Source organism: Schistocerca cancellata, chromosome 1, assembly GCF_023864275.1.
Source record: "Schistocerca cancellata isolate TAMUIC-IGC-003103 chromosome 1, iqSchCanc2.1, whole genome shotgun sequence".
In the NCBI taxonomy this organism is placed as follows: Eukaryota; Metazoa; Arthropoda; class Insecta; order Orthoptera; family Acrididae; genus Schistocerca; species Schistocerca cancellata.
The window spans coordinates 592,566,723-592,688,618 of record NC_064626.1 but is presented as its reverse complement, the minus strand read 5'-3'; the positions used below and the strand labels follow the sequence as shown (position 1 = coordinate 592,688,618).

At 41.0% G+C, this 121,896-nt stretch overlaps 1 protein-coding gene across 3 annotated transcripts; it reads right to left on the bottom strand.

Moving 5' to 3' along the window:
* Window positions 1–4,487: 4,487 nt before the first annotated feature.
* Window positions 4,488–72,782, bottom strand: LOC126181994 (protein-L-isoaspartate O-methyltransferase domain-containing protein 1-like). Of its 3 annotated transcripts, none has more exons than XM_049924816.1 (6): window positions 72,427–72,782; window positions 71,934–72,287; window positions 71,726–71,860; window positions 32,136–32,239; window positions 12,815–12,968; window positions 4,488–6,757 (listed from the first exon to the last, which is right to left on the bottom strand). In XM_049924816.1, the coding sequence occupies exons 2-6, from the start codon at window positions 72,238–72,240 to the stop codon at window positions 6,219–6,221; spliced, it is 1,239 nt and encodes a 412-aa protein (XP_049780773.1). In that variant the 5' UTR covers window positions 72,241–72,287; window positions 72,427–72,782; the 3' UTR covers window positions 4,488–6,218. The 3 variants fall into 3 exon arrangements, with proteins under 3 accessions (XP_049780773.1, XP_049780774.1, XP_049780772.1); XM_049924817.1 differs by having other exon boundaries at window positions 72,460–72,782; XM_049924815.1 differs by having other exon boundaries at window positions 71,934–72,782.
* Window positions 72,783–121,896: the final 49,114 nt, after the last annotated feature.

Sequence of the window (121,896 nt, the reverse complement as noted above, 5' to 3'; positions counted from 1 at the left end):
GTCTCATTTCCTAATCTAATTCCCTCAGCATCATCCGACTTAATTTGACTACATTCCATTATCCTCGTTTTGCTTTTGTTGATGTTCATCTTATATTCTCCTTTCAAGACACTGTCCATTCCGTTCAACTGCTCTTCCAAGTCCTTTGCTGTCTCTGACAGAATTACAATGTCATCGGCGAATCTCAAAGTTTTTACTTCTTCTCCATGAATTTTAATACCTACTCCGAATTTTTCTTTTGTTTCCTTTACTGCTTGCTCAATATACAGATTGAATAACATCGGGGAGAGGCTACAACCCTGTCTCACTCCTTTCCCAACCACTGCTTCCCTTTCATGCCCCTCGACTCTTATAACTGCCATCTGGCTTCTGTACAAATTGTAAATAGCCTTTCGCTCCCTGTATTTTACCCCTGCCACCTTCAGAATTTGAAAGAGAGTATTCCAGTCAACATTGTCAAAAGCTTTCTCTAAGTCTACAAATGCTAGAAACGTAGGTTTGCCTTTTCTTAATCTTTCTTCCAAGATAAGTCGTAAGGTCAGTATTGCCTCACGTGTTCCAACATTTCTACGGAATCCAAACTGATCTTCCCCGAGGTCGGCTTCTACCAGTTTTTCCATTCGTCTGTAAAGAATTCGCGTTAGTATTTTGCAGCTGTGACTTATTAAACTGATAGTTCGGTAACTTTCACATCTGTCAACACCTGCTTTCTTTGGGATTGGAATTATTATATTCTTCTTAAAGTCTGAGGGTATTTCGCCTGTCTCATACATCGTGCTCACCAGATGGTAGAGTTTTGTCATGACTGGCTCTCCTGAGGCCATCAGTAGTTCTAATGGAATGTTGTCTACTCCCGGGGCCTTGTTTTGACTCAGGTCTTTCAGTGCTCTGTCAAACTCTTCACGCAGTATCTTATCTCCCATTTCATCTTCATCTACATCCTCTTCCATTTCCATAAGATTGTCCTCAAGTACATCGCCCTTGTATAAACCCTCTATATACTCCTTCCACCTTTCTGCTTTCCCTTCTTTGCTTAGAACTGGGTTGCCCTCTGAGCTCTTGATATTCATACAAGTGGTTCTCTTTTCTCCAAAGGTCTCTTTAATTTTCCTGTAGGCAGTATCTATCTTACCCCTAGTGAGACAAGCCTCTACATCCTTACATTTGTCCTCTAGCCATCCCTGCTTAGCCATTTTGCACTTACTGTCGATTTCATTTTTGAGACGTTTATATTCCTTTTTGCCTGCTTCATTTACTGCATTTTTATATTTTCTCCTTTCATCAATTAAATTCAATATTTCTTCTGTTACCCAAGGATTTCTATTAGCCCGCGTCTTTTTACCTACTTGATCCTCTGCTGCCTTCACTACTTCATCCCTCAGAGCTACCCATTCTGCTTCTACTGTATTTCTTTCCCCCATTCCTGTCAATTGTTCCCTAATGCTCTCCCTGAAACTCTCTACAACCTCTGGTTCTTTCAGTTTATCCAGGTCCCATCTCCTTAAATTCCCACCTTTTTGCAGTTTCTTTAGTTTCAATCTGCAGTTCATAACCAATAGATTGTGGTCAGAATCTACATCTGCCCCAGGAAATGTCTTACAATTTAAAACCTGGTTCCTAAATCTCTGTCTTACCATTATATAATCTATCTGAAACCTGTCAGTATCTCCAGGCTTCTTCCATGTATACAGCCTCCTTTCATGATTCTTGAACCAAGTGTTAGCTATGATTAAGTTATGCTCTGTGCAAAATTCTACAAGGCGGCTTCCTCTTTCATTCCTTCCCCCCAATCCATATTCACCTACTATGTTTCCTTCTCTCCCTTTTCCTACTGACGAATTCCAATCACCCATCACTATTAAATTTTCGTCTCCCTTCACTACCTGAATAATTTCTTTTATCTTGTCATACATTTCATCTATTTCTTCATCATCTGCAGAGCTAGTTGGCATATAAACTTGTACTACTGTAGTAGGCATGGGCTTTGTGTCTATCTTGGCCACAATAATGCGTTCACTATGCTGTTTGTAGTAGCTAACCCGCACTCCTATTTTTTTATTCATTATTAAACCTACTCCTGCATTACCCCTATTTGATTTTGTATTTATAACCCTGTAATCACCTGACCAAAAGTCTTGTTCCTCCTGCCACCGAACTTCACTAATTCCCACTATATCTAATTTTAACCTATCCATCTCCCTTTTTAAATTTTCTAACCTACCTGCCCGATTAAGTGATCTGACATTCCACGCTCCGATCCGTAGAACGCCAGTTTTCTTTCTCCTGATAACAACGTCCTCCTGAGTAGTCCCCGCCCGGAGATCCGAATGGGGGACTATTTTACCTCCGGAATATTTTACCCAAGAGGACGCCATCATCATTTAATCATACAGTAGAGCTGCATGTCCTCGGGAAAAATTACGGCTGTAGTTTCCCCTTGCTTTCAGCCGTTCGCAGTACCAGCACAGCAAGGCCGTTTTGGTTAATGTTACAAGGCCAGATCAGTCAATCATCCAGACTGTTGCCCCTGCAACTACTGAAAAGGCTGCTGCCCCTCTTCAGGAACCACATGTTTGTCTGGCCTCTCAACAGATACCCCTCCGTTGTGGTTGCACCTACGGTACGGCCATCTGTATCGCTGAGGCACGCAAGCCTCCCCACCAACGGCAAGGTCCATGGTTCATGGGGGGTAAAACCTGTCTTATCCACAGAAAATACCCTTACACACAAAAAATCATGCTGCCAAAACACAATGTAGAGTGACAAAATTTTGGTAATAAATTTGTCTAGGTAACATATTTCTTATTAACACTGCAAGATTACATGTTAATGTAAGCACGAGATGAGCCACTGCAAATGTGAAATGCTGGTACATTAATAACTGGTGTACCTGCCAGTTGAACACAAACATACATGCACTGTGTTGTGCATGTGCCGGATGTCAGTCTGTGGGATGGAGTTCCATGGCAGTTGCACTTGTTCGGTCAACACAGGGATGTTGAAGGCTGTTTGTGAATGACACTGGAGTTGTCATCTGATAATGTCCCACTTGTGCTCGATTGGAGACAGATATGGTGCTCAAGGATGCCAAGGCAACATGTTGGCACATTGTGTTGTGTTACAACAGCTGTATCTGGGTGACTGTTATCCTATAGGAAAAAACACCCTGGACTGCTGCTCATGAATGGCAGCACAACAGGTAAAATCATGATCGACGTAAAAATTTACAGTCAGGGTGCATGGGATTACCACGAGAGTGCTCCTGCTGTCACACGAAATCGCACCCTACACCATAACTGCGGGTGTAGGGCCAGTGCCTAGCAGGCAGACAGGTTGGTTGCAGGCTCTCGACTGGCCTTCTCCTAAAACACACACACACACACACACACACACACACACCACACACACACACACACACCCTTCACTGGCACCGAGGCACGACCAGCTTTCATCAGAAAACAAAGCAGATCTCCACCCTGCCCTCCTCAGCTTCACACCATTTAAGTCGGAATGGCGATAATTTGGGGTCAGGGGAATACATGCTACAGCGCATCTGGCTTGGAGCTGTCCTTGAAGGAACTGATTTGTTACAGTTTGTTGTGTCACTGTGGTACCAACTGCTGCTCAAATTTCTGCTGCAGATGCAGTATGATACACCAGAGCCATATGCCAAACACTATGGTCTTCCTTCTCAGTAGTGCCATTGGCTGTCCAGAGCCTGGTTGTCTTGCGACCGAACATTCTCTTGACCATTACGGCCAGCAGTTATGTACAGTGGGTACATTCCACTCGAGTCTTTCTGCAATATCACAGAAGGAACAGCTTCTGCTAGCCCTATTACATGACCTCATTCAAACTCGGTGATGTGTGGACAATGGGGTTTTTGTTACATTTAAAGGCATTCTTGACTAACATCAAGCCACCACATCCAATCTCAAAGATAACTAATGCTCATGAACATTACAGTGTGTATTTAAAGCAAATCTGATTTGCAACCTCATATGAGACTGGCACAAAACTTGAATAGAAATTATCTTCCAGATGTAGAAATGCCTCAATCAATTTTTGCTTATGTTGCACAACTGCTTCTTTGTGTTGCAATTTTTTTCCATTATGTATGTATACGTTTATGGCAGAAGAAAAAAAAAAATGCTGGCATATGTCATGTAACCCATTTCTGACAAATGTGTGCCATAATCTTCATGTAATTACAGTGAAACACACATTTGATGTCTAAAATATTTATTAACATTGCTACAAATACAAGTTCATAAGCAAAATATAAAATATATCCAAACAAAACTGATATTTTACACTAAAATACACAATTCGTATTTCATAGACCACAATTTATCATTTAGATTTTTAACAAGGTTGATGACATGTTAGACATACATATAAGGAATTTTTACAACTTAGGAACTTTCAAAACCTAGCACTCTTCAATGGGTGGAGGTTAATCCATTGAATCATAATAAGCAATTAAGTACAACATAATTAAAATTTTATTAATAGGGCGTACAGAAACATCTTTTATAACAAAATTGGTTTTTCTGTGTGAGAAATCAGTAACTCTGGACCAAGGTTATATATCTGTCTGGCATATAGGCTTGTACATATGTGGCAAAATCGGAGCAAGTCTGTAACAAAACTAAAAATAGTTATTTCATGAAAATATGTTACACTGGAACACACACAATGTTTTTGCAAGATACTTAATTACACATTATGTACCTCCTATATTTCAGAACTACCAAGAACAACAGAGTCTATTTTGGTTTTATACAGGGAAATTTAATCAAGTGATTTATGGGACTTACACAATACCAACAGTCTTCAATTAATGCAGCTGGTAGTGGCTTACATCACAATCTAAAAAAGTAATTGATTTGTTCCAATAAGAAAGCATTACAACAGAAAGGACAAAATGTGAAGTATTTACATCAACAAGCAAGTAATAATCAGGAATACACCAAATTTATTTTTAAGTTACACCACAAGTAAATCCTGTACAACACTTGTAAGCCTGAAAGTAATAATGTGCAACATTTACAAACCAGCAGTTCCCATGTAAAATAATACAAAATGATTGAGAATGATCAGAATATGAAGGCAGCCAGAGAAAAGTGATCAAGTACTAAAATCACACACACAACATGTAATACAATGACTGCACAAAAGATTTTTTTCTACTATTATAACTGTCATGAAATGGTCCTTGTTCCTTTTCAAAGCCCCCCTTGTCACTCTCAGAATGTGTGTTAAAGTTAATTCTTCTGGTCTGTATCTTTTATTTCCAGTATTGTCAGTTACACATATAATTCGACTTTTATTCCTCCCTTTCTCAGAATAGTTTTCTGTAACTCTTTTCCTACATCTATACAGAGATTTACAACAACAAGTAACAATTTCTGAAGAACCTACAGATAAAATAAATATGGACACTTTTCAGCAGACCTATGTTTTTCCGGGAAGTATATCACATAGAAATGAAAGTTTAGCTGGCCAGTCAAGTGTAAATAGGAGCACATGAAACTGGAAGCTAGAAGAAACAAACTTATCAAATGAATTGATAACTATAGACTTAGCTATAAATAAGCTGCTATTAATGACCACTGTACTATCTCATTTAGAAATGGCTACTACTGAAGGTAACTTCACAAGAAATGGGGAAAAACACATTAAACAAACACCAGAGTATTGAGAACTCTAGAATATCTTAATTTTCCATCTATAAAATAACAGCTAGTATGATACAGTCAAATTCCATGGCAGAATCTGATTAGAGGACTGGAATTCCACTCATGTGTTATTAGAGTAAGCTGTAAGCATCTTTTGGAGCAAATTCATACAGTGCTTGGCAGGATATGTAACGAGAGTCACTGCTTCCTACCCAGGTATGCTATATAAAATCTGTCGATGAGATCAAGGCTATGACATACTCCTCGTGTAATCATAATAATGAAAATTTTACTGGTATTTTGTTTCAATCTCACAGAAAGTAAAATTTCAGGCACCATGTTATTGGCCACTACGTTTATTTTGGCATATACCTTTAATTTATACACAAAACAACTGAAAGCCTCAGAAATTAATGAAAAGCAAAGGAAACCAAAATAATTTATAAATCGATCTTATTTCAGTGTAGAAGGGCATGTAAACAACAATCTCCACATAATAAAAGAAATTCACCAATGTAAAAGAGGACTTTCATTCTATTAGAAATCCCTGTTCAGGTTCAGAAAACTCTTTAGAGTAGGAGGGAGTGGCAACTGAAGGATCTTGGCACGCATACCTGCAGCATAAGCTGCACCAGGTGGAGTTCGTACTGTAGCTGGAGTACGGCGACGTGGGGGCGGTGGTGAGTCATCTCCATCTGCATCAGACAGGTCAGAACCAGATGCCATTTCTTCCCCTGAAGGTGAATCACCTGAAATTTCAATGTCAGCGTCCTCCTCATCTCCGAGGCCCGAGTCAGATTTGCGGCGTTTTCCACCTCGTCCCCCACTCCTGAAACCAGATGGTGGAGCAGGCAGACGCACAACACCTGCCACAGGTCGCAGTTCCTCTACTGATCCATCAAGCAATGGAAGCATTAACTGCCCAAATGTATGCCTGCGTAAACCAGAGGCTCTCGATCGAGGACGGCGTGGAGCTGGTGGTGGTGGAGGTGGTAATTCTGCTTCCACCAGTCGGCGTAGCTCCCGTCGTAATACTACTCGGCATGCTTCCTGCAAGCTTGGTGGTGCTGTATCAGCTGTGCAAAACACAACACAACTGTAAGTATGCCACTAATTAGATTTTAAAATGTCTTGCTATATCTAATGATAAACAGAAATATTTTAGAACTCATAAGTATATTTCTGCATATGAGAGCTGACTAATTCTGAACAGAAATATAAGCTTTGGGGAGATATTTCATATATTTATGAATACTACAACAGCAGTCGCCATCAGAAGCACACGTAAGCTTTACTATCTTACAGTGTGCTTCCCTACGAAAGACAAATTGACATGGCTTCGTCCCAGTGCAAGGTAAAACCAAAGGCAACAGGTGGCATTTGATTATGCATATTAGAAAATGTAAGAACAAGCAAATGGTTCACAGTAAGCAAGAAGGAATCAAAATAATGGATCACATTTTTGGCCAATTTCAAATGTACTTAAAAACTACATAAAGCTCTCGTGTTCTTCATAAATGTTGAAATATTCTACAGTTATGGTTGAAATTATGAAAATGATTAAAATTTTGTTCTTGTGTCAACTTGTCTAAGACTTTCCTATTGTCAAATTATAGCTAGACTGGCGCACAATTCATTACCTGATGAGATTTTGGATATGTGTGTGTGTGTGTGTGTGTGTGTGTGTGTGTGTGTGTGTGTAGGGGGGGGGGGGGGGGGGGAAGAGAGAGAGAGATAGAAGGGCAGGGCTTGTAATATCAATACCTCTGCTAAAATAATCCAAGACTATTTTATAGGTCACAGACTTCGTTAATACAACTCTCAATTCATTTCTTTCTTACCAACCTTCACTAAATCAGATCCAACCACAGACAATGTAAGACTTAAAATCTGGTCTTCATTCTGAATGTTGCAGTTAAAAAATAGTTGGATTAGCTTGGAGTAGCCAAAAATATGAACTACAGAAAATACAGCTAATTAATCATGTACAAAAACTAATTTGTACCATAATAATTTGGTATTGGACACTTCATGAAACCTCTACCACATTCATCTGATTGCTAACACAGAGAGCTCATCAAGTTGGTAAATTAATCCCTACCGCCTTGTAAGAAGATATTAATATGTTGACACAATTATGTTAACAGAATCTTCCGTCGGTTCTTGGTAGAACATTATAATAAATGAAAAGCACCAGTTTGCTTTTGTTCAACAATATTACTTATATTGGGTTAACCTGTTTTTGGCTTACAAGGCCATCTTCAGACATTTACTGAGTATTATCACAATGTTTGCAAACAACATTGGAAGAGAAGTAACACATCTACATAACAGTTTATATTAATATACAAAACTAATAAAATAAAATAAAATTAGTACTAGACAAGGCTACATCAGGAGGCATGAAACACAGAGTGATACACAAACCAATTAAAAGAAGAGACAATTATCAACGTAACTACAGAATACATAAGGAACTAAAGCAATAACAATAAGAGAAAAAGAAAGAAATAAATGCAGGAAAATGGAGGCGTTTGAGGGAACCTACAGTAAATGCAATCTTTGAGAGTGTGGTGGTACCGCATTTCAACATTAACATTATAATCAAGACAGTGGCTACGTAACAGTTTGCATTAAATAAATGAACAAAGTAAAACATGAACAATATTTGATGAGACAGCTACAAGGGGTGTTAAACATGGATAGTAATACAAGTACCAGTTAAAAGAAAGCCTTAACTACTGAAACTACAGTCTATATGGAATACAAAGACAACTTCAACAAAACAAAAGAACTTAATGAATACAGGATAATGGGAATATGTAGGAAGACACAGTGTGGGAAGTAATGAACAACAGAGATGATTATATGGAGTTTGACCACATCTTGCACAGGAAACAAAAACAGAAAATTATACCCCTCCTCTATGCCCCACCTGCTTCCCCATCCACTGTCTGCAAGAAATGGTGTACACTACCAGACAATGGTTCCTCTTAATGATGTGGTGTCAGAGTTGGAAAGCATTTACGCAATGGATATGGTAGATCTAGATAAACATTGTCTCACATGAACTTACTAAATGGGATAACAAATTCTATGGGCAAATTAGTGACATGGGTACAGGGATTCTATGAAAGCTAACCTAAGCCATTATATTGCCACTACTGACAACTTGAAATATAATCCTTTGGAAACCTAATATGAGGATAAATATGCAAATATGCTATGTAAATTTCTGTCACAATGAAAATAATTAAGGAGAGTGGGAGGGAGGGTTGTCGAGGGGTTACTGATGGCTTGGACGGAGGCAGCAAGTGTACAAGATAGGAATGCGGGAGGGAGGGAGGGAGGGAGGGAGGGAGAGAGAGAGAGAGAGAGAGAGAGAGAGAGAGAGAGAGGGGGGGGTGGGTGGGGGGGGCAGCAGATGCATGGGATAGGAATGTGACATGTGCTTCAGAAATGGCGAGTTTGTGCAGCGTATAATGATAATGATGAGTGGGAGTATATTTGGAGATAATGACAGAGCAGAGGAAGCAGCGACAATGATGAAAGAGGGTAAGAGTGCAAGGGGTTAGCAAAGGTAGATGACAGAAGGATTACGGGAACAAAGGCTATGTTGCAAGGATAACACCCATCTATTCTCAGGACAAATGTATGCCATACAACTGCAGAATGTATAATGGATCCTATGATCACTTTGTTTCTCTGAAGCTGTGCACTGGGGGAATAATCCAGATAGCACGGATTGTAAAGAAGCCATCAAAATCGTGCATGTTGTGCTCAGCAGTGTCGTCTGCCACTGGCAGTCAACTCTGCTCTTTGCCATATCTTGGCAGTGGCCATTCATTTAGGTGGACAGTTGGTTGGGGAGTCATGGCCAGGTAAAATGCTGTGCAGTAATTGCAGCAGGGCTGCTATATGAAATGGCTGTTTTCACAGGTGGCTCTCATGGAATAGGATAAGCCTGTGATGGCACCAAAGTAGGATGTGTCTGGTGGTGAATCAGTTAAAAGTCTTGTACCTGGATCTTCCACAGACATTTTAACGAAGTGCCACCAGTTTGGGAGAGGATGAGACATAGGCATGCACCAAGATATTGTGTGGGTTGGGTGGGTGGTGGAATACCTAGCGAGGAGGGGTGATAAAGATGTGGGTAAGATGTTCTTCATTTCCAGGTATGATAACAGATAGTTGAAGTCTTAGTGAGGATTTGGGTCAGTTGTTGTCTGGGATGATTAAAGTGATGAGTGTGTTCTGCTTTGCAGTCAGTTCTTGGGGATGGTAGGGTGTGTGAGGCTGTGGCATGGCAAATCCATTTGTGAACTTTGTTTTTGGGATAGTGTCTGTATGATGGCCTTGATGAGATCTACAGTATACTGAGGAATGGAATTCATTTCACTGAAGATGCACCGTCTAAGAGTGGCCAGACTGTATGAAAGTGATTTTCTAGTGTGGAAGAGAGAACTGCTGTCAAAATGCATGTGCTATTGATTGTTGGTGGGCTTGATATAGTCATAAGTATGAAGAAGCCATTAGAGAGATGCTCATCAACAGACAGAATGAACATGACAATGTGCAGAAAATTTGAGAGAAGCGGTGGAAGAACCAGGATAGGGTACTACGACCCAGAATCGAGATCATGAAGACATCAACGAACCTGAACTGAACAAGGATTTTGTCATTTTGAAAACCTAGGAAGATATCCTCCAGAAGGCCCATAAATAGATTAGCATAGGAGGGTGTTGTGTGGGTGCTCATTGGACTTTCTGAGGATTTGTTTACAGGTCTTCACCTCAAAGGAGAAGTCATTATGTGTAAGGATGTAATTAACTGAATGTCTAAAGAATGACTGAGTGTGTTGGGAATCAAAGAAGGTTGGGTGAGGTGACACTTGACAGCAATAAGGTCACGGACATGGTGGATATTGATGTACAGAGAAGTGGCATCAAAAGTGATGAGTAAGAATCCAGATGGTAAATGGGTGAGAATCTTTGAAGGAGAGATTAGAGGATACATCATTCACTAAAGAGGAAAACTACTCTGAGAACAGAGATGACTTGCAGCAATAGAGAGGCTTGGATTCCAGACAATATTCATCCTAAGCCCACTTCCCACCTCCTAAAACACACACGTACGAGGTGCGACAAATTAATGAGACTGATGTGAAAAAAAATGTTGCTTACCATTTTAGTCAAGTTTAGTGTTGTCTCCTTCAAAGTAGTCCCCTTCTGATTGCACTCACTTTTTCCAGCGCTTCTGCCATTGATGATAACATTTTTGGAACTCATCTTCTGTAATATCCTCCAAGACCCTCGTCACTGCTTTTTTGGACATCTTGTGTTGTTTGAAAACGGTGTCCCGTGACTGCCGTTTCGACTCTTGGAAATATAAAAAAGTTGCACGGAGCGATATCTGGCGCATAAGGTGGCTATGGTAGCACTGAAATTTGTTTTGAGGTTAAAAATTGTTGTACTGACAGCGCAGTATGGGACGGCGCATTATCGTGAAGCAGAATCCAATTATCAGCAATGTTGGTATAGACATGAAGAACTTTTTACAAAGTCTTTCTAAAATTTCTTTGTAGTAATATTGGTTAACTGTTTGTCCAGGAGGCACCCACTCTTTACGAATAATTCCCTTGGAATCAAAGAAGTACACAAGCATGCATGTCACTTTTGACTTTGACATGCGAGCTTTTTTTGGTGTGGGTGATCCCTTTGAGCACCATTGCGAACTTTGGCGTTTTGTCTCTGGATCGGACTGAAAAAACCAACTTTCATCACCAGTGATAAGATGGCTCAACAATTCTGGATTGATTTCTGTTTACTCTAACAGATTGGCTGCCACATTTTTCTGTGTTTCTCGCTGTTGTTGTGTGAGATTTTTGGGGTCCATTTTTGTACAAATATTTCTCATAGCAAGATCTGCAGTTATTATGAGACGAACCGTTTCTCGATTGATGTTCTGTAGTTCTGCAATCATTTTCATGGATAATCGTCGATAAGATCATATGAGTTCACGCACCCTGGCCAAGTTGACATCCGTCCGTGGTGTTGATGGTCGTCCACTGCAGTCTTCATCTTCAACATTCGTTCTGCCTTCACTAAACATTTTATGCCAATGAAGAACTTTAGCTCTTGACATAACCTCCTCTCCAAAAGCCTTCCGAAACTTACCGTAAGTTGTTGTTGCGTTTTCACCCAATTTAACATAAAAAGAAACGGCATACCGTTGTGCAATACTATGCGGTTCCATTTCCGTGACGAGAGACACAAACACATGTTAACTTATTACAGCACAACTCACAACTGAGCAGTTGCATCAATGTGCAGCTTGGACTAGAAGCGGCTTACAGACCAAGGTCAAAGATATTGTGCCTACGCAAGCCTGAAGGGTTACCACATCTTGCAAAGAAAATCAGTCTCACTACTTTATTGTCGCACCTCGTATGTGCAGAGACAAAGGCATGAGGCATTAAGAGACACAAATAGCTGGGAAAGAGCTAGATAAAGGTTAGAGAAAGTCAAGCACATACTATATCCAATAAAAATGAGTCTAGTAAAGCACAAGATAAACTTTCAGTCTGAGGACAGCAGTACTGTACTTAAATATTAATTCATAGAGTTTTAGTAATTTTCTGCACTGTCATCCAGCAAGAAAAATGTTATTAATTTTTAAAAATGTAATCCATATGAATGATAACAAGTAGTCATAGACACAGCTTCACAGAAACAAAGTGATCATAGAATCTATTATACATTATGTAGCTAAATGACAATACATTCATCCTCAGAGTAAAACTGATATGCAGGATACCATTAAGTGGAAGAATGATGGAACCTTATGGGTTCAAGAGTTCCTTTAATGATGAGTAGGGAGTGGGGACACATGGCTGCAGGGAAAAAGAAACCAGCAGTGTACTTAATTGAAGAAATTATCAAAGATAATTGCAGGGACATTACACTACACCTTCACATCTTTTACAGAAAGGAATATAAAATAAACTGGAGGTATACACAGATACACCATTTTCTAATCATAAAGAAAACAGCATTAGAAATGCTTAAACAATTACATAGCTATATTGCCTAATTACTGCAAGAATATGTCTCCCTCTACAAAATTCTACTTACGTAGAGTTACTTGGTGGTTGAACCCTTTTTGATCAGGTACCAAAAGTGATGCAAATGACACAGGAAGTACTGATTTCACATCCCAAGTTGTGTCTGAAGTGCGAGAAATCTGGAGAAGCTGCTCATTCAATGGCATGACTAGTATGCCTCCGACCTGCAAACATCACAAAAAAATTGTTTGGCCAACATATTCCTTATAACTACAATACAGGCAACACTGAGAAAGCAAATACAATTTTGATTATAATAATAATATAATAATAGGTGTAAGTTGGACGACTTCAGGTTGGTACGAATTACTACTGCCCATTCTAAACTTAGGAAACAACCAGCAAATATCCAGTTCTTTAAGGATTCAAACCCCCATGTATAAAACAACTTCAAATGTCTGATTACAAATGATTTGTGCATTATATTTGCTTTAAGCATGTAAGTGAGAAAAAGCTTAACAAAGGTTTGAAATTATGTTTAAAGTTCATAACAAGTCACTAAGTGTTCTCATTATGAAGCACTGGATGAATATAAACTGGATAATTTGTGTGAAATGTCAAACAAAAATTAGTTTAGCTTAATGTTTATGATGTCATATCTCCTCAATTAAGAATAGTACAATGATATAATTTTGCACGTAAATTCTCTGATACATGTAGAGGGTGTCAATTATTGAACTACATGAAACAAAATCATCATAACCTCTAAATAGTTTCCTTTAAGACATTCAAACTGCACTGTTGACTGCGGGCCATGATAGGAACTAGTATGTGCATGCACATGTGCCTTGCTTTTGTCAGTCATTTTTCATTTGGATGGGTTTGTCAATAGTCCGAATTGGCACATTTGGGGGACTGATAATCTGCATTTCATGATTGATTAGCCTCTTCACCCTCAACAGGTGACTATGTGGTGTGCAGTGGCAAGTCATGAAATAATCAGTGCAATATTCCATGATGGCACAGTGACTAACAAACGGTACATGAAGGTTTTGGTAGACGATTTCATCCCTCTTATCAAAGTGACCCTGATTTCGACGAGATGTGGTTCATGCAAGATGGTGCTCAACCCCATTGAATCAGGCAAGTGTTTGATGTCCTGGAGGAGCACTGTGAGGACCACATTCTGGCTCTGAGGTACCCAGAGGCCTCTGGCATGGGCCTTTCTTGGCCACCATACTCTCTGGAGCTGAACATGTGCAATTCATTGTTGTGGGTTTATATTAAAGACAAGGTGTACAGCAATAACCCCAAAACCATTGCTGAGCTGAAAACAGCCATTCAGGAAGTTATCAACAGCATCGATGTTGCAACACTACAGTGGGTCATGCAGAATTTCGCTATTTGTTTGCACCCCATCATTGCCAATGATGGAAGGCGCATCGAACATGTCATAATCTAAATCCGAATATCTGTAGTGACATTTACATGTTGAATAAATTGTGTGCACACTGTAGTTTGTAACTAATTTACATTTTTTCTGTATAGCTCAATAATTGTCACCCTGTAGATACTGTCTGCACAGTACGTCGCCAACAGAGTTAGTAGTAAACAAGTAATAAATGTAGATGTCATGAGTGACGAAGTTTTACTGCAGGTCATTTCAAATGAATGCTAATTTTTCACCCATCTAAATGTTTATGACTTCACGTCTCCTGAGTTACGTGCCATACAATGATATAATTCTGCAGGTACATTCAGTGGTATATGTGAATACTGCCTGCAAACTGTGTTGTGAATAATAGAGTTAGTAGTAAAGAAGTAAAGCTAAAAATTTATAGCATTGGCCCCAGGACTGACCATGACCACCTTGTTATGAGTCAAGTGGAAGGACTGAACCAGAAACATCAAAGATTCTGTGACAAGCTATGCTGTGACTTCCTAGATTTGTGCCAAAGACACAAAGGAGTACCCCCCTGAGGCAAGAGTATTAAAATCTCAGTAGTTATCTACCGAAGCATTCACAACAAAGTGCCACAGTTTGAGAGTTTGAAATGCTGCTAAAAAGTAGTGGAGCCCACATAAAACTAGGTAGGTACATAAATCTGGTTAAATTCCGAAGTTGACAGCAGTGACAGTTTTAGGGAAAATTTAAGCATTTATTGAAAGTATAGGCTAATGAGAAATGAAAGTGGTATATTTGTCATAGTAAAAAAGAAACTCATCTCCATCAAGATAGAAGTTGAAGCTACTTGTGAGATTGTTTGGGCAAGACTCAGTATGAGGGGGTGGGGATAAAATTGTAATTGGATCCTTCTATGGATCATAAAACTCAACTCCTGATATAACTGAAAACTTTAGAAAACACCTCAGTTTGTTTGTACGCAAGTTCTCCAATTATACAGTGATCATTAGTGGAGACTTCAATCACCCACCATTCACTTGCAAAAACTGCAGAATTGTTAGAGATGTGTGTAACAAGACATTCTGCAAAATATTACTAATTGCTCTCTCTGAAAACTACTTAGAACAGATAGTTCAGAATCCCACTCGTTACGGAATTATATCAGATCTAATGGCAACAAACAGACCTGACCTCTTAGAGGATGTCCACACTGAAATAGGTATCAATGACCATGAGGCAGTTTAGCAACAATAATTATCAAAGTACAAAGGGCCACTAAAAATGCCAAAATAATTATACGTAAATTAGAGAAAATAAGCAGTCGTGTCATATCTCAATGAGGAAACAAACTTTTAGAACAGAACAGAGGCATGTATGGGAATTATGCCTCAAGTTGGAAAAAAAAAAGAAGTATCCAGCAGAACAGTTCATGATTGGGGGGGGGGGGGGGGGGGCACCATGGTATACAGTCACTGTAAAGAAACTTCTCAAGAAACCGAGATTACTGCATAATAGGCATAAAACAAAAAACAGGTACTGACTGAAAAGTGTTTTGCTATCATGAGAGAAAAGCCTTCAATGACTATTGTAACAAAATACTGTCAAATGATCTTTCAAAAAATATAATGAAGTACTGGTTATGTGTAAAGGTTGTTAGTGGCACCATCAAAGATAGTGTCCAGTCACACTCACGGATGAAATAGGAACTGAAATTGACATTGGCTAAGCAAAAGCATAAATGCTTAACTTCATTTTCAAATGTTCTTTTACAAAGGAAAATTCAGAAAACTGTTCTAATTTAATTCTCGTTCTACTGAAATGATGGCTGAAATAAGTATTAGAATGAGTGGCATTGAGAAACAGCTGAAATCATTAAAAATGCACAAAACTCCAGGGTCTGATGGAATCCCCGTCAGATTTTATAATGAATTTGCAGCAGAGTTGGACCCTCTTTTACTATAATCTGTCGCTGATCCCTCAAACAAAAAACCATGCCCAGTAATTGAAAGAAAGTACAGGTCACACTCATCTACAAGAAGGATAACAGAAGTGATTCCCAAAACTACAGCCCAGCATCCATGACATTGATTTGTTGTTGAATCTTAGAACATATTCTGAGCTCGAACATAATGAGGTATCTCGAATAGAATGACCTTGTCCTATGACCTTCTCCAAGCCTTAAAACATGGATTCCGAAAACTCAGCTCGGACTTTTCACACATACCATATTGAAAGCTTTGGATCAAGCCAGTCAAGTAGATGCAGAACCACATCTACCATTATTATCAAAACTACAACTATATGGGGTATCAAGCAAAACTTGTGGCTGGATTGAGGGTTTTCTGGTAGGGAGGACACAGCAAGTTATCTTGGATAGAGAATCACTGACATGTGTAGAGGTAAACTTGAGTTTGCCCCAGAGAAGTATGTTGAGATTCTTGCTGTTCATGTTGTATATTGACAACCTTGCGGACAATATTAATAGTAACCTCTGACTTTTTGCAGATGATGCAGTTATCTATAATGAAGATCTGTCTGAAACAAGCTGCATGAACATTCAGCCAGATTTTTTTTAAAAAAAGTAGAATGTAGTATCCTTTGATGGTAGTATCAGTGAGACACAGCTGAAATCTGTCAACTCATACAAATACCTGGGTGTAACACTTTGTACCAATATGAAATAGAATGATCATATAGGCTCTGCCATAGGCAAATCAGGTGGTGGACTTCAATTTCTTGACAGAATAATGGTGAAATGTAATCGGTCTACAATTGAGACTGCTTACAAATCACTTATGTGCCACTCCTTGAATACTGCTCAAGGTTGTGGGACCCACATCAGCTAGGACATACAGGGGATATTGAATGGGAGTGTGTCAGAGATGCTGAAAAAACTGAACTGGCACAGTCTTGAAACAGACTTAAATATTCTGACAAGGGAATGGTCAGACTTGTCATGCCGAAACATGTATTGCTTTTTTTAGCACTGTTATTTAACTGTGCAAAAGGTCCGTATGCAAAATTGTAGCTGCTGACATGAACTAGAAGTCACCTAAAAAAAAAAATCACGAACACGGCTGTGTTTCCTGCTTGGCGCTTGCAGTGACGGCTGGCCACCCCTGGAAATGGCGAGTCGCGAGCGTTGTGCGCATGGTCGGGAAGTGTGGCCGTCTTATCGCGGCGTTCACTAAAGAGGAATATCGCTGCAAAGGGAAACGAATATTCGTTTCTGTGGCATGCACGTCCTTTTAATTTCTGGTACGTATTTCGAAACATACCGTCCTGAAACTGGTTAGAGATGTGAAAGATGTTCTGTACATGTTCATCTATACTTCGCAAGCCACTTTACGGTGAACATTCAATCTCCCCTCACAGGTGATGGCGAACCCTGTAAATGTTTTGCTGCTTTCCATGGAGATATACCACAGACGCCAAATGAAGCAATCATCAGAAAACACGCGTGAAGACTATGTGTTGTGCGAAATGGTTGTTAAACTTCTAGACGAGCACGTAAATGGCTCAGACATGTGGCTAGAAACAACTGAAACACTCGATATTGCAGACTATGAATCTACAGACGGCGAAGCCACCGACGAAAGTTGCACTCATGAAGAATCTTCGAGTGATAGTGCCACGTACCATCAACAATTATCTCCGGAAGCAACACCAGCAACTACAATTACCTTATCAGACAAAAAAAAAGCGTTGACGTATTGGTTGAACGAAAGTGGTAAGAAACCCCTATGTGTCAGTACTGTTCAAAATAAGTATCGCTTTGTCCGTTCTGAACTTGAATTGTATAGATGGAAAAAGGAAGTCGCTGGACGACGTAAGAGTCGACTGGAAATTGCGACGGAGATAAATGCGCGACTTTTTGAGCTATTTACCGATGCCAGACAACAGTCATTTAGTGTCAGCGATACAACTTCTCGTGACTGGGCGTTAGAGATCGCCAACGCGATAGGAGCTAAAGAATTTACAGCTTCTCAAAGTTGGATTAGTCGCTTCAAAAGATCACATAAAATAATGGCAAGAAAAATAACAAAATTTGTATCGAGAAACAGGTCGGAAAATGAAGTGACACAAATCGAAATGATAGAAGCTTTTCTTACGAATGCAAAAAATAAGATCGCTATTTTTAGTGAATCGTACATTTACAATACCGATCTGTCAGGTTCTAAAAAAGAAATGTGTGCGAAAAGAACACTGTCATTCAAAGGGGAAAAACATATTGAGACGATTGCGCAGTCCACGACTGCACTCACCCATTCATACACTATAATGCCCATAATTAGTCTGGATGGTTCATTGCTTCCTAAACTATATGTGTGTCTTCAAGAACAAACTGGACGTTTTGGACCATGTGTCAAAAGAACAATGTTCTACGCAAACACTCTTGTGGTAGACGCATCGAAGTCTGGAAAAATGGGAAATGAAAACGTTACACTTTTCATGCGTCATGCTTTTCTTCCGATCTGCGGGAACAAATCTCTTCTCGTTCTAGATTGGTGGTCAGGTCATAAAAGGTCTGATTCATTAAAAGCTGTATTTCGAGCCCACCCTGACAAAGAAGTAGAGATACTTCAGATTCCACCCGCCACGACGAACGTAATTCAACCTTTAGACAGAGAATTTTTCTGTCAGTGGAAGGCATTTTACAGAAAACTAACAGAGAAAATTATTGTGTGCAGATCACTGCAATTTTCTGTCTATCACAGTGACAATATTCTCAAGCTGCAATCAGTAGTACATTATCAATTTTCCTCCCCACGATTTCAGAATTTGATTAAATATGCGTGGCACTCCTCGAAATATACTGATACTAGGCCTGATTCATTCCTAACACCAGCCCAGTTTTGTCTTCGGACATCTAACAACGTCTGTGATTCGCAGGGCTGTCATATGTCGTCTTTGCTTGTATGTTCTTGGTGCACAAAAAAACCTATGTTTTGAACATTGTATCAATATTTCGCATTTTTGCGGTAATTACAAGAAATAAAATTTGGACGTGTTCTAAGCCGTATATTCATTTGTGTCTATTTCATAGCTATTTGGAAAAAATGTTGTAAATAACATATTAGCCATATTTGTCAACGAATGTTTAATTATCATACGATCGCTTTCACTGGGGGAATCAGCTCTCTCACTGCTGTGGCAAGAGAGCGGCGATTAGCTAACACCACCTTGTCCCTAGATGGCGTTGGTATAACGTAGCGAGCGAGGTCAGGGTCGTACAAGAGGCAGTTATAAGCGCGGAAACCATGCGACAATAATATCTTACTTCATAAAATTTTTTACATACTTCCAGGTCATGTCAGCAGCTAAAATTCTGCATACAGACTTCTTGCAATGTTAACTCACAGTGGTAAAAAAAGCAACACAGGTTTCGACATGACAAGTCTGACCATTCCCTTGTGAGAAAGACTACTTACAAGGTTTCGGGAACCAGCTTTGAAAGATGACTCTTGAAATATACTACAATTCCCTACATATCATTCCCATAGGGATCATGATGACAAAATCAGAATTACTTACAGCACGCATGGAGGCATTATAGCAGTCATTCTTCTCCTGCTCCATACGTGACTGGGATAGGAAAAAATCCTAGTAACTGGTACAATGGGACATACACACTGCCATACACCTCACAGTGGTTTGCAATGTTTACATGGAGATATAATAAATTAAAATGTCATGTTGATGCTGCAGTTTTAATTGAATGAATGGCGGATGTAGTAAGCAATAAACTTTTTTCCTTTCATCATTTTGTGGTGGTGTCAATGAGAAAAAATTTTGAAATTACATATGAAGTTCACTGGAAGTCACTAAGTCTTCTCATTCTCAAATACTGGATGAATATAGTCAAGGCATTTGCAGGCTACCAGTTTTTTATTTCAAGACAAAGACACAGTTTATAACTGCAATACTTGTCTTATTGTGTTAAACTTTTAACATAAGATTGTGCCAAATTTTTAAATTTGGTCAATAACTGCACGAAATACTGGAAACAAAATTTTTGTTGCCCCTAGAAGCCATTAAATAGGCAACTGCAAATGGGTCTGGGTACAGTGCCATGAGTTCTGGGATAGCCATTTAGTAATACAGATGCAGTATGCTGTAGCTATACCGTATTTACTCGAATCTAAGCCGCACTCGAATCTAAGCCGCACCTGAAAAATAAGACTCGAAATCAAGGAAAAAAATTTTTCCCGAATCTAAGCCGCACCTGAAATTTGAGACTCGAAATTCAAGGGGGGAGAAAAGCTTTAGGCCGCATCTCCAAATCGAAGCAAAGTTGGTCCATTGTAATATGAGACACAATTTAGGTCGAATGAATGACGATACAGCTACAGTAGTTTGGTTCGAGTCGTAAACTTAGCAGTTAAGCTTTACTAGGCAGCCATTGCTATGCGTCAGGCGCTCCGTATTTATACGGGTAACCTTCCTTTTTGACATGCTTCATCTGGTTTGAATAGATTACTTATTTTTCTTTGATCTGATACGCGCCGTTCTCCTTGTTATAGGTGTTTACGTCACTCTAAGCTGAAAATGCATTACTGTACTGTGTCATGCATTGTTTGTCACATTCTGATAATGAGCGTTTACGGCCTGCCGCCGCTCACGGCATGGCTTGCTTTTGTGTGCGCTACCGCCTTTTTAAGAGACTGCTATTTGTTGTTACTTACACTGCTGCTTTCTTAGATAATGATCAACAAGAACCAAATAATATACTGCGTATGATAGAAGATGTTCTGAACGAGAATTAAGCAAAAATTTTTCTCCGTTTGAAAATCTTAGCAGGCGCCTCTTTATTACATTAGTTCTGCACAGAAATTAGTCATCTTAGATTTAAAAATCAAGTCAATTGCCGTGCTTCATTTCTGACTGTGTCACTATTAGGCATAAGAATAATACGAATATAAACGTGACATGATATGTATATTCTTCCACATTTGCTCTTGTCTCACTCTAGTTTCGTAGTTTATTAGGCAGACAGGATTTAAATGAGATAGCAACAAACACGAAACAATACATGGCAAAATGTTTAAATTCATATTGTTCTTATGGTCAAGAGAATACTGCATGTGATTCACAATTCATAAAAGCTTCCTTTAGCAACAATCTCTTCTAACAGTTAGGAAAAAATTCAGAACGTAGAGTTGGCCATATTGACAAACATCCCAAACAGTCTTGCCAGTCGGATTTTCATAGTACATTGAAATGCTGCTACAGTCGAAGCTGAACAATACGGAATTTGTATTTACTTCGTTGGATAATATATGAAAACGCAGTGGTCGAAACTCGGGGCGGAGAAAAAAGCTCGTCTTCCACTTTTTTAAAAATTTACTTACTGACGCAGAGGTTTTGGCGCCAGTATTTATCTTTGTGCCTGCAAAGCATGCCTGTGTAGCGCTACATATATTCGACGGCAGAAGTTAGTTGTGGCGCGGCACCTACCAACATTTTTCAGAACTTCCACTTGCTTTGCACTCGAATCTAAGCCGCAGGCGGTTTTTTGGATTACAAAAACCGGAAAAAAGTGCGGCTTAGATTCGAGTAAATACGGAATATAATTGTTGTGTGCTGCATGCCCTCTGAGGAGAGGGTAAAGACTTGTTTCTCCCACACCTCTCCCCTTCCATAGTATCAAATGTACTAAGAGGTGATTGGGAGGCTTACATTTCCAGCATCCCCAAAAGGTGCCAAGTTATTTTGTGCATTTGGTAGGTGCATCCTATCCCCTCATCATCTATTCACTGTGATAACAATGGGAAATAAAAACCCAATCATTGCTAATGGCAAAATGTAACAAGATTTAGTATTAATTTTGGTGCACACAACAGTATCATATCATCCTATTTATGTCAAAAAATGGATGTGCATTTCACTAGTTTTGAAACACATATGGTAATTGTTCACAGCACAATAGATATCAACAATGGGAGTTCAAGGAATTGTTTTACAGCTGACTTATTGTTAGGAAACTACAAATACTAAGTTATGAGATTCATAAAGCTATTTGCTCACTTTGTGGGGTTTCGAAGATTCTTTATTATTGCATGAAGAAGAGTTACTGGATTTTCACATAGGCACTAAAAATTAACAACACATACTAGCTGCTAATTTCAATTTTATTGCTTCAAAAATAACTTTTACAGTGTGAAAAATTAAGGGATACAACAAACAAATGATTTAGTCAATAATCAAACTCTCACCAAAAAATTTGCGCAACCCTTTGATTTGCATAAGAGTACTATTTACAGTTTCATTTAGGCAATGAATTACTCACAGTTTCATCACTCAACGAATTGCATAACGTTCATGGAATTCCCTCGGAAGCATCTGTTTCTCACAACTCTCAAAAAACCTTTAAATTTTGGAGTTGTAATATGAAGGTGGGAGCAAACATGTACCAAAGGTCGAGACTACAGTGGATTGAACAAACACAGTGCACTGAATTTTGTGGACATCTTTCTTGTCACATTTAAAGTTGTGAAAACCGCCACACACAACAATGGTGATAATGAAAGGATGAATATTCTTCATGAAACCTCAGACGATTTGTGTTCATATTTCAGGGTGGTATTCTAGCACATACTTTTCCCCTTTCTCCTGCAATGGATGAAGTTTTATTCCATTTCTGTGCTACTTCAAATAATGTATGATAAGTAGACTACAAGTTTGGATGGTTTTTGCACAGCAGAATACACATAGAAACAAAGTTAGAGATCTTTTACTGATCCACACATTTCATCAATTGCCACTGGCCATGTTTTACTGTCTGTAAGTCGTCCCACTTGTAACAAATGCTGTAACTGCTGTCTTGATTTAGATGTGGTCAAATTATACACTGTCATTTGCTCAGGTGGATCAACAGGTCCTTTGGAGTGTTCAACACAGCTAATAGATTGGAATTTACTGGCAAAACGCTTAAATTGTGATTTGCTTGCATTTTTCCTTCACTGTGCTTCTTTGAAGCCAGGTCTCTTCTTTGTAAATGCCTATCACTTCATATTATTTCAACAGCTTCTCCTTCTCCTCTTATAAAATTGAATGCAAAACATTTATGACATATTTTTTCAACCTAAAAATTCCTATATAAAGGATGTATCAAAAAGAATCACCGATTTAAAAAAAAAAATCATAACTATTACGTTATTTGAGATATGTGCATGAACACCACACTGTTGGAAAGAGCAAACGCTCGAGTTTTACATGGTTCCCGCTAAGTAGCAGCAGTGTGCGGCCACTTCAGTTCTACTAAAAAATGGTGTCGGGACAACAGGAAGCGTTTTGTGTTCTACGTTTTGCACAGTGTGGATCAGTAAACTGTTCAGCATGGCTTTCATACTAGGTATGGTGTGGCTCCTCCTACAGCACACAGCATTAGACGATGGCATGAACAATTTCAAGAAACATGTTGTTTGTGTCAAAGCAAATTGCTGGGCCATCCAGATTGACACAGATGCTGAACGCATCTGCTATAGTTTCACATGGAGACAGCAGAAATCCATTCACCGTGTAGCTCAACATGTCCCTGATATCCACCTGGTACGTGTTGTGTTGATGTTTACATACAAAATTCAGCTTTACTGCAAGCTATTCACGAAAACAACATCATTTGGTGTTACGTAATTTTGTTCTTGGCAAGATGGGGGATGACAGTTTTCTTCCACGCTTTGTGTTTAAGTGATTAGGCAACATTCCATTTAAATAGAAACAACATTCCATTTAAATAGAAAGCTGAAATGTCAGTGCGAGAAAAGGGGTACAGGACAACCACGTGAAACTGTTAAATATTGGAGAGACTCTCCAAAATTTAATCTGTTTTGTGCAGTTTCACAGGAAAATGTGTATGGCCCATTTTTCTTTTCCAAGAACATTGTTACAGGAAGCACATATCTCGATATGCTTAAGAACTTTCTTACCCCGAAGTTGGAGCTTCATTTACTGACAGGATGGTTGCACCGCCACACTGGCATCTGAAAGTGCGGGAATTTTTAAATCAAAGAATTACTGAGAGATGGATCGGTCGCACTGGACCAAATGATTCAGCCGTACATTACTGGCCTCCGAGGTCACTGGACCTGACTATATGTAATTATTTCTTGTGGGGGTTTATAAAAGGCTCTGTTTATGTGCCTCCATTACCAACAATATTGAATGAACTGAGACATCACATAACACAGCTGTGGAAGCTGTAACTCAAGACATGCTTGCTGCAGAGTGGGAACAATCTGAATACCACATTGAACTGTGCTGTGCATCTCAAGGGGGGCATACTGAACACCTATGAAAAACTTTTGGAGTTTCACATCCATCAAAAAACAAAATTCATTGTATATGTTCATTAGTTTCAGAAATACAGAAGTGTCAAGTCAGATGACACTTTTTTGATACACACTGTACTGTACTCTTAGAATATTTGCCTGTAATTTGGAAGCAAAGCTGCCTTGCAATCTACCTCTTATGATTTTACTACATAGTTGTCATACATTACTGATATGCGCAAGCTTGAATCACGATACCTTTCAGATGACTCCTGTCTAACAGCAGTGTGATTCAACAAAGAAATGATTCATTTGCAGCCTTGTACGATCATTTTAACTCTCTGACAGTGTGTTATGTAGCCAGTGTCTGCCAGATCTGTGTTGTTCAATATAACTATCACAGCATTTTTAAAGAGTCCTTTCCATCATCTCTCATAAAAATAAATAAATAAGAAAAAAACCAGCCAATATTTCTCTTCGCTTCTTCCATTGTGAGGGAAGAGAAGTGAAATCACTTACGCTATGTACAGCAGTTCTCCTTATTCAACCTTTCACCCCCTTTTGGATATGATTTGCAATAAATTAGAGTTGTCCATCTGAAGATCACAGTTTTTGTACAGATTTTATACCTTGATTCAATGGTCTGCACAAACTAAGATAACATTTGTGTGGATCTTTGTCCCAACATACAACAATGTATGGTTCTTGTTTCAGCCTCTTTTCATTCCTCAAATTGTTGCTCTTCTCCATTGTTGCACATCAAAATATCAACACCAGAATGGATAGCAAGTAATGAAATTTTACATATTTTGCATATCAGTATAGTATGAAGAATAAACAAATTTGTAGATGATCTGCAGCATTCAGGGGGCAAAATTTAGTACACAGTTGCCACCCCCGGTGAAACAGCTCTAATCCAGGTAGGCAGAGAGGTGAATTGAGTTTGCCTGGTATGTACAGGTACATTATCCCACACTGTTTGGAAGTGACCAGATGTTTTCAACAGATCAGACATCTGGACAATGTGCTGACCATGGCACTATCTTGCTAAAAGATAATGTCACAGAGGCCTCAAAGGTAGGACACTGCCACCACACATAAAGGCTGCTATCAAAAATTACCAGAGGTGATCATCCCGTATCATCATGGCCATATGATAAATAAAAATGTGATATGGCAATGTTCATTATCCTTAAAGCTGCCACACAAAGATATGTCCGTAAACAAAACTGAGATTTGCCTGAGGATATGAGACAGAGCCACTTCTCTACCCACTGCTGTTGATGGGCACATCAGTGTCCATGGGCCTCTCTCTGCTGCCATAACAAGGAAAATCCAAACTACATTTGCCTGTGGTACTCCAGGTGTTGTTACACTGTCCATTTGGATACTTTTCTTGCTGCAACCAAGCCCACTTCCTTACTGAAGGTGCTTGATGTGCAACATTGAATGGCTGAGCAAACAATAATTCTGTTCTCTTGGGCATTGGTCTTGCAGGATCATCAAGCTTTTGCATAGTGCTGAGTATGGTCCTAATGAACCCATCCATTCCATATCTGCATGAAATTTAGTGGATCCCAAACATTGTGGGTAGCAATACTGTGAAACAATGCAAACCCAATAGGCAATGATCTCCCTGCTGTTGAATCAGAACACATGTTGGTAGGCTTTTCTCCTCCTTACACGAAGCATAACATGACATTCTCACAAAGAAACAACATTCAAATGTTATTTCTAAACAAAAAACTCACGACATAATGTATCATCCATACATTCTCTCTCTTATGCCTGACACATTTGTATAAAATTTGTCCACAGTCAGTAAACTTTACAAATTATGGATGTAGAGATTCAAATAATACAGATTACTTGAAAGAATTATTTAAACCACCATTATTTATCAATTCATCTGGTTAGGTTCTCATTCTTCAAATAAAAGTATGGGAAACAGACGTTCCAGGTCTGACACAGTAAATTAATTATGAATGACAGTATTAAAGGAGAGAGCAAGAATATTTAGGTAGCAAGGTATCTTACCAAATGTCTTAGTCTCAAGCAGAATTCTATGTAAGTCATTGAAAACTACTCATTACAAAACTACTCATTACAAAACTACTCATTACAAAACTACTCATTACAAAACTACTCATTACAAAACTACTCATTACAATAAATGCCGATATTTATCACTTAGCACCAAACACTAAAGCTTTATTTTCACATTCTACCATAGACATAGAACATTTTTTTAAATAAATATTTCTACGACTGAAAATAACTGAAAAGCATACAAAATCCATAAAAATACATTCTATATTACTTTCTGTTTATGAAGTATGCATGTGTAATGTAACTGTTTACACACATTTATATTAGTTTAAATTCACATACATTTCATCCAGAATGTCTGTCAATCTGTATCACATACACAATATTTATTCCAAATATTCCAAACATAACAGATTTGATGATGTACATGACAGTAGTGCAGCACTTATAAGATTCAATAAGGTTGGCTATGATATATAAATAAACAAACAAACTCATATTTGTGACAGAAGAGGAGTGTCTACTCCCCAGCTGTCTTTAGAGGAGCAATTGGATTGAAGCTGACATGTACGCATTTGAAACGTGAGTGATACCTAACTTCAGAATTTTTAGAATCCCATCCTTATAAGAAATATGCTAAGTGCCAAATGGAAAAGATAAGCATATAGGTGTTGTAGCTCAAACTATGAACCAGGTGAGACAGAGTATATAGAAAAGATTCAGACTTTAATGGGTAACATTCATATTCCAGAACAAGTAATAGACTGATAGCCAGAAAGTCAAAGACGAGCATTAAGCCTAAAGGAACTATAAAGCAGAAATGGAAATTAAATTCAGAAAAAGAAGAAGTGGCAAACATGAGAAAGATAACTAAAATTATAAAAGGAAAGGAGTTTAACTTTGCAGAGGAACACAAGTAAATGATAATTGAGAATGGAAACAGAAAAGGTGAGGAAGGAGGGAAGTCTAAAGAAAGGAACACAAACAAAAGTTAAAGGACTCCCATAAATTAATGCTACACAGATGGTGAGAGTCAAGCATGTGCTTGGGACACCCATTTCTGATGTTCGGAAGTGCTAGTGCAGTGAGGGACGATCTATGAGAACCAAACAGCAAAAGAGAGCGTTGTCATTCAATCTGACTGACAACTTAGCAATGCTTAAGACAATAAATATATATTGTTTGATCTGTTCATCTTGATATATATATATATATATGGGAAACATTCCACATGGGAAAAATATATCTAAAAACAAAGATGATGTGAATTACCAAACGAAAGCGGTAGCAGGTCGATAGACACACAAACAAACACAAACATACACACAAAATTCAAGCTTTCACAACCAACGGTTGCTTCATCAGGAAAGAGGGAAGGAGAGGGAAAGACGAAAGGATGTGGGTTTTAAGGGAGAGGGTAAGGAGTCATTCCAATCCCGGGAGCGGAAAGACTTACCTTACGGGGAAAAAAAGGACAGGTATACACTCGCGCACACACACCCATATCCAACCGCACATACACAGATACAAGCAGACATTTGTAAAGGCAAAGAGTTTCGGCAGAGATGTCAGTCGAGGCGGAAGTACAGAGGCAAAGATGTTGTTGAAAGACAGGTGAGGTATGAGCGGCGGCAACTTGAAATTAGCGGAGGTTGAGGCCTGGCGGATAACGAGAAGAGAGGATATACTGAAGGGCAAGTTCCCATCTGCAGAGTTCTGACAAGTTGGTGTTAGTAGGCAGTATCCAGATAACCCGGATGGTGTAACACTGTGCGAAGATGTGCTGGCCGTGCACCAAGGCATGTTTAGCCACAGGGTGATCCTCATTACCAACAAACACTGTCAGCCTGTGTCCATTCATGCGAATGGACAGTTTGTTGCTGGTCATTCCCACATAGAAAGCTTCACAGTGTAGGCAGGTCAGTTGGTAAATCGCGTGGGTGCTTTCACACGTTGCTCTGCCTTTGATCGTGTACGCCTTCCGGGTTACAGGACTGGAGTAGGTGGTGGTGGGAGGGTGCATGGGACAGGTTTTACACCGGGGGCAGTTATAGGGTAGGAGCCAGAGGGTAGGGAAGGTGGTTTGGGGATTTCATAGGGATGAACTAAGAGGTTACGAAGGTTAGGTGGATGGCGGAAAGACACTCTTGGTGGAGTAGGGAGGATTTCATGAAGGATGGATCTCATTTCAGGGCAGGATTTGAGGAAGTCATATCCCTGCTGGAGAGCCACATTCAGAGTCTGATCAAGTCCCGGAAAGTATCCTGTCACAAGTGGGGCACTTTTGTTGTTCTTCTGTGGGAGGTTCTGGGTTTGAGGGGATGAGGAAGTGGCTCTGGTTATTTGCTTCTGTACCAGGTCGGGAGGGTAGTTGCGGGATGCGAAAGCTGTTTTCAGGTTGTTGGTGTAATGGTTCAGGGATTCCGGACTGGAACAGATTCGTTTGCCACGAAGACCTAGGCTGTAGGGAAGGGACCATTTGATGTGGAATGGGTGGCAGCTGTCATAATGGAGGTACTGTTGCTTGTTGGTGGGTTTGATGTGGACGGACGTGTGAAGCTGGCCATTGGACAGATGGAGGTCAACGTCAAGGAAAGTGGCATGGGATTTGGAGTAGGACCAGGTGAATCTGATGGAACCAAAGGAGTTGAGGAAATTCTGGAGTTCTTCTTCACTGTGAGTCCAGATCATGAAGATGTCATTAATAAATCTGTACCAAACTTTGGGTTGGCAGGCCTGGGTAACCAAGAAGGCTTCCTCTAAGCGACCCATGAATAGGTTGGCGTACGAGGGGGCCATCCTGGTACCCATGGCTGTTCCCTTTAATTGTTGGTATGTCTGGCCTTCAAAAGTGAAGAAATTGTGGGTCAGGATGAAGCTGGCTAAGGTAAGGAGGAAAGAGGTTTTAGGTAGGGTGGCAGGTGATCGGCATGAAGGGAAGTGCTCCATCACAGCGAGGCCCTGGACGTGCGGAATATTTGTGTATAAGGAAGTGGCATCAATGGTTACAAGGATGGTTTCCAGGGATAACAGATTGGGTAAGGATTCCAGGCGTTCGAGAAAGTGGTTGTCTTTGATGAAGGATGGGAGACTGCATGTAATGGGTTGAAGGTGTTGATCTACGTAGGCAGAGATGCGTACTGTGGGGGCTTGGTAACCAGCTACAATGGGGCGGCCGGGATGATTGGGTTTGTGAATTTTAGGAAGAAGGTAAGGGTGTGGGGTGTCGGTGGGGTCAGGAGGTTGATGGAATCTGGTGAAAGGTTTTGCAGGGGGCCTAAGGTTCTGAGGATTCCTTGAAGCTCCGCCTGGACATCAGGAACGGGATTACCTTGGCAAACTTTGTATGTGGTGTTGTCTGAAAGCTGATGCAGTCCCTCAGCCACATACTCCCGACGATCAAGTACCACGGTCGTGGAACCCTTGTCCGCCGGAAGAATGACGATGGATCGGTCAGCCTTCAGATAACGGATAGCCTGGGCTTCAGCAGTGGTGATGTTGGGAGTAGGATTAAGGTTTTTTAAGAAGTATTGAGAGGCAAGGCTGGAAGTCAGAAATTCCTGGAAGGTTTGGAGAGGATGATTTTGAGGAAGAGGAGGTGGGTCCCGCTGTGATGGAGAACGGAACTGTTCCAGGCAGGGTTCAATTTGGATAGTGTCTTGGGGATTTGGATCATTAGGAGTAGGATTAGGATAATTTCTCTTCATGGCAAAGTGATATTTCCAGCAGAGAGTACGGGTGTAGGACAGTAAATCTTTGACAAGGGCTGTTTGGTTGAATCTGGGACTGGGGCTGAAGGTGAGGCCTTTGGATAGGACAGAGGTTTCGGATTGGGAGAGAGGTTTGGAGGAAAGGTTAACTACTGAATTAGGGTGTTGTGGTTCCAGATTGTGTTGATTGGAATTTTGAGGTTTTGGAGGGAGTGGAGCTGGAAGTGTGAGATTGAGTAGATGGGAGAGACTGGGTTTGTGTGCAATGAGAGGAGGTTGAGGTTTGCTGGAAAGGTTGTGAAGGGTGAGTGAGTTGCCTTTCTGGAGGTGGGAAACTAGGAGATTGGATAGTTTTTGAGGTGGAGGATGGCATGCTGTTCTAATTTGCGGTTGGCCTGTAGGATGATGCTCTGAACAGCCGGTGTGGATGTGGGAGAGGAAAGATTGAGGACTTTACACGATCAAAGGCAGAGCAACGTGTGAAAGCACCCACATGATTTACCAACTGCCTACACTGTGAAGCTTTCTATGTGGGAATGACCAGCAACGAACTGTCCATTCGCATGAATGGACACAGGCAGACAGTGTTTGTTGGTAATGAGGATCACCCTGTGGCTAAACATGCCTTGGTGCACGGCCAGCACATCTTCGCACAGTGTTACACCGTCTGGGTTATCTGGATACTTCCCACAAACACCAACTTGTCAGAACTCCGCAGATGGGAACTTGCCCTTCAGTATATCCTCTCTTCTCGTTATCCGCCAGGCCTCAACCTCCGCTAATTTCAAGTTGCCGCCGCTCATACCTCACCTGTCTTTCAACAACATCTTTGCCTCTGTACTTCCGCCTCGACTGACATCTCTGCCGAAACTCTTTGCCTTTACAAATGTCTGCTTGTGTCTGTGTATGTGCGGTTGGATACGGGTGTGTGTGCGCGCGAGTGTATACTCGTCCTTTTTTCCCCCTAGGGTAAGTCTTTCCGCTCCCGGGATTGGAATGACTCCTTACCCTCTCCCTTAAAACCCACATCCTTTCGTCTTTCCCTCTCCTTCCCTCTTTCCTGATGAAGCAACCGTTGGTTGCGAAAGCTTGAATTTTGTGTGTATATCAACCTGCCAGCACTTTCGTTTGGTAAGTCACATCTTCTTTGTTTTTAGATATATTTTTTCCATGTGGAATGTTTCCCTCTCAGATCAGACAATCATGTACCTCATAGTGAGCCATAATCCCTTGGTAATTTATGTTTTGCCGGCAATGAAGTTGGAGTACGTAGCACCTACGTAGGTAACTTTTGATGAAAGGGCCACTTACATGAGTATAAGGTACATGGTAAGGTGACATGATTTGAAAGTGAGTTTATGTGGTCTTTCTCCTAATTCAATGCTATTTTTCTTTGAGGTGGATTTCTCTGTTTTATAGTAACATCCATCTGCTTTCAACAAACTACTCAAAAGTTAGATGAGTTTTCACTTATACTATTACAATGATTTTCCATTTTGAGCATTCTGTGCCTCACAATTTTAAACTTAATGAAAGCTTACCTGGTCAGATAAAAATACACTAGCAATATTGTGAATACCTTTACATCTCTGAATGAGTCATAGGAGAGAGCCTGCAAGCGAATCTCCTCAATCAGCTCAGGTAGGTTGATGTAGTTCAGTAGAAGTGTTCTTGCACAGTGCCACTATGGATTGCAGTACTGCTCCATCTGACCTCCATAATATGCTTTACATCTTATCTTGTTGCTCTTACCCATGTACAGAGAGCTGCACGAGGTAATATAAACCTAATAGTGTATAATCACTTTCGTTATCCAAAACAGCTATAGTCTTCCTTAGCAGTCATGTATCAAGGGTGAGTCTCTTCTTAATTATTTTAGTGTGTTACATCATTAGTACCATAAGTTTCTGAAGTTGCTGTAAACTTTAACTTCTGAAACTATGAAAGACAAATTACCTTAATGAGGTTTTTCATGTAATTCTCATGGTTTTCTGGACATCCTGCTCCACAGTAAACCCTGTCATACTGCCGCACATCTGAACCCAGATTCAGACAGTTTCCTGAAAAGAAAGCAATGGAAACTATGATGATGATAACCAAAACTGATATTAGTGGTAATATCAAAATGAAGTATAAAGTTACACTGAGATATGCACACATATAAGTGGCAGCAGTATTGCATACACTAGGTATAAAAGGGCAGTGTATTGACAAAGCTGTCATTTGCACTCAGGTGATTAATGTGAAAAGATTTTTTACGTGATTATGGCTACACAATGGGAATTAACAGATTTTGAATGTAGAATGGTAGTTGGAGCTAGATGCTTAGGACATTCCACTTCAGAAATCATTAGGGAATTCAATATTTCGAGATCCACAGGGTCAAGAGTGTTCCGAAAATACCAAATTCCAGGCACTACTTCTCACCACAGACAATGCAGTGGCCAATGGCCTTCATTTAACAACCCAGAGTAGCGGTGTTTGCATAGGGTTGTCAGTGCTAACAGACAAGCAAAACTGTGTGAAATAACTGCAGAAATCAATGTGGGATGAATGACAAACATATCCATTAGGACAGAGCAGCAAAATTTAGCATTAATGGGCTATGGCAGCAGACGACTGAGGCGAGTGCCTTTACTAACAGTACGACAACACCAGCAGTGCCTCTCCTGGGCTCAACACCATATCAGTTGGAAACTAGACAACTGGAAAACTGCGGCCTGGTCAGATATTCATGATCTCAGTTGGTGAGAGCTGATGGTAAGGTTCGAGTGTTGTGCAGACCCTATAACATCATGGACCCAGGTTGTCAACAATGCACTGTGCAAGCTTGTGGTGGCCCCATAATGGTGTGGGCTGCGTTTATATGGAATGGACTGGGTCCTCTGGTCCAACTGACCAATCATTGACTAAAAATGGTTATATTCAGCTACTTGGGGACCATTTGCAGCCATTCATGGATGTCATGTTCCCAAACAAATATGGAATTTTTATGGATGACAATGAGCCTTGTCATTGGGCAAAAATTGTTCACTACTGGTTTGAAGAATACCCTGGACAATTTGTGTGAATGATTTGGCCCCTGATTGCCCACCACGAATCTCATCTAACATTTATGAGAGACAATCGAAGGTCAGTTTGTGCACAAAATCCTCCACTGGCAACACTTTTACAAGTATGGGCAGCTATAGAGGCAGTGGGGGTCAAAATTTCTGCAAGGGACTTCCAACTACTTGTTGAGTCCATGCCAAATCATATTGCTGCACTACGCTGGGCAAAAGGAGGTCAGACAAGATATTACAAGATAAAAATGGTTCAAATGGCTCTGAGGTCATCAGTCCCCTAGAACGTAGAACTACTTAAACCTAACTAACCCAAGGACATCACACACATCCATGCCCGAGGCAGGATTCGAAGCTGCGACCGTAGCAGCAGCGCGGTTCCGGCCTGAAGCGCTTAGAACCGCTCGGCCACTCCGGCCGGCTATTATGAGATATCCCACAACTTTTGTCACCTCAATGTATTGTAGTTACAAGATAGTGGGTAGTTCTTGGGCAGGTTCAGTAAATACGTATACCGTATTTACTCGATTCTAAGCCGCACTTTTTTCCGGTTTTTGTAATCCAAAAATCCGCCTGCGGCTTAGAATAGAGTGCAAAGTAAGCGGAAGTTCTCAAAAATGTTGGTAGGTGCCGCCACAACTAACTTCTGCCATCGAATATATGTAGCGCCACACAGGCTTGCTTTGCAGACACAAAGATAAATACTGGTGCCAAAACCTCTGTGTCAGTAAATAAATTTAAAAAGAGATGGAAGACGAGCTTTTTGCTCCACCCTGAGTTTCGACCACTGCATTTTCATACATTATCCAACGAAGTAAATACAAATTCCCTATTGTTCATCTTCGAATGTAGCAGCATTTCAATGTACTACGAAAATCCGACTGGCAAGACTGTTTGGGATTTTTGTCAATATGGCCAACTCTACATTCTGAATTTTTTCCTACCTGTGAGAAGAGATGGTTGCTAATAGGAACTTTTATGAATTGTGAATCACATGCAGTATTCTCTTCACCACAAGAAAAATACGAATAGAAACATTTTGCCATGTATTCTTTCGTGTTTGCTGCTATCTCAAAGATTTTGAAACGGAGAAAAATTTTCGCTAAACTCTCGTTCAGAACATCTTCTATCATACGCAGTCTACTATTTGGTTCTTGTTGATCATTATCAAAGAAAGCAGCAGTGTAAGTAACAACAAATAGCAGTCTCTTGCCATTGTTTCGCTAATGAGACAATTCCTCCCTTTTTTTTTTTTTCATTGTAAGCGGCGGTAGCGTGCACAAAAGCAAGCCATGCCGCGAGCGGCGACAGGCCGTAAACACTCATTATCAGAATGCGGCAAACAATGCATGACACAGTACAGTAATGCATTTTCAGCTTAGAGTGACATAAACACCTATAACAAAGAGAACGGCACTTATGAGATCAAAGAAAAATAAGCAATCAATTCAAACCAGACGAAGCACGTGAGAAAGGAAGGGTAGCTGTATAAATACGGACAGAGCGCCTGACGCATAGCAATGGCTACCTGGTAAAGCTTAACTGCTAAGCTTACGACTCAAACCAAAGTACTGTAGCTGTATCGTCATTCATTCGACCTAAATTGTGTCTCATATTACAATGAACCAACTTTGTTTCGATTTGGAAGTGCGGCCTAAAACTTTTCCCTCCCCATGAATTTCGAGTCTCAAATTTCAGGTGCGGCTTAGACTCGGGAAAATTTTTTTTCCTTGGTTTCGAGTCTCATTTTTCAGGTGCGGCTTAGATTCGAGTAAATATGGTAACTGTATAGATAAACATCAAAATGAAAGAATGACTGCAAAATAGGGAAATGCTTCCATTACGTCAGATGGTTGTATAATGACACACAAAGCCACTTTAAGAAAAACAGAACATTATTTCAATCTTAACTTAATGAGAAAAAAAATGTGCCAGTTCAGAAGCCATTTCCAATTATACGTATTGGAAAATACATTCCGTTTCAAAAAGGGTAGTGGAGTAACAATTGAGGGACTATAGTAGAAATCTAGTGTATAAAGCAAGCAAAAGATTAGTTGATACACAGAGTGTGGAAAAAGGAGGATTAAAAAAGGCTGCTTTATGTTTAATGTCATGTTGATGAGGTGATCATTAGAGACTGAGCGCAAACTCAGTGTGGAGAAGGTTGGGAAAAAAACAGTGCGTTATTTTCACGGGAACCACCCTAGCATATGCTTCATGTGGTTCACAGAAACCACAGAAAACTTAAACCTGTATTGCCAGACCAGGAAATGAATCCCAGACCACAAGAATACGAGTCCAGTATCATAATCAACTCACTTTGTTGGAGTGTTAGACACATGGCGAGATGAATCGGGTTTGTGTAATAAGATGAAAAGGAAAGAGAGGGAAAAAATGGCAGAGAAAACGAATTGTCTACATAGCACAAGAGGTCTTTTACATAACTTTTTCTTTTCTAATTTCACTTGTTATCTTTCTCTCTTACTATATCCTCTTTTCCAAACTTCTGTAACATCTTGTCAAGAGCTATCACTATGAGAAAATAGACAGTTGAAAAAGTTTTGCTGCTACAATAAAAATTACTACCTACATATTTCTTTTGCCTATTCTTTCTAGTTAACTAACTTGAGATTGTAATGAAGGTAGACCGCCTTTACTGACACACAAGCTAGTGAGATACCACAGTGGTAAGACACAGGACTCATATTTGAGAGAATGGTGGATCAAATGACCATCCAGCAATGGAGATTTACATGTACTCTGATTTCCCAAAACTGCTTAAGGCATATTCCAGGATGGTGCTTTTGGAAGTGCACAGTTTAGTTCCTTCTCATCCTTGCCCAATTTGAGCTTTTATTCCATCTCTGATCATCTTGTCACTGACAAGACGTTAAACCCTATTCTTCCCACCTTCCTTTTACTGACACATAACATTGCTCAACTGTGAGATTATTGGATTTTCAGATAATCAATTAATTAAGAAGCACTTTACCATGAAAAAAAAGTATTTCAATATGACAGTGTTTTCTTTATCTCTCAACAGTTAGAAGAGCATTCAGAAAAACACACAGTTGAAAGTAACTTTAAGGGTGATACATACAAAGAACTGCTATAGTGTAACGCAGAAGATAACTGAAAGAAATATGCAACGATATGAACAGAGATTACCATTTTATTCAAAGGCAATAATTACACTGCAGTCACCGCAGTTCATGATGGTGGCCCCATATACACAAAAGGCAAAACATGGTTCATAATATGGTGTGTGATCACCACAGATGGCAATACATGTTCTGAAGTGTACTCCCATACCAATAACAAGGTTGGTAAAGAGTTCTTGGGGTTTTTTTCTACCAGAGCAGTTGACAACTACTGGAATATGTCACTCAATGCACCCCACATGTGCTTCATGGGATTTAAGTTGAGGGAATAGGTAGGCCAGTCCATTCACATAATATTCTCTCATTCCAAGAGCTCCACCACCTGTGCTCTGTGCAGTTCAATGCCATTAAGATAAAGCCAGGGATGAATGTACTCATGAAAAGACACGCATGGGGAAGGAGTACAGGGTCACAAAAATGTTGGCTGGCGAGGGTACTGTGTTCCAAGATTAGTAAGTCTTTAACCCCAAGCAACATTATGCCTCCTCACACCAAAACATCTGGACCACCAAAGCGATCATGTTCGACAATTTCCTGGGTGCATTGTGTGTTCCGACCTGTCACCATGTGATGGTCCATCTAGCACTGTCGCCCATGAGATCAAACACAACCCTATTAAGCACCATCTCCCACTGTTCATATTTTCCAGTAGTCCATCATTAATCATGGGAACTTCAGAGTAATTATTGTCTTTGAATAAAAGTGTCATTTCTGTATATTTCATTGCATATTTCTTTCAGTTACTCTCTGCATTATACTGTAGCAGTTCTTTCTATGTATGTTCCGAGTAGCATCAAGTTATATTACTTGGCAAAAAAACATCATGCGGAAGTTACTTTCCTCCTCCTTTACTCTGTTGCTCTGCAGCAGTGTAAACAAGACTACTGGAGTTCATACTACACTAATTCACTTTATGTCTAGATTACTTACAAAAGGGGGTTCAAAATACAATGCAGTCTTAACAAAAATAACAATTTTCTTGGAAGCAAAATATACTGTTACACATGAAAGGAAAGGACCAATCTGCATATTACACATGTGCCGGTACAACCTGCACCTTGTGCGAATTCTCCACACTGGTGCTGACAATAGCTGCACCCATGGCCCATCAGTGCACAACTTGCCATCACTCCTGGATAACACACATGTGGTCTGTGTGATGGAGCCCATCTCTCTATGGCAACCACGTTACCTCCAACTGTTTACGAGCTTTAACCTCAGCAGAAAGTGTCTCCTGGACTATTGTCGAGCTCTACTGCTCCTCACTGATAGGGATGCACTGACATCGCCCTTTTAAGAAGTTTCCAGTGCTACATCAGTGCAGATTCACGTCCAAATGACTTTTTTTGAATTCAGTTTTAAGCATATATAAGGTTTATTTATTCTAGCTACCTTGGGCACATTAATTGGCATCCCGCTGCTGGGTTCCTTGCCACCACCAGCTCCTTTGCAGCCACCCTTGTCACTGCACTGGTGTTTGATCAGACACCTGCAGAGTTGCTCTGTCGTCTGCTGCTTCTAACAACATTGGTTTCAAATGCATCTCTGGCCACCGCTGCCACTTTGCACCCTGCTGCAGCTAGCCTTGTCACCACAGGCTCCTTTGCAGCCACCCTTGTTGCTACAGTGGTGTTGAATAGGGTGCCTGTGGAGATGCTTCCTTCTACACTGACCCCAAAGCAAATGGCGCATCCCCCTCCCCTATCCCCTTGCTGCCATACTCCCCACTGTCACTAGATATGTCGATGCCACCATTGTGTTTTCTGCATCATTTCATTCTTCTGCTCCTACATTGCTGCCTCCTGCCATATTTCCCTTGGTTGAGACAACCATCTCATTACCTCTCCTCCTCCTCCTCCTCCTCCTCCTCCTCCTCCTCCGGCACGTGGTGGGGTGCTTATGGAAATTTCAACGCAAACCTGGGCAGCACCTGGTCTCATCAAGTGTCAGTGCCTTCCGGCAGCTGGCTTGCCTTCCTTCATGATAAACATTCTCAGGTCCCTGGCATGGCAGCCTTTTCCTGTCAGCAGCACCAATGCCACATCGGATGCCTTGCTGGCCTGTCAGCATTGTCGCATCTCAGACTACTGTCACTGATCAAGTGTTGCCCTGTCATGGGCCACCAATGCCTGTCAAGGCCACTGCTGGGTCAATTGTCCCAGACTAGCTTCATCCCAGCAGCAGCTGCTCTGCCTTTGAGCTGCCTCTTTTTAATGGGGAAGGCATATTGTGTCTCCTGGGATCCACTGCTTTCAGGCTGCTGGCAATACCACCGCAGGAGATGAAAGATAAACAACTCGACCACAACATATGCATACTGCATTTCTTGTCAGCCACATCACCTGCAGCCACCATGGAACCATGTGGCAACATCTCTGCTGCTAGAGACACGAGAGTCACTGCTATTTGTGCTGCCATTGTGGGCACCTATTCTTTTTCTACAGATCACATTTTTCCCTTCCTTCAAGCCACATCCCAGTCTTCACACTGCGTCTTGTCAAAGTCTTCCAGCATTGGCTGATGCTGGCCACACCTACAGCCTGTCAGCATGCGACTCACCATTGCTCTCAGATTATGATGACTGTCAGCAACCATGCTATGCAGAAGAGAGAATTTACACATCAATATCAATGCAAATTAAATAAAAAAACCAACATAAAAGCCTGGAAATCATATTTATTCTTATTTCGCAGCTGATGGCTTCACAACTGAATAATTCTGGAAAAAATTTTCTATCAGTCACCTCCTGGGCTTTGTACCCAAGAAAAGATAATGTGTCTTAAATCTGAGTGAAAATATGAAAAAAGCAAATACATTTTGGAATTTGCTTATAACATAGGGATGAGTGAGGTTCACATTACCAAAAAGATTTCTGATAGTTTTGTACATCATGTGGTACCAATGCATGAGACATAAAGCCAACAAAAATTTTCTTGACAGAAAGTTTTTATGTCAAAGATGCAGGTCAATAATTTCAACCAAGTTGATGAAATAATGAAAGATGTTGAGCAACACTGGTAAATTAGCAGCTGCAAAATCTACCACGAAATAAACATCAACTACATAAAATTTTTACACCATTTAGATTAGGCTGTAAAATAACAGCTCTTTTCCACACAAGTTGATGCTGGATTTAAATTCTATCTGTGAAAAATAGAAACTGCTTATTACAGACGAAAAAAATTGTGCACCTACAACAAGGTAGCACTGTAAAAGGAAAAAAGTAAGGACCGGTGCAAGGAAAGTGCTGCTGTTTTATGTCGAGACTGCACAGAGGTCTGAGAATAATTCTTCTACTATATTGAATTCTAACTTAATTGTCGACAGCTGGAAAGATTACACTGATCAATTCAAAGAAATCAACCATAACTGATCATTAACAGTGCATCATGCAGTCTTCTATCGTATAAAGCCACATCTGTATATTTCTGGTGACTCTACAAAAATTGAGAGAACTTTCTTGTAAGTCACTGCTTCCACCTTACAAACTAGAACTGTAGCATCCAGTTATCTTTTGCTTCCATCTCCATAGAACTCTTTTAATGGTGTAAAGCTGAATTCAAAAGAAAGCTATGAAAATCACTTTTGAAGTTTTTCTTCCATCAATTGTACAAGTTTTATAGTGACTCAATTACACGTTTGCATCAATAACTGCAAAATGTAGTGTAACACAATGGTTCATATTTGTTTTGATAAATTTCCTTTAAAATATAAATTCTTTCACTTTTGCATTAAAATATGGAAAAATACTTTCTTTTCAATCCTTTACACAGAAACACAGGCTTCTGTACTCATTTTCAAAAAAAGAATAGAGATCAATTATATTGTCAAGTCACAGTTTAAAAAGATAAATTGTGAAATTGATGCAAACATCATGGTGGCTTCCACCGAGGTAAGATATTATGCTGAATCGAATGATAAGTACAAAATATGAATTGAGAATAAATCAAAGAAAGATGAAAGTAACGAGAAGCAGCAGAAATGAGAACATCAAGAAAATTATCATCTGGATTGATGGTCACAAAGTAGGTGAACTTAAAGAATTCTGCTACCTAGGCAGCAAAATAACCAGTGATAGCAGAAGCAGACTAGCACTGGCAAAAAGAGGATTCCTGAATATGACAAGTCTACTAATATCAAACATAGGCCTTCACTTGAGAAAAAATTTCTGAGAATATACATTTGGAGCACAGCACTGTATGGTGGTGAAACATGGACTGTGAGAAAACTGAAACAGAAAAGAATTGTAGCATTTGAGACGTGGCGCTGCAGATGAATGTTAAAAATTAGGTGAGCTGATAAGGTAACAAATGAGGGGGTTCTGCAGAGAACTGGAAAGGAGTACATGGAAAAGACTGAAAAGTAGAAGGGATAGGATGATAGTAAATCTGTTAAGACATCAGGGAATAACTTCCATCTTACTAGAGGGAGCTGTAGAATGTAAAAAGTGTGGAGGAAGCCAGAGATCGGAATACATCCAGCACATAACTGAGGATGTAGGTTGCAAGTGCTACTCTGAAATTAAGAGGTTGGCACAGAATTCATGGTGGGCTGCATCAAACTGGTCAAAGACTGATTTGGGCAGGGGGAGGGGGGGGGGGGGGGGGGCAGTGACTACTCAGGAAGGGCTATCACACAGAAATTGTAGCAGCAGTGCATTATAAGAGAGGCAACCGGTTGTGGTATGGAATAGGAGGCTGGGGCGGAAAGAGGGAGGGGTGGTAGATGGTAAAGTGCTCAGGGAGCATGCAGGGCAAGGTGGACAGTAGGGGCAGCTAAGTGCAGTTGGGAGGTTAGACAGAGGGCGGGGTAGCGGAAAAGAAGAGAAGTAAAGGACTGGGTGCATTGGTGGAATAGAGGGCTGTAAAGTGCCACAATGGGAACAGGGAAGGGGCTAGATGTGTAAGGATAATGACTAACAAAGGTTGAGGTCAGGAGGGTTGTGGGAACGTAGGATGTATTGCAGGGAGAGTTCCCACCTGTGCAATTCAGAAAAGCTGGTGTTGATGGGAAGGATCCAGATGACGCAGGCTGTGAAGCAGTTATTGAAATGGAGGATGATGTGTTGGGCGGCATGATCAGCCACGGAGATCTGTTTTTGTACAAGGTTGGGAGGGTAATTACAATCAGTAAAGGCCTCAGAGAGGCCCTCTGTATATTTCAAGAGAGACTCAGCAACAGGGTAGTCCAGTTGTTTCTTGGCCCAAATTTGTCTGTGGCCATTCATGCTGACAGATAGCTTGTTGTTGTCATGACCACATAGAATGCAGCACAGTGGTTGTAGCTTAGCTTGTAGATCACGTGATTTATTTCACAGGTAGCCCTGCCTTTGATAGGCACAAGATGTTTGTGATCAGACTGGAGCAGGTGATGGGACGATGTATGGGACATGTCTTGCATCTAGGTCTATTACAGGAATTTGAGCCATGAGGCAAGGGGTTGGGAGCAGGGGTTGTGCAGGGATGGATGAGGATATTGTGCAGGTTCTGTGGGCGGCAGAATACCACTGTGGGAGGGGTGGAAAGGGTTTCTCATTTCAGGGCACGACAAGAGTTAGTCGAAACCCTGTCGGAGAATGCAATTCAGTTGCTCCAGTTCTGGGTGGTACAGAGTCACGAGAGGCATGCTCCTCTGTGGTCGTATGGTGGGACTTTGGGAGGTGTTGGGTGACTGGAAAGAAAAGGCATGGGAGATCTGTTTTTGTACAAGGTTGGGAGGTTAATTACAGTCAGTAAAGGCCTCAGAGAGGCCCTCTGTATATTTCAAGAGAGACTCAGTTCCACCCAGGACTGGAGCAACTGAACTACATTCTCTGCCAGGGTTTCAATTACCTCTTGTTGTGCCCTGAAATGAGAAATTTCCTACTCACTATCATTCCCACCCCTCTCACAGTGGTATTCCGCCACCCACCGAACCCACACAATATCCTCATCCATCCCTACAAAACCGCTGCTCCCAACCCCTTGCCTCATATCCCTGTAATAGACATAGATACAAGACCTGTTCCATACATCCTCCCACCACCACCACCACCACCACCACCACCACCACCACCACCACCACCACCTACTCTCATCCAGTCACAAATGTCACCTATCACATCAAAGGCAGGGTTACCTGTGAAACCAGTCAAGCGATTTACAAGCTAAGCTGCAACCAATGTGCTAAATTCTAAGTGCACATGACAAACAAGCTGTCTCATCATGAATGGCCACCGACAAACTCTTGCCAAGAAACAACTGGACCACCCTATTGCTGAGCATGCCACCAACACGACATCCTTCTTTTTCAATGACTGCTTCACAGCCTGCACCATCTGGATCCTTCCCACCAACACGAGCTTTTCTAACTTGTGCAGGTGAGACCTTTCCCTACAATATATCATATGATTCCATACCCCTCCTTGCCTCACCTTTTGTTAGTCATTGTCCTTTCCCATCTAGCCCCTTCACAGTCCCCATTGCGGCACCTCACCAATGTACCCAGTCTCTCCCTGCCCCCCACTTTACCGTTCCCCATCCCTAACTTGCTATCCATCCCTTTCTCTGCCCCAGCCTCCTCCCCCTCACCACCAACGGTTGCCTCTCCCATAATGTGCTGCTGCTCGCAGTCGGGCTCCAGGTGCCAGAGACTGTGGTCATGTGTCTGTGTGAGTTGCAGTTGCATGCGTCTGCACACTTTTTTTTTTTTGACAAAGGTCTTGACGGCCGAAAGCTAACATTCTGACAATCTTTTTGTTGTGCCTTTCTGTGACTCATCATCTCCTCTGTAAGTGCATCCACAAAAGTGTTGACTAACTACAGTGCAGTGCAGTTGGTGAAAAAGGCACTGCAACCTGAAGAAGAAACACTTCTATGCATTTCTTTGTAATAAATCTCTTGTGCTGCATGACAAACATTAAAAAATGTAATACCCAAGTTTGCTTTTGAAATCATGTCGCTGTGGATGGTCCCACATTAGTCTGCGACCAAAAATATAAATGTGTTGTCATTGTTAACAGTGAAGCACACTGACTGCATTGGATCTACTGGCTCCAGTTCTGACTGGTTGTTTTAAAATGTATATTTTTGTATAAAAACATATGATACCTCTGGTAGTTTAGTCTTATGTATCAGACCAAAATAATGATAGCTTTGCAGGATGCACAAGGTAAGTTTCGAGGGACTGGCTGTGAACTGCAGGCTGCCAGCCACTGAAACATAACATGCCACAGACAATACTGTGTCCTGCTCCCGTGTAGATAAAGGGCATCTACAACCTTTGTTGCCAATACAAGAGAAGTTCCAACCAATACCCTTTGCAGCTGCTTGATAGCAGAAGAAAGGTGGCTTCTGGGGGTATTGGTGGCAATCTAGAAGAATTACTCTGCTGTGCTCTGGGCAATGCTTGCTTTATTCGCATGAATAAGCATCCCTTGTTATAAATTTAATGGGGCATATCTCAATGCTCTTGGAGATCCTTGTGATGTACGCCACTGTAATCAATGATTTTTGTGGAATGAATTACAACCAGATTTCTTCCTGTTCACATTAATCTCCTGATGACATTCTACTTTACCACTCAAAAGTCTACAAGGCTCTCAGTAGCCGGTATGCACTTCAACCTTCATGCAGAAGCACTCCTGTCTCTGATTGCAGAGTGCTACTTGCCGCTACATGGAGCTGTCCGTAACACTTTGGCATGAAGGTACCAGTGACTCAGTAAACCACATTGGCAATATGATCCAGTCATTCTTGGATACATGACTGCTGTCTCCACTTGCTGCAGCCGAGTGAGCCGTTATGTATGTGAGGTGTGCTCGCTTCTGTGAATGTGTGTATGTTTTTTTTTCTTTTTATGACGAAGGCTTTGGCTGAAAGCTCAGCGTGTAGCAGTCTTTTTGTTGTGCCTGTCTGCAACTCAATGCATTATCTTTACGGTGAGTAGCCATCAATACTTTTCATAATATTGTTGATTCCAAACTGAACTTTCCATTGTTTGAAATTGGTCATGACTATAGGGTCCAAGAGCGAAAATAATGATTATGTATTGCCAATATCTACATTCCCTGTCACTGTTAGAAAGAGGTCACGGCATTTAGTGACCAACTTTCCAATTTGGTAACTTGACACAGTTGTCATCTGGGAAATAAATCTATTCTGTGTTACTGCTTTTATCTGTTTCTTCGCTATGCTTATAGTTGACTAGTTTCAGTTAGTTCTTTGTGCAATACTTATTATGTTCAGTGCAATTATTTTTGGAGTATTGTAGGAAAAGGAGTTTCATTTTTGATTAGAGCCAGTCTTTAGAAATGGAGTTCTATCTTCCTGGCAGAAGATTCTAAATTTAATCGATTATACAGCCTTTAATAATGTTTCTATTAAATTTTAGTGACTGTCTTAATCGATGACACAATAGATACTGCTGTACAAATGTAATTAAAAAGGGAGTTAAAAATTCGTATCTCTCATATCTGCTTGGTTAATCTCTTGCCATACGTCTACCTGCAAATTATACCTAAATATTCTGGCTAAATGGTCCTGTTGTGTCTTATGTTCTTTTAATATTTAAAACCAAGTTAATAATTACATGGCTAGGCAAACCATTTATAAATACTTTCTACATCCAAATCACTGTATGCTGTTGGATATGAAAACTTATCATTAACAAACCATGTTTTTAATCTTTATAAGGTTGTGATTGTAACTGTTCATGGACAACATTGTTAGTATTCCATATGCACTGTTTAACAGATTATCAGTATCAAACTCCCTAAAATTATTCCCTATTTAATTCTAGAGAATCTTATGAATATTCTGTGTGATAAAATTTAAATTATGTACTGTTGGTACAAAATACGTTGTCAGCACTGCTGGCCTGCTTCTTTTTTTAATTTCCATTACTGTGGAACAGTGTAAAAGTAGGTGTTCAACACAGACTTTCTGAATTAAGACTTTGGGCGTCAATCTCGTTTTTCCATACACACATAACCACTTCCTCCCTTCTTTTACTAATTCTTCAATAATATGTTAGCTACCACCATGCTGTTGTTTGGTCTTCAGTCTTGAGACTGCCACTCTATCCTGTGCAAGCTTCTTCATCTCCCAGTACTTACTGCAACCTACATCCTTATGAATCTGCTTAGTGTATTCATCTCTTGGTCTCCCTCTACGATTTTTAGCCTCCACAATGTCCTACAATGCTAAATTTGTCATCCCTTGATGCCTCAGAACATGTCCTACCAACCGGTCCCTTCTTCTTGTCAAGTTGTGTCACAAACTCCTCTTCTCCCCAATTCTATTCAATACCTCCTCATTAGTTATGTGATCAACCCATCTAATCTTCAGCATTCTTCTGTAGCACCACATTTCGAAAGCTTCTATTCTCTTCTTGTCCAAACTATTTATCGTCCATGTTTCACTTCCATACATGGCTACACTCCATACAAATACTTTCAGAAACGGCTTCCTGACACTTAAATCTATACTCGATGTTAACAAATTTCACTTCTTCAGAAATGCTTTTCTTGCCATTGCCAGTCTACATTTTATATCCTCTCTACTTCGACCATCATCAGTTATTTTGCTCCCCAAACAGCAAAACTCTTACTACTTTAAGTGTCTCATTTCCTAATCTAATTCCCTCAGCATCCCCCGACTTAATTCACTACATTCCATTATCCTCGTTGTGCTTTTGTTGATGTTCGTCTTATATCCTCCTTTCAAGACACTGTCCATTCCATTCAACTGCTCTTCCAAGTCCTTTGCTGTCTATGACAGAATTACAATGTCATAGCCGAACCTCAAAGTTTTTATTTCTTCTCCATGGATTTTAATACTTACTCCGAATTTTTCTTTTGTTTCCTTTGCTGCTTGCTCAATATACAGATTGAATAACATCGGGGAGAGGCTACAACCCTGTCTCACTCCCTTCCCAACCGCTGCTTCCCTTTCATGTCCCTCGACTCTTTATAACTGCCATCTGGTTTCTGTACAAATTGTAAATAGCCTTTCGCTCCCTGTATTTTACCCTGCCACCTTCAGAATTTGAAAGAGAGATTCCAATCAACATTGCCAAAAGCTTTATGTAAGTCTACAAATACTAGAAACATAGGTTTGCCTTTCCTTAATCTTTCTTCCAAGATAAGTCGTAGGGTCAGTATTGCCTCACGTGTTCCAGTATTTCTACGGAATCCAAACTGATCTTTCCCAAGGTTGACTTCTACTAGTTCTTCCATTCATCTGTAAGGAATTCGCGTTGGTATTTTACAGCTGTGGCTTATTAAACTGATTGTTTGGTAATTTTCACATCTGTCAGCACCTGCTTTCTTTGGGATTGGAATTATATTCTTCTTGAAGTCTGAGGGTATTTCGCCTGTCTCATACATCTTGCTCTCCAGATGGTAGAGTTTTGTCAGGACTGGCTCTCCCAAGGCTGTCAGTAGTTCAAATGGAATGTTGTCTACTCCCAGGGCCTTGTTTCAACTCAGGTCTTCAGTGCTCTGTCAAACTCTTCTCCCATTTCGTCTTCATCTACATTCTCTTCCATTACCAGAATATTGTCCTCAAGTACATCGCACTTGTATAGACCCTCTATATACTCCTTCCACCTTTCTGCTTTCCCTTCTTTGCTTAGAACTGGGTTTCCATCTGAGCTCTTGATATTCATACAAGTGGTTCTCTTTTCTCCAAAGGTCTCTTTTTAATTTTCCTGTAGGCAGTATCTGTCTTACCCCTAGTGAGATAAGCCTCTACATCCTTACATTTGTCCTCTAGCTATCCCTGCTTAGCCATTTTGCACTTCCTGTCAATCTCATTTTTGAGACGTTTGTATTCCTTTTTGCCTGCTTCATTTACTGCATTTTTATATTTTCTCCTTTCATCAATTAAATTCAATATTTGTTCTGTTACCCAAGGATTTCTACTAGCCCTCATCTTTTTACCTACTTGATCCTCTGCCGCCATCACTACTTCATCCCTCAAAGCTACCCATTCTTCTTCTACTGTATTTCTTTCTCCATATTTGTGACAATTGTTCCCTTATGCTCTCCCTGAAACTCTGTACAACCTCTGGTTTAATCAGTTTGTCCAGATCCCATCTCCTTAAATTCCCACCTTTTTGCAGTTTCTTCAGTTTTAATCTACAGCTCATAACCAATAGATTGTGCTCAGAGTCCACATCTGCCCCTGGAAATGTCTTACAATTTAATACCTGGTTCCTAAATCTCTGTCTTACCATTATATAATCTATCTGATACCTTTCAGTACCTCCAGGGTTCTTCTATGTATACAACCTTCTTTCATGATTCTTGAACCAAGTGTTAGCTATGATTAAGTTATGCTCTGTGCAAAATTCTACCAGATGGCTTCCTCTTTCATTTCTTCTCCCCAATCCATATTCACCTACTATGTTTCCATCTCTCCCTTTTCCTACTCTCGAATTCCAGTCACCCATTACTATTAAATTTTCATCTCCCTTCACTACCTGAATAATTTCTTTTATCTCATCATACATTTCATCAATTTCTTCATCATCTGCAGAGCTAGTTGGCATATAAACTTGTAATATTGTAGTATGTGTGGGCTTCGTGTCTATCTTGGCCACAATAATGTGTTCACTATGCTGTTTGTAGTAGCCTACCCGCACTCCTACCACCATAGAGTTCTCATTTAACTTTCACAATTATCAATGTGATGGTATGATACATTTAGAAGACGTGCTGAAATTATATTTATTCTTCCACTCATCTGTATTTATATTATATTTTCATACTTCTTATTAGACACACCCGTGTGCTCATGAATGAGTCTTCTGTCTCTGTGTAAAAAGGTACTGGAATGATTGATCCACAGCTTGTTTCACACCAGTATATCAAAGAGCAACAATCTTTACAGTAATGTGACTATAATTTCCAGTCATATGTAAGCTGAAACACTTGGCTGCATAATCACAGATGTGATCTGAACCATTGTCTGGCACCCCATTAATAATATGACCACCCCTCTCAAGGTTTATCCATTGGAGAATTGAAATCGGGTAACGTGGGAGAGCCCTACATTTTGCTTAAAAGTGTTTGTTACCTGATGTTAATAATATAGGAATTCTGCACCACTCTCTTCTTGTATACTATACCTAATTATCACACCATCTTGGTCATCTTTATACTTTCCTGCAGTCCTAACTAAATGCCCTATGTTGACTATTAAATTTCAAAAGTACTGAAGTTAGCTGAGATGTCTGGATTTTGAGAGTCTCTTATGCCTGTTGAAGAACCTGACATTTTTAAACCAGACATCTGGTCTATTACCCATAATGTTGTTTTTTGCTAAATAGAAAGCCCAACTGTTACAATTTCCCAAGAAACAGCCAAACATTCTTGACATTTTGGCTATGTCTGCTCCTCTTCTACAATTATATAATGAAAATGAAATGATCGTATGGCATTATCGCCCAAGACACCCTATCTGTGATAGTTCAGCTTACTTGTGCAAGCCTTTCTCTATGTCACTTTGGCAATGAGATGAAAAGATTAGGACAACACAAACCCCTAGCCCAGAGCAAGTAAAATCTCTGACCCAGCCAGGAATCAAACCCACAACTCCATGCTCTAGAGGCAATAATGATGACACTTCTGAGCGATTTCATCTCAAGTCATACAGGTCAAGAGTGAATGTGTCACATCACTATTTCAGAGTTTGCTGAAAAAATATATCTTGAAATTCCACATGATACCTCTCAAAAACTACAATATTTTGATTTTATTATGATTTGCTATAATGCTGCAGACCTCTCTAAACGAGAGTAGTTATGAAAATGCCATAACAAAAGGGGAAATTGAAAAATTGTAATAAAGAAACCAAAAGTGATAGACATCTGAATTTATTCTCAATAAATAGTTTGCTCCCAATACTATAAAACGTAGCTAATACATACACACTGAGCTTTTTTTCATTTTTTTGGAAAAATAAACATGAAAATTGGTAACTTTTTGTGAATTTCAAAATTATGTTTTGAAAATATGAATAATCACAGGATGTTAACTGTCTTGAAAAAATGATAAATGGAAGGACTGCTAATAGTCAGCTATGACACTAACGCATGAAATTCTTAAACTGTCAAAATATTTGTACATATACATGAAAGAATCTGAAATTTTTTGGTTATTTAGAAATTATTTTCTCCAAAACCCTCATCCTACATGTTATAAAATTTCATGATACGTTAGCTGGTCACCGCACTTAGGGAATGTACAATCAGAGTAGGCAATACTTGTCTGTTCAAAATATGCGACAATTTTTAAGATAGATGTAACTCTCCTCTCAAGGTCAAAAAATCATGGACACTTAACTATTTAAACTGATCACTGATTTTAAGTAAATGTTGTGCAAAAATGGTATTTCTGTATCGAAATAATTAATTTACAACATTATAAGTGAGTGGGAAAACAATTCATAATTTTGTTCAAAAGCATTTTATAACAAAAATTAGATATAGAATATTTATACCCATTTTTCTTTTTGTGATATTGTTCACCAAATTATTATTGTCTTCTGTCATGATTTTACTACTTCATGACTTTTCATTAATTACAATTGCCTACAATGTAACAATCAACACTGCACTGTTGAAAAGAGTTAATTTGTTTTTTTTGTTTTGTTTTTTTCCACTGAACTTTTATAGCCGAGCTGAATTTGTACACGGACCACGATGATCTAACAAAAGCAGTACTTGGGAAATGGAAACTGCACACTGATCTTTTGATGATTGCCTTCTAAAAGCATTAGCAGGGCCATGAGGGGTCATAAAGGAGATGGTTATATTTTGCAGCTCGAGACACTTATTATCTGTCCCACCCACCACTGATTGTGATACACACAAGAAATGAAGTGGCTCACTACAAAATCTTCTTATGTATACTGTAGTCTCTGCATTTCACAGACAGTAACAAGCTGCACTTAATGGAGAACCGTTCTTGCAATGAATGTGCCACTTCGGGATGCAACCCGGTAGCGACTTGATTGAATTCCTACCACAGGCTTCATAGCAGAAAACTCTTCTCTCTTTTTTAAATGGAATTCCCCTAATGTATTTTCATTCAGAATTAAGAGTGTCACGTTTGTGACTAATGTTGATACGGTGTGTACAAACCCGGTAGCATTTCTTACAGCATCAACACCTTATGTTGGAGATTACAGAGACCTCCTACCCCATCACATGCACTTTTTCCATGTTCTGTTGTGGGGAAAACACACACACACACACACACACACACACACACACACACACACACACACACACACACACACACACACACACACAGTCAAATGGGGTGATTTCGGACAGTTTTGTGGTTATTTTAATTGTAACTTTCGTATATATTGTTAGATTAAATTGATTATTATGGAAATGGTAGGGTATATGTATAACGAATAAAATATCCCAGAACCAGAAAGTGTATGTGTACGTAAATTTATCTGAGGCAGTTAAATAAAGTGTCCAAAGTCCATGGATTGGGGTGATTTCGGACACATGTGTTTTTTAAATCTCTGTCCGAAGTTACAGTATATAGAGGGCGAATTCGGACAGTTACTGCCTTTTTTTATGAATTCTATGTGCTTTTTATTTGATTTTGGTGACATTTTACACATTTTAAGGTAGCCCTTTGTTACAAATAAATGATATGGAATGATGTAATGAATTTGATATATTACAGATAAGGTCCGTACGAGCTTGTTTACTATTTTTGCTTAAGCGAACAGAAAGATCTTCTGACTGTCATTTGAGGAATAAATGCACCCATTCTTCCCATGGCAAATTATTACGAAATTTCTTCTCGTTTCGGCTAGATTTATCAAGGTAGCCTTTAACTAAATATCTAATATCCAGTTTAGTGAAGGGAAATCCCCAATGTGCAGCCCTCAAGATACCTTGCTTCAACATTTATTCTTCTTCTTTATTTAGCACTGGCTGTCCTCCCATTTTTTTTTTTTTTTTTTTTTTTTTGATGTGCTTTCTGCGCTTTATTTTGTAGGGATGATTTAGGTATACCATACATATCACACGTTTTCTGTACGATAATTTACCACTCTGAATATCACAAACAGCTCTATCTAAAAGTCCTGTGTTACACCCTACTGTAGCACCTCTCCTGCTCTTATAAGTTCTTGGCATTGTCCGAAATCATCCCACACAGTACACAGTTTCACAAAAACCATTGTTATTTTATAACCTTACACAAGAAACTCGACAAACTTTTACATAAATTGTCTCAATGCTGTTAGCTACTGAGCACATCGACAATTACGGTTACAATAACTTCCTGCTCGGCGCAACAATAGAAAGTTTCCACTTTATGATAATGCATGGATTTTTAACATTGATTTTTTTTTTTTTTTTTTGGTTGGGTTTAAGGGCGCTCAACTGCTGAGGTCATTAGCGCCCAGTCGCTGTTGTTTGAGCACATGGAATCTGGTAAAACTCAAGGGGATGGAGGGGACACCAGAAGGACCCGACAAAGATGCAGACAAAATAAGTAAAAAGATTAAATGTCCTTGGACAAGCCAGTTAAAGTTATAAAACGCAGAATACGAGCAGCTGCTCGAGCGTCATCAGCTAAAACATCCGGTAAAGTAGATGGCAGGGACAGGACAACACGAAATTGACTAAAACGGGGACACGACAATAAAACATGGCGCACTGTTAATGCCTGACCACAAGGGCACTGCGGGGCTGGGTCACCGGAGAGCAGGTAGCGGTGGCTAAACCGGCAATGCCCAATCCGCAACCTGGTCAGAAGGACCTCCTCGCGCCGAGATGGTCGGGAGGATGTTGTCCAAGCAGTTGGTAGCGGTTTTACTGCCCGGAGCTTGTTTCCTTGGAGGGATGACCAAGCATCCCACCACAACGACACAAGCCTCTTACAGACATCCCCACGAACGTCGGATGACGGGACACAATGGGAGGCTGGCCGAGGCAGGAGGACTGCAGCCTTGGCTGCAGCATCCGCAGCCTCATTCCCAGGCACTCCCACATGTCCGGGAACCCACAGAAAGCTGACAGAACCACCGTTATCAGCGAAAGAATGGAGGGACTGCTGTATCCGTTGAATCAAGGGATGGACCGGATAGGGAGCTCCAAGGCTCTGAAGAGCACTGAGTGAGTCAGAGCAGAGTACATATGATGAAAGGTGGTGGCGGCGGGCATACTGAACAGCCTGATGGAGAGCAAAAAGCTCGGCCGTAAAGCTGGAACATTGGTCGAGGAGCCGGTATTTAAATGTGGCGGCCCCGACGACAAAGGCACAGCCGACACCATCGTCAGTTTTGGAGCCATCGGTGTAAATAAAGGTATGACCGGCAAGTCGAGCACGAAGTTCGGCAAACCGTGAGCAATACATTGCAGCCGGAGTACCATCCTTCAGGAGTGAGCTGAGGTCGAGATAAATATGAACCGGAGCCTGGAGCCAAGGTGGTGTCGGGCTCTCACCCTCTCTGAAGGTGGTAGGGAGGGCAAAATCCAATTGTCGAAGCAGGCGACGGAAGCGGACTCCGGGGGGCAGCAGGGCAGACACATACAACCCGTACTGACGGTCGAGAGAATCGGCGAAGAAGGACTTGTAAGAGGGGTGGTCGGGCATAGACGACAGCCGGCAGGCATACCGACACAGCAGTACGTCGCGCCGGTAGGTCAACGGTAACTCGGCAGCTTCAGCATAAAGACTCTCGACAGGACTAGTGTAGAAGGCTCCGGTCGCAAGACGTAACCCCCGATGGTGGATGGAGTTGAGCCGGCGTAAGAGGGACGGCCGAGCGGACGAGTAGACGAAGCTCCCATAATCCAGCTTCGATCGGACTATGGACCCATACAAGCGAAGCAGGACAGTGCGATCCGCTCCCCAAGATGAACCGCTAAGAACTCTGAGGACATTAAGGGAACGTGTACAACGGGCCGCCAAATAAGAGACGTGTGGAGACCAACACAGTTTCCTGTCCAACGTGAGCCCTAGAAACTTAGTGGTGTCCACGAATGGGAGAACAACGGGACCGAGATGTAAGGATGGCGGAAGGAACGCTTTATATCGCCAAAAGTTGATACAAACCGTCTTTTCTTCAGAGAACCGGAAGCCATTTGCCACGCTCCATGAGTAGAGGCTGTCTAGACAACGCTGAAGGCAGCGCTCCAGGAGGCATGTTCTCTGGGCACTGCAGTAGATCGCGAAGTCATCGACAAAGAGAGAGCCTGAGACATTAGGTGGAATGCAATCCATAATTGGATTGATCGCGATGGCAAAAAGGGCTACGCTCAAGACGGAGCCCTGAGGCACTCCGTTCTCCTGGAGGAAGACGTCGGACAATACGGAGCCCACACATACCCTAAACTTTCGATCCGTTAAAAAGGAATCAATAAAAAGGGGCAGGCGACCGCGTAGGCCCCACCTGTGCATAGTGCGGAGGATACCTCCTCTCCAACAGGTGTCATAAGCCTTCTCCAAGTCTAAGAACACGGCTACCGTTTGGCGCCTTCGCAAAAAGTTGTTCATGATGAATGTCGACAAGGTCACGAGGTGGTCAACAGCGGAGCGGCGGCGACGAAAGCCGCATTGGACATTAGTAAGTAGCCGTCGAGATTCAAGAATCCAGACTAACCGAGCATTAACCATGCGCTCCATCACCTTACAGACACAGCTTGTAAGAGAAATGGGGCGGTAACTAGAAGGAAGGTGTCTATCCTTCCCGGGTTTGGGTATAGGAACAACAACGGCGTCACGCCAACGCATGGGGACTTGACCTTCGGTCCAGACGCGATTGTAGGTACGGAGAAGGAAGCTTTTGCCCGCTGGAGAAAGGTGTGCCAGCATCTGAACGTGAATGGCATCCGGCCCCGGAGCAGAGGACCGGGACAGTGCAAGCGCACGTTCAAGTTCCCGCATAGTAAAGGGGGCATTATAGGTTTCCAGATTCAGCGAGTGGAAGGAAGGTCGCCGAGCCTCTTCTGCCTCTTTCCTGGGAAGGAAGGCAGGATGGTAATGGGCGGAGCTTGAAACCTCCTCGAAAAAGCGGCCAAAGGCGTTGGCGACAGCCACCGGATCAACAAGGACCGCATTACCTGAGGTCAGGCCAGGTACCGAGGAGTGGGCCTTAATACCCGACAGCCGGCGCAGGCTACCCCAAACAACGGAAGATGGAGTAAAACTGTTAAAGGAGCCGGTGAAAGAGGCCCAACAAGCTTTTTTGCTGTCTTTGATGACTCTACGGCATTGCGCTCGGAGTCGTTTGTATTCAATACAATTCGCCAACGTAGGATGGCGGCGAAAGGTGCGTAAAGCACGTCGTCGAGCACGGATAGCGTCCCTACAAGCCTCGTTCCACCAGGGGACGGAAACGCGACGTGAAGAAGTAGTACGAGGAATGGAACGTTCGGCAGCATGGATGATAACAGCCGTGAGGTATTCGACCTGACTGTCACAACTGGGAAAATCGTGGTCCGGAAAGGTCGCCAGGGATGAGTAAAGTCCCCAGTCAGCTTTCAGTATGTTCCAGCTCGAAGGACGTGGGGATGGGGTGTGGTGCAGGAGACGAACGACACAGGGGAAGTGGTCGCTCGAATAGGTGTCGGAAAGGACATACCACTCGAACCGACGGGCAAGAGTGGTAGAACATATCGAGAGGTCCAAGTGGGAGAAGGTATGAGTGGAGTCCGAGAGGAAAGTCGGGGTGCCGGTATTGAGGCAGACAAGATTGAGATGGTTGAAGACATCTGCCAAGAGTGAGCCTCTCGGACAGGATGCAGGAGAGCCCCAAAGGGGATGATGGGCATTGAAGTCGCCAAACAATAAAAACGGCGGGGGAAGCTGAACGATCAGGTGCATCATGTCTGCCCGACTAACGGCAGACGACGGTGGAGTGTAGATGGTACAAACTGAAAAAGTAAAAGCAGAAAGAGTAATGCGGACAGCTATTGCTTGGAGTGGGGTGGTCAATGGGATGGGATGGTAATAGACGTCGTCCCGAATGAGCAACATGACCCCACCATGAGCTGGGACACCGTCCACAGGGGTAAGGTCATACCGCTCCGAGGTATAGTGGGTAAAGGCAATACGGTCAGTCGGGCGCAACTTGGTTTCCTGGAGTCCAAGGACGAGCGGACAGTGCAGGCGGAGGAGCAGTTGTAATTCCTCCCGATGAGATCGAATACCTCTTATGTTCCAATGAAACAACGCCATCGCTAGTCAAAAAGTTGGGGGAACGAGACGGGGGAAGAGCTGGTCACCTCGACGGCCGCGGAGGGCCAGGTTGCGAGGGAACAACGCTACAACCGACGGGAGGCGGATCTGGTTCCATCGACTGGTCGCCAGCTGCGGCCGCTGTCCCTGGTTGTGTAGGAGGGGCAGCATCATTTGCTGACGAAAGGCCAGCTGAGCGCCTGGCAGCAGAGCGTCCCGGCGAAACTGAGGACGGCCGGGAGCGGCGACTCACGGATGGAGCGTCAGTCGAAACGCGCCGGGGTGGAGAGGGGGATAGAGACTTCTTCTTGGAGGCCTTCTTGGAAGGCCGAGGAGGCACAGGGATGGTGGGCTGGACCCGAAGAAGGTCCTCACGCGCGGGGTCCGTTTTGGAACGCCGGACCTCGGAATCCGGTGTCCGGAACGTGTCCCCGATGGACGCCTGAGAAGAGGATCGCTTCTCAGGTGGCGTGTGGGGAGAAGGAGGAGGAAGGATGGCCCCTGGGGCAGAGGGGGTGGGGGCCACGGGGGAGGAGGATTTGGAAGGGAGGGATTTGGGAGGCGGAGGCAGAGCCCCCTGATGGGCGGAGGAGGCGGAGGGGGGACAGGAGAGGGGTGAGGATACCGCGGAAGGAGTGGACACAACTGAGGCAAATGAAGTGGTCAATGGCATGGGATGGAGGCGGTCGTACTTCTTCCTGGCCTCAGAATAAGACAGCCGATCCAAAGTTTTGATTTCTTGTATCTTCTTCTCCTTCTGATATGCGGGGCAGTCTGAGGATCTAGGCGAGTGGACGCCAGGACAATTAACGCACCGAGGTGGTGGGGTGCATGTATGTTCCTCACGAAGAGGACGGCCACAATCGCCACAGAGGGGCTCAGCCTCACACCGTGACGACATGTGCCCAAAGCGCAAACACCTAAAACAGCGCATAGGAGGCGGAACGTAGGGTCGCACGTCACACCGGTAGCACATTACCTTTACCTTCTCCGGGAGAACGTCCCCCTCGAAGGCGAGGATAAAGGCCCCAGTGTCGATGCGACGGTCTTTGGGGCCGCGCTGGACTCGCCGGACGAAATGCACGCCTCGGCGCTCCAGGTTGGCCCTGAGCTCCTCATCAGATTGTAGCAGGAGGTCACGATGAAAAATAACCCCCTGCGTCCTATTGAGTGCCAGATGTGGGACAATGGAGACTGGGATGTCCCCTAGGCGGTCGCACACCTGGAGCGCCGCCGACTGTGTGGCGGACGTGGTCTTGATAAGTACGGACCCTGAACGCATCTTGCTGAGAGCCTCGATTTCCCCGAAGATGTCCTCAATGTGCTGAACAAAGAATATGGGCTTGGAGGTGGCGAATGTCCCCCCATCGGTTCGAGAACAGACCAAATAGTGGGGGAAGTACTTCGCTCCAAGCCGGCGGCCCTGTCCCTCCTCCCATGGAGTGGCCAAGGGGGAAGGGGCAGGAGAACCAGAACCAGAAACGGTACTTTTTCTTTTGAAAGACTCGGCCGCAGAGCGACCCGATACGTGGTGACGTTTCATCTGCGAAACGTCCGCCCCGATACCACCCACTCCGACCAGGGGCTCTCCCCACGGGCGCCACCCAGCCGCAGCAAGGGCCACCTGGCAGGATGACCATTGCCGGGAGTCCTGATGCCCCAAGGAGACGGGCATCTACTCCTTGGCCGACGTGGGGAGGGTGCAGCTCAGGTATCGGCAGTACGATCCCTGTGTTGTCAGGGGGCTACAACCTAGAGGGTACATGACGACCCCACCACAACGGGCTGGCTACCGTGCTGGATTTCTGGTGCCATGGAAAGTCCATCATGATCGCTGGTGCAGATGGAGACGCACTATGGGCGTAACTGGGACAACCCAAAAGGCGTTTAGGCCCAATTTGAGTAATAGTGGGTATGGTTACAACGCCGGTGCAATGCTGAGTGCCAAGGTCTGAGTGCACTTAGGACCAGTGGTACACCACGTAAGGTGTCCTTCCCCAAAAGGCTCGTACTTCTGTAGAAATTTAGAAAAATGGAGGTCAAACCCCAAGGGGGACCATCACATGGAAGGCCGAAACAGTTGAAACTCCTTTTAGTCGCCTCGTACGACAGGCAGGAATACCTCGGGCCTATTCTTACCCCGGACCCGCAGGGGGGTTTTAACATTGAGACTGTGTGTCAATTACTCACCTAGGGAAACAATTGATGCAAAATAAAAGTTGTGGAAAGCGATAAATGCAATCTTGCATTTAAAATAACTGGCGCACGGACGTTAAAATAAGTAACTCTTTGTTTCTATGTAGTGGCAAAGAGCAAATAAGCCATACTGCCCAAATTCGCCCCGGTGTCCAAAATCAACCCCCCCCCCTTCCTTTCTTTCTTTCTTTCCTTTTTTTTTTGCGGCTTCATTCCTGTACTAAAGTGTTGACCAACCTCAAAGCTGAAAGTGATTTTCAAAATAAGATGCTCCACCATCCGTTACGTACACACGATAGGAAATGCGTGCCCTCTAGATGCTATGACATAATTATCATGCCAATAGCATAGCATGCACATGCACTGTCGTGAATGGGATCATCACTGACAATAGCAAAACAATGTGATGTTCCAAGGAAGTGAGCAACCCCTTTGAATATCGATACCTGTGATGTGTGCCAGTGGTAACTTTGAATTTCGTTCTGCAAAGGGACAGAACAGTTCTCCGCACAGTCGAAATGAACTAATGTGTCTGTATTCTGAGATAAGGCTGATTTTACTTCTGCTATGACCTGCCTCTGAATCCTCTGGATATGATGGTGAGCTATTACTTTCATGATCCAATGTTTAACCTCTGTAACAAACTTTTCTCACTTTACTGTCTTCTTCAACTATCCTCCCTTCCACAATGCATCAATTTTTATAAATTAGGATTCTCCTTTTTCATTATGAGATTGCTTCTTTTATTGGCCTTTTCATATATCATTTTACCTTTTTCACCATTTTCACTAACAGATATATCAACAATCTGGTTAGTACTTTGCCAGCTGCAATTTTTGTTAATATTACAGAGCAATAGTAAGCTTATAATCCTGCAATGGATGCCCACAGTAAGAATCTGGGCACATCGAAATACCTTTCTCATATTTTTACGAGCTTTCGAAACCAAATGATGTGAGAGAGTTGGTATGTATTTATGTATTTGCTGCTTAGAATAGCTACCTGCTATCAGTGTCAGTAACTGTATCTTCTCAGACTAGGTGGCTACTAAGACAGCAGTATTTAGGTTTTGAAACTACACATCACATTTTGGGCATATATCACTATCTTCAGGTTCTGCACCAAGTGCATCTATATTATACACTTAACAAAATTTTGAAGATGCTGCATGCGTAAAACTTATTTCAATTTCTTCCACTTTTCTTTTCACATACTGTTTTTTTTTTTTTTTTTTTTTTTTTTTCTTGTGCTTCTTACTTTTCCTGTACATTTACGGGGGATATAGTAGGCCACAGCAGAAACGATAACATTCGATGCATCAATAACTTCACACCCAGGAATATAAACATCTTTACTGTCTTCTTCAGTTTCACATTCAGGTGATGATCCTTCTTGTGGGTTGTCACTAAATTTCTTCTTGCAGTGAGTGTAGCAACTCCTGCACAATGGATGTGATGGTAATACCGTTACTTATGGACCAAGATATTTCTGTAATACCTCTGCCAGATTTCGAACAACTGTGAAGTGTTTTTCACTTTTCTTAAAGACCGCCTTCTTGTATCTTTTTTCGCCTCACATTTCCACTACTGCATTTCCTCACTGAAATTGTATCTAACAAAAAGTTAAACTGAACTCAAAACTCGATGCAGAATGGTAGTCATTCGTTTGTTACAAACAGAAGAGAAGAACACTGGAAACAGTGTTGCCAAAATGCATATTTTACACTAGAAATCCAGTGATGTGAAATATGCAGAATATTGAAAAAATTTTAACACTTGACACAGAAAAATATTGCCCACTGCGTTTACACTGACTACTAACACAATAACCAAACAATATTTAGTATTCACCAAGCGGCAGCAGAACACACATAAAAGACAGTTGAAAATGACAAGCTTACAGAGCCAGTGGCTCCTTCTTCAGGCAGAAGTGTTGGAGGGGAAGGAAGAGGGGTGAAGGAAAAGGGGTAGATTTCAGGAAAGTCGCCCAGAACTGTGTTTCAGGGCAGACTTACCATACAGGGTGAGAAAGAAAGACTGATTATCGGGGACTGCATCGGATGAGATTTGAAAACCTGAGGACTTAAAGGTGAAGACAGAGTAATATTCAGACAGAGATTACTGCTTAAACATCATGCACGAGTTAAGAGTGTCATGCATGAGTTAATAAGAGTGAAAAGCTAAGTGCATTGTACGTAACAGAGGTGGGAGAGGGGGAGTGAAAAATAGACTGGTAAGACAATGAAAGATGTAAAAAACTAAAATGGAGTGAATCAAAGAGTAGTTGCAGTGAAGAAATGCTGAGACGGAAGAAATTGACGTAAATTAAGGCCTGGTGGGTAAGTAAGGTAGTTACTTTCGTGTTCCACAGATTGTTTTGCACAATAAATTGTCATGACATGGAACGAGTAATTTTACATATTAATTTGTACATCTATATGTACTCTAAACATCACCATATAATTATCCCCCCCCCCCCCCCCCACAAAAAAATAATAATGAAAACAAGAGATATTGATTGAGTTAGCAGTTCCTACCCACCACTTTTACACATTACAAACATAGAAATTATTCTACAGAATAAGAGTTGTCAAGGAGGAAATTTTTCAATTTATTTTCAAATTTTACCTTGCTATCTGTCAGACATTTTATATCACTGGGTAAGAGGTCAAAAATTTTTTTTTGCAGCACTGTGTGACCCTTTCTGTGCTAAAGGCAACCTTGATTTTGAGTAATGCATGCCATTTTTTCTTCTAGTACTGTAATTATGTACCTCATTAATCCTTTTGAACTGTAGTGGATTATTTATAACAAACCTTCATGAGAGAATAAATATACTGTGAAGCAGTAGTCAGAATGCTCAACTCCTTAAACAGATGTCTACAAGATGACAGTGTGTGAGCACCACATATTATTCTTACAGCATGTTTTTGGGCAATGAAGACCTTCTGTCTTAAAGATGAGCTACCCCAGAACATTATTCCACATGACATTATTGAATAATGAAAATAACCAGAATTTGTCAACTTATTGATTTCTCGACAAGAAGGGAATATAAGCTTTCGAAATGTGGTGCTACAGAAGAATGCTGAAGATTAGATGGGTAGATCACATAACTAATGGGGATGTATTGAATAGAATTGGGGAGAAGGAGTTTGTGACACAACTTGACTAGAAGAAGGGATCAGTTGGTAGGACATGTTCTGAGGCATCGAGGGATCACCAATTTAGTATTGGAGGGCAGCATGGAGGGTAAAAATCATAGAGGAAGACCAAGAGACGAATACACTAAGCAGATTCAGAAGGATGTAGGTTGCAGTAGGCACTGGGAGATGAAGAAGCTTGCACAGGATAGAGTAGCATGGAGAGCTGCATCAAACCAGCCTCAGGACTGAAGACAACAACAACATTGATTTCTCTCTCCCCAAAATTTGCTATGATTCTAGATGGAAATAGGGCTGAACGAAGTTGTTTTAGGAGTTCCGAAATGCATTTTTTCCAATTTAAATTCTCATCAATATGGACACCTAAGAATTTTGAAGTTTCCACCCTATGTATTATTTCATCATCACGTGTTACACTTATACTGGTGCAGTAACCCTTGGGGTGCAGAACTGAATATGATGTGTCTTTGTGAAATTCAAGATGAGACCATTCGCAGAAAACCATTTTTGAGAACTTCGTTCACCATTTCTGTACGTATGCTGGGAGTGATTACAATACTGGTGTCATCTGCAAAAAGAACTAATTCTGCTTGTTGTACATTAGACAGTAGATCATTTACATACGAGGGTTGGAATTTTAATAGTGGTAACTATTTATTTATAGCTCGTACAAAATAGATACCTGTTTCAAAGTTTTACTGACCTTCAAAGTAGTCACCACCATTGTTTATAACCCGTTGCCAGCAATGTGGAAGCCGTAGGCTACTCTTAGCAGTGCCAGTTGTGTTGACAGTTTGAACGGCGCAGTATTGCCTGATGAATTTGTGGCAGTTCTGCAGCAAATGCCATGAAGTGTTTCTTTCAGTTTAGAAATCGAGTTGAACTCACGAGGGCTCAAGTCAGAAGAGTGCAGTAGGTAGTACAGCAGACCCATCAGTCAAACAAATCAGTAACAGCTTGCACAGTACATGCTTGAGCACTGTCCTGCAAAATGATGATTAGGTCCTGCAGAAAGTGTCATCACTTCTGTCTCTAAGATGGTTGTAGGTTGAGTTCCAAAAATGAACAGCATAGAGACAGAAGTGATGACACTTTCTGCAGGACTTGACCATCATTTTGCAGGACAATGCTCAGGCAAGTACAGTGCAAGCTGTTACTGATTTGTTTGAGTGATGGGGCTGCTAAGTGCTATACTACCTAATGCACTCCCCTAACTTAAGCCATCGTGAGTTCAACTCTATTTGTAAACTGAAGGAAACACTTCACTGCTCTCACTTCAGAACTGCTACAAATTCGTCGGGCAATAGACCACGCTGCACGAACTGTCAACACAACTGGCACTGCTAAGAGTATCGTACTACTTCCACATTGCTCGCGATGGGTTATACACAATGCTGGTGACTACTTTGAAGGCCACTAAAACTTTGCAACACACATCTATTTTGTACAAGCTGTAAATAAATAGTCGCCACTATTAAAGTTCCAACCCTCGTATATGAGAAACAGTAGTGAACTCACGATTGAGCACTGGGGAATTACACACGCGATTTCTCCCCAGTCAGAATTATGTCCCTGTATTCTGTTGGTTGAATTACTACCAAGTACAACTTTCTGCATGCTTTTGGTTAGATATGATATGATCCATTGGTTGTTAATCCCATTAACTTTGATTTATCTAGGAGTATACTATGATTTGCACAATCAAATACCTTGGATAGGTCACAGAAAATACCTACTGGTGCTATTATTTATTTAATGCTCGTAACATCTGGTGTGTGAACATGTAGATGGCATTCTCAGTCGAGCAACTCTTCTGAAACCCAAACTGTGATTTGCTGAGGATGATATTGTTGCCAAGGTGAGATGCTATTCTATAATACATCGCCTTCTCAAAAATTTTGGAAAATGATGTCGGTAGTGAAATAGGTCGGTAGTTACTGACATCTCTCGAATCACCTTTCTTAAAGAGGGGTTTAACAATGGCATATTTTAGTCTCTCTGGAAAAATGTCTCGAGTATTACGTATTTTGGACAATACTGGGCTTATTATATGGGAACAAATCTTTAGTACTCTATTGGAGACACCATAAGAACCGGAAGAGCGTTTATTCTTGAGAGAATGTATCATCCTCTTAATGTCAGAAGTAGAAGTTGGTGGTACATTCATATGATGTAATTTTATGAGAGTAACTTCAACATATTGCTGTTATCTTTCTCTTGAACTGTTGATCCCTATGCTTTCTACTATGTTTAAGAAATGATTATTAAATACATTTGCTACCTGTGACTTGTTATTTATAACCCTCCCATTCAATTCAATAGTAATGTTATGCTCTTCTGTGGTTGGCTGTCCTGTCTCTTTCTTCACTATATTCTATAATGCTGTAACTCTGCTGTCAGACGTACTGGGTTTTGACAGTATGTGCATATTTCTTGATTTTTTAATAACTGTTCTTAGTAAGTTTGAAGAGTTTTTGTAACGCACAACTACTACAGGGTCTCTACTTATTCTTGCCAAAAGATACATTTCCCTGTTCATTTCACAAAATACTTCAATCCCCTTAGTAATCCATGGTTTTTTTACATGGCTGTTTGATGTCCCTTCTGATTAGGTTGTGAGGAAAAACTAATTTCAAATACTGATATGAATTTACCATGGAATAGATTAAATTTTATACAGGCATTTGGTTCTTTAAAAATTCCATCACAGGTTGTTTCTTGTAAACTTAAAAAAGACTTACCCTGTAGTCTGTAATGATTGTAACCTACTTCCACCGAGGTGTGTCCATGCTGCAAGGCACTATGTCATTTAGCTTGACTAACTGTGCATCATGTTCAGAGAGAGCATTTGTTACTGGGTAAACAGTTATTTTCTTGCTTTTTGCCTCATCAAAGAAAACATTGTCAATTAGGGGACCTACACTCTTTATCCACCTGTGTTGGAAAGTTAACTACTGAGAGCAAAACCGCAGGATCCAAATAAGGTTTCCAGATCATTTTTCCTATCAGAATCCTGTAGAAAATCTACATTGAAGTCACCACAGACTATTAACTGCTTGCTGATGTCTGACAGATAGCACAGTAAGGAATCTATGTTCCTCATAAGTAATTGAAAATTTCCCAGTGTGGATCTATATACTGTTACAATTAAAAGGGAACTGTTTTTGAGCATTAATTCACAAGCAAACACTTTACGTTTTTCTTTTACTGTTTTGGGGCACAAAACTGCTATGGTGGTGCCCATTCTGTGGCTTAGGAAGGGTAAAAAACCGAATTTAAATCAGCAGCAATGGGAGCGAAACGCAAGAAGGAAGGAAACAAAAAACAGAAGGAAATCTTAGAAATCTGCTATTGAAGAGGGGTTGTTTCCACCGGAAAAAAAACTACAAATGACCGATATCACCTCACTGACACTGATAAACTCAAGGACGCAATCGGCTGAGTGGGTGTCATCTGCTAAAAGGGAAGATATATCAGGCAACAGCTGTAAAAGAGCGAGTAGTGGATTAAAATAGGGGCACTGAAATAAAAGGTGTCTCACCGTACACAGATGAGAGCAGTGGGGACAAAACGAGGGAAGATTGCCACATAAAAGATGTCGATGGATAAAAAGACAGTGCCCTATCCGGAGTCTAGTTAAAATTACCTCCTCCCGACAACGAGGCAGGAAGGAAGAGGTCCAAGCACAGGGAAGAGGTTTTACGTTCCGTAATTTATTATCCAAGTGCAGATCAATGTGTGTGCCATAAAAGGGCAACACGATGACAAAACGCTCTGAAGATCGCAAAGGGAACCATGCGAACAGCGGGCCAAGAAAGAGAGACTGCAGCCTTTGCCACTATATCGGCTGCCTCGTTTCCGTAGATACCAACATGCCCTGGGATCCAGAGGAATATCACTAAGACACCCTCCAACTGGAGCATGTGGAGGCAGTTTTGAATCCCGTGGACCAGAGGGTGGTAGGGATAAAGAGCTTGAAGGTTGAGAAAAGAGCTGAGGGAATCTGAGCATATAATATACTGTAGCCGCTTATGGCGACGGATGTATTGGACAGCCTGGAGAACAGCGCAAAGCTCTCCAGTAAAAAACTGAACACTGGTCAGGAAGCCGAAATCTAATAGGGGTGTCACCAACAATATAGGCACTCCCAGCACCAAATGTGGTCTTTCAGTCGTCAGTGTAAATAAATGTGGCATTCTCCATTTGTGTGCATAAAGCAGCAAATGCCCGACGATAAACTATAGGGGCGGTGCTATCCTTGGGAAGCTAGCAAAGGTCACAGAGAAGGCAGGTCTGGGCGTGAATCCAAGGTGGCGCCATACCCCCATTTGTCAAGAAAGTTTTAGGGAATTGGAAGGGAAGGGAATGTAGCAGTTGACAGAAGCGGACTCCTGGTGGCACTAGAGAGGAAGGGCAGCCTTCAGACCCTAAATCCAAGGAGACATCGAAAGAAAGGGCACGGGGTCAGATGAGCAGGCATGGAAGACAAGCTGGCTAGTGTAACGAATCAGAAGGACAGCTCACTAATTGGGCAGCGTAGGTCCAGCAGTCTCAGCGTAAATGCTCTCAACAGGGCTGGTTAAAAAGCTCCAAATGCTAAAAGCAATCCATGATGGTGGACAGATTCAAGATGTTGAGGAATAGACGGCTGTTCAGGGGAGTAAACTATGCTTCCACAGTCCAATTGCGAGCACACTAGGGCGGTCCGCTCCCCAGGGAGGTACCACTCTGAACACGGAGAGTGTTGAGGGATCGCAGGACAGCGAGACGAAAGATATGAAATGTGGGAAGACCAGTACAGTTTTCTGTCAAACAGAAGTCCCAAGAATTTGGCGATGTTTGCGAACGGAAGGATGATAGGACCGAGACGTAAGAATGGCAGATAAAACTCCACACGATGTCAAAAATTTACACAGACGTGTCTTACTGAGAGAAAATCTAAAGTCAGTTTCGGTGCTCCATGAATGGAGGCGATCGAGACATCCTTGAAGATGTCGTTCAAGAAGGCTGGTCCGTTGAGAGCTATAATCATCAACAAAGAGTGAACTCGAGACGTCGGGAAGGAGAAAATAGATAATTTGATTTATGGCAATGGCAAACAGTGCAACACTTAGCACGGAGCCCTGGAGCACCCCGTTTTCTTGGGAGAAAGTACAGGAGAGTTTAGTGTTCATCCGCACCTTAAATGTGTGTTCCATCATAAATTCACGAATGAAAAGGGGTAGCTGGCCTTGAAAGCCCCCAAAAGAATAATGTGTGGGGGATACCTGTCTTCCAACAGGTTTTGTATGCCCTCTCCAGATCAAAAAAATGTAGCTACCGTCTCGCGTTTCCTGAGAAAATTTTTCACGATATAAGTGGAGAGAGCAACAAGAATTTGGCGATGTTTGCGAACAGAAGGATGATAGGGCCGAGACGATGGAACGATGCTTTCAGAAACTGCATTGGGCAGGTGTTAAAAAGTTTCAGGACCCCAGCCACCTGTCTACATGGCAATTTACCATACACTCCAAAACCTTAAATATACTACTTGTGAGAGAGATGGGGCGATAGCCAGAGGGGAGATGTTTGTCCTTTCCACGTTTTGGAACAGGAATGACAACAGCTTCCCACCATCTTCTGGGAAAGGTACTGTCTGACCAATTCGATTATAAAGGAGGAGGAGGAGGTAACACAGACTATGGTATGATAAATGCAGCAACATTTGGACAAGGACGCTGTTAGGTCCTGGGGTGGAAGAGCGAGAGGAAGAGTGTGTATGTTGGAGTTCCTACACAGAAAAAACGTAGCTTTCACGACTCTGAGAGGAGAAAGCAAGAGGTCACAATTCCACTGGTGTTTCTTCGGGAGAAAGGCTGGCGGGTAATTTGAAGAGCTCGAAATCTCAGCAAAGTATTGACCCAATGAGATACAAATCGTGACTGGGACTGCTAAGGTAACTTGTGCGACAGTTAGCCCAGAGATCAGGGAGACACTAGACATGCCGGATAACCGTTGAATTCGACTCCAAACTACGGATTAAAGGAGCTGGTAAAGAAGTCCCAGCTGGCCTTCTTGCTACCATGGATGATGTGACGGCATCATGGACTTAACTGCTTATAGCGGATACAGTTAGCCAATGTATGATGGTGGCGAGAAACACGAAGAGCACATCCCTGCTCGCGTATTGTGTCATGGCACGCCTCATTCCACCAAAGAACTGGGGGCCCTGGAGCAAAGGGGAGGTATGAGGTATTGAACATTCTGCGGCTGTAAGAATAACTTCCATAACATGAGTAACCTGATCGTTTATGCTAGGAAATTGATGGTCATCAAATGTTGCTAGAGAGGAGATTTGTGTCCAATCACTTGGGAAAACTTGCAGCATCTTTGGTGCATAGATGGCATTTGTAGCTGTAATCTAAGGACACATGGAAAATGTGTCACTCAAGTGTGTATTAGCAAGAGCAAACCATTCAAAGTGCCGAGCTAGCTGAACAGCACCGACCGAAAGGTCCAAATGAGAGAAGGTTGACATGGAGGCAGAGAAAAATGTAGGTTCCCCAGTGTTGAGCCAAACAAGTTCCACTTGTGCAAGAGATCACTCAATAGGGAGCCTCTCGGACAAGGACGTGGAGATCCCCAAAGCGGGTGGTGGGTGTTGAAAACCCAACCAGCAAGTAGGGGAGGGGGGGGGGGGGGGAGCTAACCAAGGAGATCAGCTCTTGCCATTGGTGTGGACCATGGAATATATACACTACAAAGAGAGAAGCTGTATCCAGAAAGGGATAGACATACAGCGACAGTTTGGAAGGAACTGTTTAAGGGGATTGGGTAATAATGGATAGTATCATCAAGAAGAATCATAAGTCCCATGTGCTGGAGCGCCATCAACAGAGGGGAGATCAAACTGGACTGATTGGATGTGGGGATGTAGCTTTGTTTCCTGAAGACAGAAGATGATCAGTGAGTATGAATATACAAGGATCAACAATTTATCCCAAATGGAGCAAATTCCAATGCATAATTGACATAGGGTGGACAGGATAGGGAAAAATCTCACCATGGTTGCCGTCAAATCAACAACCACTGAGGGCTGGGGCCGACAGCGTGGAACAGCATTCAGCCGAAGGCAGAAGATCCTGATCCTTAGGGTGTTCGGGGGTAGCTCCTGCCACCAGTCATTGGCTGGTTGATTGGCCGCCATCGGTGCATCTCGGCGACACGGAAGATGGCCGAGGGCGGCTACTGCTGGGTTGCGCTGTAGAAGACACACGCCATAGCGGAGAAGGAGAGGTACTTTGTGCCTTTTGCACCTTCCTGTTTGTGCTTTACTGTCATTCCGTAAACCACAGTCAGCCGAAACTGATTTTTTATAATCAACAACAAAAACCATTAAGGAGCAAAAGTATTGGAAAATGAGTAAGAATTAAGAACCTTAGTTCATTAGAAGAACAGTGGGGAATTATAAGTGGAGGGAGGGAAAAAAACAGGTCTCCTTGGCAATGTCTGTTTTATCTAAAGCATCTTTATCTGACTAACATTTTTTATTCCTACAGTGAAGCACATCTTTGTAACATTTAGGAGACATGAACATCACATGGAAAAAGTCCTAGATCAAGGCAGACATCGCCGGAAAAGTGAAGACCAACAGTGGAGGTCCAACTGAACAACTCTGTGCCGAGACACAAATGCTGTTGTGTGTGGCATCATACAAGCACAAACACGAAGAGACACAAACACTCACAATATTTTTTGTGTCAGTATTACTTTTTTCATATGTTGTTTGCATTGGCAGATTGATCCATAGCATAGCCAGAGATTTAGGTTAGGTTGAAAGATGACAGTTTTCTTGTAAGATAGCGAAGTGGAACCACAGGCTTCAGTTAATTGATCTTCAAAGTGTTCTTTGTATGAACAAAATCATGGGGCTTACCCGAGACTGGGATAACACCAAGCTGCTTTGACCAATAACGTCATCCCATGCCGAAAACTCCTATTTTGTATATATCCAACATGGCGAGCAATACAGTGATCGCAACACCCACAAAAATACAGATACCATGTAAACCAATTCACTTACTAAACTCAATGAAATTAGCAGGACAACTCATGAAAGAGGTGTTTTGGACAAACTAAAAATTCAATAATAAAAATGACTGTGTTAAAAATACAAAACTTTGAAAACACAAAACTCTCAAAACTGCCAAAAAATAAAATCTGACAAATCATATAAAACACACCTAAAGATAATTGTACCCCATCTCCAGTTAGCCTATACAGCTCAACCTAAGACCAGGATCCACAGCTTGTGGTCTAGTGCTAGTGTTGCTGCCTCTGGAGCACAGGGTCCCAGTTCAATTCACGGCCAGGTTGGAGATCTTCTATGCCCAGGGACCAGGTGTTCGTGTCATCATCATCATCATCATCATCATCCGTGACAGTGGCTAGATTGGACTGGGTACAAAAATGGGGCTGTGTAAAAACTGCGACTTTTTATGGGCACTGATGACCACGCAGTTGAGTGCACCACAAACCAAACATCATCATTTCCAAGGCCATGATATCACATCAGTAACACCCCCCCCCCCCCCCCAAACTACAAGAGCTGGAATCACTATCTCCAGTTCACCTACATAGCCCAATCCTAGACTAGTACGGTATACCAATAAATCCCTCCTCACTACTGGTACCACAATCTTGAGTTAACCTACAATAAATGTGCACTTATGGTGTATGTGGCTTTCCTGTTGCATGTTGCAATTGGTAACTTCATGCATGGTAAATGATGGGAATTGAACTTGAGATAGAATGAGTCAGATAGGACAAGACAATACAATACAATACGTGAGAAAATAGTTTTTGATAAATGTTGTTAAGTGGATCAATGTTTTTTAACTAAATCATGGGACAAAGCATTGCTATCAATGCTTATTAATAACAGAATTTACTAAAAAAACACACACACACACACACAGGCACCTAAGAGCAAAGTTTGCATTTCATTAAATATTCTCTCTAACATGAGAACATTCCATACACTATAATCTATTTTGCCACCTTGTAATTTTGTGCAGTCCACATTATGATGACTGTAGCACACTAAATGACACAACATACCTCACAAACACACCACATAATCAAACCACAAGAGCACACTGCCTATACTACATTTCACTTCCATTCTAAAACAAACACACCGCAGTCCAATGATGTCACACAACACAGCACAGCACCCACGCAATGTTTAGCTTAATTTGTTCCAACCATCCCCCCTCCCCCCCCCCCCCCTCCTTGACCAGTGAAGGAATCCCACCCATCTGTTTCGATGCCTAATGTCATCAAAATGACATACACAAATCAGTCTCCAAAAACCTTACATGCATAAAATACACGCAGTAAAATTTTACTGCTATCGTCATTACAACACCTTTGCCAAATTCACTTATAACCAAAATGCCCTCTTTCAAACTAATCTAAGCAGACTCATCTACCACCACAACCTACATTCCAAAAAATAAAGTAGAAGCAAAATAAATATTATCAGGGTTATTTTCTAGCTTTCTTTGTGCAGGTGTGATTTCTGTACTATGAATGGTATTTAAACTTCTTAAGTACCACTTTTTAGCAGCTGATTACTGTGTTTTCAACAATAAAAACTAAAATTTCTTCTGTCTAAATAATCTTCAATTTTCAGTGGTACATTTCATTACATTTTCAAATTAAGATGGTCTAACCATTTGCACAATAAGAGTAACATAAGTATGTGTGGGGTGGTGGAAGGACTTATTCACACCCCTAACTTCTACGAACTGCAGAATGAGTCTTTGATTTTGCACCAGAGCTTAAGTAATAAAGCAGTTGCCACAGAAATTATTTCTCTGACAGGATACACAATTGGGCATATAATTTATACTTATCCACTTATCAGTAAGTGACACTGCTATGCTACATTCTGTGAAGATCTAACAATTCATTATGGGACCCACTCACATTGTGACTATGCCATTCTTCACTAAATCCAACAAGATGATAAGCAGGAGAGCTAGTTCCAGATCTGACAATGGATAGTTCCATCACAGAACAATTTTCTGACAGATACAACGTAAATAGTTGAAGCATCGAACTGGAACCCATTTCTGGCTCTCGTTGCGCTACCATGTGAGAGGTCACAGGTAAAATTCACTTGTGAATTATGAATTAACACAGTCTTTGAATCCATAAAACAACTTCCATCCACTGATGGAATTACAGGTACATACAATTCTTGTAACACAACCACACCAATCAATCCTGTTTAATAGAGATTTGAATTTAATTAGTCTTGGCAGCTGCATGATATAGTATAACTTGCAATCACAAGTGCCAAGTTTTCAAATATTTTTTCTCCAATATTTTATAGTGTCATATGTCTTGAGGAAGCAATGTTTGACTTTGTCCTGTCCAAGTACTTTTCAAGTTGCATGTAATTTAATTTTGTTGTTACACATGTAATATGCCTGGTACAAGTACAATATGATACTACGAAATCTAGGAATTCAACAATTCTATTATTGAGGATAATTTTGGAGATATACTTTCCTCCAGTGATAAGATTTGTGCAAATGTTTCTTCTCCAAACATATGGTGATACAGTGACTTTATTTGCGATTTGTAAAAGGCTGTCTCAACAAAAAAGTATACAGACAACGGGATGATATATGATATTTTGCACGACAGAGTGTTGCTCACTATACATCTCAACCCTACAGATAAAAGCCAAACTGTTTTAGGCTACGGCTTACCATTCACGAACTTTGGTTCACAAAATTCGTATTCATCAAGTGCAGGAGAAATTCTTTTAAATTCTTCCAATTTCACACAGGCATACGCCATTACATCCTCATGAATTTCTATTCCATGATTTACACCATACGGCCCTGAAAATATAAATCGTAACTTAAAATATTTAAACTTACTGTGGCAACTGAAGCAAGTTATGGTAGTTCATACCTAAAATCAAGCCTGCCATTGTGCTTAAATAGCCAGTTCCCGAACCAAGATTAAGGAAACTCAAACCGGGGGCAAGACGCAAACTTTCCATCACTTCGCTGTATATGCAGGGAGCAGACAAATGTAGATTTCCTTTTTTCCAAGCAACGTCTTTGTATGCTGTGTCCTGAAAATCTGGTGTGAAGTAATGTGCACGATCAACGGCTCGAAAAACTCGTTCGACAACTGAACTTTTGATGTAGTCAGCTTCTAGCAAGTTATCTATTAAATCATCATTGTCTTCTCCAGCACTTACAGCACCTCCCATGGTGAGCTGTCGTACACAATCAGTGTATCTCCCTCACTATCAATGGACTGTAAAATAAACACTCTCTTTAAAAGCTATGTTCCATTCTTCATTACGTCGTATCTGTACGTATTATTCTTTGTTACTCCATGTCGTATGATTCGCTACGATATAATCGAAATCTGACAACAAATCCTATTTACTCACTAAATGTTTTTGTACTGTTGACGTGAAACCTACACAGTGTTAACTGCCAATGTACTGAATCTTCATAACAGCTGAATATATGTAGTATGTACAAGCTGAGGGGATGAGTTCAAGGTCGATCAGCTGGTTGAGTTTAAAAAACGTCAAAGACCAAGATCTTCAACGCGTCATTTAAAAATACTATTTTTCCTAGGCAATGTTCTTTCTAATAAACATAAACGCACTTAAATTCCTGCGATAGATCCCGGAATAGAATAAACTATTTCAATCCAAAAGTAAACAGATACACAACAACACAAAACCTTCAGACGCCAGTCTTGACAATTATCCCACCGCCTTTGAGAGTTCTTAGGCGCTAACTGCGCGGAGTGGGAAAAATATAAACAAAAAAAAATTGTGCGCTCATTCACACACACGGAAACAGCTCCAGTAAATTAAATAATTATTCATATTGTGGTTTTATTTCCAATTTCTGCTTAAACACAATACTGAAATACCACGAACATAAAAAAGTTAAAAAAATAATGGTGAGTATCGATCATACAAATCGTATATACTCTCGTGGCTAAATGTTAATATGATATGTAAAGTTGTCTTCTTAACCCCATCAGGGTCAAGCCTGTTGTCAAATTCGTTCCTTTCTAGTTCGATCCACGAGTTTGTCAAATAAGTTCGTAGGCGTAAGTGAACCAACGAGACTTATCTTGTCAATTCAACCTCACTTTTGAATAAGGCGTTGTTCGTGTGGTGAAGTATTTTGACTCTAGTGAGAATATCTACCAATGAAGACAAAGCGATTTTTTTTGCATTGTATAGTACTGTGTATAAAGAAGAAAAAGAAGACAGCGCTGGTCAAGAGAACAATTGCAATTTAGAGAATAACATAACCGTGAAAATCTGCTAAAAGAAATATCACACTAAGAGCCTGATGATTACACAATTTTTTTTTTCCAAATGGAGAGTTCAACTTTTAATTACTGTGTTACTTCAGATCCACATTGAAAAAGAAGAAGCAAGTACATGAAAATTCACTTTCTTCTATCTGATCCTCTACAGTACATTAAAATACTGTACCACCACATGACAATATATACATGGTTCATGGAAGCATAGAAGAGCTTCGATATTATTGTATTGGGCTCCCGGTTGTATGTTGTGCGTGGAAAATATATGGAGTATGTAGGAGGGAAAGACTAATCGACTTTTCACGGAAAGTCTTCAAAGGTGGAGAAGCTACGTATTTGCAAAAGTCAGATTTGTGGTTTCAATGTTGGACACATGCAGCTGTCACTTATTGAAAAAGACATCCCAGATAGCACAGTAAGCCGGTTTCAAACTTGTTTCCAGCTGTAAAGTTCAAGTATATAAGCTTGATCAAAGCTGGAATATTCAGGCCTGTTAGCTAGGTTCAAGCTTGAAACAAACATCAAAGTTGGCAGAGTTCAAGCTATATTTCAAGCTTGACTTATCAAGCTTGGCTCCAGCTGTATCTACACACGTGGAATACAGCCTGGTATTTACAGCTTGTTTTAAGCTATATAAATATTAATCTGAATTTATTGAACCTAATTAATTACGTTACGTAATATTTAACATTTGTAACATTAACGTACCGATCTGTTTTCTAGTATAAAACAAACTTGTCAACAAACCACAACCATTAACGCGCGTCACAAAGGTAAAATGGCCGTAAACGTAACTTTACGTTACGTAATATTTAACATTTGTAACATTAACGTACCGAACTGTTTTCTAATATAAAACAAACTTGTCAACAAACCACAACCATTAACGCGCGTCACAAAGGTAAAATGGCCGTAAACATAGCAAGGCTCAGAAAAGTAAATAAAATAAGATAAAACAGAACTGGAGACAGCCACACTCAAACCAAACTCCGCGCCGTCATGACGTCACACAAGACAACACCCTTACGTCACGGCTTATAAACGCTTATGGCGCTTCCCGTGGACGTCTATGGAAGCTATGCTGCGCGCGCATCTGCTGTACAGCCTTCCAGGGAAATTACAGTTTATTTCAAGCTTGGGAAAATTATTTTAATTCAAGCTAAATTTGTACAGCTTGATGTAAACTGTGTAACAGGTTGATTTTTCAGTCTTGAATTTTCAACTGAACCTAAACTCAATACCCACCGTGAAACAAGCTGTGTAACAGGTTGATTTTTCAATCTTGAATTTTCAACTGAACCTAAACTCAATATCCACCTTGAAATAAGCTTGAGTGCTAGCTGGGATAGTATTGTTGGACATCATAGATGTCGATGTTCATGTAATATCAGTTTATAGATCTCCTTTGGCCAGCTTTTGCTCCTTATACAGAAAAAGTGATAAAAAGAAACCATCAAGGGGCATAATTTGTGTGATTTTAATATAAATTTTCTTGCAGAAGGCAAAGGTCTGTGGCTAATGTTTTTTAAAAAATGTTATGAACTGTTACAACTTTAATATGAAGGAAACATCCCCATCTGGGGTAAAACCAACCAAAACTTCAGTGTTCTTGACCAAGTACTTAATATCTTGCATTGTTCTTTCAGGTCTGTAAAATTGGGATTTCCTGACGATAATACACTGATTATACAGGCAGTCTTTTTTAAAAGTAAACATCAACAAAAAAAATGAGAATACAAAGCAGAAGTTTTTGTCAAAGCTATATCCTTAACTTTTTGTCCCACATGCAGAGAAAAAACAGTATATAAAACATCTGACACTTTTTCAAACATTTTCTGTTACTATTTAACCACCATTTCCCTTTAAAAACAAAAAATATAAATAACAAGAGGGCATCATCCAATGGGATCACACCACGTATATCTCAGCAAAGTGGAAAATAGGGAGAGAGAGATTTTCTCGATCAGCAAGACAAACCTTGGCAAAAGTGAAATATTTAAGAACTTCACTGCATACAAAAGAATATTTAAAAATGTGGCTAATACTGCAAGAAAAACCTACAAAATAACATCCTTCTGAAATATTTATGTAATAAAAGCAAATGCGTGTGGCAAACAATTAATGAAAAATCAGGTAGGAATAAGAACAGTTTTAGTGACATTAAACTTCAAAAGTAAATGCAAATTGATTGCTCACCAAGAGGAGGTAGCTCAGGAATTTAAAAAATAAAAGATAGTTGCCCCCTAAATCAGTCCTAAATATGGGATCTTCAACAATACCAATGTTTTTATCACCAACATTGGGCACAGAGATATAAAAGATAATTAGTAGTAAAATAAACAAAAATATATCAGCAGGGAAGACATGATCCCCTGCTTCCTTCCCTATTGATGCAGCAAACGTATTAATAAGCCGCTGTCTCATGTAATAAATACTTTATTTTCATATACAATATTCCCAAGAAACCTTAAAATAGCAAAAGTCATATTCATATATAAAAAGGATCTAAAGAAGATCCTTGCAAGTACCATTCAGTTACAGCACTGTCTATATTTAGAAAATAATTGAATATGCAACGGCTACCAGACTAAACTATTTTTTGCGAGAAAATAGGACTATTTCTTCTACTCACTATGGCTTCTGAGAAAATGAAACCATTGCTGATACAATACACGAATTTCTTGTTACCACTCTACATCTTGTTGAAAAGAAATACCCAACTAAAGGTGTCTTTCTTGACCTCACAGAGGCTTTTGACATGGTAAATCACAACATACTTTTGCATAAGTTGGATTCTTATGGGATAGGAGGAACCGCCCATGGTTGGCTCAGCAATTATTCCAAAGACCAAGGAAAAAACCTTCATATAAATAAAGTCAGCCAATCAGGAATTCAAAATGGGGTGCACTCACCCACACAAGTCATAAGACATGGTGTACCACAGGCCTCGGTTTTAGGTCCCTTGTTATTTCTACTTTATATAAATGACCTCCCGTCCACCCTATCCATTAGTGAGACATTTCTGTTTGCTGACAATAAGAGTGTCCTTATCTCTAATACAGATGAGTGGTAGTTAATAAAAATACAGCCAACTAGACTCATTGCTTACACCAAAAAGATTGCCCCTCAATACAAAAAAGGCATATTGCCTAACCATCCTTACTATTCAGAACAGCAAAGAGAAACCTGTAAATCACTATTTAGAAAATTAAGCATACTCCTTGTCCCTAGTCAATACACAGTATCTCTGAACTGCTCTGTTTTATTAAACAAAACGTCAATAATCTGCACAGGAATCTGGACAGTCATGGACTATGACACAAGGCAAATAAAAAATGTTAAGACCAGTTCCTCTGCTGAACTGTATAGTAATAGTGTTAAATGCATGGGAATCAGACTGTATAGGCATCTCCTAAAGAAGAGTAGTAAATATTCAAAAACCAACAAAATTTAAAAAAAGAACTGAAAGATTACTCCAACAAAATATTGCTTTTACAGAATACAAGATTGTCTCGAATGACATCTATCATAGCAATATATATTTTGATTATCTTTCAAAACTAAACTGTCTTATTAGAAACGACCTATTGTCTATTAATGAACTTTTGCTGTTTGATTATAACTAGCATTATTGTCTGAAATTATTCTTATATTATTATGAATACTTATGTAATATAACTTAACTGTGATATACGCTGTAACAAACAACGTTGTGTATACATATGTGTTCATACCATCTGTTCAACATGTTCTACATCATGTTTACACTTCTCTACATATGATGATTGAGTAAATCAAAAAAAGAAACATGTACCATCTTGTCAAATAAGTTAACAATCAAAGTTTCTCTCTAACACATCTAATACAGTCTATGTTTGCCAAGCACACAAAACAGCGCAATGCACAGTCAGCATCTGACAAACTTACTGAATTCTGACAGGTTCTTTAACAGTGTTTAGGCTTGTTTATCAAATTCACCCTCATCTAACCATGGATGTGTCAAACAAGCTTGCAAAGTTTCTTCAGTTCATCCCTACATTTCAAGCAGACACTTTATGTGTATGCTTTATTTTGACATTAGTGGTTATGGCCAGATGTGCGAATAAAGTATTTCTAACATTTACTCTGGAATTGTGTTTAAAGAAGAAGAAGGAGAAGGAGAAGAAGAAAACAAAAAGCTGTTCCTGGGAATGGTTTCAAATGAGAGAGAAATGTACCTGCACACATGACAAACTGTTAAAGGAAATGTTATACTCTGAATCTGATGATTACGTCAACTTTCTGTGGCTGGACAGTGAAACTTTCAATATGTTTATAGTCACCATTGAAAAAGAAGACACAAGTACATGAAAATTTATTCTTTTCTATTTGCTCATCTAATGATGAGGCTTTCCATTCATACGGGATTAGCCTGAACAGTCCTAGTTTTTTAGTTCTGTCTGAGTACTACCCAGCATAGCAAAAATGTCTGGGGTTTGAAAATTTCATTACTGTCGAGATTGTTTTGCAATTGGTCATCTGATGACCAGGCTTACCAGACATCTGGGATTTACCTGAATAGTCCTACTTTTTTTTAGTTCTGTCTGAGCAATATCCAGCATTCAAAAAAGTGTGAGTTTTGAAAACTTTATGACTGTCGAGGATTTATTAGGTTTAGGCCTGTTATGTTCGACACTGCGGTTTTAAACATTGTCTTACTACCATGTCTCTCTCAGCTGACTTATGAGCAAACACTGGTATCGATGGCGAGGCATGGCTACCAGTTCCATCACAAAATTTCTTTATTTTACCTTGATTCTTGAATCAGATGCTTTTCGTGTATGCTGTATTTTGAGAATACTGGTTACAGATGCAGATAAAGCTGTTCTGACATTGAGTCCGGCACTGTGTGTGAAGAAGAAGAAGCAAACAAGATGGTGGTTCAGGGAGCGGTTTAAAATGAGAGAGAAATGTACACACAAAAAACCTGTGAAAGAAATGTTACACTCACAACATGGTGACTACATCAACTTTCTGAGTAAAGACAGTGAAACTCGTTTGTAATTACGGTACTTCGCCCTCACACCGAAAGAGGAAGATGGAAGTATATGAAAACTTGTTCTCTTCTACTTGGTACTCTAACGAAAGTTCATTAAAATACCACAATGGGAAACATGTAGCCCACATTGTTCGTAAAAGAAGCGGATGACTTAGATACTTATTATTCCATTGCACATGTACAGGGTCATTGGTATTTTGCCGTGCTAGGTGACACCACTCCAAAAAACTAGCATCGGTCTCCTCGATACCCCACCACCCTCCACCATCTCCAACAGTATCCAATGGCACAACACTTCAAATATCATGTTATACTTTTAATAATTAAACTAAAGCGAGGGACTGGGAGAGGTGTGGTATCAAGTCATAACATAACAGCAAGACAGAGCACGTGCTCTGCTCCAGCGCTAGACAGACATTAATAAAAATCATGTTTGCTTCCGTTTCGTACTCAGTAGTGGCTGCTTTAGTTTTGAAGTTTATATAGACAATGTGTTTACTTTCGGCGAAGTAAGTAAAGACTTATCAAGTAAGCATCACTATGCTTTTGAAAACAATTCGGTCTTGTGCTGTTTCTCATTGGTCAGTCCTTTCGCTGTTTGGTTTGAAATTAATTTTGTCCATCCTTTGCCGTTTCTAAAATTTGCCGCCCTTGGCGGTCGCCGAGTCTTGCACAAATGGTAGAAACGATCATGCTAGTATATTATGGGTGCAATATTGATTTTGTTCTTAACCTCTTCCCACTTACTGGCAATTATGACTAGGAGAGACGCTACCATTTTTATAACTGCCAGTGCTGTTTTTTTTATCCTTGATTGTAGTTTCAATAGTTGTGGAAACTCACGATACAGTGAGACAAATTGTAATAAAACTATTTTTCACTAAACATTTGCGACGAATTATAGGACACAAACAATGTTCATCATGATGTCAAACTTCCCATCAATCAAAACTTCTCGCAAACACGCCAGACACGATCCATGCTTGACAAATACATGGAACAGCATCGTACACAGTTATATGTTTAATGCAACAGGAATATAAATTTTTGAAATTGTGTAATGACAGTAACAACAAACGTCTTTATTGTGTACTATGTATCTTCTGTTACACTAAAAGGAAAGGGTGATATTAAAGACCAAGTGATAACAACTAAACATAGGATTGCTATTAAAGGTGTGACTACACGAAGCCTCTTTCCCCATGTGCAATTGCAGACGCATGGGCATTAAAGAGCATGTGAAAAAAATTTGTGGAAAGTACAAATGTACGTATGAACATTCTCGTGTCCACATCTTTACACAATGCATAAGCAATCTGCTATGGGCCCCTTCTTTGCTTGGGAGCTTGAGCTGCGTTTATTGAGTTGAAAAGACTACAGAAGAAGAAAACGCAAAAGCGACTATAGATAAATAATTATCTAAATAACAGAGGTACGAGAAATACAAAGTGACAACGAAGTTTTGATTGCAAGTTTCAGGAGGACACAGCGAGATTTTCTTATGCACCAGTTTGAACTACTTATTTCGCATTCCTGAAACTGTGAAATACTTCAGGGAGATTCTTAGTCGTTATGTGAAGTTTAATTATCTTTCAGTGCGTTATTTGTACTTTATTTATAAAAAAGTTATTTACACAGCTTTAATTTTTGAAAGATTACATGTAGATTAATACCCTTCACTCGACAATTATGGGAATTCCATAACTCGAAAATCCACTAGCACAGATGATGTGATGTCCAATTTGCATTTTTAGCATCATCAGTGTCCTTCATTTCTATTTTCTTGTAGCTTCTTGAGGAGCTACACATACTCTAGCATTTCTTTTTTTCAGATGCCTGGCTCCACAGTAGTTGTGATGTAAGTCGCCATAGCATGAAATATGTTCGAGTTTTCATATACTTCTCATAAATTTTAGGCTCATTCTTTTCTGTTTTCCTACTTCGAAATTTATGGTATCTTATTCTTTACATCAATGTGATCAGAGACGCTGAGCATCATATCTCAAATTTTTATTTAAATACTCTTTAGAAGTGGCATTCTGTATTGCGTTTCTTTGTCCTGTGATTAATTATACATTTCAAAGTCCTTCCTTTGGACTCAGCTGACATTAGTGTACATAAACCACTTCGCAGCATAATCTCAACACACTAGAAAATGAAACACACATGGGCCCCAGCTGCCAGTTTTCTGCCAAAGAGCATAAACATTCCCACTGAAGTTGGAAAGTAAAATGCTTAACACACAGCCTCTATTTCCAGGAAATTGTGCATGAACAAACATGCATACATAATTGCGCTGCTGGAGATACATGTGCATGTGCAAAGTTGAAAAGAAAAAAGGCTTCATGTGGATGCACCTTAATACTGCTGCTTCACTAAATGTAAGATATTTTTTCAGGGAGTTGTGAGCTTGAGTGTACAGCTAAAGAGGTGTCATTTTCATACCACACTGCTACACATGAATTCAGTTTCAAAAGATCAGACTGTAGATCTAAACTGGTTAAAAGTTTAAATGATCCAAAATTTTCACATGCTAGGACCAAAATTGAGGTAATTATTGTTAAAATTTTTCCGCCATTTATAAAGTATTTGGTAGTGTCTGACTTCTTTGGAAAACATTAATTATAAAGGATGCAACAAAAATGTACAGCACAAATTTCAGGACACATAGACGAAAAAATTATTTTATGTGCACATGGGTCTGGTAACAGTTTCTTTCTTTGTTATAACTCATTTTCTACAACTCATAAATCATGGGAAACTCACATGAATAGAAGACACCAGCATACCATGTGCAAATCTTTCTCACAGGAGATGTTCAATATGCCCTCGATGGGCATTGATAAATGAATCAACCCACTGTCAAAGTGAATCTCGGATGCATTTATGTATACCTGAAGTATTGCATATGGTAACACAGCCTTTCATAATACAGGCAGAGACTCTGAACAGCTTGTACTGAGCTTCCATACGCAAGAGCTTTCAAAAGCCTTCACAAATAAAAGTCCTGTGGACTAGGTCTGGAGAGTGTGCAAGCCAGGGCATTGGTTCATCTTTACCTATCTACATTTTGTACTGACACTAGGATTGTCATCAACAGCATGAAACTTGCACCTTCCGTTGAAGTGTCGTCATCCTTCGTGGCCTCCCTCGGTTTTGCTGTTGGTGCACCTTCATTCTGGAAATCTTTCCTAGTACGAAAACTGAGAGTGAGCGCCATTGTCATCAGCTAATCCATACATCAAATGGGCATCTGCCATGTGTCCATTCATGTACACTGCCATTGCATGAGCGAATTTTGTGATTAGCTCTACACAGTAACCTGTTGGTAACCCATGTGCTTGCAACAGGCTTACTGATCGCTGGAACAGTTGATGTTAACTGTAAACAAACAATAATGTACGCCACATGGCAACAGGGACACATAAAATAAAACACTGGAAGTGCACAATGTAACCAGACATCTTCAAGAGTGCATGGCGCCTTGATGCTAACGTTCTGTTCTTGTGTGTTTCCCATGATTAATGAGTTGGAGAAAATAAGTTGTAACATGGAAACAAAGAAATCCCAAAATTCATATAACATAATTTCTTGGTCTGCATATGAGGAATGTGTCCTGCAATTTGTGCTGTACAGTTTTGTTACACCCTATATAACAGAAAAGATGGATACTCCAAAGAGATGTGAAGTAAAACATGTTACGATTGTTGTAAGGTATTTCAGTCTGCAGGAGGGAATTCACGACAAACTGTTAAATTTCGATGAAGTGTCAATTGAAACTGCTCAAATTTTGACTTGGTATCTTTTGCAGTGTTTGAAAAAAATACAAACTTCAAGAAAAGTTGTCTTGTTGTTCAGCTCTTAACATTGACAGTAATTACGGAAGTACGAGGAGAACAGGGAATGAAAATGTGTCCAGGTAAGTTCAAAACGATTTTCCAGATCTGTTTTAGAACTGGTTGTTCAATGCACATTCTACAATACCATTTCTTAAAGAAGTCATGTCCAGTAAAAAGTAGAACTGAATTCATAAAGTTCATTGTTTCAGTAAACTGTTGAGACTTTTTAATTATGTCAGAAATGTGTCCTTGGTTGGGCCCAGAATGATATTGTAAACATACTAATGACATTTCATTAAAATACCACAACGGGGGAACATATAGCCTACATCATCAGTGGAAAAACTGGAGAACTTTGGTCTTTTTTAGTTTCTTTGCACTCCCACTTGATGTGCACAAAATTTTGATTTTCTTCTTAAATTCATCCTGTGTGATATGTGGCTGGGAAAGATGCAACATTGCAACCATTTAGGTAATTGCTACTGGTATTTTCTTTTTGTCATTGATTATAGTTTCCAGAGTTGTGGAAACTCACTAAAAATGGAGATAAATTGTAATAAAACTGTTTTTCACTAAACACATGCAGTGAAACATTGATTTGGACAATGTCTGGCATCTTGCAAATTTTCCCCCAGTCAAAATTTCTGGCAAATATGAGAGCCACACTCCAGAACAGACAAACGTATCAAACAGCACTTTTCATGGCCGCATATTTGGCAAACATAGTAGCATTTGACAAATTGTTTGATCTTTAGGCCCTTGTTAATGATCAACCTGATCTGTCAAATTCCCTGTTACATAGCCATGCACTTGTGTAACATGCTTGTTCACACATCAACAAAGTTTGTCAGTTTAGCGTCACTTTTGAAGCAGATGTTGTTTGTGTATGCTATATTTAGACACTAGTGGGAATGCCTACAAGGGCAAATAAAACATTTCTAGCACTGACTCTGGCACTATGTTCAAAGAAGGAGAAGAAACCAAGTCACTGTTCTAGGGAATAGTTTAAAACGAGAGAGAAATGTGCACATGAGGATCTGTTAAAGAAAATGTTACATTCAGAATATGATTACATCAACTACCTGTGAACTGACAGAGAAACTTTTAATAATTTGTTTAGAGTTACTTCATCCACTGCTTGTGGTCTCATGGTAGCATTCTCGCTTCCTGAGCATGGGGTCATGGGTTCGATTCCCAGAGGGGTCAGGGATTTTCACCTGCCCCAAGATGACTGGATGTTGTTGGGACGTCTTCATCATCATTGATCCCCATTACGGTCAGAGGAAGGCAACAGAAAACCAGCTCTATTAGGACCTTGCCTAGTACGGTTGTGCAGGTCACCCTCATCGTTCCCCTTTGCTCTGTGAAGAAGCATGGAACTTCATTTCCATTTCCAGAGTTACTTCACCCCAACATTGAAAAAGAGACCAGTATACAAATTTTTTTTCTGTTTTACTTGGACCTCTAATGACAGCTCATTAAAATATTGCATAGGAAAATACAGTAGGTTACATTATCTGTTGAAGAATTGAAGAACTTCGTTTTTTCTTACTGCACTCCTGCTTGTATGTTGTGCACAGAATGCTGATATTTTCTAACCTCATCCTGCATAATATATAGCTGGAAAAGAAGCTATAGCTCTCACAGCGACATAAGAAACGTCCACCATCTTGTCAAATCTGCCATCAATCAAAATTTATCTCTAACATTTCAGATGCACTCTATCTTTGAAAAACACATCAAGAAAATTGTACATAGTCAAATATTTGGCAAACAGAGTACAATTTGACAAACTGTTTGATCATTTGTGCATTCCTGCATTTGTGCATTCCTGCAGAGTATGGTATGAAAATGTTGGATACTTTATGGTTAGTGGTAAAAAGCACAATGAACACATTCTGCATCTTATGTAAAATCACTTACCCATATTTCGTAAGGAATTATGATTACCTATACAAATACCAGTCTGAATGAACATCATCTTGGAATTTTACTTGTTATGAAAAATGCACTATACAAAAGAACAATGACATAAACTGTACATAAAAAAGACGTGTATTCTCGACACCATCCACACAATTTATATTGCCCATAGATGGACAGAAATTGTGAGCGTTGCTATTCAAATCTCTCAGCTTAATTTTTTTCACTTTGTCCTTTCCTTTTTGATGGCAAATCTGTAATGCATTATATTTTTATTCTATTGTTATTGATACCTGGATTCCATGTCATTTGATTTCTTTTATCTTATTAATATGTTGCTAAATGTTTTATCAGGTTATGGGCACAGACCTGTGTTGATTTACAGGAAACATAATTTGCTTGTAGTTTTTTTTTCTTTTCAACAACAGATGAGATCTCAGTACCAGCAATGGTCAGTGACCTATACGCCCCTTTGTTCATGGTTGATGAGGCAGAGAAATATAAAAGTCATTGTACAATGAAAAAAATTTTAGATGTTGAGAGGTGGTACGACTCTCTGTCCAGCACAACAGCAGTTGTGAGTGGAGTATCCAGAGAGGAGTGTAGTGTGGTGTGAGCTTTACAGCTGTATGGATGTTAATTTGGTTGTACTGCTGTAAGTAATAAAACGCATTTTATCTGCAACCATGCCATTATTAGTTATTGTCTTTGTCCTTTCCCTGGATAAAATCCACATTGGTGACCCACAAAGATCACACATCTTCCTTTTTCTGGCAACAATATTGGCCAGTCTGCAACACATGGCAGCACTTACCATAAACATTTACACATGTTTTTCTCCGCAAGAGAATTTTCACTTGCTGTGACACATACACAAGCACTGTGAAAATCTTTCCTGAATCAAAAGCTACTCTTGGATAGCAATACCATGTGTGGTAGCACTACTCCACAGACAATTCTTTCCTTTTGTCTGGCAATAGACTCTTTTGCATCTCGCTGTTGTCAGTGCAGAGAAGAAGCACAACTCAAGATTTAAATTCCAGTATGCAGTTTGCTAGACCATGCAGAACTGATAGAAAATAAAACACTTGCTCTCTTTGTGATCATTGAAGAAACTCTCATGAGATGCACATATGTTGAGAAGAGGAAGCCTTTGCCTTGTGTCCACCTTGACAAAAGCCACTATGCATCGTTACTCTGACGTTGACCTTGCCTGGACCGTTCTTCCCCTGAGAGGAGGATGCCTGATCGATGACAAGATATACTGACGAACCTACTAATACCACACACGTTACCCACACCCATCTATGGTCACAGTGAACCTGCCTTAGACGGAAATTCGTTCATGTCTTTTTTTTCGATATTCATGTGGTAGTGTTCACATATTCATACCTTGCGTCAATAAAATCTTATCGGTTTTCAAGCTGCATGACTTATTCAAACACTAAAGCTTTCGATAGCTGTCAATGCCATTGTCATCAAGACTTAAAATCACTGACTGCCAGGGCTGGAATGGTGTTGTGCTTGTAAGAGATGTCTAGAATCTTCCAGAGAAGGCCAGAGTGATGTTGCTGTTTATTCTAATTTCCACCACTTCTTTTATACCAGAATCCCAATATAATGATGTCTGAGCCAAAACCCTCGTCTTTTCAAATTGTATTTTATGCCTGTTTCCTAGGCAATGTTCAGCCACTGCCGGCTTCTCAAGTTCCTTTTGCATAATATGTCGTGAATGCTCTGCAATAGTGCAAATAGTTTGAACTTCAGACAAAATGGTTACAGGAAGGGAGAAATTGCAAAGTCTTTCAGGTGTCAATGATGAAACACGCACCATGAATCAGTGGAAGAGACCAAGCAGGCAGCATTCCTTCCATACTGTAGAGCCGCTACTAGTGTGCTGAAGAGACATGGACTGAGACTAGTGTTGTGGCCCACGTCTAAGATAATAGATATGTCACGCCTCATTAAAGACAAGACTGGTCTTCAAGGTCTTCATGTTAATGGAGTCCCCTGTGAATGTGGTAGCATTTACGTAGGTCCAACCATTCACACTGTTCCTGAACATTCTGCATTGCACTCATTTTGTATTAAACAAAGGGAACTTGAGAAGATGTTCATGGCTGAAATTGCCTAGAAAACGGGCACAAAACACGAGCTAGCATGTATCTAAACAGGCAGTTAAGCATTATTAAAATTGTCTGAAGCAGTAGCTCTCTTCCCACTGGAGATGGCTGCTGGCAGTCATAACATGTGAAATGTCGTACAAGTACTGTGATACACGCCCATATATCTTGCTGGCCACAGCTCTGCAGGGGCACAGAGCTGTTAGGAGCTAACCAATTTGCCTTCCGTGCTTGCATCACTCAGGCCCTCCCAAGAAGGTTCCAGACGCTGCCATTGTATCCTAGTGCCGATCTAGACATTGAAAACAGGTGCCTATGTCTTATTTTAGGTGCTCCAGGTGGGCAAGGATTCTGGATTTATACCCAGAACTACAACGACCAGCAGCCTGGGAGGCTATCATCCAGATGATGCAGAAGCTATTGGACAAAATCGACGCCCTGTGACCTACAGCTAGACATCTCGAGTGTACAGGATCAGTAGCACCCAGACACTGGCAACAGGTCAGAGCACCAAGGGCCATCTTAGAAGTTCTACAATAACATCAGACTTGAAAAATCAACACATCATAAGAGCTAAAGAACCCAGAGTCCACAGTCCTTATTAAGAGCAAATAAAGTGAAAAATTAGCCTACCACTGACCACACAGGATTTCCAGCCACTCAGCTGCTAGCACCTCAGCACAGCCATTCCAAAATAAGAGGGTGAAGAACACTTTTACCAGTAACTTGGTGGCATTCACTTCTTATTAAAGATATGGCGCATAGGCAGAGTGGTACGCCACATTATTAGTTGGTAGTGTTGTTGGAACCAGTGACCACATTTATATTCCTGCTACAGTCGTGCTGTAACTAGAAACGTGTTAAACTTTCTGACGTTTGTAATACCGTGCTAAGGCTCTGGAAATGATATTAGTAATGTTTACTTAATAAATTCTTATGTATCTAATGAAACAGATAAAGTAACATATTAATAAACTGGTTAAAATTAACGAAAGTGCAGGAGCGTGTTGTGACAAGTTCTGTAGTTGTCCACAGGAAGCTGGACATAACATGGCGTGTAGTCAGCATCAGGCACTGGCTCAGCAACACGAGGCAGTTGATGGAACAGGAAAAGATAGTGTGTGTCAATTAGCAAGCAGCTATGATGCGTTGTGGTGGTGTTCTTCACAGTGTGGTCTTGAGACAACAGTTAGATTGCTTCATATCGGGAAAAATCAGCGGGAAATGAAAGAAGGACAAAGAGTAGTGAGTGTAGGCCAGGTGTGGTATTGCTCATAGCATTGTTTCACAGGTATGGGGAACTTTCCAGACCACAAGCTTGCCACCCAGAGGAAAGGAGGTGGTCAGTCATGGTCATAAACAGCAGCATATGACCGCTACATTGTGCGACAGACAAGAAGGAACCCATGTCAAACAGCAAGTGCAATTGCGAGCACATTTGACGGGACTGTAAGACGCGCAATCTTACGCTCCACAGTGGCACTACGAATGGATGGAGGTGATCTCTTTCCCCAACGACCAGTATGTCGTGCTCCACTGACACTCGCACATCGATGACACCGTTAGCTATGGTGCCAAGAGCAAGGGGACTATTATTTATTTATTTATTGTTTTATTTGCTGCCATTTACAAATGATCTGCCACCTAGATACTAAAACAGGTCGAGTTTCCACAAAATTAAATTGTATATTTACAGGACATATAGAATATTCGGTTTCTTCTTATTTTAACTAAGTTTAACAATTTTGCAGTTTTAAGTACTTGTAAACTTAAAACTGATCAGCAAATATTTAAAATTAACGATGTATGTGTTAAGAATATAAAAATTAGAAATGAGTTTTTATTTATAAAATACCATCACCGACACTGTCCAGTAAGGAGTGCCCTCAGAACGACACTCAGCATCCCCCTACTGGGCAGCTCCCGCCTGATGTACTACTACTCGCCATCTGAGGACGAGAACCTCAACAATACTTTGGACCTCTCGCCCTGAGACGACGTGAGACGTTACGTTACTTTACACAGCAGCATGTGCTGCCTTCTATTTCTACATTTCTCTGACAATATAGTTTTAATGTCTTATGAGCACTTCGTTTCGTGACATTTTAGTGACTATGCTGCCGCTACTACTGCCATCTGTCTCACTAGCGTTGTCTGCGAATCATTTTCTGCCTAAGTCTGTTGCTGTTGTACTCTCATTACTGCAAGTGCTCTTGACGCAACGCTCTAGGTATTGTCTGCACAGTCGTTAAGATCAGCCGACAAGGTCTGATCTCTAAGTGACTGTGTTATTTCGTCACGTGAGTTCGCTAGTCGTCTTCTCTGCGACCAATGGTCACAGTACAAAAGTGTGTTCTGGGATCCCTCTCTCTCTCCCACTGGACAGTCAGCCTCCTGACCGAAATTTACATGCAGCAAATGAAAGGGGTACGGCCCACCGCTGGTTAATAAATGAACCATGTCCCAACTGGGATTAACATGTTTCACTCGCTTCCTGGTGTTGGGGAAGAATGCATATATCCCTATAGGCCTTTTCACAGTTGTCACCAAATCTGACTCTCCCCTCCAATTCCCCCCCTTTTCCCCCCAGGGCTCCCTCTCTCCCTCCTCACCTTCCTTTCTCCCTTCCCTCCTCTCTCCTACGTCTCCCACTTCCTCCCCCCTCCCTGAGCTTCCAACCCCTCCCCTCTCACTCCCCCCACTCTCCCTTCTTTCTCCCACTGGCTCCATCCCCCCTCCTACCTTTCCCTTCTACCCAGAGGCAGCCCCCCCCCCCCATCCACCCTTCATCATTGTGTTTGTGAGTGCTTCGCCGATGATCATCACCAGTGTTTCCGTGCGTCAGTGTTTCTTCGTTTTGTGCTACAGTGTTTCGTCAGGCTCCTCCTACATTCGTGTCTCCAATTGGATGTCTTTGTCTGTTCTACTGCTGACCACCTTTGTGTACACAGTGCCTTCTGTCGAACTGCTTCTAATCTATCATGTAATGTTCATCATCATGTATTACCATGCTTTTTATGTTTTATGTCTTCTATGTCTATCTGTTGTATCTATTGGCCGAAGGGCGGCGTATGTAGGCCGCTGCCGGCCCGCCTCGTACGAGATGTGAAATTACAATAAAGGAAAAAACAAATCACAGTTGTCCCACTCGCCTTGACATGAATTCACTCTCAGGGTTTCTGCCTCTCACAAGATCTGTATTAGGGATAGGGACTGGATCTATGAGGAGTGGGGATGTGTGCTCTTCTCGGATGAGCGCAGATTCAGTGTGACCGGCGATTCTTGCTGTACCCTCATATGGCGAAAGTTGGGAACACGTAATGTATCCAGGAACAAGGTCGAACTTGATCGTCTCTGGGGTCCAGCTGTTATGGTGTGGGGAGGCATATTCGTAATGTTGCAAAAGTGCTGCCTTCCACATCTTTGAACATGTTATACTCACCAGTGAACGTTAATGTGAAACTATATTCCTTCATCATGTGCGTGTTTTCAGGGGTACATTCAGACCTGACCTCATTTTTATGGATGACGATGTGCGACTGTATCGAACAGATCAGGTGGAGGAGTTCTTGGAATGAGAGGATATTCGGCGAATGGACTTATCTGCCCGCTCCCCCGACTTAAATCACATCAAGGACGTGTGGGATGCCTTGGATAGACGTATTGCAGCAGTTCCACATCCACCAACGACCCTCCTCCACCAGTCAACTGTGCTAATGGAGGAATAGAACGCCCGACCGCAAATACTCCTAACCAACCTTTGGCCGGTGTGGAAGCACGTTGCAGGACATGCGTGCACTGACTCACCATATTAAGAACCACGTCCCACCCTCTGTAATGCCGAGGGGACCGTCTAAAATTACGTTGACTTCAGTTTAATTGTTGCTTTTGAATAAACGTGTCGTTTCTGCTCGTCTCCTTGCGTATTTCTATCAATCTCCTTCTGTGCTATACTGCAGCAGTTCTTTGTACGTATGGTCCAAGTTTCATCGAGCTGTGTTATTTGGCAGCGCTACATCATGTGATAGTCACTTTTGTCGTTAAGTTTTGAACGTCAGTATATGGATATTAATGTAGCTAATTATGATGTTTTCAGTCAGCTTCGTCTCGTTACGTGACGACTGTTCTTCCAGGAGGCAACCCAGCATATGTACTCAGGCAGTAGATTTATCTCACCCATGCCACGAAGGTTTTTAATGTCTAAAGTGATTTTTGAAAGAGGTAGACATCTGAGAGGTAGTGACTTCAAATCTGTTATCAATCATAAATTAGAAACAGCTTACGATAAAGCAAATACTATTAGTACACAGGCAATCGTTTCTAAAATACTTTAATGCTCAACAGAGGGTTACGGAACACGTAATGCAACCAGGAACACTGGCGAACATGATCGTTTTTGTGGTCCAGCGGTTATGGTGTGAGGAGGAATACTTTTAATATTGCATGGGCGTACTAACCTCCAGATCTGGTTGAATGGTCTGTATTGTCAGCATATCGGTTTACACGTGTACTACGGTACTGTGGGCTGTCTACCTCTCAGACATGTTCGTTTCCGCCAAACAAATGTGATTTCTGCGTTAACGATGAGAATGATCGCTTTTTACTGGGGCGATCTTTTTTTATTGCTACGACTGCAAAGTTTTAAGCAATTTAATGGTGCGAAAAGATGCTCTGAGACGAGGTGGCGCAGAGGTCATCACACTGCACTCGCATTCTGGAATACGATGGTTCAAATGCGAGACTGGTACCGAGATTACCGTTTTCCGTTATTTTCCTAAATCGTTCAGACTAATGTCGGGATGGTTCCTTTAAAAAGGCGCAACTGATTTTCATCCTTACAACAATCCGAGCTTCTGCTTCGTCTCCAAAGACTTCATTGTAGACTGAATGTTAAACGCGTCCGTAAAGGCTTATTGCGTGATAACGTATGTCTTGAACGTTTGCTTGTATAGCAATCTTCGTTTGGTTGTCGCAGAAGGTTCCTAATTTATCCTTGAAAAATACGAGGGTAGCTCTCAGACTTCTCAAAAATCACTTTGTATTCTACGTTGCGTATCTGTTTCCCGACGTATTTGTCTCAAGGAACCTGATCACAGAGGGTTAGCATGTCAAACTGAACAAGCTATCATCAACCAAAAGGTAAGTTTCAATACCGATCTACTGGGCATAGCCCTGTTGAAAGCAACATGCCGCTGCTTTCCGCCTACATTTGAGCTCACTTGCCCAGACAGTTATTTTTGTTTAGTTTAGGTGAACACAACATGTATTAATTACCGCCGCCTGAAAAGTAAGTTTTATGAGAATGTAACTATACTCTTAAATCTTTTTTAACGATCTGTCAACGAAATTTAGTAACTGAAATACTATCTGTCTTTTTCCTCCGCCATTTCTTTCTTATAGTTTTTCTCATTATTTTCTTCTTTCTTTTCTTTATGGAACTATGGACCTATTCATACCCTTATTGATGCTTCACGGTAAGCGATCTTGCATCTTAAATCAAGTCTCAGTTACAGAAAACAAGTAAGTGAATAAACGATTTTTATTTTTCCTAGGTAGCAGAAGCCCTTCCATTTCTTAATGTACGTATATTTTTCAAAAGAAATTAAGCTTAATCCTTCCTATTGAAACGTTATATTCGAATCAACTAAATTGATCTATTATCAGAACAGCAACTTTATGGTTCAAGGTGCGTTTTCCTTGAGAGGCGAGTTTATTCACTGTTACGTGTCTTTAACCAACAATATAAAAAAATTTAAAATTTCTCACAAACTGATTTTTGCCATCATAGTAAGCAACGAATACAAGAACAAATTGGCAAAAAGTAAACAATCAATAATTGTTAAGGAGATAGTTCCACTTTGGAACATAATGTTAAAATGTTTCACAAAATTAATATTTATTATCACAGCAAGCAACGAATACAAGAAGAAATAGGCAAAAAGTAAACAACCAATTGTTTTAAAGTTTTCGTTTCACTTTGGAACCACTTTGGAATCTCTGTGCCGTCCGTTGCTTTGCACATGACGACTGCTACAATGTTCTCCATTTGTAGAAGTACTTCAGTGTTCCACTGGATGTCTATCTTGCAATATCATCGCTGGTTTAATGCAAACGGCACTGGTACTTCAAAAATAAAAGTTAATAAATTAGTGGTTTCAGGCAGAAACGATTGGTACTCCAAGGGTTAGTCGAGGCTCCATGCCTTTATCTCATCTTAGTCTCAACCCCTGTTCTTGAACATACTATATTTAATGCGTATCCGTACATTTCTTTGTGGTTAGCGTATCTTGCACTTTCTTATACTGGCTAACATAACAAAATCGTTTCGTTCATTAGCACCTCGTTTATTGGTGACAAAGGACCACTGACCCACCGGATCACATTTCGATATTGACTGTATGAATGTTCCTTAAGTAACCTCTTTCGTTGATGAACGCCAGCTTCCAATTATACTTACAGTGAGCCGAAGCCTGTCAGTTGCATTACTAATGTGATACTTGTTTCATATTGCCTTTTGAAGCAAGAAACGAAGACTAGCAGATTATACTGTCAACAATAAAGTCATTAGAAACAGTAAAAGCTTATGCCAGGAAAAAATAGGGAAAGGAATTCGACCGTTTTTTTTTTCAGGGGAACGAAACCGACATTTTCCTTAGCGATTTAGGGAAACAGCATAGAACCCAAACCTAGAGGCCAGACTACGATTTGAAATCTGGTCCTCCCGACTGCGAATCCAGTATTTTACCACTGAAGCGTCTCGCTCAGTTTGAAGCACGAGAGGTCCTATTTATTATGCTTGTCATCATGATGTACAATGTGGTATCTAAGCACATTGGTTATTTGATTGTAAGTAAGGACCAATTTTTATTTTTCAGTATCGATGCCACTGTTTCTCGAGTTTTCCGTTACCAAACTTCGATTTTGCGTTTTGAAAGCGACATTAGAGCAGTGTTTTGCTGTGAAAGTACCTATTGCAAAGTCTGACAGTGACGAAAGATTATTATTTTCTCCACTGCAATATTGAAACTTCATTTTCTCCACACAAAGCTACATGAGAATGAGTGGGCTCGAAGCCACAAACGTGTAGCATAAAAATTCAGAGCTACAGCATCATCCGGAAGCATCATGGTACACATTTATTGATGCGATGGAAAATTATCATTTGCTGCCGACTTCTTGCTTCGGGTACACACTATTGAACCTTGTACTGGATGCTATAAGAAGTTACAAAAATTGCGTCGTTGTTTTGAGAACAATGACCATGAATTCTATGGCGGGGTATTTGTTTACTATATCCTGCTATATATACACTGGGCGTGGCACACATAGAATAAATTGCAGTACTTTGGGCAATAAATTTTCACCACGCATCTTTCGTACAACGTTTATTGTTTTCACAAATAAAGATAAATCTTGACTTCCGAAGATTACGATTAGGTTCAACAGATGTTGATAAAGTAGTTGAAAGAGCAGCCGGAACAGCTCTAAATGTTAATCCCTTTCTTCTGCTGCGATGCAATAAAAAGATCGTTCGAAGCACAGCTTTTAAAAACGTACGATAGTTGACAATGATGATACGGAAAAGTAAATCAAGGGACTTTTATATGGAAATGTACCGTTTCAGAATTATAAGCTTCGTTTCTTTCATTTGCTGATAAACATCGTAAAACAATTTTAATGTTTAATATTTATGTAAACACAAATCTTTAGTCTGCTATTATTTGGCTGATTGTGTGCAACTGGAAAGAAGCTGATCTGCTGTTTGGCATTAATGCTGCTTGTAACATAACAGCGCGACATCGGAGGTTATCAGGCGTGGTCACATTAATCAGCTGACCGCCAGACGTTGTGCTGGGACCAGGGATGGCGGCCTCTCTGTCCACTGCAGCTTCCGCGAGTTTCTCAGTACTGATAAACTTCTTTTCCATTTCTGTGTGCCATATCTTATCTCTGCTGTGGCTGTCACCAGTTTTATATGGTTCGTTGGATTTTTACGATATTTACGCTTTTGTCGTACCAATTACAGTCAGTCTTCCTGACAATCCTGGTACATTTCATAACGTCACTTCCGTTGTCTCCTGCGTGACGTGTGTTGTCTCCAGCGTTTTCTTGCCGTGTTGTCTGAAGTGCCTGTATCCTCCGAGAATTTGTACTTCTGTGTGAGCTGGCTTCTGTTGGCGTTTCAGACGTTACAGCTTAGTTTCAAAGTCCACTTTTCGCAACACGCTGCTTCCCTTTCTGTATTCAACCACATTTTTTAGATTATGTCCATTTGCGTTAATAATCTGTCTTACGAAGGGCGTTCAGTAAGTAATAAAACACGTTTTTTTCTGAAAGCAGATTGGTTTCATCCAGGATTTCAGTACGCTATAATATTCCTGACTCTCTTGACTACAAAGCCCTATTTTTCAACATAATTTTCGTTCAATGCGACAGCCTAGTGCCAGCTTACTTGGAGGGCCTATATGCCGGCATGGCACCACTCTACTGGTCGACGTCGGAGCCAACGTTTTCCTGCATCAATAACAACCTCCTCATCTTGTATGCACTGCATCCTTCATTGTGCCGAACAGATGGAAGTCGGTAGATATGAGATCCGCACTGAAGGACGGATGAGGAAGAAAAGTCCAGTGTAGTTTTGTGAGCCCCTCTTAGGTGCGCAGACTTGTTACGAAGCCTTGCGTTGTCAAGGACAAGGAGAAGTGTGTTTGCATATTTCTTGCGATGAACACGCTGATTGCATTACTTCAATTTCGGGAGGGTAGCACAATACACTTCGGAGCTGATCATTGCCCCTTGCGGGAGAACGTAAAACAGACTAACCCCCGTCAGAGTCCCAGAAGACCACAGATGTGGTTTCATCGGATGCGGTGCGGCTTTGAACTTTTTCTTCGGAGGAAAGAGGTGATATATATATATATATATCACTTTGAAACAGAAAATAAATGGCAATCCATGGAATGGCGCCAGACCACCTCTTTTCCTCCGAAGAAAAAGTTCAAAGCCGCACCGCATCCGATGAAACCACAGCCGTGGTCTGCTGGGACTCTGACGGGGGCTATATATTTATATATACACATATACGGAAGACCACGGCCGTGGTTTCATCGGATGCGGTGCGGCTTTCAACTTTTTCTTCGGAGGAAAAGAGGTATATATATATATATATATATATATATATATATATATATATATATATATATAACCCCCGTCAGAGTCCCAGAAGACCACAGCCGTGGTTTCATCGGATGCGGGTGAACTTTTTCTTCGGAGGAAAAGAGGTGGTCTGGCGCCATTCTATGGATTGCCATATATATATATATATATATATATATAGGGTGGTCCATTGATAGTGACTGGGCCAAATATCTCAAGAAATAAGCATCAAACTAAAAAACTGCAAAGAACGAAACTTGTCTAGCTTGAAGGGGGAAACCAGATGACGCTATGGTTGGCCGGCTAGATGGTGCTGCCATAGGTCAAACGGATATCAACTGCGTTTTTTTAAATAGGAACCCCCATTTTTATTACATATTCGTGTAGTACGTAAAGACATATGAATGTTTTTGTTGGACCACTTTTTTCGGCTTTGTGATAGATGGCGCTGTAATAGTCACAAAAGTATAAGTACGTGGTATCACGTAACATTCCACCAGTGCGGACGGTATTTGCTTCGTGATACATTACCCGTGTTAAAATGGACCGTTTACCAATTGTGGAAAAGGTCGATATCGTGTGGATGTATGGCTATTGTGATCAAAATGCCCAACGGGCATGTGCTATGTATGCTGCTCGGTATCCTGGACGACATCATCCAAGTGTCCGGACCGTTCGCCGGATAGTTACGCTATTTAAGGAAACAGGAAGTGTTCAGCCACATGTGAAACGTCAACCACGACCTGCAACAAATGATGATGCCCAAGTAGGTGTTTCAGCTGCTGTCGCGGCTAATCCGCACATTAGTAGCAGACAAATTACGCAAGAATCGGGAATCTCAAAAACGTCGGTGTTGAGAATGCTACATCAGCATCGATTACACCCGTACCATATTTCTATGCACCAGGAATTGCATGGCGACGACTTTGAAGGCCGTATACAGTTCTGCCACTGCGTACAAGAGAAATTACGGGACGATGAAAGATTTTTGGCACGCGTTCTATTTAGAGGCGAAGCGGTAACGTAAAACGGCATAATATGCACTATTGGGCAACGGAAAATCCACGATGGCTGCGACAAGTGGAACATCAGCGACCTTGGCGGGTTAATGTATGGTGCGGCATTATGGGAGGAAGGATAATTGGCCCCCATTTTATCGATGGCAATCTAAATGGTGCAATGTATGCTGATTTCCTACACAATGTTACTACAAGATGTTTCACTGCATGACAGAATGGCGATGTACTTCCAACATGATGTCCGGCACATAGCTCGCGTGCGGTTGAAGCGGTATTGAACAGCATATTTCATGACAGATGGATTGGTCGTCGAAGAATCATACCATAGCCAGCACGTTCACCGGATCTGACGTCCCCGGATTTCTTTCTGTAGGAAAGTTGAAGGATATTTGGTATTGTGATCCACCGACAATGCCTGACAACATGCGTCAGCGCATTGCGAACATTACGGAAGGCGAACTACTCGCTGTTGAGAGGAATGTCGTTACACGTATTGCCAAATACATTGAGGTTGACGGACATCATTTTGAGCATTTATTGCATTAATGTGGTATTTACAGGTAATCACGCTGTAACAGCATGCGTTCTCAGAAATGATAAGTTCACAAATGTACACGTATCACATGGGAACAACCGAAATAAAATGTTCAAACGTACCTACGTTCTGTATTTTAATTTAAAAACCCACCTGTTACCAACTGTTCGTCTAAAATTGTGAGCCATATGTTTGTGACTATTACAGCGCCATCTATCACAAAGCGAAAAAAGTGGTCCAACTAAAACATTCTCATTTCTTTACGTACTACACGAATATGTAATAAAAATGGGGGTTCCTATTAAAAAAAAAAACGCATTTGATATCCGTTTGACCTATGGCAGTGCCATCTAGCGGTTCAACCATAGCGCCATTTGATTCACCCCTTCAAGCTAGACTAGTTTCGTTCTTTGTAGTTTTTTCGTTTGACTCTTATTTCGTGAGATATTTGGCCTGGTCACGATCAATGGACTGCCCTATATATATAGTCACGATCAGCCTCGTAACGCACAAGCAATTTCGCATTGATGGTCCTCGTTGCTCTTTATGGACTTTTGTTAGGTGGTAAGGAACCCAGTGGGCACACATTTGAGTACCACGACTGGTGGACGAGTTTGTCTGCAATATCACAGCGACATACAGTTGAGCAGAGAGGTGTTTGATTGTGATCCGCCAGTCACCTCGAATGAAAATTTCTGTACGTTCCAAAATTCGAGGAGTCACAACGGAGTGCGGCCGGCCGGTAGGCGGGGATCGGACGGGTCTACGCGTCCTCATTGGGGTGATGACGTACACCTCGCCCATCGCCTTTGTTTACTGTCAGATCTCCGTAGACACTTTACAAGCTACTCTGATTTTTCTTCAAAAGAAACACAATGACATTTTTCTGCTACACCAGCACCATCGTTACAGATGTCATTTTGAAGACTAGGCATAGCGCTGCCACCTATCGGAACCTCGAGAACTTTTTTCAACCGAATCTGGCAGACGGAAAAAAAGGAAGAAAGAAAGATGTGTCGTGTTGTTTACTGAACACTCCTCGTACTAACCGATTATCCAGGAACCCGGAACCCGTTATCAATTGCAAGTTGCCGGTCTAATGGCTTCCAAGAGCAACAAAATTTTGATTTGTAATATTTCCCGTGATTATTGAGCGAATTTAAAAATTTAAAATGTTATCATAATCTACTCACTAAGACGTATACTCATGTTAAAAATTTACACAACAAGACAAGTATTACAGTTAGAAACTGTGTGTCTTACGGCAGCGTAACTGACGATGCGCAAATACTGGTCTTCGATTTGACCAGTATTTGAAAATGGGAGCACTTAGTGAGCTGTAGCAACCTTTAAATTTAATTTCAAATCTGTATAAAAGTTTTTCTTGCTGATACCTCCTTCAAAATGATGAAAGAAAAAAAAAATTATCACACTACATCTTCACCGTTCATGCAGTCAAACTTCAGCATCATACACAACGTTTTAATTTATTGCATCTATCACTTAATGAGCCTGCAAAAATATATCATTTTAAAACACGTAGTTCAGGAGATCGTGTAGGTACATAATGAAAGACCCACAGGATATCGTATAGTTAAAATTGATTAAAAAAAATGAATCATCGATCAACCATAAGCGTTGGCAAAGACGTTAATTATTATGAATCCGCGGTAAGGCACAGACAAATGGAAAAAAATAATTTATTTTTTTGTACATGATTTTGTTTCTGATATTCTCTTGTATGTAGAAGTTCTGTTAAGAAGTGCCGTTCAGAGGATAACGGGCTACATGTTTCGACATGAGAAAAAAATTGATACCGGTATTAAGTACTTTTCATTCAAGTGAAATGAAAACCAAGTATGGAGGATTTTCTTATTTATGACACGCACTGCTCTACTTGAAGTCCACTGCCTGTATCTACAACTGAAATATAAGAGAAGAAGTCCGATAGCCTAAGATTCGTACAACAGGGAACATGTCTAATAACGCAGTTGTACCTCCCTTTAAATGTTTTTCATATGCATATGTATTTTTTTTTTATTACAACGTTACTGTCGACCCGTGTGCCAAGAATTCAGGGCACCGGTTGTGAGTAGGGTTTGTTAACTATTGTTAGAGCAAGAAATTTCTACGACATTATTATGCATCATAAAAACTAATTGTCTGTATTTTCTGTTTGCGTGAATCATGACAGGAAGCAAGTAAAGCAAAAAGGCAAAAACTGAGGAGAAAATTTGGTAAGTAATAAGAATTGGACTCATGTTACCTAAAATTTTCCACAGTAAGCTGTTTTGTTCGGCGCAGCAAAGGTGGGAAGGCTATGGAAGTTGCTTGCATAGTTGCGCCTCTTTTGCTGTAGACAGAAATCTTTTCTCCATTATTCCTTTCCTCTAATTTTATTGTGAAAAGTTTACAGGAATTATTCATTGTGATACACATTGTCAGTAAAACATAAAGAATTGTGACACAATAGCTTGTACACCATAATAGACGTAAAGCAGGCTTTGACATCGCGTAAATTACAATTTTCAAGTTTAATAATTAGCGTATGATAGTTAAAATTTTATTTTTTGCATATTCATATAACGAAAAATATTTGCTCATTGTTGATAGCGATAGCGAAAACGCAATCAGCCAAGATGGCGTAGAACTGCCAGATCGAACAATTGAAGTTCAGACGCCATGCATGACTGCTGCAGAAAATTTAAGTAGATCAGAGATGAGTGTCGCAGGTGAGACAAATGATAGCGACGCTCCACAGCAGAATAGCCTTGACGACACAATGTTTACAATAGACGAGACAATGTCACGCATCTCCCAGAGCGACATACCGCTCATGAATGAAACATTGGAGAGCGATTCCAATATGTGTTTTGACAACACATTATGAACACCATTTGGTCATAACACAAACAGTAACTTGAAAGGTACAGCTGACGGCAACCACAGTAGTCCAACTGACGCACTGCTACGGTAGTTATTATCTCACATAAACACGAAATTAGGTAGTATCAACATTAATTTCAGTGATATGAAGCAAGATATGAATATCAAAATTGATAAATTGACACACAAACTGAACAGCGTCACGCAAGATCTAAATAAAATGTAACAAGAACAAAAACAAGTATTCAAGGATTTGCAAGACACAGTCTCACAGAAATTCAGTGACTTAGCCCAATATTTTCGCACTGAAATCGACGAAAAATTGAATGATAAGAAAAAACAAGTAAAGCATTAAGTACTTTCTGAAGTTGACTGTATTATTACGGAAGTTAAGACAGAAGGTAGATTCTTGTAACGACCATCATGATCTAGCAGAGCAACAGATAAAGAAAATCACAGACGCGAACACAAAAATTGAAGCCACACAAAACCAGTTGTGTTCGACTGTAAATAAAGATGATCACTCTAATTAACAAACTAAATAATGGCTATGAAGGTGTACCCCTAACTATAGAAGAGCTTACTTTAAGCGCAGCAACATTATAAGTTGACTCGACATGTGCTAAGTAGGAGAGAGAGAAGACCAATGAAAATCTGAGTGATATCAATAGTCAAGCTGAAGCAGGTACGTTAGATAAGGGTAATACCACTGCAGAAAAGTTGGCAACAGATTGTAAGTTACACACAGATGTAGTAAAAAGGGCTATTCAGAGAAAAGAAAATGAAATCGTGAACAAGGAAACATTAACCTACAAGCCGCGGGAGATAGGATCCTCAATCTTTTGAGAAGAAAACTTTACCAGATCTCAAAAAATGCACGTAAATAATACACAGGCCACAGTGAACAAACACAACCTGTCGGTATTTATCCACAAATTGTCACGAGTCCCACAACACGTACCAATGACAGTTGTAGAGTGCAAAATGTAAACATACCCACAACTCCAATAGCTAACAATTACCAACCAGAATTACAGGTAACTAGAATAACAACATAAATACGACCGAAAACGCCACGTTTCTATCAAATATTTTTGCAGACGAAGGTTTGCTGAAACATCGAGTTTTCTTCATTCACTACAGAAGGTAAAAGAATGAATCCAGTAGTATTTACCAGTGCTTTTCGTCACGTATTTTCACGCAATTGGACGGAAGCACAGAAAATCAAATTTGTCGTGGGATATAAGCAAGGTGACGTTCTTTTATGGGCAACTGAAGTGGTCGAACTTTGCAGCACTTAATATCGAATTTGAACAAGCCTTCCTCGACAAATACTGGTCTGAGGCACTGCCAGAAAGACTTAGACGCGAGGTTTTCAAACACGCACCATTCAATTACGCAATGGCAATTACGGTAGCCTACGTGGATACTTTGAAAAATACCTGAACAAGACACGCTACTGGACGAACCCAGTATCACAAGTAGGAGTGTTAAAATTTTTGAAAAGTCATTTACCATCGCCTATTAGTCACAACGCCACAGCACGACACTAAATAATTTCTGTCAGTGCTTGATTCTATTGACTTAATCTGTGAGGTAAGACCTGTAGCCAATAGAGCAACAGAAAATGACGCACAACAACAACATAGTTATGTAAATCAGACAGTAAAACGTGATCTAAACTCGCAGCAGGGATGGTACACACAACAAAATTATGTACCCAGGGGTAACGAGAACGGCAACGGGAACGGAAAAAACAAACGATTTAAAAGAAACTTTCAAAACAACAGGAGTAATCTCAGTACACGATCAAATTACAATCCACCATCACGAGACCCTATGCCGAACATGAACAGAAACAATCAGCCGTAGCAATGGCCGACGCGCAGCAACAATACCATGACTCACGCTGTACAGCAGCCGACCTTTGGACAGCAGAATAACGGTACAGCAACTAACGACACAAATTGGCGAAGTACCCACACAGTGCAACTAACTGAAATTACTCCATGTAATGAATTAAGTGATACTACGCCGTCGGAAAACACCAACCGGTCGCAGTTAAGCCACAGGCTATTGAGATCTCTGAGAGTGGGGGCAAAGAAAAGCTACAAACATGCTTTACAAGGTTTGACAAACAAAGTGACATCAAGAATGATTTGTATAAGCATGAGGCAGATACAATAGATAGAGTCCGGGAAGAACAAATACAAGCAATTATTAAGGTGAAAATATTTAATATTGACACACAGTTAATTTTAGAAGCAGGTTCAGCTACCAATCTAATGTCAAATGCATTTTTCTTTTAATTGAAGAAGAGTGTAGAACATGTTTTACTAACGTCAGAAGTTTGGGCTGCATGGGAGAGTTGGAGTCCTCAACGAATTGCACTGGAAGGACGCGAGGTTCTCCATACAATAAGCCAGCTGGGCAGGTTTGTTAGTCCTCTTTACAGGCTGTACGGATGCCAAGCAGGATCCAGGGGAGAGCCTCTGACCAAGAATTGTTGTGGCACATCACAACGGCCTTTAAAGTGCAGTACCAGTGCTCGACCAACCCGTTGTTCTGTGAGTGGTAGGTTGTTGTATGTATTTGCTTGCACTAGATAAAAGAACAGCCTCAAATTATAGTCCCTGTTCCATCATGACTGAAGACAAGCAGCTGACCACATGTCCAGGAGGCAATAAAGGCCTGTGAGGTCGAGTTGGCCATTATATATGCGGGGGAGTGGCCTCGATCCACTTACTAACATAGCTGATGATAGACAGGATGAATCAAAAACCCTCTGAAGGAGGGAGTGTGCTGGTGAGGTCGAGTTGTCCATGATGGATCTGCCTTTAGGTGTGTCAAATGAGCCCAATGGTTGGTATGCATGGCGACCCACCTTGGAGCGATGGTAGGACATGCACACAAAGGTTCAGTTTTTGCAGTCTGCCCTAGCCCCTGTCCATACGAAATGTGGCATTATTCAGCACCTAGTCGCCTCACTACTAGGATTAGCGAGGTCATGGATAGCGGCAAATGTGTTACGGTGCAAGACAGCTGGAACTCAGGGGCTCACCTTGCCTGTGGAAACGTCCCAGAGGACCGATAGGGAAGAACCTAGTGTGGTGTCACCGCCAGACACCACACTTGCTAGGTGGTAGCTTTAAATCGGCCGCGGTCCATTAGTACATGTCGGACCCGCGTGTCGCCACTGTCAGTGATCGCAGACCGAGCGCCACCACACGGCAGGTCTAGAGAGACGTACTAGCAGTCGCCCCAGTTGTACGACGACTTTGCTAGCGACTACACTGCATTTGCCGAGAGACAGTTAGAACAGCCTTCAGCTAAGTCCATGGCTACGACCTAGCAAGGCGCCATTAACCATTTCTAGAGAGAGTCTCACTTGTATCATCAAGAATGCTGTATACAAATGATGGATTAAAGTTAAGTATTCCAGCAGCTACGTACTTTTCTTTATAGCATTCATTACGTATCCTGTTTCAGACCTAGCGCCACCTGCGTGAGTTGACGCGTGCATTTCGGCCTCCTCTTGCAACGCAGTGTTGGCTCTTCTGCCAACACTACACCTAGAATTTGGTGAGACTCAATTGAAAGTGAGGTAGACTCACTGTGTGGCAACTGCTGTATGTCAAAAAATGGTTCAAATGGCTCTGAGCACTATGGGACTTAACATCTATGGTCATCAGTCCCCTAGAACTTAGAACTACTTAAACCTAACTAACCTACGGACATCACACACATCCATGCCCGAGGCAGGATTCGAATCTGCGACCGTAGCGGTCACGCGGTTCCAGACTGAAGCGCCTAGAACCGCACGGCCACACTGGCCGGCTTGCTGTATGTCATCATCTTTTGTTGCTGAGCCGCTAGTTCGTCGAAGTCCCAAGAGAACAAGATTGTACCAACTTGTGACTTGTAGTCCGCGACGAAATTATCTGTGCCCTTGATGTAATGGACATCGGTGGCGAATTGATATATTAAGTCCATATGCCGGAAGTGTCGAGGAGGGAGGTTGGCTGTGGGGTTACGCACTGCTTCAGCCAATGGCTTGTGGTCCACATATATAGTCACTGACCTATCCTCTATGTCATTGTGGAAATGCCAGACTGCTTCGTAAATAGCAAAAAGTTCTTGGTCGAAAGTGGACTATTTACGCTGGGAGGCGGACGACTTTCGCGAGAACCAAAGTGGTTGCTTGGAACCCTCGACATGCTGAAGAAACACAGTACTGATGGCTGTGTCACTCACATAAGTCTCCGGCAGAGGAAGGTCACGGATAAAGTTAACCCATTCTGATGTGGGGCAGATACCTTCCTCGGACACAGTGTAACTCAGGAATGTCACATCAACAGATGGCAACTGCGATTTAATGTTGTTGATTGCGATCCATTCTCAGCGAGTACATTAAGAATTCTTGACAGATGATGTTCGTGCTCCTTGGAGGTTGTTGACGAAATAAGAATATCATCCAGACATGCATAACAGTATGGGAGTGCTGCCAACTCTGTGCAGCAGTTTTTAGGACATATGGCATGTATCAGTACTCACAGACTCAGAAAGGGATGATTATCCCGGTTTTAGGGATGTTGTCGTTATGCATTGGTATCTGGTGCTACACTTTCTGGCAATCTATCACACTGAAAACCCGCTCACCATGGAGTTGTTGAGCGAAATCCTGTATGTGCAGTACAGGATAATTATCTAAGATTGTCTGGTGATTCAGTTGTCAGCAGTCGCCACACAAGCAGAAAGAATCATCCTCCTTAGGAACTAAGTGGACTGGTGAGGACCAATTACTGTTGGACAGGTGGACAATACTGGAGTCTAGCAGTTCTTGTACTGTGGTTTTTGTGTGCTGCAATGTCATGGCGCTAAGGCGTGGAGCCTCGTGGCGTACTGGAGAGCCTCCCGTGGTGTTCAATTAGTGCCAAATAACGTTAATAATCACGGTTACCGCAAACGGTGTTCCCAGAACAACAACAGTGGGGGCAGAGGGGGAACACTAGTGACATTTGAAGCAAGAATGCCACTGAGTTGTGGGAATAGGCGTCATTGTGAGGGAGTATGTAACGTCTGTAACATAGTGGTAATGGTGTGATCGTGCCCCCACGGCGTGACTGGGTCTTCTGCTGCCTCGAATGCATGTGTCAAGTCAGCTGACATGGCGGCGATCAGCTATTGTAGGCGAGTGTTCTCAGTGCGAAGGTGGGTGGTCGTGTGGCGCTGAGTTGTTAGGCAAGTCCGGGCGGTGGTGAACTCTGCAGTGAGATGGATACATTCGGTTGTAGCAGCAGACAGGGCATCATAGTGTGTGGTGGAAGGCAGTGGGGTGGTAGCAAATACCCCTTTTGTCCAGATGCCAGTAGCATGGTGCAGGATGGCTGCTGCTTCTCCATAAGTTGAGAATCCGAAATTACCTAAGAAATTCATGCCAATAATGGGGCAGTTGACATCCATGACACAAAATGCCCAGGTGCAGCGTAAGATAGATGAGAGATGCAGCTGAAGTTCGACTGAGCCTTGGATATGAATTGTGGAATTGCTGGCTGCCTGGAGTCATATAGAAGATGGCAAGACTGCAGGCAGAGAACTCGATTTGAGAATGACACTAGCGTCGACGCATGTGTCTATGAGTTTGCTGATCATGACTGATCTGGCCTTGTAACACTAACCAAAACGGCTTTGCTGTGCTGGTACTGCGACAGCTGAAAGCAAGGGGAAACTACGGCCGTAATTTTTCCCGAGGGGATGCAGCTTTACTGGCGGAGGATGGCGTCCTCTTGGGTAAAATATTCCGGAGGTAAAATAGTCCCCCATTCGGATCTCCGGGCGGGGACTACTCAGGAGGACTTAGTTATCAGGAGAAAGAAAACTGGCGTTCTATGGATCGGAGCGTGGAATGTCAGATCCCTTAATCGGGCAGGTAGGTTAGAAAATTTAAAAAGGGAAATGGATAGGTTAAAGTTAGATATAGTGGGAATTAGTGAAGTTCGGTGGCAGGAGGAACAAGACTTTTGGTCAGGTGAATACAGGGTTATAAATACAAAATCAAATAGGGGTAATGCAGGAGTAGGTTTAATAATGGATAAAAAAAATAGGAATGCGGATAAGCTACTACAAACAGCATAGTGAACGCATTATTGTGGCCAAGATAGATATGAAGCACACGCCTACCACAGTAGTATAAGTTTATATGCCAACTAGCTCCGCAAATGACGAAGAGATTGAGGAAATGTATGATGAGATATAAGAAATTATTCAGATAGTGAAGGGAGACGAAAATTTAATAGTCATGGGTGACTGGAACTCGACAGTAGGAAAAGGGAGAGAAGGAAACGTAGTAGGTGAATATGGAATGGGAGTAAGGAATGAAAGAGGAAGCCGCCTGGTAGAATTTTACACAGAGCATAACTTAATCGTAGCTAACACTTGGTTCAAGAATCATGAAAGAAGGTTGTATACATGGAAGAAACCTGCAGATACTGGAAGGTATCAGATAAATTATATAATGGTAAGACAGAGGTTCAGGAACCAGGTTTTAAATTGTAAGACATTTCCAGAGGCAGATGTGGAATTTTACCACAATCAATTAGTTATGAACTGTAGATTAAGACTGAAGAAACTGTAAAAAGATGGTAAATTGAGGAGATGGGACCTGGATAAACTGAAAGAACCAGAGGTTGTAGAGAGCTTCAGGGAGAGCATTAGGGAACGATTGACAAGAATGGGGGAAAGAAATACAGTAGAAGAACAATGGGTAGCTTTGAGGGACAAAATAGTGAAGGTAGCAGAGGATCAAGTAGGTAAAAAGACGAGGACTAATTGAAATCCTTGAGTAACAGAAGAGATATTGAATTTAATTGATGAAAGGAGAAAATACAAAAATGCAGAAAGTGAAGCAGGCAAAAAAGAATTCAAACGTCTCAAAAACGAGGTCGACAGGAAGAGCTAAATGGCTAAGCAGGGATGGCTAGAAGACAAATGTAAGGATGTAGAGGCGCATATCACTAGGGGTAAGATAGATACTGCCTACAGGAAAATTAAAGAGATCTTTGGAGAAAAGAGAACGACTTGCATGAATATCAAGAGCTCAGATGGAAATCCAGTAATAAGCAAAGAAGATAAAGCAGAAAGGTGGAAGGAGTATATAGAAGGTCTATATAAGGGCGATGTTCTAGAGAACAATATTATAGAAATGGAAGAGAATGTAGATGAAGATGAAATGGGAGATACGATACTGCGTGAAGAGTTTGACAGAGCGCTGAAAGACCTGAGTCGAAACAAGGCCCTGGGAGTAGACAACAGCCCATTAGAACTAATGACAGCCTGGGGAGAGCCAGGCCTAACAAAACTCTACCATCTAGTGAGCAAGATGTATGAGACAGGCGAAATACCTTCAGACTTCAAGAAGAATATAATAATTCCAATCCCAAAGAAAGTAGGTGTTGACAGATCTGAAAATTACCGAACAATCAGTTTAATAAGCCACAGCCGCAAAATACTAACGCGAATTCTTTACAGACGAATGGAAAAACTAGTAGAAGTCTACCTTGGGGAAGATCAATTTGGATTCCGTAGAAATACTGGAACATGTGAGGCAATACTGACCCTACGACTTATCTTTGAAGAAAGATTAAGGAAAGGCAAACCTACGTTCTAGCATTTGTAGACTTAGAGAAAGCTTTTGACAATGTTGACTGAAATACTATCTTTAAAATTCTAAGGGTGGCAGGGGTAAAATACAGGGAGCGAAAGGCTATTTACAATATGTACAGAAACCAGATGGCAGTTATAAGAGTCAAGGGGCATAAAAGGGAAGGGAGTGAGACACGGTTGTAGCCTATCCCCGATATTATTCCATCTGTATATTGAGCAAGCAGTAAAGGAAACAAAAGAAAAATTCGGGTAGGTATCAAAATCCATGGAAAAGAAATAACAACTTTGAGGTTCGCTGATGACATTGTAATTCTGTCAGAGACAGCAAAGGACCTGGAAGAGCAGCTGAACGGAATGGACAGTGTCTTGAAAGGAGGATATAAGATGAACATTAACAGAAGCAAAACGAGGATAATGGAATGTAGTCGAATTAAATCGGGTGATACTGAGGGAATTAGATTAGGAAATGAGAGATTTAAAGTAGTAAAGGAGTTTTGCTATTTGGGGAGCAAAATAACTGATGATGGTCGAAGTAGAGAGGATATAAAATGTAGACTGGCAATGGCAAGGAAAGCGTTTCTGAAGAAGAGAAATTTGTTAACATCGAGTATAGATTTAAGTGTCAGGAAGTCGTTTCTGAATGTATTGTATGGAGTGTGGCCATGTATGGAAGTGAAATGTAGACGATAAATAGTTTGGACAAGAAGAGAACAGAAGCTTTCGAAATGTGGTGCTACAGAAGAATGCTGAAGATTAGATGGGTAGATCACATAACTAATGAGGAGGTATTGAATAGAATTGGAGAGAAGAGAAATTTGTGGCACAACTTGACTAGAAGAAGGGATCGGTTGATAGGGCAGCGTGGAGGGTAAAAATCGTGGAGGGAGACCAAGAGATGAGTACACTAAACAGATTCAGAAGGATGTGGGTTGCAGTAGGTACTGGGAGATGAAGAAGCTTGCACAGGATAGAGTAGCATGGAGAGCTGCATCAAACCAGTCTCAGGACTGAAAACCACAACAACAACAACGAAGTGTCGGTGTGAACTTTTGGGCCTATCAAGAACTCATGCTTCTTGTTTGGGTAGTTGCAGGGAGCGCGACAGGAATGAGTTGCATCCCCAAACGCAACGTGGTACCATCATAGTGGGTATGCTGTGTGCGGCGCCTGAGCCAGAGAACTGACGGCATGGGGTGGGGCATTCTGCTGTCGTGTAGAGGTGGGTGGGGTAGCTGGACGGGGAATGGCATTAGGTATGGTGGTCTGGCTGCTAGATGGCACCATTGGCTAGTGCTGCTTGCTGCCCACCTGACCTCTGCTGGCTGGCTGATGATGCACAGGAATCAGGCATGGCACACTACTACCAGCTTTAGGCGTTCCAGAAAAACAGGAGGATTTTAGCTGGCAGTGCTTGATGACCTTGCATGCCTGGTCCGCCAGATGCAGCTTTTCTTCCAGAGTGGCATTTTTGTTAACCAACAGACGTAGCTGAAGATCTGACGGTAATTTCACGATCCACAACGGCCGCAGTACGAGGTTGGGGAGTTTGTGTATGCTGACCTGAGCTCATAAGTGGCGCCAAAGTTAAGAATGTGTGCACGGTCCACTAAAGACACTTCATGAATAATAGAGTGGATGGCTTCTGCAGGAGGATGCGTTAAGTGCTTGATGATGTGGGTTCTTGCAGTTGCGTATTAGTGCTGGCTCTGTGGTGTGAGCAATAGATGGCTGACCAGGTCTGGCTCATCATGTAGATGGCTCACCAAGCAGATGAAGCGTGTGTCATATCCCAAAAGCCATGTTTGTCCAGGATATCATCCACCAGCACAAACCATGTTGTGGGGTTTTCCTTTTGCAGTTGTGGATGTTTCAGAAACTGCCCGACAGATGGCTGCTGTGGTATCTTTGGAAGATGGCAGTGAGGGGATTGTGGGTATCCAGAAACCTGTATATGATTGGGTGTCTATGATGCAGCAAATGTAAGCATCTGTCCACATGACACACAAGGCGTGGGAGGCACGAGCATCACAGTGGCTGCGAATGCGGTCACAGGTTCTTGATGCGAGAACATAATGACATGGAAGTCAGGTGGAAGTACACGCTTGTGTATCGAGCTGTCAGGAAATGTGTTTCTTTCAAATGTTGTGGGGTACTGCGGCGAAGGTAGTTCTTGTTTCAGCTGCGATACAAAGTCCAGGAACTGCCACACCTATAGACATGGTGCGATCTGTGTGCACCACAGTTCATGGACAATGCTGGTTAGGTTAGTTCTGCTTTAATTGGAACACGTGGGCGTGAAAATGCACTCAGAACCATCAAAGTCTGAACTGCCGGCAGTTCGTCAGTGAGAGAGACTGTAGGCAAACTCAGGCCACTTCCCAATCGCACATGTGGTAGTTCATTAGTACTCTGTGGCACATGAGTAATGCGAAACGAGTGTAGCAAAACCAGGTGTGCAATCGTATCGAAAAAGTTTGCAGTCACCACTACAGGCAAAAGGTCATATAGTCATCGTATTAATAACCTGATCACCACTTTATAGGAAACTCGCTATTTACGAGTATTATGGACACAGTATACAGTACACCATCACATGGCAAATGCAAGAATAAGACTGGAGGATAAAACCATGTTGGCGGCACAAATTTGAAAAGTCAAAGATTTTCATAGTTCAAAGATACCATGTCACGATTTTGGTGATCAATAAGTGCCACATGTTTATTAACACTTGCTAAGGGGTGTCGGCTACTGGGAGGTGTCAGCTATTGCACGTGTCGGCTACTGTGGGTATTTTCCAGTGCAAGCAGGTAGTTGGTAACAGGTAATGGGTAACAGTAAATAATGAAGGTTAAATGGTAAACAGTAAACAGATAAAGGTATGTAGGTAATGGTACAATGGGAAACTGTACACAGTAACTGGCAAATGGGTAATAGGGGAATGCCAGTCACCATGTGAACTGATCACCATTACTTCAATAGTATCCACTATGCGTTCGGGGTAATGGTAGTTACACTCTTCAGCTTATTTTTTTTTTTGAATGAATTCTTTTCAACATGGCATAAAGAAGTTCAATGCGTTTGGATACTCATGATCAGGGTTAAAACTACGGCTAGTAACGCTGATGAACAAGCTACAGATATCTGGCATGGTGCTTCCTTTTTCTAATGTAGTGTTTTATTCTGATTTCAGATCTGAAAACCGTTTTGCTCTGACACATCGACTCATCTGACACATCGAATATCTCGATAAAAATTAATTTTCGTGGAATTCCGTTGATTAATTTTTTTCCCCACACGTTCTTAGTAATTTTTCATTTAACGCTGTACAATGTTTTCGTCATCTTTGAAAATATTTTTTTTTTGAGGTAATACGACAAAAAATTTTCGATATCATGTTACTAATCTATCAGGTATTTCTTTCTTATTTTCAGTTTAAGGCGATATTATGACGTCCAAAGGTTGCACAAATACACGAGACTTGTTTCGCTACGTGTGCGGTTGCCTAGGAGATTAAGCCCATCGTAAGTCTTTTACATCATTTCTGAAGAAAGCATATGATCGACACTTCGATTGAAATGTAAGTACTAGCAAATCATGGGAAACATAGTTCGTGTTTGACGTGTGCACGCAACTTCCGCAGTTGGATAAGGAAGGCGAAACAGAATAATCATCTGGCACCGGATTTTCCTACAAAGCCCGTGTTTCTGCAAAGTATCCAGACGTCCCTTCAGTTTCTAAATCATTTCCACATGATACCGTCGCTTGTCAAATATCGATAGCATATTCACAATATACATTTGATGAAGAAACGCAAGAAGAAAGTTATCTTTCACCTCCAAGCAGCGTATCAGAGCTGACTACCAGTCTGGAGAAGGTATTCATCTACTGAGCAGTGCTGATCTTTGTGACCTAATATCGGACCTGGCACTAACAAAACAAGCTGAACTCCCCAGTTCATTCCTTAGAGGAATTTTATTTGCTTGCGCTTGGTAGAATAACTTCACATTTGCAGTACAAAAACATAAGAAATTATGTGCAATGAGTGACACTGTTTGCTGCTGTAAGGACGTTTGAGGTCTCACGTTAAATCTCAGAGTTTAACGAAACATTGAAGCATGGTGATTGTTCAGTGACTCATTGGAAATAAATCGGAAAGCAGTATTTATTATTATACAATGGAAAAAATTATGCATCAGTACCACTTCGTCATCCTACCCATCTAAAAGGGACATATGGATCTATGACGCTACTTCTTTAAAAAAAATACTACATGATTTAAAAGTTGTTACCATTATCATGGGAATTCATGCAGTACTGCTTTTTTTGTCTGTGGGTGGCACAATAGATATGGAAAGCAAAACTACATAAAGAAAATAGGACAATTAAGAACAGACTGTAACCAGGAAATAATGTTCTTCATGTGCCGTTGATTGACCACGACAAAGTTATCATACTACTGCTGGTGCTCATGAAGAATTTCGTGTAGGCACTACACAACGACTGAGATGTTTCCCGGTACCTGTGCACCAAATTTCCAAAGTTGAGATATGCGAAAGTAAAAGAAAGTGTGTTCATACTTCCACAAATAAGGAAGGTAATTGCTGACACCCACTTCCATACTTACTGAATGATACTGAAAGAAGTGCAGGGTTGGCATTAAAATCAGTTGTAGTCTGTTGATTGTAAATGTTGTGAAGAAGTGCGTACAAACAGCTGAATGTCAACACGCCCTCAAAATTCATCTCCTTCACTCTCTTCACTTCTCGCTCAAAAATCTAGGCTCTGTCAGTGACAAACATGGTGAACGTTTTCACCCGGACATCTCAGTGATGGAGTTACAGTCTCAGTGCCAGTGGAGTGAAGGAATGTTGGCTGACTACTGCTGTACAGATCAGTGTGACATGCAAAAATGCTCAGCACAAATGGGAGTCAACAGCCAAGAAATTCAAAGAAAACCCTCCATAGATTAATGATGTACATTCAGTGAGAATGGATTTTTGTGTGTGTATCATATCTTGAACTACGTAGTACTGTATAGCATATGTGTGATGTGACTCAATCTCATCGTTTCCTTACCTGACGCCATGTTAATTAGTACTCTGTGTAACAATAATTGTTCTCGTGAAATATAAACGGTTGAAGGAGCTTATCCAAAAAAAGGTGGGTGGTAGGGACAAAAGGTTTCCATATTTTGGATCACCATGTTTTACTTGTCTTAGAACAAGTGTTGGATAATAAGATATTGCCAACTTTTAAAATTTGTTTTTCATTGTAACTTAAGGCCTACTTTTGAACATGGTGCAAAAAATAGAGCATTCAGATAAAAAATAGAGCATTCATATACTTTTGAGCACGGTAAGAAAATACTGCAGGTAATTTATTGGTTAACTACTGTTGAACATGACACAAAAAGAAATTCAGAGTGTTTGGGTAGCTTCGAGCATTGTCAAGATGGCTACATTGTGATTGGTTGTTTCATTTTAAAGGCCTGAAAAGTACGTTTACGTATGGAAATACTGCAAGTTCCATACTTCACGTAAGTTTTTGGATAAATACTTTTGAACATGATGCAAAAAAAGAATTCATAGCTTTCAGATATTTTTCAGTATAATCAAAAGTACAGCAAGTAATTTTTTTTAATAAATTCTTTTGCATATTGCAAAAAAAAAAAAAATCAGATTTTTAGATACTGTTCAGCGTCAAGCTAGCTACATTGTGACTGGCTGGTTCGTTTTAATGATCTTAAGGTATTGTTTTCTGAGTGGAGGAGAGGAGAACGCAAAGGAGGGAGTGCTACAAAGCACAACAAGACTAGTTGCACTAACTTGACTTTTTTTTTTAAATTATCGATGTTTAGTTTTTAAATTTCTCGCCAGCCACCATCTTTAATTCTTAAATAATCTGACAGTCACCATTTTAAATTTTTAATATACCACCAGCTCCATCTTGATGACATCACATGTCTGCAGTATTGACTAGTGGTGGAATGTGGACTGTGTACCGGAAGCCCCATAGTATTCCTACTGATTCTGTCCTTATCGCATTGAACTAATCACTGCTATATAGGTTGATTCAGCTGTCCTTACCGATGTCGTTTTATGCAACCCCACATGATAGAACATAGGTGTCGGCCATTTCTTTCTGGAGAAGTGATTCAGTGTGAAAATGTCACATAATGACTGGTAAAGTAGTCGTAGACCTCTTACACCTATTGTAGATATTTTGGTTGTGAAACTACTTTAGCATATTAACGCAGCGAGTCATATATATTAGTCTTATCATTGGGTTACCAGAAACCTGTTACTTCCACAATTCCCATTTGTACATCTCCATTGCTTTCGTGTGAAACACAATTTACAAAGCAACGTTTCTGAACCATTTACGAAGTATTAAGTACTATAATCGAAATAAACTTTCAGGACTCCTCTTCCTGAAGGACTCCTCTGTTAATTGCACAAAGATAGATTGGAGACACTTGGATAAGTATGGTACAAGTAATGTATATATTGGTCCAAAAATACCTTGTAACTCAGGTCAATCCGCACTTGTATTTTTTGCAGTTTGATACCGTTTGCTAACAGTCGCCCAAAGCTCTGAGAGGGAACTTCTATCGATTACATGGCTTTCACCTGTCTGGATCGCGTTCGTCACTCAGACGTAGTGCAGGTTGCATTCAACGACATCGGCAGGGGCAGTTTAAATGCCCTGTACTTGTATACCTAACAGCTGTTGTATCAGAGATACCTTAGCCACTCAGGGGCACCATTGTGTGTAGATGCACTGCTGGATCCATGAACACCGTAAAAGGCATAGACACGCAATTTGAATATATAGATAGCAGTCTTTGTCAGCATATTTTTCTCTTAGGCCTGATGCAGGGGACATTGTTCTAGTCCTAGGACGCATAGGCATATTTGATATGCAACGTCACTGAATGACATCCCATGTCACGCTGGTTTCTCAGGTTGCATGGGTTCACATACCAGTAATTCAGCGACACTGCTCTTCCAATAGTGCAACGAGAGCACATTGATTCAAATTTTGGTGTGCCTCCCAAGCGTTTTTGAACACTGCATTAGCAATATAGCCTATGGACATCCAGCCTGACTCGTGGTGGAATATCTACTCAACATTTAATGTTCCATTCCAAGTGAACTGTTGTCGTGCAGCACTAGCTGTTCCCCAAAGGCACACTCGTTTCTTTCTTTCGTTATGATTCGACGCAAGAACGTGGTAAATGGATTGTGGCTCGTCTGCAAATGGGTCAACAACCCTCTTGAGGAATTCAAGTGCTGTAACATTTTTGTGTGTGTGTGTTTAGGAAGAAACTGTAGTTTTTCCTTCTTTTCCTGCATCACCTCAGCATTTGTGTCAGAGAAATATGATGTCAAATGTGTTCCACGTGTAATTAAAAAATATACTACATAGACTTACTTGTTTGCATCTTGTTGCTTGCCCCACCATGATATTTTGAATATGGTAATAGTCATCCTTCTTCAAGCTATAAATAGCTCCTTTTTCTGTGTTTGAAGAGATATTCCTAGTATGGCTTACAGTGCCTGAGGAGTGCTCCTCCTTGTTCTGTAGTTTGTTTTGAACAACCAGCGAAAGTTGTAGACATCTCAGGAAGGCCCCAGCCTCCATTCAAGCAGCACCAAGAGAATAGACAATTTGTTTGTGTATTATATTACGAGCTTCTAACTAGATGTTAGTTAATTGCTTAGCTTTGTCTGTGTGTCTATGTAGTTTAATCTTAAATTTCTCACATGTTTCAGTAGTGTAAACTTCCGCTGTCTTTAGGACTGATAGGGACTGTCAATGCTATATTCATATACAAGATAAGTTGGAGGCATGTTGCTCACACATAATGTGAAGAACAATGAAATAATTTAAAATCAGAGATCGTAAAATGGTCTAGATTAAATTGAATGAAAGTCCCCACAATAGCTGTTTATTGTGTTTTCACTGCATGAGGATTGATTTCATACCTTGGAGATATATCTGCAGGTCATATAAAACTAATACTTCCTCACAGCTCAAGGGAGTGATAGCTCCAGTCACATGGCATGAGGCTGCTGCCACTGGGCATCTTGGTGGAAGGCTGGCTATCAGGATCTAAGGGACATCCAGCACATCCCACTTGTCCCCCGATTGGTCCATTGGTGCGCTTAGCCCTGTTGCTACTGACAAGGAGATTACCTTGGGTAATTGAGTGGGATATTGTTTGTAGGTGTGGCAGACAGCAAAAGACTTTCTGGAGGACTGAATGAACGTCCTTGCTGGTTTTTTTTTGACAAACAGGTTTCAGGTATTATCTGTGGCTGATACAGATCCTGAGGCGGCTGCAGTCACTTCCCTACTTTTAGAGGATGCCTCTCAGCCCGCAAGATTCAAGCATTCACAGGGGGTGGGTTTAATGGCAGAAAGTACCCAATGTTAGGTGCATGATGGAGCCCTTAGGGATATGGCTGGCAAGGAGGGGAAGAAATCCAATGTGTAGTCCGTGAGCATGGTGGGGGACTCATTTCAGATGAGGAAGGATCCTTCCCACTGACATGAAGAAAATAGAGTCAGCTAACTGCAGCTGTTGGCTCATGTCGGTAGAAACGAGTGTGTCACTTTGGATCGAAGCAGATTCTCTCTGTTTTCTGGAGATTACGCATGGCACAGAGCTGAGTGAAGTTCCTGAATCAGAGGCTCAGTTGTTCTGCTACCATGTAGGCTGCAGATTCCTTGACTTATGCCATATGATGGAGAGGTATCGGAACCTGCCTAATGGATCAGCAGTCCATTATAAATAGGAGACGGTTACATGGGTAGTGAGGACAGTGTGAAATGGAATAAATGGAAAAATTCAGACAGGGCTTCATTCTCAAAGAGTGCCTTTCAGAGACATTGGTATCATTGTTGAATACTGCCTTAGTTGTGTTGGTAAAGAACCAGAGCACCTAGTCACTACAGAAAACACCACAGCAGAAGACTTTATAGGTACTAAAAGCTAGCTGAAGCCGGAAATAAGTTCAGTTTAAATTCTTACCAAGGATATAACAGTGTTCAGAAAGGGCAGATTAAATTCAGTTGGTGTTTGTAACTCTTATCTTGTAGTGAAATTGAAGTATACACCTGCTGTGTGTTAGTATGGGTAGAGGTTATGCTCGCAACCGGACTAAATCAATAACTGGTTTCTTTAACCGGTTCCCACCCTCCCCCCGACTTATACAGTTATAGAGTTGGTGGTGACTTCAATTTATGCACTATATATTGCTAAAAATATATGATTAAAGTAGGCATTAGTCATAAAACGGCGTCCGAAGTTATTCGAAATGTGTTCTCCAAAAATAATTTTAATTTTGAGCAGTTAATTCAGGAACTCATACGAAGTGTAAATGATAGTGATAATATACTAGGCCTCTTAGCCACAAACAGTGATAAGTAAATAGCGAACGTTCTAATCGGTGGAGAGATTAGTGACCCCAAGGTTGTTATAGCGAGACAGAATACCGTAACATCGAAACCCACCGAAACTAAACACAAAATACTCGTTTACCTATTTAGAAAAGCGGAAAAAGTAATTATATAAATGTAGGTCATATGTGGCTTCTACATCATCATCTACATAATTGCTCTACAATTCACAATTAAGTGTGTGGCAGAGGCTTCATCGAACCACCTTCAAGCTATTTCTCTACGGTTCCACTCTCTAATAGTGCGCGGGAAAAACGAGCACTTAAAACTTTCAGTGAGCTCTGATTTCTCTTATTTTATCGTGACGATCATTTCTCGCTATGTAGAAGATAGCCAAGAGAATACTTTCGCATTCGGAGGAGAAAGTTAGTGATTGAAATTTCACGAGAAGATTCTGCTGTAACGAATGCCGTTGTTTTAATGACCGCCAACCTAATTCACGCATCACGTCCGTTGCAATTTTTCCCTATTTCGTGATGTCCTCCGTCAGTCCCATCTATTGCGGATCTCACACCGCACAGTGATATTCCAGAAGAGGGCGGACAAGTGTGTTGCCCGCAGTCTCTTTAGTCGTTCTGTTGCATTTCCTAAGTTCTACCAATAAATCGTAGTCTTTGGTTTGCTTTACCCAAAACATTATCTACGAGATCGTTCCGACTGAAGTTATTTGTAACCGAAATCCCTAAGTATTTAGTTGAATTTACAATCTTTCTATTTGTGTGAGTTGTCGTGTAACCGAAATTTAGAGGATTTTTTTTTTAGTACTCATGTGGATAACTTCACACTTTTCATTATTTATAGTCAATTGCCACTTTTAGCACCGTACAGGTATCTTGTTTAAATCATTTTTCAGTTGGTTTTGATCATCTGATGACTTTACAAGACGATAAATGACAACATCATCTGCAAACAATCTAAGCGGGCTGCTCAGATTGTCTCGTATGTCGTTTATGTAGGCAGGAACAGCAGAGGGCATATAAAGATCAGGAAGATCAGAGGTTCTATAACACTTCCTTGGGAAAACTTCTGTTTTACTCGATGACTTTTCGTCAATTACTACGAACTTTGACCTCCCTGTTAGGAATCCAAAGAAACAGAATTTACGACAATCGCGAGTTTCATACCAAGTAACTTGATAAGAGATGGTACTGACCCACGACGGTACACAAAACAGGCCAGAACACTGTTGTAGAAACAACTAAGAATGCATAACAATTTTAAAAAGAACACAAAATCTTCAAGACTAGCGATGTTTTACAGAAACTCGAAATTCAACGTTGATTTCAGTGCGAGGTACTTTCACTAATTTCCACAACCAAACTCTGTCTCGTAGTCTAGCAGACAATCCTAAGATTTCTGGTCTCGTGTAAAGTATACCATCGGCAAGATGCAATTAATATCTTTAATACCGTGATGGCAGTGATGATATTACCGATGACAGTGCCACTAAAGTGCGATTACTAAACATGGTTTTCCGAAATTCCTTCGCCAAAGACGATGAAGTGAAGATTCCAGAATTCGAATCAGGAACAGCTGCCAACTTGAGTGATTTAGAAGTGGATTCTTAGTGTAATAAAGCAACTTAAGTCACTCAATACAGGAGAGTCTGAGGGATTAGCCGAGCGGTCTAGGCGCTGCAGTCATGGACTGTGCTGCTGGTCCTAGCGGAGGTTCGAGTCCTCCCTCGGGCATGGGTGTGTGTGTTTGTCCTTAGGATAATTTAGGTTAAGTAGTGTGTAAGCTTAGGGACTGATGACCTTAGCAGTTAAGTCCCATAAGATTTCACACACATTTGAACAGGTGAGTCTTCCGGTCCCCACTACATACTAAACAGGTTTTTTTTTTCGGAGTATGCCGATCAAACAGTTACATTTTAAGCAGCCACTTACAATCGCTCGCTCGATGAAATATCTGCATCTAGAGACTGCAAAGCTGTCCAGGTCACAGCAGTACACAAGCATAGCGAGTAGCTATCTCCTACTCACTATGACACAAGAAAAAGTAATTCAATGAAATGTAGGCCCATGTCACTGACACTGATTTGCAGTAAGATTTTGGATCATATACTGCGTTCGAAACTTATGAAATATCTCATAGCAAACCATCTGTTGACACATGTTGTTGTGGTCCTCAGTCCGGAGACTGGTTTGATGCAGCTCTCCATGCTACTCTATCCTGTGCAAGCTTCTTTATCTCCCAGTACATATTGCAGCCTACATCCTTCTGAATCTGCTTAGTGTATTCATCTCTTGGCCTCCCTCTACGATTTTTACCCTCCACGCTGCCCTCTAATACTAAATTGGTGATCCCTCGATGTCTCAGAACATGTCCTACCAACCGATCCCTTCTTCTAGTCAAGTCGTGCCACAAGCTCCTCTTCTCCCCAATTCTATTCAATACCTCTTCATTAGTTATGTGATCTACCCAACTAATTTTCAGCATTCTTCTGTAGCGCCACATTTCGAAAGCTTCTATTCTCTTCTTGTCCAAACTATTTATCGTCCATGTTTCACTTCCATACATGGCTACACTCCATACAAATACTTTCAGAAACGACTTCCTGACACTTAAATCTATACTAGATGTTAATAAATTTCTCTTCTTCAGAAATGCTTTCCTTGCCATTGTCAGTCTACATTTTATATCCTCTCTACTTCGACCATCATCAGTTATTTTGCTCTCCATATAGCAAAACTCCTTTACTACTTTAAGTGTCTCATTTTCTAATCTATTTCCGTCAGCATCACGCGACTTAATTCGACTACATTCCGTTATCCTCATTTTGCTTTTGTTGATGTTCATCTTATATCCTCCTTTCAAGACACTATCCATTCCGTTCATCTGCTCTTCCAAGTCCTTTGCTGTATCTGACAGAATTACAATGTCGTCAACAAACCTCAAAGTTTTTACTTCTTCTCCATGGATTTTAATACCTACTCCAAATTTTTCTTTTGTTTCCTTCACTGCTTGCTCAATATAGAGATTGAATAACGTCGGGGAGAGGCTACAACCTTCTCTCACTCCCTTCCCAACCGCTGCTTTCCTTTGATGTCCCTCGGTTCTTATAACTGCCATCTGGTTTCTGTACAAATTGAAAAATAGCTTTTCGCTCCCTGTATTTTACCCCTGCCACCTTCAGAATTTGAAAGAGAGTATTCCAGTCAACATTGTCAAAAGCTTTCTCTAAGTCTACAAATGCTAGAAACATAGGTTTGCCTTTCCTTAATCTAGCTTCTAAGATAGGTCGTAGGGTCAGTATTGCCTCACGTGTTCCAACATTTCTACGGAATCCAAACTGATCTTCCCCGAGGTCGGCTTCTGCCAGTTTTTCCATTCGTCTGTAAAGAATTCGTGTTAGTATTTTGCAGCTGTGACTTATTAAACTGATAGTTCGGTAATTTTCACATCTGTCAACACCTGCTTTCTTTGGGATTGGAATTATTATATTCTTCTTGAAATCTGAGGGTATTTAGCCTGTCTCATACATCTTGCTCACCAGATGGTAGAGTTTTGTTAGGCCTGGCTCTCCCAAGGCTGTCATTAGTTCTAATGGGCTGTTGTCTACTCCCAGGGCCTTGTTTCGACTCTTCACGCAGTATCATATCTCCCATTTCATCTTCATCTACATCCTCTGCCACTTCCATAATATTGTCCTCAAGTACATCGCCCTTGTATAGACCCTCTATATACTCCTTCCACCTTTCTGCCTTCCCTTCTTTGCTTAGAACTGGCTTGACACATAGCCAACACTTATTCAGAAACTATCGTTCTTGTGAAATTCAACTGGCTCTTTATTTACACGAGGTAATGAGTGCTTTCAACAGGGAAACTCGAGTCCATTCTGTATTCCTGTATTCCCAGAAGGCTTCTGACACCTTCCTCACAAGCTGCTACTCATCAAATAGCGCGCCTACTTAGTATCGTCCCAGTTGTGCACCTGTATTCGTGATTTTTGATTAGAAAGGTCACCGTTTGCAGTAACAGACGGGAAGTCCTTGACTGAAACCAAGGTGATATTTAGGGTTCCCCAAGGAAGTGTTATAGTCCCTCTGCTGTTCTTATCCTGCATAAACGATATAGGAGACGATCTGACTAGCCGTCTTAAATTGTTTGCCGATGATGTCGTTTGACGTGTAGTAATCTCATCAGAAGATCAATACGAACTACAAAATGATTTTATATCTACATCGTGAGAAAAGCGGCAAATGACGCTGAACAATAAATAGTATAAAGTCCTCCACATAAATAATAAAAAAGTTCCATTAAATTTTGGTTACACGATAATTCACACGAATTTAAAGGGTATCGATTCAATTAAATACCTGTCAACTACAATTACGAACAACCAAAATTGCAACCATCACACAGAGAACTTCGTGAAGAGGGGAACCAAATAGTGCGTTTTACTGACAGAACACACGCAACAGGTCTACTAAAGAGACTGCTCACAATCCGCTTGTCCGTCGTCTGCTAGAATACTGCTGTACGGTACGGGATGCTTACCAAATAGGACTGACGGAGGTTGTAGAAGTGCAAAGAAGGGCAGCTCGTTTTGTATGATAGCGAAATAGGGGGGGGGGGGGGGGGGGAGCGGTGTCACAAATACGATGCGCGGGTTGGGGTGGCAATCATTAAAATAAAGGCATTTTTCGTTGCTGCTGCAAGATATTTTCACGAAATTTCAATTACCAACCTTCTACTCTGAACGCGAAAATATTTTACTGTCGCCATCTTACATAGGGAAAAGTTATCATTGTAAAAAAAAATAAGAGAAATCAGAGCTCGCACGGAAAAATTTTGATGTTTTTTTTTTTCTCCACGTGTTCTTCGAGAGTGTAACAGGGGAGAAATAGTCTGAAAGCGATTCTACAAACAGTCCGCCAAGCACATAAATTTGAACTGCAGAATAATCGCCGGCC

Coding starts and splice junctions, on each gene's coding strand:
- LOC126181994 (XM_049924815.1), bottom strand. CDS start 72,240: ATGGGAGGTGCTGTAAGTGCTGGAGAAGACAATGATGATTTAATAGAT. Junction 71,861..71,933: donor AATGGCAGGCTTGATTTTAG/GTATGAACTACC, acceptor TTATATTTTCAG/GGCCGTATGGTGTAAATCAT. Junction 12,969..32,135: donor ACATGAAAAACCTCATTAAG/GTAATTTGTCTT, acceptor TGATGTTTGCAG/GTCGGAGGCATACTAGTCAT.